A 119,640-nucleotide genomic window follows, 5' to 3' on the forward strand; every position below is an offset into this window, starting at 1 on the left:
GTCAAAGACATCCAAGAAATTAAGGGGAATTGTTTTGCAAATCATATTATAGACAATGCATTAATAATGCTAAAAAATAAAAGATATACTATAAATCAATAAAACTAAAAATCTAGCAGAAAAAGGCCAAGGCCATTAAAGAGCATGCACAGGAAAAAACATGACAAGATACTCTACATATAAGAAAAATGCAAATTAAAATTCCATGAAAGATCATTTTTCACCCAAAGCGGTCACCATATATTCATCTAAAAGATGTACTCTGTTTTTTGGCAAGGCTGTGAGAACAGTTCCTTTCATCATTGCTTGTGAAAGTTGAAGTTGACACAACTCTTTGGGATGGCAATTTAGTCAATATTCATAAAAATTACAAATAAATGTATTATTTGAGCCAGCAATTCTATTTCTACAAATTTAACCTACAGAATCAATCAAGCAACTACAAATTTAGTCAATGAAACATTATTTGTAAAAGCAAAATAAATAGAAACAATCTAAACATATGTCAATAAGGGACCAGCTATATAAATTAGCACATTTCTATAAAAGAATACTATAGCTATAAAAAAGAACAAGGAAGTATTTAGTGTATTGATATGGAAAGTCTTTTACTTAAGATACCTTAACTAAGAAAACAAAGTGCAGAAAAGTGTGTATTACAGGACAACATTAAGAAAAAGAAAGGAAAGAAAAATGTATTTGCTTGAATATGCATAAATATCTGGAAGGATAAACACTAGACTGATATCACAGGAAAATCTTCATGAGGGGTAGAAAGCAGTTAGTGCATAGATAGAAGACCGGCTTATAAGGGAGGCTTTCACTTTTATATCTTTTTGTACTTTTTTATTTTTGAGCAATAACTGTGTATTACCTGTTCAAATCACATGTAAATAAAATATAAATTTTAAAAGTAAACATATTATCTGGTTTAATTTGGTTGCAAGATTAAGAAAGAGTTGCTGCGAAGATAGAGGGAATGTCTCCACTCTCTCTTCCTTTCCCTTTTGCAGAAAATGAAATCACACTTCATGGGAACTGGAAAAATCAAGCCCTAATTTGTCTCCCTCTCGCCCTGAGAGGCTCTTCCCTCATTTACCCCTGTGTCTTGCTCCATTCTCCTCTCTGAGGTACAGCTGTCTCTAAAAGGCTCCTAGTTTGGTTCTCCTATAATTTCAGTTCACTCATGGCTTTTCGTCAGCATGGCACTAACTCTGGCCTCAATTCCACACTACCTTTCAGCTTCAGATTCTTACCCTGTCGTAGGGACTCTATCTTTACACCTCAACTCCATTTGCCTGGGAGAGAAAATCTCACTGGCCTGGCAAACATCACCTCTGGACATGGATGGGTGGCATGATAGAACTCTCCTTCAGTGCTATGAGTAGAGCTGTTTATTATCCCCAAAAAGGAGCAAATAATGGGTATTTCTAAATAAGAAGGACAGAAGTAAGTTAAACTGGCAGTGGGGAAATTTAGTAAAGACCTTAGAGTTATTTTCCCCTGCTTTTACAGTCAGAAAAGATCATAAGATATCATTACATGATACCAGATACCACACTCTAAGTTTTATGCCTCAGTGTATTAGTTATGTATTGCTGTGTAACACTATCACCAGAAACTTAGCATCTTAAAATAGCACACCATTTCTTATCTCACAATTTCTAAGGGTCAGGAGTCCAGGGATTGCCTAGTTGAGTCCTCTGCAACGAAAATGTTGGCCAGGACTAGGTTCATCTGGGGCTGTACTGAATAAGGCTCCACTTCCAAACTGAGGGTCTCGGTTTCTTGTGGGCCAGAGATTGCCCTCAGTTCCTTGCCACATGGCTCTCTCTGCAGGACAGTACACAACATGGAACCTTGCTTCCTCAAAGTCAGCAAGGAGGAAAGCGTCACCTTACAAATTGGAAGTGATGATCTTATATAACATAATCAGATACACATAATCTCGTACAGCCTATCCTCTTTGCCATATTCTCTCAGCAAGTCACAGGTTCCTCGCATGCTCAGTGGGAGGGGACTACACAGAGGTGTGCGTACCAGGAGGTAGGGATCCTCAAACCTTCTTTAGAATCTGTCCACCACAGTCAGCACCCCAGGAGATAAAGATTTAACATTCTCTAATTCCAAATCCTCAAGTAGTTGTACGACTTCTCTATTTAAATATTCATCTCCTGCTAGCTTGCTCTCTAAAGCTAAATTATAAGTTCACCTTGGGCATGGATGATTTGATTAACTATCAGTTGGTTGGCTGAGTTTTTTTGTTTGTAATCCACACCCCATCCCATTCCACCCTGTTAGTTCAATCAAATGTCTGAAAACTCTTAGCTGGACGCATTTCTTCATTATCTCTATCTTCATTTGAGAGCTGTGTTCAGTATTAAGGATATCCCTTGGAAAGAAATCTCTGGAAGGCAGGCAGTGGGAAAAAGTTGGCCCTGTACTTCAAATCAAGGAGACTATATTTGGAGGGGCCAATGGCACTTCTTATATCACACTGTTGTGGAAGAATGCCGAGGACCGAGAGACTCAAGCGGCACGCAGAGATCAGGGAGAACACAGCTTTATTATGCCAGCGGTCTCAATGGGATTGTTCCCAAAGAACTGAGCACTAACTGGGGTCAGGCGCTTTGTTTTACAGGGTTTGGCCTCCGGGTTACGGGGAAATCTGGCCGGGGTGCTGGGGAGGTCCGTCCCTAGCAGCTGTGATCGCTCAACATTGTTTTGACAGGGAGGCCTCTAACCATAGTGCCTGCGGGAGACATCTCCGATAAGGGGATGGAGGGAGGCAGCTCCGATAAGGGGATGGAGCTCTTGGGGGGGGGGGGGGAGCTGCAGGAAAAACCATCCCAACAACACCTCAGTAATCTTATCTCCAGAGTCATTTCCAAGAGTAGAAAGTGGAAAAGCATTTGAATTTACAGTTTCAGTTGGCCAATGTAGAAACCTCCTTTAAGAATTATTTTCACGTTACCTTAGTTCTTAGACCTTTTAGAAATTCTAAATCCAATTCTATAAAGAACACCTCTGTAAACTTTACTCCTCCAAGAAAATTATTTCAAGTTTTCTTTTGCAGAAACACTATATGCCAAATGTTTTCCAGCAGTGTTGTTTGTTTTTATATAGCAAAACTCACAGTGTGCTTTTCCATTCAACTGTGAGTAAAGGAACAGTAGCAACACCAATAAACCCCATTTCTAAAACGGTATCAATAGACATTGGTTAGTCCTAGCCAGAGGCCTTAGGCAGCACACACACACACACACACAAATTGCTGACTTTTACTTTCCTACATGTTATTTCTATTTCTTTTTCCTTAAACCCTTTACCTGAAGATTTCTTTAACGATAAAAACAACTACACCTAAAAAATTTCTAGACTCAAACATTTATCCTTGAGATACTTCACATTGTAAATAAAAACCTATCTAAGCATATAATTCAGAAGCAGAGAGAGATAAGAGATAGAAGTCATTGTCCAACTCAGTGTTTATTAATTGCCATTTCACCCACTTATTTTCTTCTTTTCCTCAATCCTTGAATAGTATTACTTTGCATTTTCTCTATCACTATTTCTAAATTAGCTTTTAAAATTGCTTTTTACTGTGAGGTAGGGCTGAGCATAGAAACAGAAAAAAATGTTCACAATAGTATAAGTGGAGGGAACAGAAATCAGAACAGTTATAGTATGAGTCTGTCATGCAGGGTCTCTGGTCCCACTCCCCGCACAAAAATGCAGGACATGGTGAGAACAAAAATGAACACCAATAGAGCCATAGATAGGGGAGTCATACCACTACATTCTCAACGGCGGCTGGGTTGGAGACACCAGAAGTAGGAGCCACACGATCCGCAACCTGCTGTCTGCTTCTCTGCCAACCAACCAACCCGCCCAGCCTAGCCACAGCAGTTATATCAGTGGCTAATGGCTAACTGGTTACAGCTGATGGCCAACTAGTCACAGCTGATGGCCATCTACTACCTGAGCCAGAACCTTTCCACATGAGGCTGAGAGCCTGGAAACTCCTCTCTGGGACTCTGTTCCCACAGCGTCGAACTTTTGTTTATATAGATACACATAATAAATTATAAGTATATATTTATTTTTATCATTCAAATCTATTCATTTTAATCTATTAAATATATTTAACATATAGGGAGACAGTGAATAGATTAAAATGCTAGAAAAACACCTATCAAATTTTTAATAGAGGGATTGTGGGGAAAGTTGGAAACTGGAAAATGGGACATCATTTGATGGATATGAATTTCCTTGCTTTTTAATAATAAATGTCTTCTACAAAGAAAAAAGTTCATACTTTCAAATTGCTTCTTTTGCACAATACCCAATTATTCCCAAAGCTGTCCAATCTTTATCCTGCCTATTACTAATACATCACAGGATTTTGACAAGGATCGAGGTTGGTGGTAATTGCTTTCCCTTCTACCATAAAATGTCATTACCTCAAAAGAAAAAAAAAATGCTACCTAAAATTCAGACCTAAATGTACCTTCCACTTAGAACTTGTTGAGTCCGTATTTCCATGGCACCTATCTCCACAGAACCTTCTCCCTGGTTCCAGCTGTGCCCATAAGTACAAAGCTGCTGCTGCAGTGCACTGCACCTGACTGCCCCTGTCAGGTTTACGAAGTTAACCAGTAAACGCTTCCCCTGGGAAAGCTAATGGGCCATTAAAAAATCAATCATAAAAGATATCATTGCACAAATGAGAACCCAAAGAATAATTTAAAAACAATAACTAAAATCATAAAACCTCGTACTTGGAGAGTACTTTATACTTCTCGTTGTGCTTTTTTGCCCATTCTCTCTTTTGATTCACACAGTAATTCCACGAGCTCAGAGAGGCAAGTACACAGTCTAAGCTTTTGGCCACTTTGCATTTCACCGATTTGCTCACACAATGTCGCTAAAATCCTTACACTTCATTTTTTCCTGATTAATTTGCTTAATCATCAGTTCACCTGCAATCTCCAAAAAAGCTAAGATCTTTTTTTGTCTAGGGAACATAGCTGAAATAAGCATTTTTCTTCCCCTGGGAAAAAAATCACAGTATAGAAAGCGTATAGCAGTTGGAGTCAGAAAGACTTCTGATCTAATCTTGGTTCTGCCACTTACTAGCTCATGCAGCTTTGGTCAAATTACTTAACCCTCTAAGCCTCAATTTTCCCATCCACAAAACAGGGATTGTAATTCCTACTTAACAGTAGAATTTGTGAGAATTTGGGATAAAGAAGCTGGCTTAAGGAAACCTCACAAAGCATTTGGAATCTGGCAAAATCCTTTCCCTGGCCCCATCTGCTGGAGATAAAGAGTAAAGTCATGTTTATAATTATAACACAGGGCTTGCAATATGTTGCTGTTCTGTGGCCTCATATTATTTACAAAAATTCATAATATTGAGGACCAGGAATTGACTGTATCAATTTCTCTGTGTTATGAAGAGAGAAACCAAGGGCCCAACTCAGAGTCATGCAGCTAACTGGTAACAGAACTTCAGACGTGGAATCCACAAAACCAAGACAGAAGATATACAGAATGAATGGGTAGTGTAGATGGAAGTAATAAAGGCCAAGAGACCCCATCAAGAGGTATTGGTTGTCACCTGGATGTGAGTTCCTCAAGGGTGTGGCAGTGGGAAGAGACAGATTCGATGAGCTTATTTAAAAAATGCCATCCAAATGTCAACTGAGATTTCCCTTGAGATTTACATCAAGTTGATTTTAGCTCTCAATATGTAGGAAACCCAATACCATTCTTAAAGTTTCTGCAAATTTCCAGGGGCCTACCTAATACTCGTGGTCACTTCTGGCTCCATTTCTGTTTCAGGGGAAATCTCTTTTCTACCTCAGAACCCATGTCTCCTTTCTCTATCTGCTCCACATCAACCAATTGTAGACATTTTTGTGTTTAATAAACTTTGCTGAAGCTTTGGAGTAATGATGTTATACGTTGGTGCTAAGCAAGCCACTTCAATTGGAAATTAGACATCCATGTTCAGGCAAGTTCTTCAGCAGCCTGACACCAACAATGTTTCACTAGGAGCCTTTCTTTGGAGGTTCCAGCTTCCCATTATATTGCTTGGATCCCTTTCTCCCTTGAGTCTCTATTACCTTCCAATTCTCTTACTTTGTATTATAAAAAATGTCAAATTCCCACCTGCTCCTCAGCCTTGGACCTGTATTTGCATAACCAAACATTCATTAATAAGGTCCATTAAAATCAAGACCCATACATTCTGGGTCTTCCCCTTCTGTAACATAGATAAACTGTCAGAGACTAAAGTTGTTACCAGAACCCAAGTGTTTTTCCTTAGGTCTGCCTGCCTGAACACACTGGCCCAAAGAAATGCATAAGCAGGTGTTTGTGGTATAGAAAAAAATATTTTAATACCGAATTGGTCAATACAGAGACAGGGAGATAATACACTAGAGAAACTGAGTCCCCAATTGATACAGGATAGTTAACATGTCCCTAGGTAGACAGGGAGGTCCCTGGTGGAATAAACAAAAGACAGCCATATCCTAAAACTCCAGGTTTTGAAATCACTCCTTTGCTCCAGGACATAATGTAACAAGTCCTTGAGATTAATCATAAAATTCCTTTTGGCCTGACAAATGGAGCAGATCTGATAAAGAGTGGGTTACTTTGCTAATTCCTTTAGGATGGGCAAGCAGAACAAACCTGGTAGACGAATCTCATTAGAAGGCGCCAGTTCCCTTCTTCAAACAAGTTCCCTTCTTCAAACAGCTCCCCTTCCCCAAGCAGGCAAGGGAAGGTATAAAAGTAAGAGCTTTTGCCTCAGTCATGGGCACCCCCATTCGGGACCCCCTCCCGCTAGGGAGCTGCAACCTCTTCTCCTGCCTCTAATAAACTATCCTCTTTTTAAAAACTCTTTGCCTCTCCCTGGTCCATGTTTCCATTCTTCGGCTTCACGAGACACAATCCGGCCCACACCCAGAAACTGCCGGCAGATCCAACATCACCTACATCATTTGGGGACTCACAGGAAAAATATTCCTCCATCACAATGGCACATAGGTTACAGATAATATAGGGCAAAAATCACAAGACACCATGGGTTAGGGGTCCGGAGTCGTGCTGGGAGCTGATTGGTCAGAGTAATGAATCGTCATTTCTTCAAGTCTCGAGGACAGCTCTGAAGTCTTTTCCTGTGTCCCTATATCCGGTCTCATGGGAAAGTAGCCAAGGGGTTGTTTCAACTTAGGGTTCAGGAATTGAAGCATAACTAATGTCAAAATGCTATCTTTAGCCTGCCAGAGGGCCAGACTTTGTGAGGGTTAGTCAGGTCCAGACCACTGTCTTCTGCTGCCTGGGGGTTGCTGATAATCCAGGGGGTAGGCTAGGTCTCCAAGGGTATGAAGAGAGATGATTTCTAGAGCTAGGACTTAAAACTAAATTTAATCAAAGTCATAAGGACCCTTGGTTTCAAATTTTCAGGTATTTCTTTCTCTCCATACCCCAAAAGCCTCTGTAAATAAAAGGGCATAATATAGATATTTACGTTTCCCCTGAAACAAGTTGTGCCAACTCTCCCCATAGTTCCTTCCCAAACTCACACATAACCTAAAAGGCATAAGTAGCTACAGTTATTTTTTACTTTAACTTGCATTTTTTTCATCCCACTACTCAAACAATATGATTGAGACTGATTACTTATGAGTGTTAAAAGAGAAAGAGAAATCAAAAATATATATCCCAACACTCAGGAAACTGGAAGAAGAGTTGGGAAGCATGAGGAACTGCGTAGTTTTCTATACTTTGGGCCTGAAATCCCTGTGTTGACCACTCAGACATTCTCAGCAGAGAGCTGGACATTCGGGCTCAGAGCAGAAGTGGTCAGGACGGAAGCTTAGGTGACAGAGAGATAACATAAAAGTGATCACTAAAACTATGAGAAAAGTTGTGCTCTTCAAAGAGAAAGGAATGAAAGAAAATAAGGAAAGAACAAAGAGTAAGCCTTAGGCAATGCCTGGAGTTGGCACCTGGTAGGAAAAAGAGATAAAAACAATGACACAAAAGAAGCCTAAACATTGTAGAGATTGACAGAGGCTCAAAAGAGAATCAAAGCAATGTGCTGTCACTTACGAACAGAAAACTTCCCGAGAGAGTGGTCCATCATAATGAGACCCTAGGTGGGTCAAAGATAATTGCCTCAAATGGTCTGCAAGACATGAATTTCCTACCACTTTAGTTTGCAGTGTGTTGGGAATAAAATTCAAGTTGAAGATGGTAGTAGCAGCAGTAGTAGCATTGTCTAACATTTACTGAGCACTTAACATATGCCTAGGTTGCCTGGGTACTCATTTAAATTTGAATTTCAGGTAAATAATGAATAATTTTTAGCATATGTTCCATTTCAGATAAATAATTAATATTTTTTAGTATCAGTATGTTCAACTTCAGATAAAGCATCTGAAATTCAAATTTAACTGGGTAACCTGTATTTTTATTTGTTGAATTTAGCGACTCTACATATAGGAGGCTTTCTGTTAAGCATCTTATTAGGTTGCTGCAAAAGTAATTGCGGTTTTTGCAATTGTTTCTAACATTTTAAACCGCAATTACTTTTGCACCAACCTCATACATATGTAAGTCATTTAATCCTTACAACATTCAACTCATTCAGGAAGTTTGTTGTGTTTTGTTCCTCTTTTCCACAAGAAAACCTTATAGGATCTATACTGACAATAAGGAATCATTCAAATTTTACATGTGTGCATTGATTAATATATCTATTTATTAAGAGACCATGGTGCTGGGAATACAACAGGGACCAAAACAGACACTATTTCTTCCCTTATGATATAGTCTCTCTTAGCCCCTCATTAAAAGGAAGCCAGTATGATCACTAAATCTGTGTGTGTGTGTGTGTGTGTGTGTGTGTGTGTGTGTGTTGATTCAATGTTTACTGAGTCTCTAAAGAGCTTCAAGGGCCACTCAAATCTAGAGTAAAATGCTCAGTGTGTAGCACCACACCATATACATGATCGGCACTGATATGGGTGTTAGGAATATTCAAATCACCTTTTATCCCATAAAAGTAGCAATTTGGGATAGGAGTTTAAACACAGTGTTTAAATAGAGAATGGGTAGTTCCATGATATCTTAAAAATATAAAGCAGAAAACAGTGGTTTTGAATAATATAACTTATCTGACCCAGTGATCTTATTTATTAAAACGTCTTGAATTTGCCCCACATAAGTAAGGCAAACATGGGTCCCTAAATTAGCACAATATGATTGGTTTGGGAACTGCTGAACATAAAACTTCTAAGTTAATACCTTAATAAGCTACACTGTTAACAGAGATCTCACAACTTACATCCTGAACCATTTAAGTAATGGACTTTGATGTGCGTTTTTATACAACTTTTATCAAGGAGTCAACTCTTAGTTATAGAAGTGCTGAGGGATACAGCGAAAGGAGCTGGATAGACTCAGAGATATAAGAAAAAAAACTGATGGTTTCTAGATGGGAGGGGGGTGGAAATGGGGGAAAAAGTAAAGGGATTAGAAAGTACAAATTAGTAGTCACAATATTGCCACAGGGATATGAAAGACTGTTTGGGGAGTATGATCAGTAATGTTGTAAAGATTTTGTAGGGTGTCAGATGGGCACTTGTATTATTAGGGAGATCACTTCATAGAGTGTGTAGATATCTGACCACTGAGCTGTACACCTGAAGCTGAAGCTGAATAATATTGAATGTCAACTATAATTAAATATATATAGATATAGATATACATATATAATATATATAGATACAGATATACATACATATAGTTATGGGATGTGGAACATAGGCAATATAGTCAATGGAATTGTAACAGCTATATACAATGTCAGAGGGATAGTAGACGGGGGTGGGGTGGTTATCACTTTGTGAGAGGTGTAAATGTCTATTATGTCGTTTTATACACCTGGAACTAATAAAAAATAAAAATAAAGAAATAGAACTGATCAGAGCAATGAAAGGACTGATGGGCTGAATTGAGGCCTAATTAAGGTCAGACTGTCAACTATTAGTAGGGCTAAGTGACAAGGTTGTGTGATTTTCTCCAGCAGCAGTCAGTATCCTGGTGACAGAAGTAGAAAAATCCATGACAGTGTGTGCCTTAAGTAGGGTAGAGGTGAAGGTCAAAAGAGTCAAGATGAAAATGTTAGATGGAAATTGAAGTCAATCAAGAAAAAAAAAAAGAAATTAAAATTCTAATATATCAACAGACGACAAGTACCTGATTCCTCTTGTCTCAGATGTATCTTTCTCTAGTAGAATTCTGCCTGATAACTTGCTCATCCTACAAATATCTATGAAGCCTAGTCGGTACTAGGTGTTGGCAAACAGAAGTCCTTGAAATGAAGGAATTTATAGTTAAGAGTAGAAACAACCAGAAAACTCAAAATTACAGTACATTGTAATTTTGTACTGTAAAATTAAGGATAAAGCAAGGATAGAGAGATACTTTCTCATCAGAGGACAGCAGGAAACCAAACTTTAGTAGGTCGAGGAAGAGGTCCCAGAAAGGGACATTTAAGATGACCCGTAGAGGGCAGAGAGTGAGTAGATGGGTTAACCACATGTAAGTGAGATGGGATAGTATTTGGATACAGTGGGGAAGGTGCTCAAAGCAGAGGGCATAAAATAAATAAAAGAAGGATGCATTTGATAAAATATGGTAGAACTTAGGAGACAATGAGGGAGAGGAAAATGGAAAAAGCTAAGGAGAAAAGAGAAAGAAACGTTACAAGCCAATCTAGGGGAGTTAAAAACTCCAAGAGCAAAAGATCACCTTTTTACATTTTCACCAGGATAAATATGACTATCACGAGTGTAGAGAATAGAGCATGAATTAGACTATAAAGTTTAGAAGAAATTAAGATTGGGCTGAGGGAACTAGAAGCCTAGGTGAGGAACTATAAGAAAGAGGAGTCAGGTGAAATGAGCAGTTTCAAACAGCCTCACAGTCTCAATGTCTTATAGGAAAAACAATGTATTCCTCGTTTATATTAAATGTCATTGGCTATAGGTAAGCTGCAGCTTTGCTCCACAAGTTTTCTCATTCCAAGACCCAATGCCTATCTGGGACATGCTATTGTTGGGTCAGAGAGAAATAAGATTGGTGCAGGAAGCAAGTAGTGGCATAAGTAACACTGACTTATACTTCACGGGCCAAAACAAGTCACAGGGCCAACCCCAATATCTTAAAAGAAGACAACACATATTTTCTTTGTCTAAACAATTCAGTCCAGCACAATCCACCTTTCTAATCACAATTAGTTGCTTACCTTTTATTCACACAAAATGAATGATACCAGGCTGGAAATTCAGGATCTTCTTATAGTCTCCACATCAGATTTAACCCCTCCTGATTCAGACACCTATGAACAATAGCAAAACAACAACAACAACAAAAAGAAAGAAAAAAGCCCAACAACAACAACAACAAAAACTAAGAGAAATTATCTTCCCTACATGCATCCAACAAATACTGGTGGGACAAGGACAGGATAATGATAAACAGTCCCATTTAACAAAGAATAAGTGGGAGGCACAGCAGTTGTTGGTGAACAGTAATGTTGAAACCTCGTTGGGCAAGTGTTTCAATAAAGCCCTACCTTGGGGGTTAGGAATATTCCTTGTTTAGGGCGAGGTTCTGCTATTTGGGATTAGCTCCACAATCTATGCTTTTTCTTAGCCCTTGGCCATATATAAGGTCTGACAATTAAGTTTGCAAACTTGTTGCAAGATGTTGTTAACCTTTTTTGACATCAGAGCTATTATTTATTATGAATGTGTACCAAATGGACAAACAGTTAACCAAGTTTACTATTTGGAAGTGCTGAGAAGACTACATGAAAAAGTTAGACGACCTGAACTTTTTGCCAACAATTTATGGCTCTTGCTTCACAGCTATGCACAAGCTCACATGGCACTGTCTGTGAGGGTTTTTAGCCAGTACACAAATAACTGTATTGGAACACTCTCCCTACTCACCTGATCTGGACCCAATGACTTCTTTCTTTACCTGAAGATAAAGGAAAGGTTGAAAGAAAGACATTTTGATGACATTCAGGACATCAAGGGTAATACAACAACAGCTCTGATGGCCATTCCAGAAAAAGAGTTCCAGAATCGCTTTGAAGGGTGGACTAGGCGCTGACATCAGTGCATAGCTTCCCAAGAGGAGTACTTCAAAGGTGACTGCAGTGATATTCAGCAATGAGGTATATGTAGCACTTTTTCCAGGATGAGTTGGTGAACTTGACTGTCAGACCGCGTATGAAGAAGACAATGGAGAACAAGCAGTCCTTTGTAGCCGGGCAGATTTCTCAGCCTATATACTGCCACAAGAAGCTCTGCAGGGTCACAGTCACTTTTAATCCAGGCTGGAAACCCTTGACAGCGAGAGTCTCTTAAAAACTTTTTAATTCACTAGATTATAATCAGCTTCATGTGCCAGGAATCACACGATTATTTTTGTGACATTAACGACAGGTACTTTTAGCTTATTTGGATTCTATAAGACAAATCCCTTAGTCTTTGTCCCTGACACTGATTTTATAAAATTAAAGAACTGTACTGCCCGTCCCTCTACTTAATTATATAAAGGTTTTTTAACAAAGGACATATGGCACATTCGTGATTTGGTCTTCGTCCTAAGGCTGCATCCTAATCAGCCCTTATGGCTTAAAGAATTTCTCAGTTTTTCCTCTTTTTTAACCAGTTGGAGATATAAACAGTTGCACCTTTCTACCATTCAAGTCCCAGAATTTCTGGATTCCTTCTGTTCCCTTCCGTTCCTACTTGCAAACTTCCTGGTTACATTCTAAACTCCTTCCTTTCCAGTAGAACCTTGGTCAAATGAAGCTAATAAGAACCAAGGCACACAAGTAACATTCTGTTTCTTAATTTCTTTACCTAAAACCACAAGCACATCTGGTACATTATCTGCTTCTATGTTATTCCAAGTAATAGTTTTATCAAAAAATTTTCCATAGAAGAACATGAGCTATGATCTTTTAAGCCTACAGTTAGTTTCCTTGCTACCCACTGGGTGATCTCAAAATCAATTCATATATTTTATTTGTTATAGCTGCACCCCATTCCTAGGTATCAATTTGGTGTCTGCATTTCCCTGACTAGTGAAGATGAGCTACTACTTTTTCTATGAGTATCTGCCACCCATTTATCCTCCATGGTGAAATGTCTTTTAAAGTCTTTTGCCCATTTTCTTTGTGTGTTTATTTTCTTATTAATAAGTTCTGAGCATTCTTTACATATTCTATATATAAATCCCTTGTCAGATATGTGATTCGCAGATATTTGCTCCTGGTTTGTATTAGCATGCTTTTCATCTTCTTAACAGTGTATTTCCCAGAGCAAAAGTTTTTAATTTTGATTAAATTCAATTTTACAATTTTTTTCTCTTATGGATCATGCTTTTGGTCTCATATTAGTAATTCTTTGCCCGATCCCAGATCACAAAGATTTTCTACTATATTTGCTTCTAAAACCACTATAGTTCTACATTTTATGTTTAGATCTGTGACCTGTTTTAAGTTAATTTTTGTATAATAAGGTACAGGCCAAAGGTCCTTTTTTAAATCTGAAATAATGCTTCCATCTTTCCTTGTTTTTCATGACACTGTATATTTTTAAATTTTTATTAAATTTATTGGGGTGACGTTGGTTAGTAAAATTATATAGGTTTCAAGTGTGCATTTTTATAATACATCATCTATATATCACATTGTGTGCTCACTACCCAGAGTCAGTTCTCCTTCCATCACCATATATTTGACCCACTTTTCCCTCTTCTACCACCTCCCTCCCCATTTCCCCATTTCCCCTCTGGTAACCAATAAACTGTTTCTGTGAGTCTGTTTCTATGAGATTTTTGTTTATTTGTTTGTCTCTTCATTTGTTGTTTTCAGTTTTATAGCCTACATATGAGTGAAGTCATATGGTTCTTGACTTTTCCACTCTGACTGATTTCACTTAGCATGATAATCTCAGGTTCCACCTATGTTGTCACAAGTAGCAGTATTTCATCTTTTCTTATGGCTGAGTAATATTCCATCATCTTCTTTACCCAATCATCTATCAAAGGACACTTTGCTTATTTCCATGTCTTGGCCACCATGAATAATGCTGCAATGAATCCCAGTGAATATAGGGATATATATATATATCTTTATGAATAAATTTTTTCAACATTTTGGGGTAGATACCCAGCAATTCCTTGGGTCGTATGGTAATTCTATTCTTAATTTTTTGAGGAAACTCCATACTGTTTCCCATAGTGGCTGTACTAATTTACATTCCCACGAGCAGTGTATGAAGGTTCCTTTTTTCCACAGCCTCTCCAACACTTGTTATTACTTGTCATGTTGATAACAGCCATTCTGACAGGTCTGAGGTTGTATCATATTGTGGCTTTGATTTGCATTTCTTTAAATAGCTGAAGTTGAGTACTTTTTTCATATATCTGTTGGTCGTTTGTATGTCTTCTTGGGAGAAGTGTCTGTTCAGGTCCTCTAACTATGTTTTAATCGGATTGTTTTTTTGTTGTTGAGTTGAATGAGTTCTTTATATATTTTAGATATTAGCCCCTTATCGGTTTTTTGCAAATATCTTCTGCCATTCTGTTGGTTGCCTCTTTGTTTTGTTGATGGTTTCTTTGGCTGTGCAGACATTTTTTGGTTTGATATAATCCTATTCATTTATTTTTGCATTTACTTCCCTTGCCACTGCGGTCAAATTCATAAAATCCTCTTTGAACCCAAGGTCCGTAAGGTTTGTACTTGTGCTTTCTTCTATGCAATTCATTGTTTCAGCTCTTTTGTTTAGGTCTTTGATCCATTTTGAGTTAATTTTGGTATATGGTGACAGATATTCAGATACTGCAAAAGCAGTATCAAGAGGGAAGTTTATATCATTATAGGTCTATCTCAAGAAACAAGAAAAATCCCAAATAAACAATCTAACATTACATCTTAAAAAATTAGAAAAAGAAGAACAAATGAAACCCAAAGTCAGCAGAAAGAAGGAAATAATAAAGATTAAAGCAGAGTTAAATGAAATAGAGAACAAAGAGACAATTTAAAAAATTAATGCAACAAAGAGCTGGTTTTTTTGAAAAGATTAATAAAATTGACAAATCCCTAACTAGACTAACTGAGGAAACAGGAGTAAAGAGACAAATAAACAAAATCAGAAATGAAAGAGGGGAAGTTACAATGGATACCACAGAAATACAAAGAATCAGACACTGTGTTTTTTAGAGTACAACCCATAGGTTTTCAGATCGATGTTCAATTTAGTTTATCTAATCATTTCCTCAATACTAGATTCAGATTAAGCACTTTTGTCAGGAAAACTACAAAAATGACTCTGTGACCTCTCAGTACATATATCAGAAGGCGTATGATAAACTGACTCATCATTTTACAATACATATTTGGATTCTTTTCATAGCTTGAAATTATTCATGCCCTCAGGTTCCAATCAGATCTTTTTTCTTGATAAAATCTTTCATTTTTCAGGCTTTTTCTGGTATCTGTTTCTATTTATACAATATAGAATATATATATATATATATATATATATATATATATATATATACATATATACATATATATATATATATATACTCATATGTTTTCTGGACAGATAATATAAAATAGATATTTATATATTTCTATGTAGAATATTATCCTGAAAATATCATTTTATCTAGTATGATAAATAGCATTGTATTAACATTTATTGCATTAAAAAGTGATTTTGCCCTCTATATTTTTCCTATATAAAACAAAATACATGGCTTTTGGTTTTTATTTGACCCAAGTGTGATTTCTTTCCACACTCTGTGATTGATAGTCCTTGATAGATAAGAGGTTCTCAATACTAGGTGTATGTACTGCTCCATTTACCATGGAAGTTTTCATTCCGAATTATAAATAAGGATGTAAAGTTTCTTAAAAGCATCATTGAATAATACAATCAGATAAATTGCTAAGAGAACAACTGCTATGGTTTTTACACTAAAAAATAGAAAATTATTTAATATGTTCTTAACACAACTTTGGCCTTATCTAAACATTGGCTCTCTTATGCACCCTCTCCTCTCTCTTTTGGCGAGAAGATATCATAATGCCCCCAGTAGCAAAATTAAAACTGTTTGATTTTTATATACCTGTGTTCTTCTCTACCAACACTAATCTTGCTTGTGGCCAAGAATTAATACAAAAATAGCCCAACATTGTTCTCTTTACCAACACTAACACTGATTCCAAAAGCACATTTTAATCTACACTGATGTGCTGGAGCCACTTTGTGATGCAGTGAGTACTGGATACTTATGGCAGCTAACTATCCCAACTATGCAAATGAAGCCATGACATCTGTAATTAGAACGAATCTCACTGTAAATCATTTGACATGAATAAGCATCCTCATTGCACTTCAGCAAAGGCTTTTAAATAATAAGGTCTAATAATTTTAAAGGATTAATGAGCAGTTACACTAAAACTAACAATAGCACCAAGATGATTCATCATAATTTATCTTTTTTTTCTCCTCAGATATAATTTCTAATTATAGCGTAGGCAAGATCATGATTGAGGTTCTACCCTTATCAATATACCATTTTCATTACTAAATGAATCTACCCTCTGCCTAATGCTATGCATTCTAACCAGTGGGAAGAAGAAAGAACTGACATTTATGAAAGATCATTAATGTAAGTTTTCTTATATATTAACTCATCTAATATATATCTAAATAGCACTATAAGATAGGTATTATTATTATTATTATTATTTATTGTTATATCCACAGTTTTAATATGAGGAAACATGGACTCGGGTACGTTCAGAAACATCTCCAGCGATAACAGAGATAAGAGAAAGAATTTGGGCTGGACCTAGACTAACAGACTTTAAATCTAATACCCATTCCACCGTACCACACTGTCTCTTTTTTTTTCATTGTAGCTAATATTGTTAATAATTCAGTGTCCAAAGCTAGTTTAACTTCCATTTCTATTTATGCATCTAATTAAAAATTGATAAGTTAATATGCATCTCATATTTTAAATTTGTATTTGAGATTATTTTATCTGTTTCCCATGAAAGATGCTATGACTTTATTTAATAAGTCACATCATGCATGTGACTTATTATGTTTCTGACTTCCAGTTCATTTATAAATGGAAAATATTTGTAAATAGTTACCCATTTAGTTGTTACACATGTTTTTGTCTTCATTGTATCCATGACTTCTGTTCATGCCTGAATAAATGGGGGAAAGATGGCTTTCCTGAGTCTGACAATAACAACCATCAGTGTCCTATGATCCCCTGAAATCTCTGCACTCATTTTATTTTCTTCCATCCACTAGCAAGCCAGCTCATTAGCTTGTCCTATGGGTAAATAGGTTTTGACAATTCAAGATTTTTCTAAACACAATGCAAATATATATACATGCACATAATGAACAATATTAATGCTATTTTATTCCTGGAACCCAAAAGCAGAAATTAGTAGCAATTCTAGCATAGCTGATATCTTTGGGTTTTGGCTTTTTTTCACTATCTCTTTTCTATTTTGTTCACAGTGATATTAGTTAAATGAATTGAATGTTATAATATGAGGGTCCTCACTTCTTCTTGCCTTTTCACCTGTAATGCTTGTATTCTAAAACCAAATTACCAGAAACCCCAGAACACTGAACTGTTGGTAGTAATGACTTACCAGAGTCAATATTTTAAAATCTGTCCCTATCCTAATTTAAGTCTTCCAAGCCATGGTCATCTGAGTAATAACTAAGTAAATAAAATTTTCACTGTTTATTCTGCCCTCAGGGGAACTTATGTAATGTCAGTAAAATCAGATCTAAGCCTCTGCAAGGCAATAAAGAAATAACTGGGCAACAAGCATAAGAAAAGATTCACTTCCAAGTGCATTAACTTCCCAATGCCATGCACAAAAGTATCAGCTGGGAAAATCTAATCTCTCCAGAGGACTAAGGTCACCAAATGTTGTGGGCACTAAGAAAGGCTTAACATTTTATTGTAAATTTACTCACTGCTTCATCAAGTTAAAACTCCACTGCTCATATACAAGTGCAATTTAGGTTAGGTTCTCATTAAACTGACTCAAAACGTTTTAAAATGAAAACAATCATTGTGAAAGAAATTAGACAATATGCTCTGGAAATGAAAATGGTAAAATAAAAACACTGGATCTAGTATTTCCAACAAGTCCAAGAGTCAATCCAAAAGGTAAGCTGCCAAAGGCTCAAGGAAGAACAAACAATATTAGCCACTTTGCTTAACAGCTCCCCAGCCAATGAGGACTAATTAAAAACTAACCATTCCATGTAAATGAAAACATGGTATTACTGGAGGGCAGATAGTTAAGCCCACTTCATCCAGGTCCAGATTAATAAAAGGTAGCTATCCCTTCATTGTTTAAAAATGTGCCAAGATTTCCTGTTAGCCAAATTATTCATGTTTAAGGATAGTGAGTATCAGAAAAATGACCTTAGGGCTGGCCCAGTGGCTCAGGTGGTTGGAGCCCCATGTTCCTAACCCCGAGGTCCCTGGTTCAATTCCCACATGGGCCAGTGAGCTGTGCCCTCTACAGCTAAGATTGTGAACAACAACTCTCCCTGGAGCTGAGCTTCCATGAGCAGCGGGAGGTTAGCGTGAGCTGCCGCTGGCTGCTGTGAGCTGCCCTGAGTCACTGTGTGCTGCCATGAGCTACCGGCAGCCAGCAAGAGCTGCCATGAGCTGCTGTGAGCGGCCAACCGATGACTGGTGACCGACTGCCTCAGCTGCGTGGGGATGGGGTGGGGTGGGGGGATGGAGAGCACAAGTCTCATAATACCAGCATGGGCCAGGGAGCTATGTCCTACACAGTGGCTTGAACCAGAGTGGGGGCGAGGGGGGGGGAAGAAAGGGGAAGAAAAAAGAAAAGAAAGAAAGAGAACTTAGATCCTAGACCGTGTGTCGACAACAAGAAAGACAAAGGAGACCTGTGGATCCTGTCTCTCACCTGACCTTACCTACAACCACCTTCTTATGTTCTCTCCTTAGTTTAGTGGCATGTTAGTTAACAGATAAGCGCTGCACCAGCACTACAATACAAAAGGAGAAAAGACATTGCCCTTAATCTGCTTCTATGAATTTAATAGTTTGTAGATGGAGGAAGACAGAGAAGGAAAGGAAACTAGCATGAATCCCAAGCAAGAATCAGTATTGCATAGTAGTTAAGAATATGGGCTCTGGACCCAGACCACTATGGGTACAAATCCCAACACTACCACTTATGAGCTCTGTGACCTTGAGTAAATTACTTAACTATGCCTCAGTTTCTTTACCTGTGGAATGGGGTGATAATAGAACTATTCATCCTCTAGGGTCAATAAGAGAAAGAAACAAGTATCACAGAACATAAGCCCTCTCTAAATATTAACTGCTATCATTAGATACCATGTATCTAGTATGACACTAAGTACTTTTGGATACATTCACTTTAGACCTTCACATTACCCATTGTGGTAGTTACTCTGTTATACAGATGAGAAAATTGATATGCAGAAAGTTCAAATTCATTGTCCAATGATAAACAGAAAGTGGTGTTGCTAAGAATGGGACTCAGATCTCGTTGCAAAGCTCCTATTCTTTCCTCTACATGTGCCTATCTGACTTACTCGTATAAATATCTATAAAGCATTTTACCAGATGCCAGTTTTAATACTTTTTAAAAGAGCTGCAGGAATCCAGTCAATCTTCTCATACTTTCAAAAACAAGCCCAACCTGATGCTTTTATAACTTTGCTTAACAACACTTCCCCTTCCATTAAAATGGATCTAATTAATTCATGTTCTAATTAACTGTCCTGAAACTAGACTGCAGATTTATCCTCTTTTGATCTTATTCCTCTCTTGTTATCAAGAATACCTTTTTAGAGTAATTATAATTTGCCATGCAAATATTTCTAGAAAACTGAGTTTTCAAAATTTTGCTACACCAAGAAAAAAATGTGCAGCTCATCTTGCTATAAAAGAATATGGCTACTACAGACCTTGGCTCACAGGGCATTATTGGCTGCAGACCTTAAAGACCTGAGGATTCTGCCATATGAAGCTTTTGAATCCATTCATTTAGTTGCTTAATATATACAGAGGGTGTCAAAAAAATGTATACACATTTTAAGGAAGGAAAAAACTGTATTAAAATTGTAATACACGGCCGGCCCGGTGGCTCATGCAGTTGGAGCTCTGTGCTCCTAACGCCGAAGGCTGCCAGTTCGATTCCCACATGGGCCAGTGGGCTCTCAACCACAAGGTTGCCTGTTCAACTCCTTGAGTCCCGCAAGGGATGGTGGGCTCCACCCCCTGCAACTAAGATTGAACACAGCACCTTGAGCTGAGCTGCCCCTGAGCTCCCAGATGGCTGAGTTGGTTGGAGCGTGGGCTCTCAACCACAAGGTTGTTGGTTCAACTCCCAGAAAGGATGATGGGCTGCACCCCCTGCAACTAGCAACAGCAACTGGACCTGGAGCTGAGCTGCACCCTCCACAACTACCACTGAAAGGACAACAACTTGACTTGGAAAAAGTCCTGGAAGGACACACTGTTCCCCAAAAAAGTCCTGTTCCCCTTCCCCAATAAAATCTTTTTAAAAAAACTGTAATACAATGAATGATGCTAGCATTTATTTGATTAATGCCATCTTTTGAATGAACGTCATACTACACCTTGGTACCGTAATTCAATTCAACTTCGAAAAGTAATACATAGATAACATCTCTTCAAATGTGTATATGTTTTTGGTACCCCCGGTATTTACTGGGTGTTTTCAATGTTCCAGGCACTGTCCTAGTCTCTGGAGAGGCTATAGAAAACAAAGCAAAGTCTCTGCTTGCATGGAGATTTATTTTTTAGTGGGAGAAGAGATGCACTAAATGGATAGAATATCCAGTGGTGAAAAATGCAACGGAAAAAAAAAAGGGGGGGGGGGGGAATGATAGTGTATGCCATGTGGAAAAGTTGCATTATTAAACAAAATGATTAGGGAAACCTCACTGAAAAGACTATATTTGAGCAAGGACCCAGAAGGGGTGAGGGAGCATGTCATGTGACATATAATGGAGAAACATTCCATATATATATGGAACATAAGGGAGATAACAGCAAGTGCAAAGATGCTGATAGATGTTAAAAGATACCTAAAGGATTTAAAGAAAGCAAGCAAAGCACAGTGGCAGTAATTTGATGGGGTTGGAGATGTAATAAGGGACCAGACAGTGCAGTGTAACATTCTACCAGGTACTGCACAATCAATCAAATTAATGACTGGTTTTTATCTGAGTAAATAGTAAAGACATTGGAGAGTTTGGAGTGGAGAACTGGCATAATTTTACTTAAGTTTTGAAAGGATCCCTTTTGTTGCTATATCGAAAATCAGTTGCATGGGATTAATGGCAACGATGAAAGTAGAAATAAAAACTTTCATATCAGTAGAAGAAACTTAATGTATTTAACAGAAAACAGGAGAAAAGAAAAAGGAAATAAAAAGTACAGAAAATGTAAAATATGAAATTAGGTTGCAAAAGTAAGCTACTACATATTAATAATAACAAGAAATATAAATGGGTATAATTTACCAATTAACAGACACAGGTCTCAGAATGCCCACCTTAAAAAAAAAAAAAAAGTAATACATTGTGTAGAAGAAATTCTCTTGAGACAAAACAACTTAGAAATATTTTAAAGGTTGAACATGAAAATATATTTTAAATTATTAGGCAAATGAAACAGAAGAAAGCAATATTAATGTCTGCAAAATATAAGGGAGGCAAAAAATGGCAAAAAGAAATATTACATACTGGTAAAAGGAGGAACAGAACAAGATAATATACTCCTATTAACATCATTGCACCTAAGAATGGTGCTTGAAAAATTTCAAGCAGCAAGTGACATAGGTAGAGAAAGAAATACTATATAAATAAATTATAGTAATTTAAGATTTTAACACACCCATCTCAGAAATGGATAGATGAAATGGATAAAAATAAACAGACACCAAGGATTTGAACAGTATTATAAATATGCTGGTGCTGAGAGAGAAAGAGAGAGAGAAAGAGAGAAATCTATAGCCAACTAAGTGTGGCATTTATATAAGATTTACAAAAGTAGACCAAATGTTAAGAAAAAAAGAATCACTAATAAAAGTCAAAGTGTTATATTATTTTGACTATATCTATATCTATATCTATATCTATATCTATGTAGGCCATAATGCAATAAAATTAGAAAATAAAAACAAAATGGAGCTTAAAAATTTATATATTTGAAAAAACTAAATAGAATATTTCTTTTAAAAAAGGAAATCACATGGGAAATTCACTAATTTGATGTTAGTGTGAACATCACAATATATACTGTAAAAACAATGTATATTAAAATTTGAGGGACATAACTAAAAAGAGTAAGAGTTTTTTAACTACCAAAGAGCCAATTTTCACTTTTTTGAGGGTGATATCACCCCTGTTGAGAATGCATGCCCTAGATCTGTCTACCAATTTACAGTAATTTAAGGGCACAGAGGGACATATTAAATAACACCACAGTAATGCAATCAGCAAAAGCTAGAGAGTGGTTTTTTGTTTGTTTGTTTTTTAATGGAAGGATAAAGAACGTTTTTAAAATGTTTATATGGAGGGAAAACTGAAAGGTGGCAAGGACAGGAATAGAAGTTGAAATTATCTTAATATCTCTTGTTTTGTAGAACTGACTTTGCAACTATTAATTTTCATAATTAAAAGCAAAATCAAATTCAAAAAACTAATCTCCAAAATTGGAAAACAAAAATGAAACAAATTAACTTACAGGGCAAGTTAAAATACAGGAACTGCTCCTCAATTTCTTCAGCAAATATATAGCAAGAAAATAATTGAAGGGGAACACGTAAATAAAAATTAACTTAAAAGACATCTCATAAATTGCAGTGTAGGGAACATTTTTCAATACTAATTCAAACAAATGAACTGTAAAAACAAAATCCTGAGATAATTGGGTAAATGTAATATTAGACATCACTCAATTTTGATGCCACAAAATAAAAAGGATCATAAAAAATTGCTAATAACAATTATACATCAACAAATTGAATAACCTAGAAGAAATGAATAAATTCCTAGAAACATATAACCTACCAAGACTGAATTATATAGAAATATAAAATCTGAACACACTTATAATTAGAAAGGAGGTTGAATTGGTCAGCGACTATTTCCCAACAGAGAAAAGCCCAGGACCAGATTGCTACACTGATGAATTCTAACAAACATTTAAAGAAGAATTAATAACAATCTTTCTCAAACTCTGTTCAAAAAATTGAAGAGCAGAAAATTCTTCCAAACTCATTTTATGTGCCAGCATTACCCTGATTACAAAAAGAAAAAGACTACAAGAAAAGAAAACTACAGGTCAATATTCTTGATGAATACAGATGCAAAAATCCTCAGCAAAACAGTAGCAAATTCAACATCACATTAAAAAATCACACACCTAACCAAGTAGAAATTTATTCTTGGGTTGCAAGGGATATGGAACTGGACCAATATATGACATATTATACAGAATGATGAAAACCACATGATTATCTCAACAGATGCTAAAAAAGCATTTGAAAAAAATTCAACATCTTTCATGATAAAAGCTCTCAACAAACAAAGAATAAAAGGACATTATATCAACATAATGAAGGCCATATATAAAAATCTACAGCAAACATCATATTCAATGACGAAACACAGAAAGATTTTCCTCCTAGATTAGGAACAAGAAAAGGATCCCCACTCTTGCCACTCCTGTTTATTATAGTACTGGAAATTCAAAACACAGTTATTAGGCATAAAAAAGAAATAAAGGCATCCAAATAGGAAAGGAAGAAGTAAACTATCTTTGCTTATAGGTGACGTGATCTTATATGTAGAAAACCCTAAAGATTCCACCAAAAACTGTTAGAACCAATAAATGATTCAGTAAAGTTGCAGGATACAAAATCTACACACAAAAAATCAGTTATATTTCTATAGACTGACAATGAATGACCGGAAAAGAAAATTAAGAAAACAATCCCATGTATAATAGCATCAAAAAGAATAAAATACTTAGGAATAAACTTAACTAGGGAGGTAAACAACTTGTACACTGAAAATTACAAAACATTGATGAAAGAAATTAAAGGCACAAGTACATGGAAATATAGCCAGTGTTCATAGATTGGAAGACTTAGTAATGTTAAAATGTCCATGCTACCCAAAGCAATCTAGATTCAATACAATAACTATCAAAATTTCAAAAGCATTTTTTACAGAAATAGAAAAAGCAATCATAAAATTCATATGGAATCACAAACGACCCTGAATAACCAAAATAATTTTGAGAAAGAAGAACAAAGCTGAAGACATCATGTTTGCTGATTTTAAAATATAGTACAATAATTTTTAAAATATAGTATTGTCGTAAATACACACAGACCAATTAAACACAATTTTAAAAGGCAGAAATTAAAAAAAAAACACAGAAATAAATCCATGTGTATTTGGTCAACTGATCTTCAACAAAGGTGCCATGAATATACAATGAGGAAAGGGTGGTGGTGTCTTCAACAAATGGTTCTGGGAAAAATGGATATCCACATGCAAAGAGAATGAAATTGGATCCTTATTTAACATCATACAGAAAATCAACTCAAAATTGATTAAAGACTTCAAGGTAACTCTGAAACTGTAAAACTCCTAAAAGAAACCTTCATGACATTGGTCTTAGCAATGATTTCATAGATATGAAGCTAAAAGCACAGGCAACAAAAGCAAAATAAACAAGAGCGACTACATCAAACTAAAAAGCTTCTTACACAGCAAAGGCAACAATCAATCGAGAGAAAAGACAACCTGTGAAATGGGAGAAAAATTTGCAACCTATATATATAAAGGGTTAATTTCCAAAATATGTAGGGAACTCCTACAACTCAATAGCAAAAAGCAAATAACCCAATTTAAAAATGGGCAAAGGACTTTTGAATAGACATTTCTCAAAAGAAGACATACACACATCTTAGGATTAATCTTATGCTATACCAACTGGTATAGGATAAGATGCTCAACACCACTAATCATCAGAGATATGCAAATAAAAACCCCAATGAGATATTACTTCATACTTCTTAGGACAGTTATATATTAAAAAAAAAAAAAAAGATAACAAGTGTTAGCAAGGTCATGGAGAAACTGGAACCCTTGTACACTATTGGTGGGAATGTGAAATAATGCAGCTGCTATGAAAACAGTATGAAGCTTTTTTTTTTTTTTTTAATAGAACTACCATATAATCCAGCAATACTGTTTCTGGGTATTTAACCAAGAATGTTGAAGTCATCTCCAAGACATATTTGCACACCTATGTTCACTGCAGCATTATTCACAGGAGTCAAATATGGAAAGCAACCTGAATGACCATCAATACATGAATGGATAAAGAAAATATGATATATGTGTACATATAAATGATATTCCATACATTCAACCTTAAAAAAAAAAGAGGAAATCCTACCATTTGCAACAACGTGGATGGACCTGGAAATCATTATGCTAAATAAAATAAGTCAGTCACAGGAGGATGAGTACTGCATGACTCCACACATATTGGTTATCTAAAATAGTTAAACTCATAGGAGCAGAAAATAGAATTGTAGTTGTCAGGGGATAGGTGAAGGGGGAAACAGGAAGTTGTTCAATGGGTATAAAGATACAAGTTATACAAAGATGAACAAGTCCTAGAGATCTGCTGTACAACACAATGCCTGTAGTTAACAAAACAGTATCGTGCACTTAAAAATTGGTTCAAAAAGATAGATCTCATGTAACGTGTTCTTAACACACACACACACACACACACACATGACACAAAGAACCTTTTGGAGGTGATGGATTGCTTATTACCTTGACTGTGGTGATGGTATCACAGGTGTATATGTATATCCAAACTCATCAAATTGTATACAATATGTGTTGTTTTCTGTGTATCAACACCACCTCAATAAAGCTGTAAAAAAAAACAATCAACGGGTATGAATAGAAAGAAGATTCTTGTATTACATTATTCTAGGAATTTCTGAGGAACCATATACTTGCTGGAGCCTTTATTTATTTATTTTTTTTGCTGGAGCCTTTTGAATCACTTGGTTGAGCTGGTTTTCACAGTAACTTTGTGAAGAGGGTTGCTAACATCTGTACATAGAAGAAAGGAAAGGGACCTAGCAATTCATTTATGATTCCACTTATGTGAGGTATCTAAAATAGTCAAACCCATAGAAGCAGAGAGTAGAATAGTGCTTGCCAGTGTCTGTGGGGAGGGAAAAAATGGGAATGACTGTTAAACAAGTATAAAGTTCCAGTTATACATAATGAGTAAGTTCTAGAGTTCGGTTGTACAACACCGTACCTACAGTTAACCATATTGTATTGTACACTTATAAATGTGCTAATAGGGCACATCTCATGTTAAGTGTCCTTTCATTCTAAAATGAAATAAAATAAAATAACATAAAATAAAATAATATAAAAAGTAAAAATAGATGTCACTCAGTTTTTAACATTTTAGGTGGCATAATGGCATTGTGATTACATTTGAAAAAAGAATCCCTGTATTTGGAGAGTAATGTGTAGGTATTTGTAAGCTAAATGATATGGTATATGAGATTTGCTGCAAATTAATCTGGGAGAGGATAGAAGGGCAGGATAGGGAGAAGACTAGATTGACTAGACTGTAACTGCTAAAGCTGTGTGCATATGAATCTTTGTGATTCCCTTATCTCTGTTTTATGTATATATGTATATATAAGTACATTTAATATTTTTATACATTATTATATATTTTCTATATTATGTATTACATATAATGATGTATATACAAACATATATAAAAGTTTCCATTACAAAGTTTTTTGTTGTTGTTGTTGACTATGTATTCATCTCAAAAACTTGGACTTAGAACTTGACAGAGCATATCCTCTTCCCACCTCCAATCCCTGCAGTTGAAAAAAAAAAAAAAAAAAAAAAAAGGAGGAGGGAAATAACAAAGGTTAGAGCAAAAGATAAGCAAAACCAAATGCTGGTTCTTTGAAAATATTAATAAAACAAACATGCCCATAGTAAGTTTAAGCAAGAGAAAGGGGGCATAGATGCATATACATAAAATTTAATATTGGAAAAGGAAAATAACTAACTAGATAGCAGATATTTAAAAACAATAAAAACTATTATGAACAACTAATATACTAGTAAATCTGAAAACATTGATAAAATGGAAACATTCCTAGAAACATATAAAATACAAAAAATGAAAGAGAACTTCAACAGGGCGGTAAGTATTAAAGGAATTAAAATGGTAATCAAATACTGTTCCTCCCCCCAAAATCCAGGCTGTCTTGGCTTTACAAGAGAATTCTACCAAATTTTCAAGTAATAATTATTTACTGTCTTATATAAATTATTTTAGAAAAATAGAAAAAAATCCCTAGCTTTTTATTACGCCAGGTTAATCTTGATTCCAATGTCAGATAAAGACACTTCAAGAAAATTATAGATCCATTTCACTTATATATGTAGATAAAATGATTCCAAAATATATTGGCTTAATTAAATCTAAAAGTGCTTTCAAAAAATAAAAATATTGAGCTGAAGAGGATTTTCCCAAGGAATATCAGAATGATTCACCTCAAAAATATTATAGTAAATTTTCATGTCAAAAGACTAAAGGAGAAAAATAATGATTATCTCAGTTGATGCCCCCCAAAAATTGATCATATTTAACATGTGTTTATAATTTTACTTCTAAAAAGATCAAGCTATAAAGAAAAGACAATCTTCTTCTTTTATAAGTAATGAATAATAAATACTATTATATAAGATCATCTTTAGTGCATGTTTACTATGTCAAACACTATGCAATGGGCTTTATAAATCTCATTAAATCCTTACAGAATTACTATGGATACTAAGGAGTACACTTAGAGAGATTAATTTATTTGCCTTAGATTGTAAAGCTAGAAGGTGGCAAAGGATAGTTGCAGAACCAGGGCTGTTCAATGACAAAGCCAGATGATGTTTCCACACTCCACACTGATTCTTGTACGAGAATCGAGCCAACTTGATTGATTTCCATCAAGACCTGCAGGTAGCTACTCTGTAGTGAAATCATTTTGCCCTGACTAGTCAGTCCTCATGATTATCTTCAATCTTTGTGTCTATATTTTGTCTTGGAAAAATTATAAACAGCCCCAAGATGCAAATAAGCCTCATCCAACAAAGACTTTAAAACACAACAGAGCAGGATCCTGCATCGCTGTGGCTACCCTTGATGACCTCGCAGATACCCCTCAGCGATGGCCAGCAAGGGCTTGCAAGGCCCTGAAGCAACAAGTGGAAGGGGTGGCCAGGATGCAGTGACTGCAGCCAGAGCAGCAGGTAGCAAGTGCTGGATCAGGCCACAGAGGCAGGGTAGAAAGCCATGGACCAGGTGGCCAAATCTACCCAGGAAACCATCTACAGGACTGCTAACCAGACCTCTGAGGCTTTCTCAGGTTTGGGGAAAAAATAGTCCTCCTGAAATGACAGAAGGGGTCCATAGGTGACTCCTCTCCAGTGCCCTGAACTCTGGTCAGCAGTTGTTCCATTGGACTAATAACTCATTAAAGCACATGTTCCTAAAATAAAATAAACATTTTTAAAAAGGCAACAGAGAATCTGATCCCAGTGGGCCTGAGTGTGGTAAAGCAGATCTGGATTCTGGAGAAACATCCACAAATCCAGTGTGACCACCAGCATGCTGAGATGTAATACAGAAAGAGTGAGAGGACGATGAACATACTGCTCGTAAACAATCATAACATTCACTGCAATTCCCAGAACAGCAACTTGTGTTGATCACCACTTAACAATTATTATGAACTTAAACCTCTACCTACAGCAGAAGAGTAGGGGATATGTTTTTCTTGACTGATGTTAAATGGGGGCAGATGGCAGCCAACGTCAGAACATTCTATAAAAGAGAGCCAGGAACTATTGTTGTATATAATCTTCCCAGGTCGGCCTGCTAAAACTGTCAGAGGTGGTCTAGGGAGCTAGAGAGAGAAAATGCTGGGAATGAGGACACATGGAAAATTGGTCTTGGGACACTGACCTTTGATTTGCCCTCTGAGTGAGCACTTGGGAATATGCTGGGGTTGTTACTAGTTGCATTTTGTTGGAAAGTAGCTGGGAATCTACAGAATAGTCAAGAGAAGCAGGATTCTAAAAACAAACAAAAACTGAGAGAAAGGCAGAGGGACTGGACAAGATTTTTGTCCCCAGTGATGGTATTGTTGGCAACACTTGGGGGGCGGGGGGAAGGGGAGGGGCTGAAGACCAGTGACAATTGTTCCTCTGGTTCTAACTGTTGCTCTCTCCTGCTCTAAGTAGCATGTGCATGTTCTTAGTTATATCCTTTGCCTACATGACCTGTTTTATCTACCAACATTTATCAGCCTCTTTCCATTAATCATAATCACAATCCCATTATGACAAGATAGGAAGAGATGGCTCACACAACTTTACTAGATTTTAACAAACAGTACTCACAAATATTTAGCTTCTAGCATTGCTGACTTATCTATAATGCTACCTTACCGAACATTAAGTGTATATAAGAATAACTACGATATAAAGAAGGGATTTTGGACCACTTATCGACCACCATCTGTCTAGACAATTCATGTTATTTCTCACCCTTAAAGCAAAGTGTTCTGTAGAGAACAAAACTTTTACCATGCATGTGATTAAAAGATTACAGTTTTCAGATATATTTTCATTTCTAGGTATAACCATGAGACTGTGTTCTGACCAATGATATATATACCAAAGTGTTGTATAAACCTTCTGGGAAGGCTCCTTAAAAGGGAGGAGTCATGCCATTCTTTGCTTCCTCCACTTTATTAATGAATATGATGGCTGAGACTTCAGCATCCATCACGGATCATGAAGACGAGAATCCCATCTTAGAATGGAGGCTCACAGAGCTGCTCCATATCCACATCATGAGAACTCTAGTCCATACCTCTTATCTTCTCTTGTGAGATAAATATTTTTTTAAAATATAATTTAGCTAGCATTGATTTTTGGGTTTTCATTATATGCAGCTGAATCTGATCCTAATCAGTGTAAGAACGTAACTAACATTCCAAGTTCACACATCTAATAAGCCGAGACTCAAACTTGCTCCAAACCCAGATCTACATGATGCCAAAGTCCAAGAGCTCTAGAAAAATAACCCAGTGAAGAAACGTGTTTTAGACTGGGTTCTCCAGGAAACAGACTCTGAGTTGAAAGCTGGAGATTTGCATGGAAAAAATTTATTGGGGAATTCACTCAGGAACTACATCCATGAGGACTAGACAGAAGGAGAAGTTGAACTGTGATTTATTTGCAAGAGGCCTCAGTTCATCCTTGGGGAGTTTCAACGCAGGGATAGCCCTTCAGAGATGTCTCAAATTGAGGAAAGGAGGCAGGGTCTTTGAACTCCCCACCTCAAACAGTCATTGGATGCCAGTAGTCTCCAGATAAGGACCACGATCTTGGGTGACGTAGCTTCTGAAAAGGGGCTCAGCTGTGACTCATCACTGTGAACTAACACTCCCAACTGTAGGGATGAATGCCTTAGTTCTTTGGGAGTTTCTCAGTATCAGCAGAGCCCCCACTGTGATGTGTTTATTATTAAGGAGATATCAAAAGAATTTAAAATCTGTTTCACATATGATCAGACAACCTCTGTTCAGTTATCCATTCAATTCAATGTGGCACATACTTCAGTACCTAATATGTAAAAAATGCTATGCCTAGAGCCATAAAAAATGTGAAAATTACATACATTTTGTATCAAGAGCTCAAGATGGAGATGATAATGATGCAACTATCATGCAAGGTTGAAAATGACATTTGTAATAAGAGGAATAAACATATGTCCTGGGTATTCAGAAGTGGGAAGTTATTTCCATCTGGGGAATTAGAAAAAATTTCATGAAACTATCAGCACTTGAGTTAGACCTTGAAAGTGAGTAAGATTTGGATACATAAAGATAAGAGTGGATTAAGAGGGGTAGCTCAAGGTGAGGAAATAAAGGAATAATCATGAGTAAGAAGAAACAAGTTTTATTTGGTTGAAGTATAAAAGTAATGAAGCAAAGTAGTAAAACTCTCATGACAAAGGGAGTTTGAACAGTATTTTGCTGAGAATGGCAAACTCCTGGAATGAATTCCATAAGCAATAGTAACCTACTAAAGTACTTTGAGCTAGAGTATGATACACCAAAAGCTTTATTTCTGGAAGATTAATATGGATTAGAAGAAAGACTCAACCTCCCAAATCACAGTCATTCGCTTTAATGAGAAAGAAATATCACAAACTTTGTTAGGCAATTACTTTCTACTTTGTACCAAATAAGCATCAGCATGCTTTTTCATGAATCAATCCCCTTTCTTCCCATTGTGTCAATATTTCAGTCCTGGATTTTAATCTTCCGTCAAATAGACATTGTCTTTGATCAAAATGCTTCTCCCAATAATTAGTCTGATCATACACGATGCGTAAAACCACTAGCAAAAGCTCAGGGGTCTGTCACTCACTCCAGTCCAAGATCTAATAAGGGTCAAGGACAAAATGGAGACCTCGGGGACATATGGTGGGAACTAAATTAGCATCACCTGGGGTCAGAGAGCTAGGAGAGGAGTGGATGAGGAAGAAAGGGACCATGGTGCCCCCAAACTTCCGAGAGAAAAATATTAGAGATATGCTAAAAAAAGAAATCAACCTTATTGATAAGTATGTCACCACTCTTTTCTTTATGTAATAGGGAAAAAATAGACCAGAACAAAACAAAGGACTCTCTAGCCTAACTCAGTGATGATGACACTTCCATCTCTATGTGTAGTGGTCTAAAGGGCAGGCTCTGGAGTCAGATCATGGCTCCAACATTTACAACCTGCATTACTTGTCCAAATTACTGGACAGCTCTGTGCCTTATTTTTCATTTGCAGAAAGGGGGTCACTAATTTTATCTTCCCGAAGATTTTGTAAAGATAAAATGAGTTAATATACGTAAGGCCCATAAAACAGTGCCTGACACAAAGTAAACACCCAATAAATGTTCATCATCGTCACCATCATCTTGTTAATTCATGTCACCTACTCACACAAATTGTTGTTGTATAGACAGATTTGCATAGCTTCACATCACTTGGTATCATGCATTTCTTACTATCATTCAGTTATTCAATACCAATGTCTTAGTCAACTGTTTTTCTTTCTTAATAATCCATATTACTTTTAAACAATACACTAATGAGACTACCTCGTTTTTAACCCTGAAAATCCCTCATTAATTGTACTTTTCTAGTAGCATCATTCCATCGGATGCTGCCCCTCTCCACTTTCACCTCCCTTTGTTCACACTTTGCTCAGAATAAATGGAACAGATTAGGCAGAAGTCATCAAAACCCCTGCGTCCCTAAAGAGCTGTGTTAGTACACAGTGATCGATCACTTATGAACACACTGACAGCACTCCGGCCAACACAACCCCTCCCTCCAAACATGGTTCACTCACACCAGATCCGTGTCACCATAATGGGGATGGAGTTGGGATGAAGAAGAAAGGAAGGTTAGTGTGGTCTTCATCTATACGGATTCTTATTTTCACTTGCTTCCACCTCAAATTATGGCTGTGCAGAGGGCCAAGCAAGACCAAAAAGGCGCCTATATTTAAGGCTGAATACTCCTGTGACTAAGAAGCAAGAGAAGCACATTATGCTCACAAGTTGTCCAGAAATCTCCATTTCAGTCTGGAGATCCACTTAGTGGTATAGGAAAAGGGCTCTCACCCTCCTCCATCACCAAGGCCAGAACTAACACATTCCCTCCTCTAGACCACCTTCCAGGTACATGGGAACTCAAAATTTTCTTTCCCAAGTGGCCAAAAACTCCTTCCAGGGTCTGCTCAGGTCGCTTCACTAGGTCTGTGCAGGATAGACAGAACTTGGATCCACCGTGTGAATGCATGACACAGCCAAGGGTATGAAAGAATGGAGAAGGCCACAGACATTGGCCAGGGGCTAGTTCCCTCTTGCAGCCACATTCCAGCATACAACCCAAGAATTCTCTTTTTCTTTTTTTGTATACATGAGAGTTAAATCGGCTTTAATATATATAGAATATAATATATATATAGAATATATATAATATATGTGTGTGTGTATACACAAAAATGTTATCAAAAAGGTACTTAAAATTTAAGCCCTAAACCAATTTAGCCTAGATTTTAATTGCACACATTCATTTTTTTAAAAAGACTTTTATTAAAAATAGAGCTAACACATCATATTATGTTACTTTCAGGGGAACACCATAGTTATTCAACATTATATACCTAAAGAAGTGATCACCATGATAAGTCCAGCAACCATCTGACACCACACCATACTATCACAATATCAGTGACTATATTCCCTATGCTTTACTTTACCTCCCCATGACTATTTGTAACTACCAATTTGTACTTCTTAATCCCTACACCTTATTCACCCTGCCTCTGAACCCCCGCCCATCTATCACCCCAATAAATCTAGTACTTACCTGACACCATACACAGGTATTATAATATTGATTTTATTCCTTATGCTATACCCTACATCCCCACGACTACTTTGTAACAACAAATTTGTACTTCTTAATCCCTTCCCATTTTTTACTCACCTCCCAACCCCATCCCATTTGGCAACGATCAAAATGTTCTCTGCATCTATGAGTTTGTTTCTGTTTTATCTGTTTGTTTATTCTACTCTTTATATTCCACATATAAGTGAAATCACATTGCATCTGTCTTTCTCTGCCTGACATACTCCACTCAGCACAACACCCTCCAGGTGCATCCATGGAGATGCAAATGCAAGAACCCATTCCCTTCCATGGCTGAGCAATATTCCATAGTATATATGTACCACCTCTTTATCCATTCCTCCGTTGGCAGACACCTAGGCTGCCTCCACATCTTGGCCATTCTAAACAATGCTGCAGTGAACATAAGCATTTTAAGTTTCATTTTTAAGAATTTTTAGTTTCTTAAGATAAATATCCAGAAGTGAGATTACTGGGTCCTTGTTTGTCTCTTGTTATAGCCTTTGTATCAAAATATATGTATTGCTGCCCCAGCTATTTTTTTTTTTTTTTTAGATTTGTCATTTGTGAATTTCTTTTTCATATTTTTATTCCTATTTATTTTTATTTTTAAAGGAGGGCACAGCTCACAGTGGCCCATGCGGGGATTGAACCTGCAATCTTGGTGTTATTAGCATCATGCTCTAACCAACTGAGCTAACCGGCCACCCCTTTTATTATTTTTATTTCCATTTTCGTGAAATATCTTTTCCCATCTGTGTGTGTCTTTTGATCTGACGTGAGTCTCTTGTAGGCAGTATATGTAAGGATCTTGTTTTTTTATCTATTCAACTACCCTATGTCTTTTGACTGGAATATTTAATCCATTTTCATTGAAAGTAATTGTGGATTACTTTCAAGAAATTATTGCCATTTTATTATTAATATTTCTTTCTTTCTTTTTCTTTTTAAAGAAGTCTGTCCAAAATTCCTTGTGTAATGCTGTTTTGGTGGTGATGAAGTCCTTTAGTTTTTTGTTGTCTGGGAAGATCTTTTCTGTTCTTCGATTCTAAATGACAGCCTTGCTGGTAGAGTACTCTTGGTTGTAGGCCTTTCTTTTCATCACTTTGAATATTTCATGCCAATCCCTTCTGGCCTGCAAAGTTTCTGTTGAGAAATCAACTGACAATCTTATGGGAGCTCCCTTAAAAATAACTAGTTGTCTTTCTTTTGCTGCTTTTAAGATTCTCCCTGTTTTTAACTTTTGCCATTTTAGTTATGTGTCTTAGTGTGGGTCTGTTTGGGTTCATCTTGTTTGGAAATCTCTGCACTTCCTGGGCTTGTATGTCTATTTACTTTGCCAGGCAGGGAAAGTTTTCAGTCATTATGTCTTCAAACAGCTTTTAAATCCCTTGCTCTCTCTCCCTCTTTCTGGTACCCATATGATGCAAATGTTGTTATGCATGAGTTCTCCAGAGGTCTCTTAAACTAGCCTCATTTTATTTTTATTTTTGCTGTTCCAAATGGGTGTTTTCTGTTACCATGTCTTCCAAATCACTGATCCGATCTTTGGCTTCATCTAGTCTGCTTGTGGTCCTTTCTAGCACATTCTTCATTACAATTACTGTATTCTCCCCTTCTGACTGGTTCTTTTTTATGATTTCTATGTGCTTTTTTATGCTTGCTATCTCTTTGTTGAAGTTCTCACTCTGTTCCTTGAGCATACTTACAACCAGTGTTTTGAACTCTGTCTCTGGTAGGTTGTCTGCCTCCATTTTGTTTAGTTCTTTTTCTGGAGTTTTCTCCTGTTCTGTCATTTGGGATGCATTTTTTTGTTTCCTCATTTTGGCTGCCTCTCTGTGTTTGTTTCTATGTAGTAGGCAGATCTGCTATGTCTCTTGGCTTTGGCATGGTGGTCTTATATAGTAGGTGCCATGCCGGGCCCACTGGCACAGTGTTCCTGTTCACCTGCACTAGGTGTTCCAGGAATGTCCTTTGTGTGGGTTGTGTGTGGCCTCCTGTTGTAATTGAGCCTTGATTGCAACTGGAATGTCAATTGGTGGGATTAACCCTCAGGCTTACTGGCTATGGGATTTGACCATGTCCACAGCTTATGGGCTGCTGTGGAGGAGTCTTACCCCACTGAGCAAGATTAGTCCCCGAGGGCTCTGGAGCTTGTTGAGACTGCCCTTTGTGTTTGCTGTTTGTGGGGCTAATTGGTAGATGCTCCATTGCGGTCGGAAGCCAAATTCCCAAGTATGTTGATTCTGGGGCCTCTTGGGAGGGGCTCCCGTGCAGGCCCAGGTCACCCACTGCCTGTGGCCAGCTGAGGACTACCTGGTAGAAGCTACAAAGTGATCAGCAGTTGGTCTTTGCCTATGCTACACTTGCAGGCACATGGGGGAGGCACATTGTGAACTGAGGACAGTTTCCCCCAATACTGGGACTGGGGTAGCTCTGCAAAAAGCTAGGACACCCAGAGGCCTGCTGTACCTGCTGGCTCCTGTAAGGTTCAGCTGCTGATAAAGCCTTATGTGGTATGTGAGTTGGGTTACACAGGGTCTCAGGGAGTCACCACAATGGGATGAGTTGTGGTCACCAGATTAATATAGATCTTGGTTTGGTGTAAGTGCTGAGCCTGGAGCTACTGAGCAAAAGTGTCAATGCACACCAAGGCCAGTCACTGCCCACCTGGGGACCCACAGGCTCCAACAGACTTCCAAAAAAGAGTGTAATGCAGACGGGGCTGGTTGCTCGTGAGAAAGTGCCTGCAGCATTGGCCAAGTTCAGTAGGATGGGGTCCCAGGGAGTCAGCAGGGTGGAGGGAGTGGAGCTTATCAGGCCAATTCAGAGTCAGACTTGTCAGTGGGCGTGGAGAGAGGGCTCAACACAGGAAAGATGACGCCTGCCTGCTGGCTGCACGGGAGGATAACCCATACAGGAAAAATGGCGACTGTCCCTCCAGTACCCCCGCCCCCCCGAAGCCACACAACTCAGTCTCTCTTCATATGTTTCTGATACTCCCACGTCACTCTCCCTCCACCAGAGCCCAGGGTGATTGCTGTGAGCAAATGAGTCTGTGTGTAGGCCCTTTAAGACAACATTTGGGTTTCCCAGAGCCTTCCATTCTACCCAAAAGGTCAGAATCTCCACTGTTTTTTACAGCCAGATGTTGTGGGGGCTCCTCTTCCCAGCACCAGTACTCTGGGCTGGGGATCCTGGTGTAGAGCTGGGGTCTCTCACTCCTCCAGGGGGATTCTCTGTGGTCAAGAAATCCCTCCCGATTCTCAAATAGCACACACAGGTTTGGGGCCAGCCCATTTAGCTTCTCCACCCCTCCTACCAGACTTGATGTGGCTTCTTCTTTATATTTCTTTATATCCTTAGTTATAAAACTCCTAAGAATTCTCAATTCAAATGTGGCCTTCCAGAGATTGTGAAGACAGGAACACAGTAGGAGAACAGAACTTATTGTTTTAAACTTTGTTAGTTTGGTTAATAACTTTTTAAAAATTTACATATGTGGGTCCCCATTTGTACTCTTTTGCCACATCATGCACATGATAGCATGAGCATTTCCCTGGAATATCACCTATCTCGATTCCTTAAGAACCAAGTGATGACCTAAAAAGTCAGTGGCCTAAAAGGATTTGGGTCATGGATTAGGACAGGTTTATCCCAAGAAACAGTACTGAGACCAGTAGGGATAAGCACACTAAAATATCCACATGATTGGATAAAATACCCTTGTAATTAAGTGCCAGTAAAGTGAAACTGCAACTATTTGTTGAATGAAAAATGAAGGAATGAGTGAACTTGAACTTTCCCAAAGGCTCAGACAATTTGCGAAACTTGAACATGGCCTTCCTTTGGGTAACAGCATTTTTGCTAATATGTGCAGGTGCCTGGTGCATGAAAAGCAATGAAGCTGATGAACAATAGCAATTGCTATGAAATTTGCATAAAATACATATACAAAGAACTATTTTCTGCTTTTTAACAACACATTGAGGTACCCACATGTGTAAACCAGGAATGCTACACTTGGAAGTAAGTGCCTCTTATGTTCAGCACTTTGATTACATATTCAAATAAATGTACACAGTTTCACTTGAATGTGTAATCCTACGTAAATGGGAACATTCGAACAAACTCATTTGGTCCATTTATGTAGATCTCTGATGGCTCATTCTAGAAAAATGCATGCACTGTGCACATTTTTCTTTCTAAACCACTAACTGGAAGAAAAATAATTTAAAACATTTTGTTAAAATAGCATTAAGGATGGTGGGTTGTTTTTCTTTCTTTCTGGTGCTGTTATATCAAACAGCAATACATAGACATATATGATGTTTCTTTGCCTCCCCTGCTGCTTCAACTATTATGGATTACAGAATTGGATGGGGGAAGATGGAAAGTAGACCTTTATCATTAAATAAACGTTTAGCAGGTCATGGGGGGAAGAACCAGAAAATTAGACAAATGCTTTTTTTGTTGGGTATACGGGCTTTTCTAAAACGGATGATGGTGTGCCAGAGCCACTGATATGGGGAGTGATATGGCGCTGAGTTTCCAGGTTAACCTGAGCAGCGTGTAAAAGATAAAGGGGAAGAGAGTGACTGGAAGGGAGGGCATCTGTCCTGTGATAGTTTCAGTGAGAGTAAAAAGGGTATGGAGTGGGGTTACGGCAAAGGCAAAGGGACATGGGGACGTGGTCCATGGGTACTAAGTATAAAAGAAGGAACAAGATAGGAAATCAAATGGGTATTATTGCTCACCATCTCTCCTGAACCACAGACCCTCATTTCAACATTCTAGCAGATTTAACACCCACAGTTGTCTTTCACAAACTCAAAATCCTTATGACCCACCCTGAACTTACTGTCTTTTCTACTTGGTTCTTCTACAGTTTATGGCCATGTTAAAATCTCCCCTTCCTAGCAAACATTCTTTAATACTGCTTCTCTGGTAAACTCCGGGTCTTTCTTTATTTGCTCTTTCTGCATTTGCTCAAGGACCAAATAGCAAAATGACCTTTGATGGGAAGAGTGAAAAAATTATAAACATCTCCCTGCCTGCCTTGTGGGCTTTTCTCTTTTCTCTCTGGCCCTTTTTCAGATAGTAGGTGATTATTTGGGAGGAGCTTTTACCCTGTAGTTTGAGAGGAGCCAGGGTGAGCCCTGGGGACCACCTTCAGCCAGTTTAAGCCCTACCTACCTCATTAGAATGAAAAAGAAAATAGGAATTCAAGCCAAGCCCTCCTCAGAAACAAAGTGTGCATTTGGTTGAAGCAGCAGTTAGTCTTATCTCTAAGTAAAGGCAGGCTGACAAAGGCACAGCCACTCGTAACATCTGGCACAGCTGGAAAGAGACAACCGCAACAGCTGGCAAAGCTCGTCTATCCATGCCTCTAAATGAAATCTAGCTTCCATTCCCATTATTTTATTAAAAGAGCTCTGGAAAAATGGCCTTCTCATCTTTAGTTCCTGTGGACTCTCTTACCTTCTGCTGCCTGGCTCTCAGCAGTGGCTCTGGGCACTCTGGCTTCTTTGCCCTCTGGTCGGTGTCTGGCTCACCTCCATACTCTCTGGCTGTTCCTGTGCAGCCCATACCTCAAGCTCTCTCTCTTCCCCAGCCTGTCCCAACTGATCTGCCCTTGTCCCTCTTCTCTTGTGGGTATTTTCTCCATTGAAAATATCAACTCATCATACGGCTTCAACATTCACATTCACGCAGAAGACTCCTAAGTCTCTACCTCTAGTTCTGGAATCTCATATAAGCTCTAGCCTTGTATTTTCAACTGTCTTTCAGGAATCACCTGATGTTTTGCTGGCTTCTCCAAGTGAGCGCATCCTAATTGAAACTCGCCAGCCTCCCTCCCAAACCCGCTTTCTCCTAAATTTCCCTACAGTACAATGCTTCCAGACACTCATGCTCAAGGTCTAATTATTATTCATTCACTAGAAAAAAAGAAACCAAAAAACAAAACAAATAAAAAAACCTAACTGAGCATCTGTTATACACCAGGCACTGAGAAGTGTGACAGCTGCTAGATACACATTCTTGCCAGTCACCTTTAATTCCCTTTTCCTTTATTATCCAATTCATTGCTATGTTATAACAACTCTATCTTCATAATATCATTCAAATCCATCCTATTCTATGTATTCCAGCTTCCACTACTCAAACTCAGACCTTTATGATTTCTTAGATGCATCATTGTTACGACTTCTTTTTTATTAAATTACAATTGACATTCAATATTATTTTATATTAATTTCAGGTGTACAACATAGTAATTAGACATTTATATAATTTACAAAGTGCTCCCCCCAATCAGTCTAGTACCCATCTAGCACTATACATAGTTATTGCAATATTACTGAATATATTATGTTGTACTTCACATCCCTATGACTATTTTGTAACTACCAATTTGTCCTTCCTAATCCCTTCACCTTTCTCACCCATCCTCCCAACCCCCTCCCATCTGGCAACCATCAGTTTGTTCTCTGTATCTATGATCTGTTTCTGTTTTGTTTGTTCATTTATTTTGTCCTTTAGAGTCCACATATAAGTGAGATCATATGGTATTTGTCTTTCTCTGACTTATTTCACTTAGCATAATACCCTCTAGGTTTGTCCATATTGCCTCAAACAGTAAGATTTCATTTCTTATGGCTGAGTAATATTCCATTGTAAATATGGACTGTAATTTCTTTATCCAGTCATCTATTGATGGACACCCAGGTTGCCTCCATACCTTGGCTGTTTTTAAATAGCACTGCAGTGGCTACGGCCTCTTAATGAACTGTTTGTCTCCCTCCTTTCTAACTCATTTTATAATCATTCACCAAGTTAACCTTTCAAAGCAGTTGCCACTGATCACAATCCAACAAAGAGAGGTAGAAAGATAGCCCCATCTCAACTAGCTGTGTGATCCGAAGCGACTCACATTTTTGAGCCTCTCCCTTCCTTTATAAAATGATACCTCCCTCACTGGGGATGTGAGCAGGGTTAATGAGAATGATAACATTGTTCCAAGCACTTTATCCGTATTACTTCACTAAATTCTTACATTACGAAGCATGCATTATTATTATCTTCCTTTCATAAATAAGGAAATGGAAGCACAAAGAGAAAGTAACTCACCCAGTCATAATCCAAGCAAAGCCAGGATGGGCGCCCAGGCCATCTGACTCTAGAGTACAGGTTCTTACCTGACACATACTGTGTTTCCCAAAAAATAAGACCAAAAATAAGACCAAAAAAAACCGGACAATCAGCTCTAATGCGTCTTTTGGAGCAAAAACTAATATAAGACCCGGTCTTATTTTACTATAAGACCAGGTATAATATAATCATTTCATATCATACCATATCATATCATCATATCATATCATATCATATCATATCATATCATATCATATCATATCATATCATATCATATACCAAGGGTCTTATATTAATTTTTGCTCCAAAAGATGCATTAGAGCTGATTGTCCGGCTAGGTCTTATTTTCGGGAAACAGGGTAGTAAGCACAAAACCAATGTTAGCTCCTGTCATCTTCCCAGATATGTGAGTTATTTTCTCCTCTGCATAAACTAGACATAGCGTTACATTTCTGACCCTTGCAACTGAAATAGTATTAATACATCTGCCAACTGGTTGAGTTCACCTTTGATGAATATTAGGGAGGCACAGGAGAATCTCTGCACACCAACAACTCAAATGTTTTATGTAAAACATGCAACTTATTGATACAAATAAATGCAAAACATTTTGCTTAAAGGAACAGAGCATAGAAAGCTTAACAAAAGCATATTTCTCATGTATATTCTCTAAACAACACTCAGATATTTACTCAAAAACGTATATAATATGTAATGATCAGCTTTATAATTTACAGTGCGTAGTTGATATTTTGAGCTTCCTCTCTATCCTGATACTGCTAGTATCTCATATGAAGTACGAGGTCTGAAAATTAAGTTTGTATATTTGTTGCAATGATGTTGCTAACATTTTTTGACATCAAAGGGATTATTCATTATGAATTTGTACCACTGGACAAACAGTTAACCAAGTTTACTATTTGGAAGTGCTGAAAAGGCTGTGTAAAAAAGTTAGACGAAAATGACCTGAACTTTTCGCCAACAATTCATGGCTCTTGCATCACAACAATGCACCACTTCACATCACACTGTCTATGAGGGAGTTTTTAGCCAGTAAACACATAACTGTACTGGAACACCCTCCCTACTCACCTGGTCTGGCGCCCGATGACTTCTTTCTTTACCTGAAGAGAAAGGAAATATTGAAAGGAAGACACTTTGATGACATTCAGGACATCAAGGGTAATACAACGACAGCTCTGATGGCCATTCCAGAAAAAGAGTTCCAAAATTTCTTTAAAGGGTGGATTAGGTGCTGGCGTCGGTGCATAGCTTCCCAAGGGGAGTACTTTGAAGGTGACAGTAGTGATATTCAGCAATGAGGTAAGTGGCACTTTTTTCTAGGACGAGTTCGTGAATTTAACTGTCTGACCTTCACATTAACTGTCATTAAGCTAGTAAATGTGAACCTGACAGGCAGTTAACCTACACTTGTTTTTCTACTCACCAGCCAGCGTTGCCGATCATGCCCATGATGTCTGGATTATAAAATAAACATTTTATTCAATAAGAGCTTTGTCTATTACTCTTCTTACCACCCTAAAACCAGAACTATACCTCTCAAATCCTCCTCCCCCGTCACAGAAGGGACTCAAGGCTCAGCCCCAGGAGCACTCTCAGCTTGAGTCTTCTTTGCAGAGGACTCAGCCTGGGAGCCAACACAGACTGCTCAGGTTTATCTTTATCTCCGTTCCCTCAGTCTTTGCATTGCATATGCAGAATTTCTCTTTGATGCATGCATTTTGTTAAGTAGTTACAGCTGTGCTTGGCATTGTAACCAGAGACTCTAGCGCAGCACTGCCTTTTGGGTTGTTTCTCAGTTTCTGCATATATAGATAATAGCTTTACAAAAATATTGTATCTAAGTAAACCAACTAAATGAATATAACACAAATCACATGAAACAACAATACACTTGGCTATATCTAATTTTACAGGGTATTAATAGTTTATATTGAGTTTTCAATGCTCAAGACAAAATAAATAAAAATAAAAGTCCTGAAGTTTGAGTAATAATGTCTAACCAATGTCTTTCTATATTTATTGTTGCTATGAGTAGAAAATGCATAAAGCGGAGCTGGATGCACTGTCTAGATTAGAATTAATCTTTGGGCAGGCAGATGGCTTTTTATTTTCATGCATTTTATTTGGATTTTTCTCACCTCTGAAGTCAGCCTCATTAAGATGTGTGAGTTGTGTAAATATTTCTAAAGGCTTTTATTAAGCCACAGAGGTGCACTATGGAACAATCTCAGGTTTGGGGAAAATGATAAATAGGTGAGTTGGTCACTTCCATGTAATCTGACAATGAGAGGGTTGATCTATCAATGAATAAGCTCATCTTCTTTTTTAGACACCAGCTATTTTTCAGTTTACCTATCTGTGGATTATAAACAAGCACATCAGCAGAACAAAGCATCTGATTTATCAGTTACATTAAATCTCCCTTTTTGATTCATAGGGGACTCAGGCAAATTTTGAGGGAAGACTTTCAAGTAATACTGATTTTTATTAACCATCAAAATGATCAACTGCTTAAAATCCTTCCAATGGCTTCCAATAAGCTAAGGATTAAAATTCAAGTCCCTTAGCCTAATAAATCATTGATGACCACCAGCCTACCTACCACTCACATCTCCTTGTAGACCTCACAACAGCCAACCTATAAACCTTAGAAGCTAATTCTTCTTCCACCAAATCCACCCACACCCAACACAGTCAATGTTCCAAGATGTTTCCTATATTTGTACCTCTGCTGCTGCTTCATTTACACTGCTTTCTCCCTCCTATTGGCCCAACAAATAACAAACACTTTCAAGAATCAGGTTAATTGGATAACCTAGAAGAAATTTAAAAATTCCTAGAAACATATAACCTACCAATCATGAAAAAATAAAAAATCTAAACCGACCAATAACAAGTAATGAGATTGAAGTATTAATTTAAAACATTAAAAAAAAAAATCATCCCAACAAGAAAAGCCCAGGACCAAATGGCTGCACTGCTGAAGTCTACCAAACATTTAAAGAACAATTAGTACTAATTCTTCTCAAACTCTTCCAAAAAATTTGAAGACAAGAGAACACTCTCAAACTCATTTTACAAGGCCAACATTACCCGCATGCAAAAGCCAGACAAGGCAACCACAAGAAAAAAAATTACAGGCCAATATCCCTGATGAACATACATGCAAAAAGTCTGAATAAGATACTAGCAAACTGCATTCAACAGCACGTTAAAAAGATCATAAACCATGATCAAATGAGGCTTTATCCTTGGGACGCAAGGAAGGATCAATATGCACAAATCAATAAATGTGATACATCACAATAACAGAATGAAGGATAAAAATCACATGATCATCTCAATAGATGCAAAATTATTAACAAAATTCAACATCCTGCCATGATAAAAACCCTTAAAAAACTGGGTATAGAAGGAATGTACTTAAGACAAGAATGGCCATATATGACAAGCCCACAGGAAACATCATACTCAAAGTAAAAATTGATGGCTTTTGCTGTCAGATCAGGAGCAATACAAGGGTGCCCACTCTCACCATTCCTATTTAACATAGTGCTGGAAGTCTGACCAGAGCAATCAGGCAAGAAAAAGAAATAAAAGGCAATCCAAATCAGAAAGGAAGAAGAAAAATTGTCTGTTTGCAGATGACGTGATCTTATATACAGAAAGGCTTCACCAAAAAACTATTAGATCTAATCAATAAATTCAGTCAATTTGCAGGATACAAAATCAACATACGAAAACAAGTTGTTGCTATACACTAAAAATGAACTACCTGAAAAAGAAACAATTCCCTTCATAATAGCATCAAAAACAATAAAATACTAAAGAATAAATTTTGTTGGTTCACAAACTGGCTCCTACACACAAGGCAAGGAGACACCAAAGAGGTAGACCACCCAACTTGGTTCGTGGCAGGTTTAATAAACAAGGGAGCTTATTTAGATGGCTTGTCTTCAGCAGCCACAAGACAAATAGATCTCTGCATGTGCACGCCAGAATCTTAAAAGTTTATGTAGAGGCCACTACGTTCAGTCATGTATTCAGTCCAAATGGTCTCAACACCTTAGTCTCTCAAGTCTGTATCCTGAGAACTGCTCCTAGCTCAAGAACAGTGGGAAGAGTGTGCATTCCAAGGACAGGGGAGAGGTTGAGGAGCCTCTGATTGCCCAGGTCCAGCTCGGGTGCCAACATGTGGACACATCCTCTCCATTCCCTCCTCCAACACTCCACGCCCAGTGACTGGCTGTTACACTCTACACAGCCTCCTCTTCTGCAATGTCCCCTGAGCAGTCAGCAAGGGCTTTCACCAGCATGGAGATGGCTGTCTGGCAGCTACCTGACTGCACTAGAGGCAGATACGGCAGCAGCAATATAAGCACATGCAAGAAAAAAAGCACAGATTAAGATAATGATTCCCAAAATAAGTGTTGTTTGTCAATCATATCCCAATAAAGCTGGGGATACGATCAGGTCAAATATTAACTTCTTTATGTTGCCTCTCAGGGACTCTTTTTCCCCCGCAGTGAGTTTACCGAGACCTTTTCTTCCAACTGTACTAAGCTTGTGTTCTTATAACACCACTATCACCTTCTTACTTATTTGTGTCTATCAACCACCAAGAGATTATAAGCTCTTTGAGGATAGGAACTATTTTATTCATCTTTATACTCTTAGTGAGTAAAGTACAACTTAAACTAATTAAATTATGAGTGGGAAATAAACACATAAATAAATAAACTTTGCTTCTCCACTAAAATTCAAACTGGAGGAAAGTTGAGCTGCACAATTTAGCTCTAACTACTCAAACATCCTTTAAAAAATTCTATTTGAGTTGACAATAAGGCATAACTTCTAAAAACCAAGCATTCTTTCTGTTGGGAACAAGAGGTCTAAAACATAACCTGAGGTTACTATGGTTACATATACTTTAAAGTCTGAGGTGCTGACCACAAGAAAGGCCTGTTTATTCTCTTGGGGAAAACCAACTCTACACAAACAAGTGGATTTGTTTTACAAGGGAAATAGCTCCTTATTTTTAAGGCATTTTCTTCTATTTAGTGGGATGCTTGTTAAAAATGCCGATTCCTAAACCCCATCCCAGCCGTATTAGACTTGCAACTAGCAGGTGAGAACCTGGCAGTTGAAACTTTTGTAAGTTTCCCAGATGTTTCCTGAAGTTTCACAACCGCTTCTCTATAGATAGTGGGTAGGTATTGATAAGATGACAGTTTATCCTAGGAGTCCCAGGTACTACTGGGGGCTGGGCTTGTTTTTCCCACTTTCCTGAGTTCTTAGAACTAGACTTTTTCTTCTCTGATGCAAACCTAACAGCCCAATTATACATGACTTTCTGAACCACAAATCTTCTTTTTGCAAAGCATATTTTTTGAGGTTTGTTTTGAAAAATCATTTCAAAGTGACAGATAGTCCAAATATTTCCTGGCTTATTTGATGAAGACCCTAAAGCCCTTTTGATTATATCACACCTGTGCTGCAGGGCACAGGTCTATGGACTTAAATTTGATCAATTATAACAATAGTTTCAGAATATATACATATATGTCCTTATAGGGTAATTAATATTAGTAATTGAATCAATATATGATTTTGTGGTGGTATGTTATATGCAGTACCTATTGGAAACATTGTAGAATTTTCCCTATCAATCAAAGTAATATTATTATAGTATTTTGGCAAATTATTAATGTAGAAAGATTTAATGGTCCTCATATATGTCTAACTAACCAAGATATTATTTTATTATTTTTGTAATGGAGCCCTAAAGCCCTTCAGATGAGACAACAGATTGTTACAATTCCATTATTGGTCCCATGGAACTTTTCAATCCAATGAAATTTTCTGAAGGAGTTAGAATTAGATCTGCTTGAACAACAAAAACTATATGGGTTTCTATTTATATCTAGTATGAGTCAATTTTTCAAGCACCAGCTTTTTATGAGATTAGTGCCACAGTTGCAAAATAATCCATCTCCAGTAGAGTCTGACAGAGAGAATTCCTCGTATTCTTTTCTTGATAGAGAAATAGGCTGTGCTTTGAGCAGGCTGAGTTTTTGTTTGCCTTTTCTCAAATTTCATTGGGGAATAGATATATGAACATGTGACAATTAAGTTCACGAACTCATCCTAGAAAAAATGTTACATACCTCATTACTGAATATCACTACGGTAACCTTCTAACTACTCTCCTTGGGGAGCTATGCACCGATGCCAGTGCTGAGTCCACCCTTCAAAGCAATTTTGGAACTCTTTCCGGAATGGACATCAGAGCTGTCGTCCTATTACCCTTGATGTCTTCCTTTCAATGTTACCAAAATGTCTTCCTTTCAATATTTCCTTTATCTTCAGGTAAAGAAAGAAGTCATTGGGGGCCAGATCAGGTGAGTAAGGAAGGTGCTCCAATGCAGTTATTTGTTTACTGGCTAAAAATTCCCTCACAGACAGTGCCATGTGAGCTGGTGCATTGTTGTGATGCAATAGCCATGAATTTTTGGCGTAAAGTTCAGGTCGTTTTCGTCTAACTTTTTGATGCAGCCTTTCAGCAGTTCCAAATAGTAAACTTGGTTAACTGTTTGTCCAGTTGGTACAAATTCATAATGAATAATCCCTCTGATATCAGAAAAGATTAGCAACATCATTGACTCTTGATTTAGTCTGACAAAACATTTTGGTCATGGAGAATTAGCTGACTTCCATCGTGCACTTTGACACTTTGTTTCAGGGTCGTATTGGTACACCCATGTTTCATCACCAGTGATAACAGTCCAAAACATTGTCTGGCCTCTCCAAAAGGTCTTACCAAACTTTGACTCTCCTTTGCTTTTGTTCATTGGTTAGCTCCTTCAGGACCATTTTTGCACACACCTTTCTCACGCCAAGATTTTCAGTTAAGATTTTTCTAACTATTTCTCTATCGATGTTTGCTTGGTCTACTATGCTTCTCACAGTCAGCCAACAATTTTGACGCACAATTCAAATTTTTGCATTGTTTTCATCAGTTCTGCTCATTACTGGCTGCCCTGACCTCTCTTCATCAGTGACACATTCTCTCCCCACAGAAAAACATTTCATCCATTTATACACTGTTGTTTTCTTCATGGCATTATCCCCATAAACTTGGACTAACATGTCCCTGATTTCACTTCCACTCTTGCCAAGAAAACAAAAAATTTAATGTTTGTTCGTTGCTCTAATTCAAGCTCAGACATTCTTGCGACGGCACACAAAAACATGCAACAACAATAATGAACTCCACTCAGCAAGGTACCGCCACATGTAAACAAAAACACAGCTGTGAGACACTGATATACCAAGGTTATGAAACCTTATCAAGGTGTTTGTACGGTGCTGCCAATGTAAGTGCACGGGAACAAGTGCATGAATTTAATTGTCACACTTCGTATAGTGAACTTCCACCTATAAATTTATAAAACTGTAGAACATAAAAGCCAGAGGGACTTTAGAAGTCAACCTCCTTGTTCATCCTCAGTAGCAAAACCAGGACTATAATCAACTCTACTCTTTCTACCAAGGATGCTTTCTACTGTTCCATAAATCCAATTCAATTGATTTAACATATGTATATTAGATGCCTACTTTGTATAAAGGAAACATCTTTTTAAATGTTTTTTTTAATTTCTTTTTTAAATTTATTGGGGTGACAATTGTTAGTAAAATTACATAGATTTCAGGTGTACAATTCTGTATTACATCATCTATAAATCCCATTGTGTGTTCACCACCCAGAGTCAGTTCTCCTTCCATCACCATATATTTGGTCCCCCTTACCCTCTTCTCCCACCCCCACCCCCCTTACCCTCTGGTAACCACTAAACTATTGTCTGTGTCTATGAGTTTTTGTTTCTCATTTGTTTGTCTTGTTCTTTCATTGCTTTTGGTTTATATACCACATATCAGTGAAATCACATGGTTCTCTGCTTTTTCTGTCTGATTTATTTCGCTTAGCACTATACTCTCAAGATCCATCCATGTTGTCACAAATGTTCCTATATCCTCTTCTCTTACCGCCGAATAGTATTCCATTGTGTATATATACCACAGCTTCTTTATCCATTCATCTATCGAAGGACATTTTGGTTCTTTCCATGACTTGGCCACCGTAAACAAAGCTGCAATGAACATTGGAGAACACGTGTCTTTATGTATAAATGTTTTCAGATTTTTTGGGTAGATACCCAGGAGAGGGATTGCTGGGTCATATGGCAATTCTGTTCGTAATTTTCTGAGGAACCTCCACACTGCCTTCCATAACGGCTGCACCAGTCTGCATTCCCACCAACAGTGTATGAGGGTTCCTTTTTCTCCACAGCCTCTCCAACACTTGTTACTATTTGTCTTGTTGATGATAGCCATTCTGACTGGGGTGAGGTGATATCTCATTGTGGTTTCTATTTGCATTTCTCTGATGATTAGTGATGGTGAGCATTTTTTCATATATCTATTTGCCATTTGTATGTCCTCTTTGGAGAAATGTCTCTTCAAGTCCTCTGCCCATTTTTCAATTGGGTTGTTTGTTTTTTTGTTGTTGAGTTGCATGAGTTCCTTGTATATTCTGGATATTAGCCCCTTATCGCAGGCACTATTTGCAAAAATCTTCTCCCATTCATTTGGTGGTCTCTTTATTTTGTCGATGGTTTCTTTTGCTGTGCAGAAGCTTTTAAGTTTCATATAGTCCCATTCGTTTATTTTAGCTTTTACTTCCATTGCCTTTGGAGTCAAATTCATAAAATGCTCTTTGAACCCAAGGTCCATAAGTTTAGTACCTATGTTTTTTTCTATGCAGTTTATTGTGTCAGGTCTTATGCTTAAGTCTTTGATCCATTTTGAATTAATTTTGGTACATGGTGACAGATAGCAGTCCAGTTTCATTCCTTTGCACGTGGCTATCCAATTCTCCCAGCACCATTTATTGAAGAGGCTGTCTTTCCTCCATTGTATGTTTTTAGCTTCTTTGTCAAAAATTATCTGTCCATATTTATATGGTTTTATTTCTGGGTTCTCAATTCTATTCCATTGGTCTATCTGTCTGTTTTTCTGCCAATACCATTCTGTTTTGATTATTGTAGCCCTGTAGTACAAGCCAAAGTCAGGAAGTGTGATACCTCCATTATTGTTCTTTTTTCTTAAGATTGCTTTGGCTATTCGGGGTCTTTTGTGGTTCCAAACAAATCTAATGATTTTTTTGTTCTATTTCTTTAAAATATGCCATTGGGATTTTGATGGGGATTGCATTGAATCTGTATATTGCTTTGGGTAATATGGCCATTTTAACTATGTTGATTCTTCCAATCCATGAGTGTGGAATGTCTTTCCATTTCTTTGTGTCTTCAATTTCTTTCAAAAATGTCTTACAGTTTTCAGCATATAGGTCTTTCACATCCTTGGTTAAGTTTATTCCTAGGCATTTTATTCTTTTTGCTGCAATTGCAAAAGGAATTGTTTTTTGTGTTTCTTTTTCTGAGATTTCATTGTTAGTATATAGGAAAGCAATGGACTTTTGTATGTTGATTTTGTAGCCAGCAACTTTACTGTATTCGTTGATTGTTTCTAATAGCTTTTTGGTGGAGTCTTTAGGGTTTTCTATATATAGCATCATATCATCTGGAAAGAGTGATAATTTAACTTCTTCATTCCCAATTTGGATGCCTTTTATTTCTTTCTCTTGCCTGATTGCTCTGGCAAGGACTTCCAACACTATGTTGAAAAGCAGAGGTGATAGGGGACAGCCCTGTCGTGTTCCTGAACGTAGAGCAAAGGGCTTCAGTTTTTCACCATTAATTATGAGATTAGCAAAGGGCTTGTCATATATGGCCTTTATTATGTTAAGATATTTTCCTTCTATACCTATTTTATTAAGTGTTTTAATCATAAATGGATGTTGTATCTTTTCAAATGCTTTTTTCTGCATCAATTGATATAATCATATGATTTTTATCCTTTATTTTGTTTATGTGATGTATCACATTGATGGATTTGCGGATGTTGAACCATCCTTGTGTCCCGGGGATGAACCCCACTTGGTCGTGATGAATAATCTTTTTAATGCATCGTTGTATTCGATTTGCTAGAATTTTATTTAGGATTTTTGCATCGGTATTCTTTAAATATGTTTTTCAAGAATGATTGTCCCAAAACATCTGCCACAAATACCTCCTTCAATATGATACCATTTCTTGATAAAGATTTTGTTGAAACAAAATGTATAATAACCAGCAGCGATATTATAATCTGAAAAAGAAATTCTTTGTCCATCCATGTCCTTATTCATTCGTCCATTCAATTATCAAGCATATATTGACAGTACTATAATGCCAGGCATAGCTAAGTTTAAGAATATGTAGATCAACAAAAAATGATTCATACTCTGGAGCGGAGGAAAAGCCTGATTTAAGTAGGTTCCAGAGTTAATGAATAACTATAAATAATGAATGTCTCTCAAGTTGTTTGCAGAAAAGGGAACAGAAACATGGGACAGTATCCAAGGGATGGGATCAAGAGAGGATCTTTTTTTAATGGGAAAAGCAGTAATTATGTTTTGAGAGATTATGCAGTCAAGATGGGGAAATGGACATGCCAAAGGGGTAAGAATTGCCAAAGTAACATCCTAGGTAAGGGAGCAGAAATTTAATCTAATGTATAGACAGAGGGGATGGGCTTAGGCAGGAGCATGGACAATTCCTCTCTAGTAGCAAGAAGGAAAGCAAAGTGAAGGGAAACAGATGTAGTGAGGTGGGTGGATGTGGTAGAGGGAGCTTTGGGAAGGTCTCTTCTGAGTGATTCTGCTTTTTCAGTGGAATAAGGGAAAAGGTCATCAGTTCAGAGTAAGTATCAAGAATGATGTATTAGAGGTTGGAGGAGAGAAGGAAGTGTATGGAATAGTCACCTGGGTGAGCAGCCCAAAAAGTAGTATGTTTGCAGGGCAGCACTGCAACCCATTTAATATTAGTGGTCATGAATTTAAATGAGACCAGTCAGCCAGACAAGGCAAAGACAGGAGAGGCAGAGAGTGAATGGTGTGAGGGTTTAAAGAGCATCAAGGAGCAGGGGTAGCTAAAGAGTAGTGTAGTGGAATAAAGTAGAGAAATGAAGATCTGGAGGGGTTTGTGACTGGAGTGCTGTAAGCGATATTTAAGGATTTTAGACTTGAACCTACAAGATAAAAAGGAATTAATCCTGCATTTCAAGCAGGGCAATGGCATAATTTAATTTGGTTTGCCAGACAGATGATTCTGGTAGGTATGAACATGATGGACTGGAAGTTTACTAGTGAATATATGGACCTTGTGGTACCTAAAACTCCTTCTTATAACCAGAAAATATAGTTCACGCTATACAACCAAATAAAAGATATTCTAACAGAATGTTGTAGAAAAATATGACTCATCATGTTCCCCACCAAGTTTTTTAAATCTAAATAGTGTCCTTAATTTCCCAGGTACCTCATCAATATGGGCCATGAGCTCCAAAATCTGCTCTTGCCTTGTCTCAAGGTTAGCAGAAAGGATATGTTCTCCTAAAACTCAGCTTGTTAAAAAGAAAAGGAAAAAGAAAAAGAAAATCCAATTGAAATAAATCAGTTATTTCTCATGATGGAAAATCCGCATGATTACATTGGACATAATGTATTACATTTGTTTTGCACTGACTCTTTCTAAATTAAAGTTAAATTTATTTGAATAAAATGGTCTAGTTGTTTATTTTTAGGAGCTACACATATACAGAATGAGAAAACCAAAACAACTTCCTCATACACAGCTGAAGAGCCATCTCTGCACCCCTGGTGCCAATTTAAAAATGACCATTAAATGGCCACTTGATCAACATCAATAAAATCAGAGCAGTGGTTTAAATATGCCAAGTGAAAACTAGAGTTCAAAAATTATAAGTAGTCACACTGTGACCTATATTATTTCCATTTATATAGCAAAAGAAAAAGCATTGACAGCTATTTTCCCATTAATTTAATGACTGCTCAACTCATATACAATGAAATTTTTCAATGCAAACATGAAATACATTTTATAGCAAAGCTCATTCTAAAATATAAAATCTATGAACAAAAATTTTTATTTTTATTCTAAAAATCAGCTACACCTAAAGAGAGAATGATATTCTCTAAAGTATAAATGACTGGCTTTCAAAGCCTATTCTTGTTTTTCACCAATAGAGCTCTGGCTTGTCTTCAAGAACATATATTAAACTCTTATAACAAAAGCAATGATCTTTCCCTCTGTATTTTAGAATAAAATAACAGCTACTGCCTTGACATTAAGAATTCATTGTATAATTCTGACACTTCAATAAGGAAACAAACTTTCTTAATATATTTAGTTGCTAAATTTTGCAAAGGGAAGAATAAATTTAGATGATCAACAGAAATTGCAGCAGTAAAAAAAAAAAAAAGAGATTCTAATTCAACCTGTGGGTATGATTTGGATTCTATGCTTAAACCCACTTCCTGAAATGTGACATCTGCTTCAAAGGCAGTCTCCCTTACAATATATCAGGCAGAAGTATGGTTTTTCACCATTCATCTTCATGACAGTGGTAAAGGAAAGAAAATGGACGTTTGACTCCATCAGAAATAAATTAAAATCAGAATGACACCATTTACTAGTACTGTGAACTCACGAACATTACCTAATCTCTTCTGAGCCTCAGATTGTATACTCTTGAAATGAGAGTAATCATATTGACCCTGTAGGAAGGTTATAAAAATATATAAGAATATAATTATTAAGAATATAATTCAAGCTCCCAGACAAGAAAAAGCTAAAGGAATTCATCAACACCAAACCAGTACAGTAACATCACGGTTCTAGAATGTCTCTGTTGACAAACATTTCGGTTTACAAATGCTGTAAACCCGGTAGTAAATGCTTAGGTTTTCAAACATGCCTTGGAAGTCGAACATGTCACGTGGCTTATGCTGAGTGCAAGATCCTGAGGCCTAGCTGTCGGCTGTTGAGTCCTGAGCACCCTCGCAACACGGAGGTGATATTTGGGCTTATTTGGTGACTGTGTGTAATCAATCTGTGCTCGTCTCATCTCAGGAGCACTCTTGCAACCAATTTGTTTTTGTGACTGTGTGGAACCCAGTGCATAAATCTGTGTTCAACTAATCTCACGAGTTCTCTTGCAATCAATTTGTTTTTGTGACTGCCTGGAACCCAGTGCATCAATCTGTGTTTATCTAATCTAAGTAGCCCTCTTGCGACCAATTTGTTTTTGTGACTGTGTGCAATCAATCTGTGCTCATGTCATCTCAGGAGCCCTCTGCCAATCACCCCGTGCTGTGGGAAATGGATAAAAGCTGCAAAGCCAAGAGAATGATTAACAGAACAGTAGAGGTGAAGAAGGAAATTATTTCCAAACATGAAAGTGGTGTCCATGTATGTGATCTGGCAACGCAGTTTGGTATTGCCAAATCTACAGTTTGTAAGATCTTAAAAAATAAAGACGCCATTAAAAGAGCCAATGTTGCAAGAGGTGTTAAAACACTTACAAGACAAAGAACACAGACAACTGAAGAAGTGGAAAAATTGCTTTTCATATGGATAAATGAAAAACAATTGGCCGGTGACAGCATTTCTGAGAGCATAATTTGTGAAAAAGCTTTACATTTGCATGCTGACCTCATCAGAAACACCCCTGGAACAAGTGCTGAGAGTGACATTTTCAAGGCAAGTAGAGGGTGGTTTGAAAAGTTTGAGGAGAAGTGGCATACACAATGTGGTGAGACATGGTGAAGCTGCCAGTACCAACAAAGAAAACGCCGACCAATTTGTTTTGGAATTTAAAGATTATGTAGAGGCAGAGGGTTTCCTTCCCCAAGTTTTCAACTGATGAGACAGGCCTCTTTTGGAAGAAAATGCCAAAGAGGACCTACCTAACAAAGGAGAGGAAATCATTGCCAGGACACAAGCCCATGTAAGACAGGCTAACACTTCTATTTTGTGGGAATGCAAGTGGGGATTTTAAGTTGAAGCCTTTGCTAGTCTACCAGTCTGAGAACCCCAGGGTATTTCAGAAAAACAATGTCATAAAAAACAAATTCCATATGATGTGGAGAGCAAACAGCAAAGCTTGGGTAACAAGGCAATTTTTTATTGAGTGGGTTCATGAAGTTTTCGGACGAAGTGTGAAAAATTACTTCCAAGACAAAACTCTTCCCATGAAGTGCCTGCTTGTTATGGAGAATGCTCCAGCTCACACCCCAGGCTGGGAGGACAAGTTGATGGAAGAGTTCAGTTTTATCAATGTAAAGTTTTTGCCCCACAACACGACTCCTCTCATCCAGCCCATGGACCAGCAGGTCATATTTAATTTTAAGAAGCTTTACACCAAAGCACTGTTCCAAAGGTGCTTTGAGGTGACCTTGGACACAGAGCTAACCCTTAGAGAGTTCTGGAAGAATCATTTCAGTATCCTACATTGCTTACATCTCATAGACAAAACATGGAGGGATGTGTCTCACAGAACGATGAAGTCAGCATGGAAGAAATTGTGGCCAGACGCTGTCCCTGAACGTGTATTTGAGGATGTTGAAGAGGATGCTCCTGGTGTTGAGGATGTGGTGTCTCTGGGACAGTCCATAGGCTTGGAAGTGAGTCGTGATGATGTGGAGGAGTTAGTGGAGGACTGAACTCACCACAGAAGAACTTCCACACATTCTGACGGAGCAGCATCAGGTGGCAACTGAGGAATTGTCTTCGGAGGAGGAGGGAAGACAAAGTTTCTACTGCACTGATCAAAGACATGTGTGCAAAATGGGATGAAGTGCAAATTTTTGTTGAAAAATATCACCCTGATAAAGCCGCTGTAAGTCATTGCCACTAACACTTTCAATAATAAGGCTATGTCTCACTTTAGACAAATTTTAAAACGTCGGAAAAAACAAATGTCAATTGAAAACTTTTAGTGAGGAAAAGATCCAGTGAGTCTAAACCAGGTGTCAGTGGTGTAAAAAAAACCAAGGGAAGGAATGGCAGGAGAGGAGTCACCTACAGTAATTATGGAAGAGGACCATAGAACACCTGAAAAACAGTCACTTATCGTGATTATTGAAGGGGACCCCCCCATCCAAACCATGATTATCATCATTGCAGGTAAGAAAAAAATTACATTTTCGTTTTTATCATGACAGTACTGTTTTTACATTGTGTTTATTTATTATTGCTTTTACAGTACAGTATTTTGTGTTTATTGCTTTCATTGTGTATCATTTTATGGATCTATGGTATCATTAGATAGTAAAATTCACACTAAATTTCTGTTTTAGCGGTTGATTTTAAAGGCCTAGAATGGATTAATCCATTTTGCTCTACATTCTATGGGAAACCATGCCTTGGATTTTGAACGTTTCAGAACTCGAACGGTCTTCCAGGATGGATTATGTTCGAAAACCGAGGTACCACTGTATTACAAGAAATTTTAAAGGGACTTCTTTAAAAATAACAAAAAAAATTAAAAATATGAATAATAAAATGGCAATAACTGCATACCTATCAATAATTACTTTAAATGTAAATGGATTAAATGCTCCAATCAAAAGACATAAGGTAGGGGGTATAGCTCAAGGGTAGAGCATTTGACTGTAAAAGACATAAGGTGGCTAAATGGGTAAGAAAACAAGAGTTACATATGCTGCCTACAAGAGAGCCACTTCAGATCGAAGGACACACACGAACTTAAAGTAAAGGGATGAAAGAAGATATTTCATGCAAATGGAAACACAGAAAAAGCTAGAGTAGTAATACCTACATCAGACAAAATAGATTTTAAAACAAAGGCTATATATAACAAGAGACAAAGGACCCAGTAATTCCACTTCTGGTATTTATCCTAAGAAACCCAAAACACTAATTTGAAAAGACATATGCAGCCCTATGTTCAGTGCAGCATTATTTACAATAGCCAAGATGTGGAAGCAATGTAAGTGTCCATCACTAGACAAATAGATAAAGAGGTGCTACATATATACAATAGAATACTAATTACCTGGCCATAAAAAAGAATGAAATTTTGCCATCTGCAACATGGATGGACCTAGAAGATAGTATGCTAAGTAAGTCAGACAGAGAAAGACAAATATCCCGTGATTTCACTTATATGAGGAATCTAAAGAACAGAATAAATGAGCAAACAAAACAGAAACAAACTTATAGATACAGAGAACATTTTCATGGTTCCCAGCTGGGAGGGGGATGGATGAAAAGGGGGAAGAGATTAAGATGTGCAAATTGCCAGTTATAAAAACTATCACAAGGATGTAAATAAAGTACAGCATAGAGAATCTAGTCAATAATATTGTAATAACTATGTATGGTGTTAGATGGCAACTAGACTTATGGGGGTGGTCACTTTGTAAGTTATATAAATGTCTAATCACTATGTTGTACACCTGAGACTAATATAATATTGTATGTCAACTGTAATTGAAAAATAAAAAATTATTTTTAATAAAGAATATAATTCAAGTGTTAATACAATAGCGTCTAGAGGTAGAAGAGACAGGCACTTTCTAACAAAAATTGGGACAATGGCAAAGGAAAGGTATCAGCACTGTGTGAGCAAATAATGGGGGGAAAAGGGACAGAAATAACCCATCTGACGAAGTGTTAAATAAGTAATATAGAAAACTGTTATGGAATGAATTGTGCCTTTCTAAATTCGTATGGTTAAGCCTTAACTCCCTGTGTGACTGTATTTAGATACTGGGTCTTTAAAGATGTAATTAAGATTAAATGAGGACACTAGGGTGGGCCCTAATTCAATATAACTGGTGTCCTCATAAGGAGATTAGGATACCAACACACACAGAGGGAAGATCATGGGAAGACACAGTGAGAAGGTGGTCTCCTATAAGCCAAGAAGAAAGGTCTCAGAAGGAATCAACCCTGCTGATACCTTGATCTCAACTTCCAGCTTTCAGAACTATGAGAAAATAAATTTATGTTGTTTAGCCACCTAGTTCATAGTACTTGACTATGGCAACCCTAGCAAAGTAATGGAAAATTCCAACATTCATTCATTCAACAAATAGTTTTAGTGCCCCATGGTATAGATGTACCAGTTTATTTAACCATTTACCTGCTGAAGGACATACTGCATGTAGTAGGCTGATTAATGCCCTCATCCCCCCCTAAAATATCAAGTCACTGAACCTGTGAATGTTCCCTTACATGGCAAGAGACCACAAATGTGATTTAAAGATCACGAATCCTGGATTATGTGAGTGGGCCCTAAATGCAATCACAGGCATCCTTGTAAGAGAGGTAGATTTGATGCACGCCAAAGAGGAGCCAATGTGTCCATGGAGACAGAGTGCAGTGATGTGAACAAAAGCCAAGGGATGACGGCTAGGATGATTCTCCCCTAGAGCGTGGACGGAGCACAGCCCTGCTGACACCTTAGTCTCAGCCCAGTGAAACTGATTTCAGGCTTGCGTACTCCAGAACTGTGAGAACATGTTGTAAGCCACCGAGCGTGTGGTAATGAGCAGGTTTGCACAGAACAGACAGACATTCCTACTTCCCTAGGACTTCGGACTTTCCCTTATAGCTGCCAGGAAAGTTCTAACATTTCAACCTCGTTGGTGGTAAACAGCCATTGAGTTGTTATCACCATTTGCAGGTTCTCAAGACAACACGTGAAATCCTACTTCCTGTGTGAGTACACCCGTATCATTATGTCTGGCCTAGTTTATGTCACCCTTTTTGGTTTAATACCCTTAGAATTCATTCCCAGACATACTCCCCAGACTCCTACTAATACAAAGCAGAGTAGCCTACAACTCTAGTGCACAGATGCACTCTTGGTCCCAATCTCATACTTCTGTTTGGGGCACGCTGGCTTCAGTTCGTTATTTCCTAGGAAGTAAAGGTGGATGGCAGACGTGGATGCTGAGGACTGATATACCCTTATGAAAACTCTCTTAGGTGCAGTCACTGACACCTTTTTTCTTGGAGGTGTAAGGGGTGAGGTAAGACTCTTTCCCTCAGACAGGAAGGGCTGCTTCTGTCAGCTAAAAAAGACAAGGTATTCCCTTCAAGTTGCCATAAGTTTTATAATGTTTCACACTTCCTTTGGTCTTTTTTCCTAGGTGTAGACCCTGGACATCGAAAACAACTAGCCCTCAAAACAATTTCTGTAATCCCTACCATGGCCAGTGACTAAATGCCAGATCCTCCAGCTCCGTCCCCCATTACCCCACACCATCACTAGTGATAATTTGAGTAAACAAGAAATCACCTCTTGCCACCAATTACAAGTATCCATTTCCCCGGCAAGAAACTGGTTTGTATATTCATCAAATATATGAACATCTAATCTCAGAATCCCACTTTGAGGCTGTTTTCTGGGGTTACTCACTGTACAAATTACTATATTATTCAGGACTGCAGCAGGAAACAGATGGCACACCCAAAAGGAGTGAGTGAGGATAAAAGGAATCTACAAGACAGTGAAGCAGCCTGGGCTAAGCAAGAGCAAAGTGATTCTACTAAGAAAAGGCAAGGAAGAGTGCTTCTTTGAACCTGTGAGATTTCTGCCTGGAGGAGAGGGCTATATCAGGAGCTGAGATGCACAGGAACACAGCTATTTCCAAAACACTACACAGCAGGGATAAAGGCAAGAGAATAAACACCCTGACCTCTTTCCCCTTCACTTAATCTTCTCATGGCCTCTGTCATTTGCAAAACCAAAGCAAGGAAAAGGGATTCTGGTTAATATAGTGCATGGAAGACAACTTCCAGGGATACTGAGCAGGGAGAGGGGGAGGAGTGGATTTAGAGGAGAAAAGAATAGACGATTTAGCAGGCTTCCTGCTCATGCAATACTGGAAAAAAGCACAGAAAGGATGTTAAGTATCAAAAGGAAAAATAGGGTACTATCGGGGCCACTCAAGTTCTGGGCTTCCTTCCACTGGCCTACTGCCTAAGGTAAGGCCAGAAGAGTGACCTCACCTCTACCACAGCGGCACTCTCTTCAAGGTGGCCTGCAAATGGGGTGCATTATACCAAGCACTGGGCGCTCTACCTCTGCTTAAGTAGTCAGTAAATGTTACTTTTCTTCCTCTGCATGTTGGTTCCTTCCCATTTTTTCCATTGAAAAATGACCCTAAAAAAAGTGCCTATATTCTCCTAGGTATTAAAGTTCCTCTGAAGACCCTGTACTTTTTGTAAGTAGGAGCAAGTTTGCATTCTACTTACTAGTATCTATAGTATTTTGATAAAGATTTTTTCCAAAAATTGAAAATTAAAATGAATAATTTCCTTTGAGAATTTTGGGCTTAAGTGAGCTCATTATTCTGACACTGTTGCCACTTTTAAGTAACAAAGAGATCCTATCCTTCTGTTTCAATCCTAATAAGATATATAGGACATCTGACTACACACTGACTATGGATGAACGCACAAGTATAACAGTTAATGCATACAACTAGAAATGATAGAGATTATTCCCGGAGAGGGAAAGATGTAAGGGTAACTAGGGACGACAGGTCTTGAGCTGCGTCTGTGGAGAAAATGAAAAGATGAAGCAAATATGGGAAAACAGCATGTTAAACCTAGGTGTTGGTTACACGTGGCATTATTTCATGAAATCAGCAAAAGCTACAAAGGCTCCCAGACCCCACGACCCCTGCCCCAAGATTGCTTGTTGTTACATGTGCTAGTATAATGGAGTTCCATATAGTGGAGTTCAGGCTCGGAATCTCAGCTGTCTGGTTCAAGTATCAATGGATATATAATCTTTAAAGTTGCTTCATATCTCAGCACCTTATTTTCCCTATCAGTAAAATGAGAATAGAACCTACTCTATAAAGTTATGAGAATTGAACTTGATACACATGAAGCGTTGACAAAGAAAGATGCTATGCTAATATAAATATAAATGCCCTAAGACAGACAAGACAAAGCTGTTAACTGGAGATATGTCCAAAGACCTTTGCCAATCCCAAATTCACAAACACTATGATGGCATAGTATTTTCCCCATAAAATGAAATCATTAGTTCTTTTCACATCCCTTTGAGTACTAGTACATGGAATTGTTTTCAGACATATCTGTGATCAAATATGTGTACATATACATGTATTTATAAATCTATTTCGTTTTCAAGTTCAAATGGTAATAGTTCAGCCAGTGAGGGGCTACTGAATTACCCAAACCTAACCAGTTTCTGAGTTTCAGACACTGAATAGTAAGGACAAAGATATAACTGAAAATTTACCCAAATTTGCTCAATTCCTGAGTTTGAATAACAAGGAGTTATGTGAATATGCATACTCATAAATGCACACGTACAAGCTCTGACAATTGAGCTCATGAAGTCATCCTAGAAAAAGTGCTACATACCTCATTGCTATCACTAGGGTCACCTTTGAAGTACTCCCCTTGGGAAGCTATGCGCTGATGTCAGTGCCTATTCCACTGTCAAAGCAATTTTGGAACTCTTTCTGGAATGACCACCAGAGCTGTCCTTGTATTACCCTTGATGTCCTGAATGTCATGAAAATGTCTTCCTTTCAATATTTCCTTTATCTTTGGGTAAAGAAAGAAGTCATTGGGGGCCAGATCAGGTGAGTAGGGAGGGTGTTCCAATACAGTTATTTGTTTACTGGCTAAATATTCCCTCACAGACAGTACCGTGTGAGCTGGTGCATTGTCGTGATGCAAGAGCCATGAATTGCTGGTGAAAAACTCAAGTCTAACTTTTTCACGCAGCCTTTTCAGCACTTCCAAAGAGTCACCTTGGTTAGCTGTCTGTCCAGTTGGTACAAATTCATAATGAATAATCTCTGATATCAAAAAAGGTTAGCAATATCGTTGTGACAAGTTTGAGAACTTAACTGTCAGGCCTCGTACATACACAGACACATTTTAAAAATCAATCTGAGTTCCAATGCATGAAACGTATAAATAAAAACCAATAAAGCTACCCATTGGGCAATATGATACCATGAAAAGAATGGTTTTGGACTCAGCAAAACATGGATATGAAGCAGTACTATGGTCCACCCCAACGCAGGACTGAACAGTTGGCAGCACCAAATGTTAAGCTTTGGTGGTGGAGGGGAATGGAGTAATCTCTGTAAGATGCCGCTAAATCTCCTATACCACTCTGCATAAGGGGACCCTACACAGGGGAGAAGCAAGCGATTCCAAGGATGATGGTGAAAGGAGATTTAAGGATGACAGCTATGCACCAGCCACAGAAGGCAAGAAGTCCAGACAGGACAAAACAGGAATTATTTCTTCAAGAAAATGGATGAAAATGATGGAACAAGTCCTATTTCTGAACATAGGAGAAGATATTCATTTTTAATTTTGGGTTGAATTAGCAGTAAGTACATAGAAACCTATGCAAAATCAAGTACTAACTCAAGGAAATAAAAATGCAGACTATAGGGTAAGAATAGCACACTCAGCTATGCACATTACATAATCTTAATCACAGACAATAATGTAAACACTGAATTACAATATAATTATGTTGGGAAAAGGGAGCAGGAAGAGAATGTGCAATGGTTGGGAAGCAGAATAGTGAAGCTTTATATTAGGAATTAAATAACTGCCTAAAATTGAAAAATCAAGCAAAACCAACATATGTATGTTATTTGGAGATATGGTTGTAAGTACCAAGAAAAAAATCACCTAAAAGATTTAAAAGAGCTTCTTCTGGGGTCAGGAAATGGGGGGAGGTCAAGGTAATGGTGTTTTTCATTTAGAAAAAAATATTTTTACACATCTATTTGATTCTTTATCTGTGTGTGCAACTTTAAGAAACAGAAAAACAAAAACACAAAATCTAGCACAGTATCTGGCTCATAAAAACTCAATAATGTTAATCAATTTATTATTATAATGACAAGACAGATGACAGTTTTTCATATCACATTACATTCATGCTAGGGGTAACAATGCTTCCTCTATTACAAATGTTACTTCACCTTTTTAAACATATTATTTACTATGCTTGGAATATGTGGGCATGCTTAATAAAATAACGAAATTATAAAACATTCCAATTTTTTTTTTTACTAAGCAAAGTATCTGATTTTACACAATTTACACAAAACTTTCAATTTTAGTAACAGAAACAATGAAATTATTTCACTTCTTGATATTTAACAATAAGACTGTAACTCCCCGAGACATGCACTACAACCATATAATAGATTCTGTCATCAATATGATGGTCTTGGCATCTTATATATTATGTTCCCACTTTAAATTAAGTCCTATTTACTAAAATAAAAACAGGCAAAGACAATGAACAGGTCGTTTATAAAAGAAAGATATACAAATAGCCAATAACAACACTGACATACCAACCTCATTTGTAATGAAAGAAACACAAATTTTAAAAATAAGGAACCATTTTTCATTTGTTTGCAACGATTAAATTAGAAAAAAAAGGCAGCATCTACAGTTGACCAAGGAGTATGTAGGTGTGTGTGGGGGGGGGCAGGGGGAGAGGGGGGTGAAAGGGTGTCACACATATAAAACTAACTGGCAGTGTAAACTGTACAGCCTTTTTGAAGAGCTATTTGACAATACTTATTAAACGTTTTTAATCCCTTTGAACCAATCATTCTACTTGCAGAAACTTTCTCAAGGACATAATTAAACATGTACCTCAAAATGTGGTTGTAAGGATATTCACTGCACCACTGCTTACAGTAAAATCTGCAGACAATCAAAATATCTAAGAGGAAAAAAATGAGTAAATTTGTGGCACACCTTCCTTTCAGCAGGCAGTGGGCTTCCTTCCCCTCAATGCCATTCCCACAACTTCCTCTTAGCTTCTCCCTTCTCAAGAGGCCACTCCCACAGAGGCTAATCATGTCAGAGAGCAGCTTTCACAGTGACCTGATCTGAGTCAAGGGAAACAGAGAGGAAATTTTCTGGGGGCTTGTGGGACATGTACTCCTTATGGACAAAAATGAGATGTGAGGAAAAATGGCCTTTCCTTTTATTTTTTTGGCCTTTCCTTTTCTTAGATGCAATTTTATGAAGATATGAAGCTGGAGGTTACAGCAGCAGCTCTTATGACTGACCACGAGGGAGACAAGCCTAAGGCAAAACAAACTGAGGCCGAGGCAAAAAAACACTGTCCTTAATGACACCTCTGAACTGTGTGTTGTGTGAGGTAACAAATGTCCCTGGTTACTAAGTCAATTTGATTTGGACACTGTTACCTCTGATCAAAAGCATCCTGATATGAACCACACAATACAGTACTTTAGAGCCAGTAAAAGTTATGCTACGGAAGTATATTTTTATGAACAGCAGATGTGCAGTTAAGAGAAAAAAAAATTACAAAACAGTATGTTCCCATATTAAAAAAAAAAAGTATATTAATATGGATTCATTTACCAAGAGAAAGGTCTGGAAATATAATCCAGGTTTTAGAAACAGTTATCTCTGAAATAGCTCTCTCTGAAAGATAGGAATTTAAACGTTTTCTTTGTGCGTATTTGCATTTTCTATTTTTTTCTACAATAAGCATGTACAGGCATACCTCAGAGATACTGCAGGTTCTGTTCCAGACCATCGTAATCAAGCGAGTCGTAATCTTTTTGCTAGTGGAGGGTCTTGCCTTCCATTTGTAAAAAATGCAACACCTGTGAAATGCAATAAAGTGAAGCACAATAAAGCGTAGCACAATAAAGTGAGGTATGCCTGTGTCACTTTAAGATTCTGCCACCCTTTCTATCTCTTCTGTCAATCCAATGTGATTCTGGGAAGGAAGAAAAGATAAACATGTATTCTACTCAGCTATCTTAAACTGGGAGTATGCTTTTTTAAAAGTAAAAGTTGTGTTTTTCTTTTTTCAACTGTTTTGTGAAATAAAATTTGATACTATCAGGCATTTTTTTTTTTTTTTAGTGAATACAGAATATTACAAACAGTTTTGATTTCCCTTAGTTACTTATCATATCATGACTTTGTACCATTTCGTATTAGAATTTCTTCTGTGAAGCAAAAACAGTCCCAAAATGAAGGATCTTCAGGAGTCATAGGAACAGCAGATGATATTAAATCATTAAAGGTGAGAATGGTGAACTGTCTCTGGGATGGTTTAGAATCATCTTGAGATGGAACCTAAGAGGAGAAAAAAATGGATAACCTCATTGTTACACTGCATGGTAATCTTATGATCAATTTTATAATTAGGAAAATATAAGACATAAGACCAAATTACATTTCAGTAAAATTACAACATAGTAGGATTTCTAGGTAATTGTTTTTACTACTTATACTAGTGTTGCCAACATAACAAATTAAGCAAAATATGAAATAACTTGATTCTCAAGCTTCTGTATATAACAATAACCTGTGGTATTTGTTTAAAATGTAGACTTACTGAGACACACATCCAAAAATTCTGACTTAATAGATGAGTTAAAAGGGATCCCAAATATACGACAAGCAGGTTGGGCTATTCCGATAGAGGGGGCCACTGGGCAAACTTTGAAAAGTACTCTAGAGGGTGGATTTGATAAAATTCCCATTAACCACACAGAGATACAACACCTCTTTAGGAAATGATTCATTCAACATTGAATTTAAACTGTATCTTATACTCTGAGATACGTAGTGCCCCTGTTCAAAACTCAACCCAATATAGACCTCCTTTAACATTCTATACGTTCTAGTAAAAACACTATTTGGGTTACATAGTGCTTTAACAAGGTTAGTACTTATTTTATGCAATTTATGTCTCACAACTATGCTGATATGGTTGTTATCTCAATTTTTTAGATGGAGAAATTGAGGCTCAGGAAGATCAACAAATTTGCATAAGGTCACAATACAGGTTAAATGGTAGACCTGGGCCTTCTGAATAGTACCCCTGTCCTTACCTCACTATGTCATGCTGTCTAAATACGCTCCTGTCATTCAAACAGAAAGTACATGTGCAAATGTTACAAAAATATAATAAAGCTCTATAGAAACATAAGGTATTCACACAGAGTGTAGAGCTGAGGTAAGGTAGGACAGGTAACAAGGACAGAAGACCTTTAGATAACAGGGATCAATTTTAACATGCCATCTCTTTTTAAGGAAGATAATTATAATCTCTGAGGGATTTTAATCCTTTGTTAATCTATCAAAGGCATGGTATGTGGACTGACTTATTTTTTTTAGAGAAAATGATGTATACAGTGATCACACCATGTTCCCTCACATGGATTCCCTAATGATATACATATAGTTTCAATTATTTTAACATTATCAGTATTCCTCAAATACTACCATAAAATCACAACTACATGTAGGCTGAGAGTTTTTGACGTAAGGATTTTTTTTTTTAAATGTCTCCACTTACCAATCAACAGCACAAGAAAATAAAACCAGAATATGATTGCCAAGAATTGAGACTGATGCTATGTCAGAATATACAAGGTCTCTCACACATTTCATACTATAACTTTGGGAATAATTGAGGAGCGTACTATAAAAGGGGGAAGGGGTTAAATTTGCCAGATAATTCCATTACTCACTACCTATCAGCTTGGTACCCTTATATTGAAAATAGTCCCAATTCACTGGGAAATAAACCACTGTTCAGATGACTAAGACAGTGATTTTCTTGAATTTCAACTGAAACTGTGAGTGCTAGGACAGAACTACCAAAGTTTTTTCTTTGCAACATTTAAGTATTTGAACGTAAAGCAGGTAACATGCTTCTTAAAATTTTCTGTGCAATCTCAAGACGCTCTTAAGGATCTGACAACAAAAAAACACTTCTAAATCTATAATCCAAAAGCAAACAAACAAAAAAACCTTCTAATTTGATGTAAACCAAATGAATGCTTCTATCAATAAAGAACAAACTCAACATTGATGCACGCTTTTAAAACATAAGTCAGAGAAATCTTAAAATCTTACATCCTGATGTCTAGATCCATCGGGTTTCCTAAGAGCTACAGCAACAAAATGGTGTTCATCTATTTTGCTTTCCTGAAAAATAAAAGGTTAAGTAAATACAGATTGCTAAATGCGTAAACTTAGATAGACTTTTGTTTACATTGTAAAAATCTCAGTATCTCTGTACACACACACACACAACTACTCCTCCTCTCCAAAACCATTTAAGAAGTCACAAACACTTTGAACCTTTAATCTGAATATGCCAATATATATTTCTTAATAGGGATATTCTCTCACATAACCACAGTAAATAACTGTGGTAAATTTAACATGGAAATAATACTTAAATCTATTATCTGTATTCCAAATTTTTGAATTAATCCAGTAATATCATTTATAGAATTTTCCCGCCACCGCCAAGTACAGCAGGCAGTTTAGGGTCAAGTATTGTATTCAGTTGTCATATTTTGTTAGCCTTTTGACATTAAGTATTTTAAAATATAAGCCCCCTTCTCTCCCTTTTACTAATAGAACATTGCTCATTTTTGGTTTGTATGATGTCTCTTAATGATTATTAATATAATACATTCTCAATCAGAGACTACATAGATGAAGGGTGCTATCTAGAGAAAAATCTAGATAGCCATCTGCCTCACTGATGTTAATTCTTGTATACGCTTAATGTTAGCAATTAAAAAGATTGTTAACACAGGTTTATAAACATTTAGTTAACTACATACTATAGCCTATGGAAAATAATGGTGGAATTTTATAGTTAAGACAAAGAATATGCAATTTTCTATTTTCCCCTATGTATGAGACAAAACGGTGGTGGGGGGGAGGAGATGGGGAGCTTAAAATGTAACCAATACTAAAGTTATCAGATGATTTTTAAAAGTTATTAACAACTATAAAAAAAGTAAAAAATTTCACTAGAAAGCCACTTTACTAAGGCATTCTTCCATAAGACATCAGTTGAAACAGAAAACTACAATCAGAAATAGTATTACTTAGGGATTTTTCATCCTTTACCCTCTTCTTATCTTCGTATCTTAATATATCCAAATTAGCAAAAAATGAAATTCAGTAAGGATAAATTTAGGAAAGCATGTTTAAAGAGGAAAAAATATAACTAGCTAAGTATCAGAGAAGATTTAATAGGTTATTTTCCCTTTAAAAACAAGCTCACAATATTATAACAACAAAACTATTCTTTTCGATACATAGTTATCCTAGCATTCTTTACACAGAATATATTGATAATATGAACATTATACAAAGATGTTTTGGTTATAATTACTTTTGGAAAACCACTTAGATCAGTAGTTCTGCAGTGTCTGTAACTTAGGTAAACATCAAAGGTAATCATGGGCAATAACCAGTTTTAGTGTTCAGCTTGTTTACTAACATGCCAATATACCTTGCACAATTTATCCACTTACCTCGTTACAAGCCAAAATTCAATGAGATTGATTTCAAAATAAAAATTCATCGTATCTACTCAGACCTCATCGGCATCATATAAATATGAAATTTTACACAGCAAAATTAGAAAAGCTATTTTATAATGGCTTAGTAGTCAAACATTAATATTCAATATCCCACTAGAATTAAAGCTCGATGAGGTGATGAACTTTGCCTTAAATTATTTCTGCCTAGGACAAGACTTATAATAAATTATTAGTTACAAAAGAAATGAAACCAGCTAGCTAGCTAGCTAATGAAAGCTGGTTCATTCAATGCTACTAAGCAAGATTTAATTCTAAGACTTTCTAAATTTTTAAGATTTTCCTAATCTTATAATTTTTTATCCATAAAATTATTGTGAATACCAAAATGTCCTTATAATCTCTAACAAACCCAAGGGGAGGAAAAATATTTTATCTTTTTAGGCGATAGCTTGGCATTACATTACAAAGATCAATCTGTTTCAGTAAAATTGCATATCCTCTTCTTAGTATATGTATTCTGCCTTATAAACAAAGTAAAATAAAAGTTTAAACTATTAACATAAAACATTCAAATTTTATAATTTTTCCCCAATGGACTGTATCTGTCATAAATGTTAAGATTTCTACTTATTTAAGTATTTCCCTTTCAAAAAGCGAAGAATTTCTATTTCATCTAATCTCATCATTTGAAACATTTTGGTGGTAACTTTCCTAACAGAAACTGGTTATGAAAATTAAGAACCTATGAAAATATGAGATTCCTTTCAGCATAAGATTTCCTATTTTTTCTAGAGTATTATTTTTCTAAATATGAGATACAATACTCAGATAAGTGGAAAATACTTTGGATTTGCTGTAGTAAATAATGGATTCTTGATTATGTTCATGCTATTTTAGGTCTGTAACAGATATAATGCTAAGTAAGACACTGCCCCTGCCCTCGGGGAGCACTGGGGAAGTAAAACAAGTAGATAACTGCAGAGATCAGAGGCAAAATGTGGTATGTCATAAGAAAAAAAAACTTGGTCTTAAAGGAAATAAAGAGAAGTTGGGCAAAAATTATTAAAGAAGGCAGGAAGGAGACTGAAAGTGATGGGGGTGTAGTTGAGAAGGGGGTCATGGAAGAATTAGAAAAGGAGAGCTGGGGATAGTCAAGGAATAGCAGATAGCAGGTTGTGATCTGCCTGCAAAATGGAGTCCATCTATGGAGTGATGAAGACTGAAGAAGGCCGAAGCAAAATAATGGACAGGAACCCAGATAGGAGCTTTCTTGCATTAGTCCAAGTCAGATGTAAAGAGGGCCCACGCTGGGGAAATGGCAGGGGACACAACAGTTTTCAGAAGGGAGCATGTCACTGTTAAGTAGATAGACAGGTATGAAACGGAGAGTAGGAGGGGAACCAAAAATGGGTCTCGGCTTTTTATCCCGAATGACTACATGGTGGTACCATCAAAAAAGCAAAGTTAAAAAAATAATCACTTATAAGGCAATATGCAGAATTTAAAGTGTCTATGAAATGAATCTTCAGATAGAAACACATAGTAGTGAGAAATAGAGGAGTCTGAGAGTGGAAGAATCTGACTTAAAGACTTAGTAGTGATATATAGAAAGGTAGAGTACTTGAGAGCTAATTGTGAGAGTGGATCCATGAAAGGAAAGGAATAAACGCTTACGAAAATGTCTACAGTTAGAGGGTGGCGATGAAGCACATTTTTTTCCAGGTATGAATTTCAGGGTTTTTGTCCTCTTTTCTATACACTATTATACATTATAGATGGTTTCATAGACTAACTTCCCCTAACAGCTCTTTTAATGACAAGCCTATTCTCTCCTTAAGGCTCTCAGCTTCCATTTCAAATACGCTCTCTTTTCTTTTTAAAGATTTTTTATTGGAGAAGGGGAACAGGACTTTATTGGGGAACAGTGTGTACTTCCAGGACATTTTTCCAAGTCAAATTGTTGTCCTTTCAATCTTAGTTGTGGAAGGCGCAGCTCAGCTCCAGGTTCAGTTGCCGTTGCTAGTTGCAGGGGGCACAGCCCACCATACCTTGCGGGAGTCGAACCAGCAACCTTGTGGTTGAGAGCCTGCGCTCCAACCAACTGAGCCATCCGGGAGCTCAGCAAATACGCTCTCTTCTTGAATGTTGTTAAAGAGAAGGTATTTTTTTTAGTCTTCATTTTCTTTATAATTTTCATTTACCGTGTTCTTTTGAGTATTCAAGGAAATAAATGCTCCTTATTTCTTAGGATGCAGAATTTTACCACTTATTCTAATGATGGCACTGTCCTTTAGCTCTGCTCGGATAAGGATAGTACCCATAGCCCACTGCATCATTTACTCGGGTGCCAGTAGGTACCTTCCAGATGCACTCCTGGAGCGAACATTACTATTTCTGGTATCCTGCAGGCATTCTTTTAATGCTGCCTGCAGAAATAGGACTTTTGTTTTCAGCTTAACTAACCTGTTCTCACACTATGAAGGAGAGATTGTATGAGTCTGAAGAGATTCCGGTATTCACTGGCTATATGCATTAACTGCTGAAAACTAGTCTCCAACATGTAGTGCTTACTAGGGATTTGTCCTGGCTCCAGCCCAGGCGCAATACTTTCTCAAAAGGCCCGTATACTTAAATTTAGTTACCAAATACACATGAGAAGAAAACCTAGCCATAGGGCTAATGGTGTTTGGTCATGACTGACTGTTTCAGGAAGTAGTATCTGCACAATTGGGCAAGAGGGAGCAGACGCTGCAAAGCTGTCCTGTGCAGACCTTTCATTCAGAGGTACACTTAAGAAGTGGGGAAGGGCTGAACCTTTTTCATACCTTGTCTTCAGTTTACAAAGGAGCTAGACTCCATGGTGTAGGAATAGAAGGCAACCTATTCTCTTAAACACTTCCCTTTAAACAAGTTCTGACAATTCATTTTTCTCTTTCCCTGGATGATATCTTGAACAGATCTCATAAATGACATTTTAATCACTCTCAAGTATCAAATTTTCTCTGAATCAAGATGCTTTGTCCTGTTTAATTCAAATGCAGTTATTCTCACCTCATAAAGAGCATCTTCCTCTCACGAACTCAGCTCAAACCTAATTCTGAGTTGGAAGCCTTCAACAGGGAAAGGGACTGATTCCATCTCTCTTAATAACTCCAGAACCGCCCCCACCACCACCACCATGCCGTCCTACTTCTTCTAGAGTGGATGAATTTAGTGTGTATGCCTGAAAATGGAAAGGGTTAAGGAAAAGGAGGAAAGGGCAGTGAAGATCTCTCATGCCACAGCTGTACACTGAAATCGTTGCCCTCCCGCAGCTGCCTGCCCAAAGGCTGGGTCTTTAACTTGTGCGGTAGTGGAGGTGCCCTGACAGGAAGCTCCCACCTGAGTTCCTCAACTCCAGGTAGGCCTCCTTTGGCTCTAGGCTCACCATTCTCCCCTTAACCCCTGGTTTCTGGCTGCCCACACCAGTAAACTCATTCTGTTAAATTCACTCTCCCCTCCTGGACCTGGTTATAGTGTAATAAACAATCCACACTTAAATCTATGCACCTAACATATATGGTTTTCTTATTTACATAACTGGTACACTGAATGGGCAAAACACTCAGGGTCATTTCATAAACAACTTAATTATTCTTCCATGACTGCCTTTCAAATGTGCCCTGATGGATTTACTTTCCAACTCTTAGACAAGTTTTTAGGCAAACGTCATAGTTCTTCAGTCATTTTTGGCTTTAAAAAAAAAAAAAAATCATATTTCAATCCTAGAACAAATGCACAGTCTCCCCCGTGGGCTCACCTTTGCTCTTCTATTCTTCCTCTTCCACTCTGGTTTCTTTAAGGTGGGTGGCAAAGAGGACAGGGATTGGAGGAAAGGGGTAAAGTAATGACAAACGCTATTGTACAAGTAATTCAGTTTTTAGAACCCTAGGTCGTATCTAATATCCAAATGCTGGGTTATCTCATGGGCTGGGCATCTGTGGAATTATCAAAGAACCACTTCCAGCTCTTTAGCCCCGTACCACGCCTGGAGCTAGAGTACATTCTGATCTCATTATTCCTGCCCTCAGCAACTAATATACAGTAAACACTCACTGCCTCTTTCTTTTTGAGTTCCGTTTGAGTGGACTCCTTTCAAAACACTTCAAGCCCAGTGGCTATCATTTTCCATGGCATGTATTTAGTCCCCAGAACTCAGACAACTTTGCCACTCAAAAAGGTGAAACTGGCCCAATCACTGTCTCTTCCCCTCCTCATTCTGTTATTAAGGCCTATTCCATTGGGCACCGTTAAGAATAAAGGATTCCCCCCCGCAAAAAAGAAAGAAAATAAAGGATTCCCCATGAGTGAAATGGCTGAGGTTTACCCCTTTAAGTCTTAAAGCATTTTTAAATAATTTTGGTTACAATTTTTTAAATTGTGCTCTTTTATAGTATCCTAAATATAATTTGCTCTTTAATTGATAGAATCCGTACATTACTTGGTATGTTAGCAGGTTTGACTTTCTCAAAATACTTTCTGCCCTTGGATCCTGTAACACTACTCTCTTATTCTACTTCTAACTATTTTGGTCTTTCTTTCTCAGTCTCCCCCAACCCACCTTTAATATCAGTATTCTCTGGAGTCTGTCAGTCTGTCCTAGGGCCTCTCTCTCTTCTAACTTAGGTAATTTCACAGCTGCACCTTTAAATCCCAAGCACACGTCAACAACCATGCACATGTTAATAATTATGACTTTTTGTCCCTCTAGCCCAGCCCTTCACCTACTTGCTACCTTCATACGGGTTTCATGTCCTCTCAAACTTAAATCCCACTTGTTCTCTCGTACTCAGTTTCTCAATAGATGCTCCTGTAAGTCACAGAATAGATCGTAACATCTGACTCCTCACTTCCTTAAGCTCCACAATCATGGACAGGACTCTGATCTCATCACTCTCTACTTAACACCTGCTAAATCCTCTTGAGAAAAACCTCCTACTTTAGCCACTCATCGCTAACTCTTTATTCTGGGGACTGACCTTCTCTGCACATGATTCAGGTCATTACTACAGGAACAACCACATTATTATGCAACCCATTTGTTGGGCTCTGGACACCTGACCACCTCCTTGGCTACAATGATGAGTTAGGAGATAAACATCTGACACAAGCTAGGCCAGGAAGTCCCTTCCCCAGGACGTTTAGGACTTGGAACAGAAAGGGAGTTCACCAATCTCAGCGGGTTGTTATACTATACATTGTTACATGTAAGAATGGTAGGCAATTGTTTCCTGCCATATACAGACCAGAGAAGTTAAGAAACCTGGTGTATAGAATGAGAAACAAGGGTGGGAGAAAACTGAAGCCAGGACCTAAAGAAAGGCAAAGTAAACTATACGAGTTCTGAGTTTTTCAGTAACATTCTACTTAATTCTGAGGTCCTATTACATGAAACACTAATAGCTTATGTCCTTTTGGCTTAAATGAATTTATGCTGCTTCTCTCACTAGCAATTCAACCAAGAATTACTGGTGACAGAAACCAAATATAGAAACCAAAATCTTTAGCCCAACCCATAATGGCCTACATGATCTTACCAGTCTAATCCGGAATCCCCTCTTCGTGGTACAGCCAAAACAACTTCCTTTGGCTGTTCCTACACACAAAAATCTTTCTATTCCAAGCCTCTTTTCCCTTCCCATTTTATTTAACTCGATATGACATACCTTTCAAGTATCAGCTTAAACTTCAGAGTTTCCCTGACTTCACCTTCAGCACCAGGATGGGGTTCCAGTTGTGTCTAGTTTCAATGACTAGCCTCCCCAAATTAATCTCACATACATGCACACAATAAGGAAATTCTTACAGTGATAGCAATTCTGATAAATTTCTTACCTCAAATGCCCATTCTTTTTCTTCTTCCCCATCCAGAAATAAACGTGTCTCTTTGTAAACTTGGCCTATATCCAGGTTTAATGGGGATATGTCAAATTCAAGCCTTTGCAATTCAAATCCTAGCCCAACACCTATGGCTTTTATGAAGCTTTCTTTTAGTGCCTAAAATAAAAAGAAACATTTACTCTTAGAGCTTTTAATAGATAAACATTTTTCATAAAACCTACAGGTCCAACACATCTGGATTTTTAACTCTATACTACATTATGGCTATAAGCTATTTTTTTACTCTAATAGTAGCATGAAGACAAACCAGCTGTGGATCTTAAGGCAAACCAGTTAAGCTCCCAGTGCCTCTATTTTCTCATGTGTAACACGCAACAATAATAGTACTTTTCTCAGATGGCTGTTATAATTACAGTAACTAACTTACATAGAGCTTTAAGTCATGTCTTCTGGCATACAGAAAATTTTATATAAGTGTTAAATAAGGCTTCATGTGTGAGTTCCTTTAAAACAGAAATTAAGCATTATTTGTAAAAAAGTGATAAATGAAACATCTTATTTTAGCTTCAAAAGTAAGTACCTTCTAATTGACCATTAAATATAAGTTCATGTTTCTTAAATTTGTTACAATAATGCATACAAAAAAATCATGAAGTTCTCAAGTAATGACCTATTTTCTTAAAACACTGTATGAACTACTGCATAACCAAAAAATTTTGCTCCTACTTTTATCAAAGATAATAGAATCATTACAGGAATTTACTCTCAAAATTAGAAAAGAAATTATACCCAATTCCTATAAAACATATCCAGCTGAGTCCATTCGTCCTTAAAGCTTTTGATTGTTTCCCATTCTTTGTTGGTAAACTTTCTTTTCATAATATGAAAGAATTCGGAAATTGAGCCACGACCTGTCAATTGAGGAAATAAAGAATTAAAAATAGCAGTTCTATTACCAAATATGTTAAAGACAGCATATAAAAGAAAATCATAAGCCAGTCTTACTTTTAAATAGTCACAATAATATTATAATTATGTATTTGTCTCTCTTTACTACTAAGCAGGAGCTTTCCATCATCGTTCATTTGTTTATTCTACAACGATGTACAACATGTACAAATGTTGTATTAGGTTGGTGCAAAAGTAATTGCAGTTTAAAAGGTTAATAATAACTGCAAAAACCACAATTACTTTTGCACCAACCTAATACAAATATGTAGTGAACTAATGGTTAAGAACAAATCGATCATGGTTCTTGCCCTTACACATACAGCCTAACTGGCCTATCAGAAAGCCTGGCCCAAGGTAGATGAACCACAAATGTTTACTATATGAATAAATGAACGCTAACTATTACTTGGTAAGTTACTTCCTAAATGTTCCTCTGCACCATTATTTTCTAGAAAACCTCTTGAAGGCAGTCCCTCTACCAATTCTGTTAACATTGCTTGTCTACTCTAATTCCAATTCCCATTTCTAAAATACCCAACTTCAAAAACTTGCCATTCTTAACTGGTTGACTACAACTCTAAAAAGGGACAGATAGCCAACATAGTACGTCTAGAAAAAAAAAAAAAAAGTCAAATCCCCTGGTATTTAATAACTAACTCACCCCCCGAGAATTCAACAATTAGAAATCCCATTATGATTATTCATTTTAAAAATACCCAGGTGTTGGATGCTGGAAATATCATGATGAGCAAAACAGACATGGTCCTTCATAGGGAGTTTACAGTTTCTCCTAGAGTAACCACCTACCTTTCCCATACTTATCTCAAGGGTAGAAAATATTAAGAGCCATTTCTCCCATGAAATTAAGATTCCCTCACCATAATAGTCAAAACAGTCTCCTCTTGCTTAGCCAGAAACTGTATCTAATGTCCCTACAATAATATGTAATCCAATAGTTCAAGACAAAGATCCTCACTTATTTTCAAGTTCATTACACTCATTTATCTATCTCTACTCCTTAACCCTCTACTCTTCTCAAGAAGAATAATTTTTCAATCCATTTTATGAATTTAATTAATGTCTACTGTTTGTTTGTATTTGTTCATATAAACATTAAAAGATTATTTCCTAAAAGTAGCCCAGCAAAGCTATAAAGTCATTTCATGGAACATCAATGAAATATTAAATTGTGATCTTATAAGTCCCAGAGCAGAAGATTCTTACCCTTTTGGGGATATGAACCCCTTTGATAATCTGGTGCTTATTCCTCAACACTTTCCTTAAGGCCCTTAATAAAAACTGTCTTGTAAAAATGCAAGCCTCACTAGTACATACTGGCTTGACAAATTATACACTAAACAAACTAAAGCAAGCAAGTTTGTAAAATGATTAAAGTAAATCTGAAGATTTTAAATACTGGGAGCACTATATCTACATAAATATGAACTGTTTCCTCTTGACTAGATTCTGGCACAAACAGTGTAAATATAATAACAACAATGGTAAAAACAGTTATCTTGGATTTGGAAGACAGCATTATATACTGGTGGTGCCAAAAAAACGTATGCAAGTGGACACTTTGGTCAACGTTGCTCAAGCAGTAGTTCACCATAATCAGAAACGTCTGGACGCTGATGGTAACCACTTTGAGCACCTCTTGTAATTGCAGAAATCAAATGTGACTTGTATTCATCTTTTGTTATCAGTATATATTAAGCATTACAATTTTAATACAGTGTTCCTTTCTTAAAATGTGTATTTTGAGTGGAACTGCAGTTTAAACAGAATACCAACCAAAAAGCCTAAAATTTAAAAAGATATGCTTCTTGTCATCTATAGTGTCATTTTATTTGCTGATTTCTTCAAGTTATAATTTCATAACCTTCAAGAAGCCCTCTGATTTTTAACTAAATATGATGGGGCAATCAAGGAAAATAATTTAAATATGCATGCTAATAAAAAACGAACTGATAAACATAAAAAGCAATCTAGCACAATCACTGGAAAGCAATCATGTAACTGATTATGTACAGCTAAAACTACCTGATGTGAGAGTGTTTTCACATACTTTTGAGAGTATCTTATCTATTCCACAAAATAAGAGGCTTCACAGCAACAGAAAAAGATGATTCAGCCAAAGGGAAACAGCGCCACACTGTGGCATTATGCTGAAAATACACAGTGGTTGAGTATTCCTAAGTATTTAGTTTATCTAGGAAATGGGAATTAAAAAAAAAATCAGTACGAAATATCAGAATAATAATACATTTATCCCTCAAGCTATCTGAAGACAGAATAATTAGACACCTAAGTTGGAAAATCCTCCTAATACCATCACGTATTCATGTCCATTACAATCTTCATTTTAATCATTCTATCACACATGTAAGAACGTTTACGTATAACACGTAAGACAAAATGACAAAACTTATATAGAGCCACTAACCAAGTTTTCAAAAACCATAAACTCCATCTTATAGCTTAAACTTTAGGGAAAGCAGTGTTAGATATTAAATAAGTGTTCTGCAATATCAACTAATCGACGTCATACAGCAACCAGGTTATTAAACATACTTTAATAACCTACAACAAAATAATTTATAGTCAACACCCTTAGCTGCTACTGCAAGCCTATGGAAAAGTAAGAAAATCCTTCTAACCTCAGAACCTGAAAGCCCACCTATATCCATTTCTCTCCAAAACAAGGTCAGCGACACACACACACACACACACAGCATCTCAGTTTAAGTTCACCACTCTTAAACAAAAGGGGCCAGTTATTTCAGGGGGGAGTTGAGCAATGTCTGTGTGCTTCAAGGTAATAAAATTTAGCTTTGAATAATAAATCATTAGAAATTCTAGTAGTTTCATTTTCTAAGTACTGGACTACATATACTCTTGCTTGCATGGGAAGTTACAGTCTTCTAAAATTTGAGGTAATATATACACAATAATGCTTGACTTATTAGCTCACTTGTTCAGAAATTTATCCAGATACAAACCCAAAATCAAACAAAAATGTCTGAGTTACTAATACAGGTTTCAAAAAATACATGCATAAAGCCTGTAGTATGTTACTGACAAAGGAGCTCTTTAAGCCCTCAGTGCAAGTGGCTCAAAGCAGAAAAAGCACTAGGTTGAAATATGAACCTATAGAGTTACACCTATGCATGAAACTCTCCACTTAGGCAGTCCTGAACTGCAGTGCTCTTGTGTTTATTTAAATGTTGCATTTGTCAATAAGTACACTTATCAATATACACAAGAAAATGGCCTAGAGGACACGGGGTACTTGGCAGCAAATGTGTTCAAGTAAAGGGAAGGACTCCAAAAGCAGGGTAGAGGAGCAAAGGGTGGGGCCACCCTGAGGGGCCAGAGAACAGAGCAGGGAGCCACAGGATTAGCCTCAGGCCACCACAACTAACATAAATTGCTCTGCTGGGTTTCATACTTCCTTGGGGCTCAACTTCTCCCTTTTGAAATGGGAATGTCTATTCTATGCCTGTTCCACCACTGTATTTTAGAAACAGGTGATTTGCTCTCAAATTTTATAGGTTCACTGATGGAAAAGGAATTCTTTCCCACAATGGATCACCCATACCTGATTTAGATGATTCAGGTGAGGAGAGATTTGCAACTTTTTGAGTTGACATTTAGATGAGACTTTGGACTTAAATGCTGGAAAAGGTTAAGACTTAGAATGCTGGGATGCAGTGAATTGATTTTGTGTGGGTGGATGTAAATCTGGGGCGGTGGGCAGGCAGAGGATGGACTATACTGGGTTGAATGGTATCTCCCAAAGTTAATGCCTACCCAGAACCTCAAAATGTGACCTTAACTTGGAAATAGTCTTTGCTAGTGTAATCAAGTTAAGATGACATCATACTAAATTAGGGTGGGCTCTATTATCCAATGACTGGTGTCCTTATACGGAAAAACATTTAGACACACAGAATATAGGGGGAAAGACCATGTGAAGATTAAGGTAGAATTGAAGTGACACGGGTACACGCCAACGAATGCCAAGGATAGCCAGGAAACTAGGGAGAGGCAAAGGAGTCTTCCCGGGAACCTTCAGAGGCAGCATGGCCCTGTAAACACCTTAACTGATTCTAGCCTTCAGAACTGTCAGGTAATACATTTCAGTTGTTTTTAAGACACCAAGTCTGTGGTAATTTGATAGGAGCCCTAGGAAACTAATACACACATGAATACAATTTAACATATATACAGACACTTACACATTCTTAAAAGCTTAGTGTTATGCCCCCGGTGTCAAATATTAAAATCCTGGCTCCATCACTTCTTCCCTGTTATTTATTTACCATTTCTATGGCTTTTTCTTAAGCTATACAATAGGGATAGACTGGGTAGATTAAGGAACAAACATGTGAAATGCAAGGAACTATTAAGTACTTAATGTTTGCTATAAAGTTGTAGTAGTTATTATTGTTATATGTATAGCCTCTTTTGCGAACTGTTTTATCAAATTTTTTATTCATTCATCAAGTCTTAAGTGGTTTTCCTATCAATACTTACAGAGCGTTTTATGTATTAACAATACTAACCTTTATCTGGCATATTTGCCACAAATATATTCCCTGGTCTGTAAGAAAAGCTTTACTGTGAAATCAATTACATCTGCTGACTTTGTGATTTCTTGCTCTTTTAAGCTTAAAAGGTATCCTTCTTTAAGAAGTTTGACCAAACATACAATTCTATTGTGTTCTAGTAATTGTTATTAAAACCTAACTTTATACTGTTGTATAGTATGAGACAAGGATCTAATAATGGCTTTCTGATTATTTCACTCATAAAAAATGTGGATTGGTTACAATCTTTTTCTTTGTTGGCTCTGTAAATTACATCGAATAGTGTTTCCTAAATATTAATATGTCTAACAATCATCTGGGAAATTGTTTCAATACAGCATCCCTGGTTGCATCTCAGAAATTCTGGTTCAGTGGGTCTGAGGTTGTTTCAAGGAACCTGTACTGTTAATAAGCATCCTGGGCGCTTTTAATATCCTGATCACCATTCTAGAAACAGCATTCAATACATATAACAGTAACAAGTACCACAATAACCTTAAGAGATGACATTTATTAAGTACTTAATAATTCCATGCACTTTACATGTTTATTCCTAATCTACCCAACACTGGTGGTGGTGGAGCTGTTTAGCCGTCAGGATGCAAAACATACTATGTACATGTACACACAAATTCTAAAGGAATTAAAGATTTGAATGTAAAAAAAAATTACAATTTTTGAATAAAATCTAGGAGACTCCATAACCTTCAAGTGGGAGGAAATCTTTTAAGAGTTTGATTTTTTTTCCCCTAACAAGACAGAATTTAGAATTTATCAAGGAAAAGATAAGTATATTTAATTAAATAAAAAATAAAATTCATATAGCAAAAAAAATAACCAAAACCAAAAGATAATAAATACCGGATTCTTAACTCTTCTAGTTGTCTATTCTTTTACTAACAGCACATCTTTTGTTTACAATGCCTAATATAAGTTTTAAAAAATGGTAAGGCAAGTTCCCTCTCACTGTGTTTTTCATACTTTTCTTAGCTATCAGTTCCTCCGTAAAAACTTTAAATACATTTAACTCAGTTCCACAGAACTTGTCATAGATTTTTGAACTTGCAATTTCTTTAACAGATGGTCAATAAAACCTAATATTGAGAGGACACACATTTTACAGTGCCTAATTACATGGGTTTTGTAGTATGGGTTTCAAATACATGATCTTCTCCTGTTAGTTACTGTAAGTCACCTTAAAGCAGGATAGGTAGCCTAGGAAATTGACAACCCCCTCCAGGATACAACCCGAGTTGTCTCACTGGTTACACAAGTAACAAGTGACTGTATCTAGCATCTGCAGCTGAAGAAAAACAAGAACCATTTCATCCAGCAAGGATAATAATCCCTATAATTTACCTGGGACCTGATCTTGAGCTAATTTTAGTGTCATTTGCATTGCGGTTATTATAACTCCCATGATGCGCCTGACACCATGACAGTTCTGGAGGAACCAAATAAAGAAGAAAAAACGGGAAATGGAGGGTCCCGCACAGAGGTGAATGAACCAAGTCAATGGGATGTCACCAATTCCCGCCCTGGGAGGGATAAAAAAAAACAAACCTGGATCATGACTTCCTTGGTGTGACTTTCTAAGTTCACCTGCACTTTCCTCCCAAGTGTGCACTTTCGTGTTCAATAAATCGCTTTTGCTTTTTCCTGCATCTGTTTCACTCCTGAATTCTTTCTTGTGTGGAGACGAGAACCTGGTCACTGCTGCTCCGGGTTGAGTCCTCTCCTGGACATCCCCATGAGCCTCCGGCAACAACCTTGGGTAAGTGTCTTAACTATTCTATATGATAATAGTACAGTTAACCCTTAAACATGGGTGTGAACTGCGCATGTCTGTTTACATGTGGATTTTTCCCAATAAATATAGTCGATCCTCCGTCCCCAGCTGCACATCTGTTGATTCAAACAACTGCAGACTGAAAACAGTATTTTCGATCTGAGGTTGGAAATCCATGAATGCAGAGGGCTGACTGTAGCATTGTTCTACACCATTTTACATAAGGGACTTGACCATCTGCAGATTTTGGTAACTGCAAGGGGTCCAGGAACCAACGATCCGCAGATATCAAAGGATGACTAGTTAAGTTTTGGGGGAGTCAAAAGTTATACATGGATATTCAACTGCATGAGAGGTCAGTGCCCTTAACCCCCGTGTTGTTCAAGGGTTGACTGTACTTACGTCCTAGGCTTAAGTGGATGAAATAAGTTAACATATATAAGACATTTAACATAATGTCACACAGGTAGGAGTCGTTCAATAAATACTAGTTCTATATTGTGACCCCACTCAAATCCTCTGTACAATGGAATAGACCCATCCAGTAACTGGAAAGGGGGATCACTCCTTGCCAGTAAAGGCCTGGTTTTTCAGTCAGGAGTCCAGTACAAAGGGAAGTGTGACTTATTAAGCTACGTACAGGCTCTAAATCTCCAAGCTGGGGGCAAAAAAAAATGCTTTAAGCACTTTCTGCAAAATGCAGATGTAGACGAATGTAGATCAGCCCAGATAGAAATGATAGCGGAATAGATTGCATCAGGAGCAACAAAGCTGAAACTTGAATCTGAGGAAAACTGAATCTCTTGAGAAGACTCAAGAGAAGAAATATTGTTAATCTTAACCCACTGATGAGAACAGTTTATATTCTAACTAGTATCTAATATGTATACCGTTTTCCATTGTGGTTGTGTACCCAATTTTTTCATTTTTCAACAAATTTAGTATTTTAAGTGAAATTGAGAACTACCATTTGTACATTTAACAAGTAATTTATTGTGCACCTACTATGTCCTACACGCTGTTAGGTACTAGGTATATTGTGGCAAAAACAAGACAAGCATGGTTCCTGAACTTATCTAATGAGGGAGAACAGCTAATAATCAAATAACCAAATTACAGTTACAAATGAGAAGGGCTGAGAAGGAAGTCAGGAAAGTCCTTGCTGAGAAGGTACCTGCTACCTCTCATTCTTCTGGTCTCAGGTACTCAAGGAAACTGTGGGAGAACAGAAGGATCAGTTCTGCAATGACCTTGAACAAGAAAGTTTGCTACATTCACCATGGTAATAAAAGATGAGTGTAGACAGAAAATAGTGAACGAAGAGAGGAGCTGAAATACAAATGGAGAGATAAATGAGTAAGATGATAGGGGTCATATTAAAGGGATTAGATTTTATGAAGAAACAACCTACCTATGAGTTTTAAGAAAATTGCTGTAGGTTTGTTTAAAGACTACTCCAACTCTGTATAAAGAATGTATTAACTAACTAGGTGAGGACAAAAGTAAAAAGGGGGAACCAAATAGAAAGTCATTAAAATTAGTGCAGGAGATGGTAAAGTGGAAGGAGACAAGAAATAGGCCCCACGACCTCCCTAGATATCACATAATACCGCCACTTAATTATACTTACTATACTTACTTTATGTAACAGTTGTTCTAGAAAATAGTTCTATTATACAATCATTTCAAAACTATAAATTAGTATTAAATCTCAAAATATTGACTCATTTTATGCTGACAATATCCAGCAAAGTTATAATAAAAATGTAAAACCATGGGGAAAACTATTTCAGTCTTTCCCCAAATTTAAATCTTAATTTTTATATTGTATCTACCTGATCTAGCCTTATTTTATAAATATGGGAACAAAACTGAACACTTCATAAAACTATGTGCTTTTACACTTATGATATGTAAATAAACGGTAGGTAAAATTAGAAAACAAAACAACAAAAAAAACCCACCAAAATTTCCCAACTGGGTACAGTAAATTATAATGATTATGTACAAAACACCTGTCCCTCCAGGGTTAGGAATGTATTACATTGGCCGTTTATTTATACTAGGGTCCCCAATGTCTTATAATCCCTGTTCTCTAGGCATTCGTTAAATATTTATTGAGTGCCTACTTTTGTATAAGGTTACTTTCTCCGTTAAGCAAAGAATAAAGTGGTGGTTGCAATAATCTCCTTAATTGTGGGCATCAGGCTAGGAGGAAGAAACCCAAAGCTTCCTAGATCCATTATTATATTCTCTCCTGCCCTGTCAAAGCACCAACAGAACTGGGAGAGGAAGGGAAATGATTGGCACCTAGCAGAAACGGCTTATGTGAGGGCCGGCCTGGTGGCTCAGGCGGTTAGAGCTCCATGCTCCCAACTCCTAAGGCTGCCGGTTCGATTCCCATATGGGCCAGCGGGCTCTCAACCACAAGGCTGCCAGTTCAACTCCTCGAGTGGGCTCTGCCCCCTGCAACTAAGGTTGAACACGGCACCCTGAGCTGAGCTGCCTCCCGGATGGTTCAGTTGTTGGTTGGAGCGTGTCCTCTCAACCACAAGATTGCCGGTAGATTCCCGCAAGGGATGGTGGGCTGTGCCCCCTGCAACTAGCAACGGCAACTGGACCTGGAGCTGAGCTGCGCCCTCCACAACTAAGACTGAAAGAACAACAACTTGAAGCTGAACAGAACCCTCCACAACTAAGATTGAAAGGACAACAACTTGACTTGGAGAAAAGTCCTGGAAGTGCACACTGTTCCCCAATAAAGTCCTGTTCCCCTTCCCCAATAAAAAAAAAAGAGAAATGGCTTATGTGACAAGGAAAGACTCCACAAACTCCTACATTTACCTGCTGACCAAATGGGAGCAACAGAACTGAGTTTTTCAATATACTAATGATCCCCCCAAAGACTGACTCCATCTAAGAATTGACAATCTAATAAAAATGTCCAGTACGAAGTACAACACTTCTCTTGCTACTATCCTAGGCTTTATACTCCCATCATTTAGCAACTCTTGGGAACATCCCTTGCTCAATTTCCTCACTTACTCTGATACGCAGAGCAATTCAAATGAATCTCCAGTGAAGTAAACTAGTGTCTACTTCTCACCCTCACTGAGAATTGATGCTGTGTCCATTCATACTTCCGAAATTCATGACACAATAATACTAGTGACAACTGGAAAGTATCTCTTGCCCTGTATTTTACTGAATATATCATAGCTTTTTGGCAATGAACCAGCCAAATAGGAAAAGGTCTCGGTTCTGTCATTAGTCAAATAAGATTAATAAAAATTGAAGGGAAAATATCTTAAAATACAATTAACAGGAAACTGAATCTTCAATTAATGTTCAACTGCCTTCCTGTCATTTACTAAAAGTTTAAATTAGTAATTACTTATTTATCCAGGATTGACCAAAGCCAACATTGTCCATCAAGGCAATTGGTAATAAAATCTGTCTCACAGACATAATTTCCAGATATCAACCTGATGAGCCAACCATTACTGTATATGCTGACTCCATTCTACAGAGCAATGGCCTCTGATAATTTCTGACTTTAGGAAAAGTTCATTAAGAACAGCAGAAAACTATGAAAGCATATGGGCTCACTCCCATGCTCACTCTGAACACTCTATAGCAGAGGTTCTTTCAGAATAAGCCTTTTATGACCCTGTTGAAAACCAGATCCTCTCCTTAGAAAAATGCACATGTGCACACAAAATACAGCAATTTCAAGAGGGTAAAAGAAAATGACTTGATGCTTATCCAGGAACTTAGGTCAAGAACCCCGGTTATTGCTAGTAGAGCCTCCTTCTGAGCACAGAATAGAGTTGGAATAGAAAGGTTTATCAGCAGATCAGAAAAATTAGCTGGTGGGAAAATTCAAGGTAACGACACTGGCAGCAAAAGTGAGAGATGAAATTCACAGCCATACTCTGAAGCCTTACTACATACAGCAGCAGAGTGTTCATTCTGCTTTATGACCTAAGTAAGGTGTGCTAAGAAATGTGCTAGTGACCAAACTCAGATATAGCTAACTAGTTCCTGCTCTCATGTGGCTTGTAAGGACCAGGGGAAAGACAATCATCCTGATAAATAATTACAAACTGTGGTATGTTATTAGAATGAAGAAAATGTATTTTATGAGCTCCTACAACAAAAGACTCTAGCTCAGTCTTCCCTAAAAGGATTGAAAGGTAATCAGTAAATAAGTTACCTATGCAGAAATGGGGTTCAGCGATAAAGTTAATACAAATCTTCCAGACCAAGGGAAACATAAGCAAAGAATCAGAGGTTGAGGCATTGTCTAGATTAGGAAGTTGCACTATGAAATTAGGGAGATGATGGTTCTCTTACAACAGCTTTCTTTTTGGCCTCTTACTTATCTTTTGATAAAAACAATAGTATATTCATTTTAGGGTGGTTGGGATGATTAAATCAGAGAATATATGTAAAGCACTTAGTAAAATGCCTTAGCACAGAATAAATGCTCACTAAATGTTAGTGAAGATGAAAATCACAGTTAAGAGAACCTGTGTTCTAGTGAAATTGCCTGGGCATACTCAACCCCACAATGAATGTTAGTAGTTTCTACAGCCACCAATTACAAATTTCTAAGGCAAAATATAGCCGCTTACATATTTTAATAATTACTTGCTCTTCATTTGTACTTATGTAAATGTGTTACAAAGAGCTGTATTTAGATATTGCATAAACATGTTTGTTATCTCTTCCTAAAAACAGTAACTTTATCATTGAGATTTTTTTAAACAAACCAACAACTTACTGATGAACTGATACAAACTTCAAGTGAAACAAAGGTCTTACAATATAATTACTGTTTTTGAATAGAATGCTACTCAAAGTTGACCCAAGTCCAATTCGATTTAACATCAACTATTTAAATAAAAGACAAAATGAGCTGCTGAAAAACTGTTCTCTACAAAACTTAAGTCTTTGAAAATAGTTTCAAAGTTAGTCTTACATAACAAGCTGAGGTATAATTCAAAAAAAAATCTTTACCTTTTCTCTTTGCCTCTAAGCAAAGCATTATGTGACTCCCCCCCAGCAATGGAGAATCTATCCTTTATGGAGAAGTCTGTTAATTAAAGTCAAAGAAATACACGCTTTTCAGATATATGCTGAGATACATTACCTTTGAGTGCTGAGCACATTTTTCCTATACTTAAATATCTACAACAATCTCCTGGCCTGAGATTACTCAATAGGTAAGCACTGAGACAAGAAGATACTTAACTCTTGTACTACAAAAATGCAGCATTACCTGGAAAACTAGTTTTCATTATATCGATTCCAACTTGTAGCTCAGGTTCAGCAGCAAGTACAGCATAATCCCCTTGATGAGAGATGTTAAAGTTGAAATTGGGGTAAGGATTCAATGAGTCTTTTGCAAGAACTGGCTTTCCTTTTGCAGTTCTTTGCAAACGAATATTATTCCAAGGGATATTCAATTTCTCTGCAACTAACTTCCTTATCATCAGACGACCAGCCTGTTAAGTAAACAAAACATCTGGTGTGTAGAGGTTCACTGCTTGTAACATACAAAGTCTATTTTTGTGGTTCCTGAAATATTCATTTTTAAAAGTTTTTAAGAGTACATATGTATTAAATAAACTGCATTAAGATTTAAGCAATGCTCAAGAAGTTAGAAGAAAAAGCTCAAGTCCCTCGTTAGTAATTCCCTCAACAGGTAACCAGTTAACCAGTAGGCATCCTTCCAGTCTTTTCTCTAAGTAACTAAATATATGTTCATTTGCATATGTTTTTGCTGTCTATCTACATATAAGAGATCCTACCATACATAGTATTCTACCATGTATAACCTTTTTAACTTGTGTTGGTGATTATTTCATATCTGTACATAACCGTCTGGTCTGTGCACTTTTAACTATGGCCTAGTATTTCATAGTATCAAGAGACTACTACTTGAATGACTTCCATTATTGGACATTTTAGGCTGGCTCTAGTTTTGCTAATTATAAAAAATTCTCCAGTGAGCAACCCTACCTACATCTTTGTGCATATATGCAAGTATTTATAGACCCTACATACCCATCATTCAGTTTTAACAATTAGCTATGCATGGCTTATCTTTTTTTCACATGTATCCCATCCACTCTCTCCCACCTCCACCTAATAATTAAAAAATTACTGAAGTCACACAAAAATACCCAAGAGTATAAGATGACAAAGTATACACTATTTTGCAAAATACCTTTCAAGTTTTTTTCAACTCTAACATTTAGAAACTGCAACATTTTGAATTCCACAATTTCTTATAATCTATAAAAAATAATTTCTTGCAATTTATAAAAAATATTCGCCAATATGCCTTCAAAAATTATCAGCTGCATTTCAGATGAAAAGGTGTTTCAATATAGAGACAATTCCAAGAAACGACTGCCTTTGAAGTGGGTTAATTACAGGCTGTTTCAAATAGCACTAGATAGAAATTTTGAAATCCAATTTTCCATTTGTTACTTAAAAATATATAACTAAAATAAAGTATTCTATTTAAAATACCCTTTCTCAAGCTATCTAGTCAGGAAAGTATGCCTGGAATTGCATCCTCCCTGGACTTCAATTTCACTGGTAAAGGTCGCTGGTTTAGGTCTCTTCCAGTTCCATGATGTGCGAGGATAAACGAAGTCAGACCGTCAGTATTTTCGGGGGCCTTCCACGTACAGGGTGCCCTTGGAGAGTGGTGGGATATTTAATTGGCAGACTAAGCACGTGAAATGGGTCCACGCAAAGAAAAAATAAACTTGGTAACAAATAAAAATGTAAAAACATTCATTATGGGAAAAAAGCCAATTACTTCTTAGGCCTTCCCTACACCTATTTTATGGTTTCACAGGATCTCTATTTTCAATTACAACGGGGGAGGGGCTCATTTTTACAGCAATCGAGGCCTCCGAAGCGACTACAAAGGCCGTGGAGACCAGGCCGTACGCACAAACTCAGCAGCGCCAACCACTCTCGTTCGGGGCCGACCAAGCGTGGGCTAGAACGCGGGAGTCGACGCTAGAATGGGGGCGGTGAGGTCTCCACAGTCTGGCCCACCTCCCCCGACATCTGCTTTCTCGGCTCAAAATACCAAAGACCTGTAGTAGTACCATGGCTGCCTTAGCGTCCCGGGCAAAGACGAACTGGCCAATGCGCTCCTTCTCCTCGGGCTGGATCGATCGCACCGCCAGCAGCCATTCGGCTCGGCTCGGCAGCCAAGTGCCGCAGGAAAAGGCCCAGCGCACACCCTCCATTGCTGGTACAAAGAAGAACCGCTGGGCAAGGAAAACCATACACTGAAAACGAACCTCGCCGCCACCTCAAGCCTGATGGCGCGGACACTCACGTGGCCCCACCCCCTTCTTCCCGGCGCCTGTGCGGAAGGGGCGGGGCGCCGCGCTACGACTACGAGCACGTTGCCCATCGGAGAGCCCTCACTTCCCGCCCCCAATACCGCCACATCCTCCTCTAAGAAAAGGCAGCTGGTGGCTGAGACGGAGACCCGCCTCTGCGCTCTGCGGCAACGTATGACGTCATGGGGCGGGGCTTCGGCGGCGAGCGGAGGGTGGGACCAAGGCCACGAGCCGGATAGTTACGCCATTCACACATGGAGAAGTGCTAACGGGACAGCTGTGCTAGCCAATCGCAATCAGTGCTCCGAAGGGAGACTAGGGTGGAGTCTTCGGATACTGCAGTTGCAGGTGGGTGATCTCTGGGGTCTTTGGGAAAAATGGGACAATAGTCTTATTCTTGGGGACTAGTATCGGCCCCTATAACCCACAATCCACAGAAGAAAGGATTCCCTTGGCTTCGGCAGCCTCTGCCGCTCTTTCGTGTTCTGGAACGGGAGAGGTTTCCGCCGCTGGGAGGGGACTGCATGGTGCCCCTGGAGTTGAGCTTCGAGGCGTCCCTGAGTTGCCTTCCTGTCCTTACCCTCAGACCCTTCGGTTTAATCCCACCGCTCATCTAGGACACTAACTACTCTCCCTAGCAGTCGCCCATCCTGAAACCCGCCTTCGAAGGCTGGGGCCCAGACACTGCTCCTAGTGCGGGGCGCCGGCCCCGCCTGAATCCCAGGCTGCCTGAGAGCCGCTGGGCTAATGCTGACCCTTTGTTGTGGCCATCAAGTGATCCAGGTGTTGTTTTGCCTTACCGAGCTTGGACCAGAGCCCTAGGGAGAAAACTGAGGATTCTATTGTTGAGACAACAGTGGTTCCACCATATCATAGGTGCTTGCTCTAAAAGCAGCAGAACCAAGTTAAATAACTTCAGCAGCCCTTCAGAGTTACTCTGTGCCTTTGCTTGCTACGTTTCCCCCTAAAATAAGACCTAGACGACAATCAGCTCTAATGCGTCTTCTGGAGCACAAATTATAAGACTCGATATTATATTATTATACCCGGTCTTATTTTAATATAATTTACTTATAGTAAATTATACTATACAGTAATTATAGTAATATATAAATTATACTATATAATAATTTACTTATAAGTAAATTATAGTAAAATAAGACCGGGTATAATGTAATATATAATTAATATAATATAGTAAAATAAGACCAGGTCTTATATTAATATTTGCTCCCAAAGACGCATTAAGAGCTGATTGTCCGGATAGGTCTTATTTTCGGGGAAACACGGGCAGTTATTTTCTTACACTTTATGAAGGTACATATTGATGGCTGTTTCCACAGTTGGTCTATGTAGACTGTAGGTGACTCATATGAAAGCCCTCGTGATCAAAGTCCCTTCATGGTTTTCTTCTAGGGAAAAGTTGATCTCTGCAGATGAATGTAAATGCCTAACTTTGTGGTTAGATTAAATGCTACACTGGAATTCAGATTTCCTTCTTCCTCTGACTGCCAAGGAATGTCAGTTAAAGGCCGCCAGTAGTAATTAACAGTTACCTGCAGATTATTTCCATCCTCTTTAAAATGAGTTCTATTCTGTTTTTATCTATACTTGTTTCCATTAGCCTTTCCTGATAGCATGAGCCCCCTCCAATCCTTTGCAGTTAAAAGGATTTTAAACATACACATATACAGATCTTCAAAGTGCTGCAAAATGAATTACTGGCTTGATATATCAATTTAATACTATAAAAGCCTGTCAGGTGCCATATTTAAGATCTGTTTACCACCCGCAGAGTTAACAATCTGGCAAGGCATATAAAATGTACAAAAAAGTTACAATAACAGAAAATGTAAAGATATATAAAGTATAAGGTATCTACTAATACTTGTATCAGCAATGAACATGAACATAATTCAGTTCTCCATTTCTAGCTATGTAAGCATCATAACTTTTCTTGTCTATTTGAACTGATTTTTATAATTTTTGTATATTTTCTGTTTCTAAAACACTTCTATGTATCTCACATGTTCTTCTAATTGCAGCAATTATTAGTATTGCTGATGGAGAAACTGAGATCAGAAAGAATTTGTGGAATTATTCAAATTCAGGCTTAGGAATTCATAGTCCACTGAACTAAAGCTGTGTGTATTCAGTCTATAGAGCCTAATGTACAGGAAGGTAATGTAGTGGTTATTTGTACTTGTTCTTTCTGCCTGAAATATTCTCCTTTCTTCCTATCATCATAGCCCTTGTTCCTCGGTATCATTCAGGTCTCAGCTCAAATGTCAAATCAAAGAGAATGTCCGTGCCCCAAAAAATCTAAAAAGCTACTCGCCCCACTCCATACCCCAGCCCCAGCCTAGTATCCTCTTGGACACTATAGGTTTGTTTAATCCCTTTCCCTGTCTACTTTTTAAATTCTCACTTGTACTTCAAGGCTTGGCTCAAACCTTACCTTTTCCTAAGGATTTCCCCAAAGTACATTTAAAAAAATTAAAATATGGTCTGTGTAATTCATTTGGCAATTTTTTTAGTATTGCCTTATAACACCTATTGACCTGAATTATTTATATGTGTTATCTTGCAAATTAGACTGTAAACTACTATACCTCGTACAAATAGTATACATCAGGAAATGTTTTTGATGAACTTTTGCAACAAATTTTACTCTTTTCCCTAATATTTATATTCTATCTACCTTTACTTTCCTCCCTTTTTTTTTAAGGAAATATAAAGTGTACAGTTAATAACTTGCCTAACTATATTCAATAAGGCCCAAAAAAGTATTACGGTATTTTTTATTGTATTGGTTAGGTGGGAGAAAGAACTAAAATGATAGCAGGTCCTGATCTGTGGCTTCTTAGCAGGATTCTGAGAACTTGTGTTCTATTTTCCTTTCTACCACTGAATTATCGGTGTGAATTTGGGTAAATCACATAACCTCTCCCAGGTGTACATTTCAGTGGAAAGCCATCAGATGAGATCATCTCAATTCGGTAATGTTCACTAGCTTTTTATTCGGTCACAACTTGAACTTTATCCCATTGCAAAACTTCCATTCCAAGACTTTAGTAATGCTACTGGTTACTCAAGGAAGAAAGCTTGATTCCCCTTTCCCCTCAATTCCTATATCCGAGGATTGCAAAGTTCTATTTGTTCTACTTCTAAAATAAAGAAAAAAGTCACCTATTTCTCCCCATCTCCACTGTTAACACCCAAGTCTAAACTACCATCCTTTGTCACCTAAAATGCTGATTAGTTCTGTATCCTGCACAAGAAAGAGGAACATTCTCTTCCTCCATGACCTAAGCACTCGTGCTCCAACCTGTTTTCAGAGCTAAGTCTTTAAGTCCATGCTCTTAATCATGGTGCTATATGGCCTCCTAGTGAGACTGAGAAGGCCAGGCCAGCAACATAGGAAACCTGAAGAATGTTATGGCACAGAGAACAAGAGGAAACTATTTAACAATGTGAGTACTTTTTGAGAAGTAATTAAGATGAGGAGAGAGAAATTAGCATTTGACTGCAAGACAGTAGTGGGTGGTAACATTGACTTGAGCAGTTTTAATAGGGTGAGAGGAACTTAATTGATAACTGATGGTGAAGTTAATACAGACTGTTCTTTAAAGAAATTTTCCTGGGTTAGGGAGTAGAAAAATGGGATGATAATGAGAGGGGAATAAAAGGTCAGACAATAGATTTTTGTTTGTTTGATGTTTATTTAAAGATGTGAGATATCTTGTACACTGATGGAAAATGTCCAGTAGAGTGGGAGAAATTATTGATGTTGCAAGGGTGTGTGTGTGTGTGTATGTGTGTGTGTGTGTGTGTGTGTGTGTGTGTGTGTTTTCAACATTTTAAAGTGTACTCCTTTAAAATGGAGTGGAGGACCTTGTCTGCATTGTTTTCGGCTGTGTGTCTAGTATCTGGAATAGTGCTTGCCACAAGACTAGCTACTCTGTAAACTTTCTAATATATGTTAAATAAATGACTTGGACTCCGTTTCTCTCACCTTGTTTTAATTCATTCTTTACAGAAAGATATTTGAAAATATAAATCAGATCATGTCACTGTCCGGTTCAGTCTTCTGTTCTTCTAATTACACTTAGACTAAAACTCCAGCTCCTGTAGCCTGTAGGATCCTGCATGAGGTAGCACGGGCCTTCTGCAGCCCTATCTCCCCAACATTCTTGCTCTCATTAACTATACTCCAATGACGATGGCCTTCTTTCATTTCCTACAACTGAGGGACCCTTTCCTACTTTAGGGCTTTATACATGATTTCTCTTACCAACCCCTTTTCATCATTCAGGTGTCAACTTAAATGACACTTTCTCAGAAAGGTTTTGCTAATGTAGTGGATGAGAACAAGGACTCTGGAGCCATACTGTTGGGTTTACATCCCAACTCCCTGCTTATTTACTGTGTGATGTTGGGCAAATTAGTTAAATTTTCAAAGCCTCGTTTTCCCTGTGTATAAAATGGGGACAATAGTAGTACCTATTTCAAAAAGTTGTTTTGAAGATTAGCGTATATACAGCATGTACTACAGAGCCTGGCACATAGTAACACTATGTAAGTGTTCACTGTTACCATTGTTATTATCTGAAGTTGAATACCCCTTACTATTCGTTTTTATTTCCATTTCCCAGTTGTGTCTTCATAGTATTTATAACAGTTTATAATTTGTCAGTCTTCCTGACTAGACACTAAACATCAAGAAAACAGAGATCTTGTCTGCCTTTACTCTCCATGCTATCTCTAGTGCCTAATTCAGTACTTGGCATATAGTTAGCACTCTGCAATAAATACTGACTAGAATAGGGCAGAAATCATGCTCTATACTGAATCAGTTACCAAACTATTATAACTGGAAGACCCAATGAAATCAAAGCCCAATCAGTCACAGCACAGCTTTACTTTAATATTCCATTTCTATCAAGTGGCGTATGTTTTTTGTTTTTGTCATTACTTTATATCAAAGACTTGGTTCTTAGGCTTATTGTACTTTTACTGATTCAATTATGTAAATCAAATTTTCATGGAAGACTAAAAGAACAAGAGAATAGTTTTGAAACTTGATTTAATGTTTTGAGCAGGAAGGAGTTTCATTGAAGCTGAGATGCAGTCTTATAAAATATACCATTGTTTTATGTGCTAAGAAAGAAAAAAATGCCATTTTAACACAACTTTTTATCACTTGGAATTTTTTATACTTATGGAAAGCCCTTTTTTAAAAAAAATCACATCACCTTCGTACATACATAAAAAGAAATATATAAGCAAAATTAGTTAAGATGCTCTTAAAACTTCTTCACATTCAGAGTCTAACTCTTCTAATTTACTTTCAACTTAGAGTCTCAATGTCCATGTTTCTGCACATAATATTGTTTGCTGTTATCAGGAACATTAATGATGTATATCATTTTTTAAATGAGTGTCCATTATTATCTCCAAGGTTTTCTTTCAAAATGCTGACACCCATTCTTCACACTTTGATGCACATACACACATAATGACAAATATGTCATGACTGCTACCTGACCAAAAGCGTTTATAAGATACCTATCAATTTCAGATATGTTAAGTGTGTAAAAATGTCTTAAAATTAGTGAAATATGATATTGAATTTGCAGAATATTTTGAGGGAAAAAATTACCTTACAGATCTTTTACCAAGATGAACATAGATGCAAAAATTCTCAACAAAATACTAGCCAGCCATATTCAACATCACATTAAAAGGATCACATGCTATGGATTATTCCCTGGGACGCACGATAGTTCAACATGTGAAAATCAAGAAATGTGATTTATCATATTAATTATAAAGGTAAAAACCATGCTCATCTCAATAGATCCTGAAAATGCATTTGAAAATTCAATACCCATTCATGATAAAAATTCTCAACAAATTGGGCATAGGAAGTACCTCAACATAATAATAAAGGTGAAATATGACAAGCCCACAGCTAATATCATACTCAGTTGTGAAAGGTTGAAAGTTTTTCCTCAAATATCAGAACCAACATAAGGGTGTCCACTCTCCACACTATACAACACAGTGCTGGCAGTTCTAGCCACAGTAATCAAGCAAGAAAAGCAAATTAATGGCCTATAGTTTTCTTTTTTTATAGTGGCCTTATCTGGCTTTGGTATTGTGGTAATGCTAGCCTCATAAAATGAGTTAAGAAGTGAAGTGTTCCCTCCTCTTCAGCTTTTCCCGAAGTGTTTGAGAAGGATTGGGTCTTAATTCTTCTTTTACTGTTTGGTAAAATTCACTCATAATTCCATTGGATCCTGGACTTTTCTTGTTGAGAGGTTTTTGATTACTTATTCAATCTTATAGTAATTGCTCTGTTCCAATTTTCTGTTTAGTCATGATTCAGACTTGGTAGGTTGTATGTTTCTAGGTATTTATCCCGTTCATCTAGGTTGTCCAGTTTGGTGGTGCATAATTGTTCATAGCAGTTTGTTACGATCCTTTGTATTTCTGTGCTGTCAGTTGTAATGTCTCCTCTTTCATTTATGACTTTATTTATTTGTGTTCTCTGTTTCTCTCCTTAGTCTAGGTAAAGGTTTGTCAACTTTGTTTATCTTTTCAGTGAACCACTCTTAGTTTCGTCCGTCTTTCTTCTATTGTTTTCCTGTTTTCTATTTCATTTATTTCTGCTCTAATTTTTATTATTTCCATATTTCTTTTTCTAGTTCCCTGAGATGTAAAGTTAAGTTATTTAAGGTCATTTTCCTTTTTCTTTTTTTAAAGAAGTTTTTTTAATTTTTTAATTTTATTTTTATTTATTTATTTTAATTGGGGAATATTGGGGAACAGTGTGTTTTTCCAGGGCCCATCAGCTCCAAGTCATTGTCTTTCAACCTAGTTGTGGAGGGCACAGCTCAGCTCCAAGTCCAGTCACAGTTTTCAATCTTTAGTTGCAAGGGGTGCAGCCCACCATCCAATGCCAGAATTGAACTGGCAATCTTGTTCTTAAGAGCTTGCGCTCTAACCAACTGAGCCATCCGGCCACTCCCTAAGGTCCTTTTTCTTGATTATGAAGTTATTACTATAAACGTCTCTCTTAGAACTGCTTTTTCTGTATCCTATAAGTTTTACTATCTTGTATTTCAATTTTCACTTGTCTCAAGATAGTTTTTTATTTCCTATTTAATTTCTTCTCTAATACATTGGATATTCAAGAGTATGTTGTTTAATTTCCATATATTTGCCAATTTTCTAGTTTTCCTCCTATTATCGATTTCTAGTTTCATATGATTGCGACTGGAAAACATAGTGGTGTGGTTTTACTCTTAAATTTGCTGAGACTTTCTTTGCAGCCTAACATGCACTAGCCTAGAAAAGGCTCTATTTGTGCTTGTGAGGAATGATTATTCTGATGCTGTTCGATGAAATGTTCTGTATATATCTGTTACTTAGTTCTATTTGATGTATAAATGTTCAGATCATCTGTTTCCTTATTGGTTTTCTGTTTGGATGATCTATCCATTGTTGAAAGTGGCATACTAAAGTCCCCAATTGTTACTGTATTGCTATTTATATCTCCTGTTAGTTCTGCTATATATGTTTAGGTGCTCTGATGTTGGGTGCATGAATATTTACAATTTTTATATCTTAATGATGGGTTGACCACATTATCATTATATAATGACCTTCTCTGTCTCTTAACCATTTTTAGCATAAAGTCTATTTTATGTGATATAAGTATAGCTACCCCTTCTTTTTGGGGGTACCATTTGCTTGAAATATCTTTAAAAAAATTTTTTTTTGAATTACAGTTGACATTCAATATTATATTAGTTTCAGGTGTACAACATAGTGGTTAGACATTTATATAAATTACAAAGTGATCTTCCTGGTAAGTATCTAACTGACATCAAACATAGTTACTACAGTATTATTTGACTGTATTCCCTATGCTGTAATTACATCCCTTTAACTATTTTGTACCTACCAATTTGTACTTCTGATCCCTTCACCTTTTTCATCCACTTCCCCAACCCACATCCCATCCTGCAAACATCAGTTTGTTCTCTGTATCTATGAAGTCTGTTTTTGTCTAGTTTGTTCACTTATTTTTTTAATTCCACATATAAGTAAAATTGTATGATATTTGACTTTCTCTGTCTGACTTATTTCACTACTATAATATCCTCTATGTCCATCCCTGTTATCACAAATGGTAAGATTTCATTCTTTTCTGTGGCAGAGTAATATTCCATTGTATACATGTACCACATCTTCTTTATCCATTTGTGTATTGATGGACACTTAGGTTGCTTCCATATCTTGGCTATTGTAAATAATGCTGCAGTGAATATAGGGATGCATATATTTTTTGAAATAGTGTTTTGGATTTCTTCAAATAAATACCCAGAAGTGGAATTGGTGGGTCATAAGGTAGTTCTAGGTTTAATCTTTTGAGGAACTTCCATATTGTGTTCCATAGTGGCTGCACCGATTTGCAACCCCACCAACAGTGCACGAGGGTTCCGTTTTCTCCACACCTTTGCCAACACTTGTTTGTTCATTTATTGATGATAACCATTCTGACACTTGTGAGGTAATATCTCATGGTGGTTTTAATTTGCTTTTCTATGATGAGTAGTGATGTTGAATATCTTTTCATATGTCTATTGGCCATCTGTATGTCCTCTTTGGAGAAATGTCTATTCAGATTCTCTGCTCATTTTTTAATAGTATTGCTTGTCTTTTTGGTGTTAAGTTTTATGAGTTCTGTACATTTTTTGGATATTAAGCCCTGTATCATTGGTGAATATCTTCTCCCGTTCAATAAGTTGTCTTTTTGTTTAGTTGATGGTTTCCTTTGCTATGCAAAAAGTTTTTAGTTTGATGTAGTCCCATTTGTTTATTTTTTCTTTTGTTTCTCTTGCCCAAGAAGACATTAAAAAAATATATTCCTAAGAGCAATGTCAGAGAGATTATTGCCTATGTTTTCTTCTAGGAGTTTAGTGGTTTCAGAGCTTACATTTAACTCTTTAATCCATTTTGAATTTATGCTTGTATATGGTATAAGAAAGTAGTCTAGTCCAGTTTCTTTTTGTTTCACATGTACCTGTCCAGTTTTCCCAACACCATTTATTGAAGAGACTGTCTTTACCCTTTTGTATATTTTTGCCTCCTTTGTCATCAATTAATTGGCTATATTAGCATGGGTTTACTTCTGGGTTCTCTATTTTTATCCATTGATCTATGTGTCTGTTTTTTGTGCCAGTACCATGCTTTTCTTAATTACTATGGCCTTGTAGTATAGTTTGATATCAGGTAGCGTGATACCTCCAACTTTGTTCTTTTGCAAGACTGGCTATTCGGGATCTTTAGTGGTTCCAAAGAAATTTTAGAATTATTTGTTCTAATTCTGTGAAAAATGTAGTTGGTATTTTGATAGGGATTACACTGAATCTATAGATTGCTTTGAATAGTATGGATATTTTAATGATTTTAATTCTTCCTATCCATGAGCACGTTATATGATTTCATTTATTTGTAGCTTCAGTTTCTTTCGTCAGTGTCTTATAATTTTCTGAGTACAGGTTATTTACCTCCTTGGTTAAATTTATTCCTAGGGGTTTGTTTTGAGGCAATTATATATTGTTTTAATTTCTCTTTCTGTTAATTCATTATTTATGTATACAAATGCAACCAATTTCTAAATATTTTGTATTCTGCTACTTTACTGAATTCATTTATCAGTTCTAATATTTTTTTTGTGGAACCCTTTCAGGTTTTCTCTATGTAGTATCATGTCATCTGCAAATAATGACAGTTTTAATTCTTCTTTTCCAATTTGGATGCCTTTTATTTCTTTTCTTGTCTGATTGCTGTGGCTAGGACTTCCAATACTATGTTAAATAAAAGTGGTGAAAGTGGACATTCTTGTCATGTTCCTAATCTTAAGGAGAATGCTTTTAGCTTCTCCCTGTTGAGAATGATGTGAGCTGTGGGTTTGTCTTATATGGTCTTTACTATCTTTAGATATGTTTCCTGTATTCCTACTTTGCTGAGATTTTTTTTTATAAATGGACACAGGATTTAGTCAAATGCTTTTTCTGCATCTATTGATGTGATCGTATGTTTTTTTCCTCTCATTTTGTTTATGTGGTGTATCATGTTATTTAATTTGCATGTTAAACCAACCTTGCATCCCAGGAATAAATCCCACTTGTTGGTGGTGTATGATCTTTTTAATGTATTTCTGAATTTGGTTTGCTAATATTTTGTTGAGGATTTTTGCATCTATTTTCATCAGGGATATCAGCCTATAATTTTCTTTTTTTTGGAATGTTTTTGTCTGGCTTTGGAATCAGAGTAATGGAGGCCTTGTTAAATGAACTTGGGAAGCTTACCTCTCTTGAATAGTCTGAAATAGTTTGAGAACATCCGGTGTTATTTCTTCTTTGAATGTTTGGTTGAAGCATTCTGGTCCAGGACTTTTGTTTGTTGGGAGTTTTTTTTATTACTAATTCAATTTCATTAATAGTAATTGGTGTTTAGATTTTCTGTTTCTGTTGATTCACTTTTGGGAGATTGTTTGTCTTCCTAGGAATTTATTCATTTCTTCCAGATTGTCCAATTTGTTGGCATACAATTGTTTGTAGTATTTTCTGATAATCCTTTATAGTTCTGGTATGTCAGTTATCCCTTCTTTCATGTCTGATTTTATTTATTTGGGTCATCTCTTTTTTTCTTGATGAGTCTAGTTAAAGGGTCTTCAATTTTGTTTATCTTTTCAAAGAACCAACTCTTTGTTTCATTGAGCTTTTACATTTTTTTGGGGGGGTACTCTATTTCATTAATTTGCACCCTGGTTTTTATTATTTCCTTCCTTCTACTCATTTTGGGCTGTGTTGTTCTTTTTCTAGTTCCTTTAGGTGTAAGGTTAGATTGTTTATTTGGCATTTTCCTTGTTTTTTGAGGTAGGCCTGTACTGCTATGAATTTCCTTCTTAGGACTGCTTTCACTGTGTCCCATAGATTGTGGGTTGTTGTGTTTTTATTTTCATTTGTCTCAAGGTATCTTCTGATTTCTTCCTGGATGTCATTATTAATCCATTAATTATTTAGTAGCATTTTATTTAGTTATCATGGTATGTGGTGCCTGCCAAGATCACCCTTTGGGTGTGGCATTCATGGGGCTAATTGGATAGTGTTCTGTTGTGGTCTGAAGGCGGCCACTGGGTATGTTGGTTCTGGGGCCTCTTTAGAGGGACTCTCTTGCTGGCCAAGATAAGCCGCTGCCTGTGACCAGCCCGGGATTACCTGATAGGAGCTACAAAGCGAGCCGTAGTTGGTCACTGCCTGTACTTGACCTGAAGGTCTGTGGGAAGGCCACAGTGCGAACTGAGGCTGGCCATCAACAATTCCAGGCCTGGGAAGCTAAGCAAAAGGCCAAGGACACCCTAAAGCCTGCCACTGTCTGCTGGCTGCCTATAAGATTCAGCCACTGGATGAAACTTGGGCGGTATGGGAGTTAGGTTAGGGTCTCAGGGAGTCACCAAGGTGGAGTAAGTTTCATTCACTAGGTTAATGCAGATTCAGATTTTGCATCAGTGCTGAGCTTGGGGCCAGAGCACACTGAGGCCACTGCCCATCTGGGGCCTGTGGGCCCCAGAGAGTTGTTCAAGAAAGACTGCAGCATAGGCCCACACTGGCTGCCCACCAGCTCCTGAAAAAGCCTATGGCAGCTTGCGAGTTGGGTGGGGCAGAGTCCCAGGAGTCACCGGGGTACAGCGAGCGGAGTTCACCAGGCCAATGAAATTCAGATTTGGCCATGTTGGGGAGGGCTCAACACCGGAAAGATGGCATGAGCCCACCAACTACATGGGAGAAGGACTCAACACAGGGACAATGACGGCTGTCCCTCTAGCCCTCGTCCTGAATCCACACAACTCCGTTTCCCTCTGTATAGCTCTAGCAACTCTCGAGTTGCTCTCCCTCTGCTGGAGAACTGGGTGAGTGCCTGGGAGTTAGAGTCTGAGATTGGACCCTTTAGGGGATGCCTGGGTTTCCAGCCTCCTTCTGTCTGACCTGGATGGATGGAATCCCCACTGATTTTCATAGCCAGATGTTGTGAGGGCTCCTCTTCCTTTCACTAGTGCTCTGGGCTGGGGAGTCCAGTGTGGGGCTGGGACCCTTCACTCTTCAGAAGTGACCTCTGCAGCTGCGCTATCCCTCTCAATTCTTGACCGCCACATGGGGGTGTGGGGTCACGTCTGTGTACCTCCTACGAATCTTGACATGGCTTCTTTATGTCCTTAGTTATTGGACTTCCATTTATGTAGTCTTCAGATGTTTCTCCAGGTTGATTGTTCTATAATTTAATTGTAATTTTAATGTTGTCATGGGAGGAGGCAGGCATAGCATTTTCCTACTTCGCTACCTTGACCAGAATCTTGAGACCTCCTTTTAAGAACTCACCTTATTAGGTCAGACCCTCCCAGGATAATATCCCTTTTGATGAACTCAACTGGTTAGGGAACTTAATGGCATCTGAAAAAAAATCCATTTTGTCATATAGTGTGTCATAATCAAGGATGTGTTATGCTTGCATATCCACAAGTCTTGCCCACTCTCAAGAAAAAAAATTTACAAGGGCTTTCATCATTAGGGTTCATCTTGGAAATTTGCCAAGTGCATTTATTTAAAGACCCTACTTTATAGTTCCAATATCTGGATCTCTGTGTATGGTTCTGATTGTTACTTATTTTTTTAACAGTGGGTTATTTTCTCCACCTTTTTTTGTGTGCGCCTTGTAATTTTTGATGAAATGGTGCACATTGTATGTAAAAGAACAGTAGAGACTGAGGAAGGTAGTACGTACATTTGTAAAGGCCCTTCTCTTATTTTGTCAGGACTTTATTTTGGGGGAATTGAGTAAATCTAGTTAGGAGTTGTGCTGCATTTGGATTTGGATTTTACTATTATTACCTCCAGTATGTGATAGGCTTCAAAGTCATCTCGTGGTAGGCTGCTGTTTCCCTGGGTTTAATGTATAGCCTGAGTTGCAATAGGGTTTTTCTCAGTGTTCCTCCTTTAAGCTTTCAGCCATTCTTTCACATCCTTGCCATGGTAGAAACAATTCTCCGTGCTCTTTTCCTGCCCTTCCATAGTAGATAGGTGTTGCTTGCTAATCAGTACTAGGTTTGTGGTAGAAGCACAGGATTTTTGTTGTGTGTGACGTTGGCACTGAAAATGAGACTTTCTCAATATTCCTACTCTTCTATTTCAGAAGGAAAACTGTAGTCCATTTTGGGTGCAAAATTCCTGCCTCTTACAAGCAGTAGTAGACGTATAGGATCTTGGGCCCATGACAGTTTCCTGCCCCTACTGCAAGTGTAGGGGATTATTGCTTCAATCCCTTCTCTAGAAGCAGTCGTTCTTTGTGCCATGGAGACAAAGGATTTATTGCGCTTCCTCTAGTAGTCTAAGACTTCTCATTTGTAGAAGACCTGGTAAGTACAGGAGGACATCCCAGTAGGATGTTCACCTCACGCACACCTGCTCCGTGAAAGGAGTCTCTGTCCAGTACCCCTTCCCCCTCACCCCCAGTCTTTCTTCTGAGCACTCAGTGAAGGGTCATGAGAAAGAGCTTGCCAGAAAGGTCTAATTTTCTTGGTCCAGGGTCCTTCTTTAAGAGGATTATTCTGAATGTTTTATAGATAGTTCATAGATCTCCATTTCTTCATTGTTAGTTATTGGTGCTTTATTAATTTCCATTGGTGGTGTCATGTTGGCTCGGCTCTCTGCTCCAGTGCCGTTGTAAGCGGGGCTGTAGGTTGGGCTATGCAGCATCCCAGATATTGTTGTTAGGCTTCCTGGTTGGGTAGGCCTGGAGGCTGTATTTAACCCTAGAAGTAGCTTCACATTTGCTTCCCAGCCTACGTGTATGTTGGTCTGTGTAACAAACTCCACAGTTGGTATAGCTTGCTGGCTGAATACCTGAATAAGGCAAAACTGCACACGGAGCTCCCTGGCCAAATGGGTTCACCAGCTGAGCTTTGCAGACAGGCAGAATCACTGGCCAGGTGCTCCACTCAAGTGCTGCTGGGCTACTCAGTTTCTCAGGTGCTCTGGCAAGGTTTCTTGGTGGGGTGGGGCTAGGGAGGCTGCACTCAGCAGCAGAGAGGGCTAAGAATTAGCTTCTCTACCCAAGTGGACAGCAAAAAGAGGCTCCAAGCCAGCATGGCTCATTGTTTGGGTTTTCAAATCAGGCGAAACTGTGCATTAACTTCCCTGGCCCCATGGGATCACTGTTTTGTGTTCAGATTTTTAAGAAACTGTCAGATAATTTTCACTAGCAATGTATGCGTGATCCAGTGTATCAGCCATTCTAATAGATGAACAGTGATATTTCATTGTAGTCTTAATTTCGCCCTTTTTCCCTCCTAGTTTCTTGAGGTGGGAGCTTAGATTATTGATTTCAGACCTTTATTCTTTTCTAATGTAAGCACTTAGTGCCGTGGATTTTTCTCAGTGTTGTTTTAGCTATATCCCACATATTTTGATATGTTGTATTTTTATTTTTATTCAGTTTAATGTATTTTTTTATTTCCCTTGAGACTTTCTCTTTCTTTGACTCATGGATTATTTAGAAATGTGTTATTTAGTTTCCAAGTATGTGGACGTTTTCCTGTTATCTTTTTCTTATTTATTCCTAGTTTGATTCCACTGTGGTCCAAAAATGCATTCTGTGTGATTTCAATTTTTTTAAAATCATTTGAAGTTTGTTTTGAGGGTCAGGATATGGTCACTCTTGGTATATGTTCCATGGTCACTTGAAAATAATGTGTATTCTGTTGTTAAGTCAAGTTTTCTATAAATGTTGATTAGATTCTGTTGGTTGTTGGTGTTGAGTTTTATATCACTGCTGACTTACTGTCTTCTTGTTCTATTAATTTTAGAGAAAGAGGTGTTAAATTGCCAACTATAATAGTACATTTGTCTATTTTTCTTTTCAATTCTATCAGTTTTTGCTTCACATATTTTACAGCTCTATTGTCTGGTACGTACACGTTGAGATTTGCTGTCTTCTTGGTAGATTGACATTATGTAATATTCCTTTCTTTCTCTGATAATTTTGCTTGTTGAAGTCTATATGATATCCACTCCTGTTTTCTTTTAATTAATGCTTGTACATTCTCTCTTTTTCCATCCTTTGACTTTCAACCTCTTATATCATTCTATTTGAAGTGAGTTACTTGTAGGAAGTGTAAAGTTGGGTCATATTTTTTTAATCTATTATGCTAATTTCTGTCTTTTAATTGTACATAAACCATTTATGGTTTTTGTGCAGTTATTGATATGTTAGTACTTATGCCTGCTTTTTGGTTGTTATCTGTTTAGTCTCCTTTCATTTCTCTTTTTTCGCTTTCTTGTGGGTTACATGAACCTTTTTTTAGAATTTCAGTTTAATTCAGTTATAGTGACTATGTGTTTCTCTCATTGTATAGACTTTTTAGTAGTTCTAAGTATTACATTATTTACATGAAATATGTAACATTTATATATATATATAGATATACATATATCATATATTTTATGACAACACCAGTGTAATCATTGAGTAAAGTGTAGAAACTTTATGCTGTTTTACTTCCCTTTATTCTCCTTCATGTCCTCATTCTATAATTGCTTTAGATTTACATGTACTGAGATCCACATTAGGCGGTGTTATAATTTTTGCTTCCACCATCCAACATAACTTGGAAAAAGCAAGAGATAGAAAGTCTATTGTATTTACCCATATTTTTGCTTTTAATCTATTCTTTTTTCTTTTTGATGTTATATGATATGATTCCTTTTATCATTAAACTTCTGGTTATAGAGAATTTCCTTATCTACCTTTTTAGAGTAGGTCTCCATGAGAGTCTCTTACTTTTCACTCATCTCAGAATGTTGATTTCTTCTACATACCCAGGGGGTATTTTTGATGGATATAGAATTCTAGGTTGACAATTACTGTCTTTCTGCACTTGAAAAATATTATGCCACTTCCTTCTGGCCTCCATGGCTTCTAATGATAAATCTACTGTGATTATCATTGATTTCTCCCTGTAAGTGAGGTGTGTCTCACTTCTTGCAAGATTTATTTAATTTTTTTTTTCTTTAGTTTTCAAAAGTTTGACTACGATTTTCCTTGGTATAGATGGCTTTAGATTTATTTTGTTTGGGTTTAACTCACAGTCATGAATCTTTAGGTTTATGTCTTTTGCCAAATTTGGGACATTTTCAATCATTTTTTCAAGTGCTTTTTTAGTCCTACTCTTTTTCCTCTCTTTGTGGCACTGTGATGACATGGATGTTAGGTTTTTCATTATATTTCCACATGTTCCTCAGGCTCTGTTCATTTGTTTTTCCATCTGTTTTTTTTCACTGTGTTACACAATGTTCAAATTGCGTAGTTTCTGTTGTCTTTCTTCAAGATCATTGATTCTTTCCTTTTTTTCCCCCCTCCATTCTATTTGATGATTGTATTTGTTCTAAAATTTCCATTTGGTTCTTCATATCCTCTCTCTCTCTCTCTCTCTCTCTCTCTCTCTCTTTAATTGGGGAATATTGGGGAACAGTGTGTTTTTCCAGGACCCGTCAGCTCCATGTCATGTTGTTGTTTTCAATCTAGTTCTGGAGGGCGCAGCTCACTGGCCCATGTAAGAATTGAACAGGTGACCTTGGAGTTATGGGCACTGCACTCTAACCACTGATCCAACCAACCATTCCCCCCGCCACCATATCTTTATTTGCTGAGATTTTCTTTTTTTTTTTCCCCGTTATCCTCAAGCATGTTTATAATTGCTCATTGAAGCATTTCTGTGGATGGCTGCTTTAAAATTCTTGGCAGATAATTCTGACATTTGTGTCATATCAGTGTTGGTATCTGTTGATTGTTTTTCTCATTCAATTTTATATATTCCTGGTTCTTGGATATATAGGATATTATGTTGTAAGCCTCTAGACTTATTTAAATCTTGTGTTTTAGTGGGTTTATCCTGACACTGCTCTGTTGGGTTAAGGTCACCACCTCATTACTTCCAGGTTGCGGTAGAAGTCCAGGTTTTCCACCTCACTGTTGACCCCTGGGATAGGAGGGTGGACAGAGTTGGGAATTCATGCTCCCCTCTCTGTATCCTCTGATATCATTCTGGCTGGGAGAGGGACGGGCACCTTGTTATTACTCCCCACATGGTCTCCACTTACATCACGTGAGAGTGGCCTTGTTACTGCTGAGTGATAGTGAAAGTCCTGACTCTTCACTAGGCCTCTGACTCTAACCCAACAAGGAGAAGGAGGAATGCCATGTTACTACAAGGTGGTGGTAGAAGTCGACTCCACACATGCCACATGATCTCCACTTACGATTGGGGGGAGGTGGTGGGCACTGTTACCACCCAGCAGAAATTAATGTCCTGGCTCCACACTCAGCTTTTTCTGATACCACTCCAGTAGGAGGTGGGTGGGAGGGGAGTGAAGGCACCTCATTACAGCCAGGCAAGTGTGGAATTCTGGGCTCCCCATTCCACCGTTGGTCACTTGGGTGGGTGTAGAGACTGAATCTCCCACTCAGCTTTATGGTTCTATGAGTCAGGCCATGGAGAGAAGACCCTACATTGCTGTTACAGATTACTGATGCTCCAGCCCATTGCTAGACTAGAGCAATAGACCAGGAGTAACACCCAGTTCTTCAGAATTTCTCCCCAAGCCTCTCATTCTCTTACACTCCATGACACCCTCTCTCCTTCTAAATATGTCTCCCTACTTAGAGCTACTCAGAACAATGCTCAGAAAATTACTGCAGGTAACTTATTTTCCCAATAATCCTGCCAGTTGCATCCTATTACTTTCCCCTCTGCATGTGAACATGCACACACTCTTACACAGGCGTACTCTTCTTAATATAGCACATCAGCTATCCAATGGAATTTTCTGTGATGATGAAAATATTTTATATTTGTACAATACAATACAATAGCCACTAGCCATCTGTATTAGTTGGGGGTTCTCCAGAGAAACAAAACCAACTGGAGAGAGATTGATTGATAGAGATTGATTTACTATACGAAGTTGGCTTATGGCTTATGACTTATGTGATTGTGGAGACTGAGAAGTCCCAAGATCTGCAGTCAGTAAGCTGGAAACCCAGGAGAACCCGTAGTAAAGTTGTAGTCCAAGTTTTAGTTCAAAAGTAGGAGAAGCCTGAAGTTCCAACTCAAAGAGAAAGAATCCTTTCTTTCTCAGCCTTTTGTTCTCTTCAGGCCTTCAATGGATTGGATGAGTCCTACTCAGGTTAAGGAGGGCAATCTGCTTTACTCAGTCTATCAATTCAAATGTTAATCTCATCTAGAAACACCCTAATAGACACACCCACAAATAATGTTTAGCCAAATATTGGGCACCCTGTGGCCCAGTGAGGTTGGCACATAAAAGTAATCATCACACTACATATGGCTACTGACCACGTGAAATATGGCTAGAGCAACTAAGGAACTAAATGTTTTATTTAATTTCAAGTCATTTAAATTTAAATAGCTATACATGGCTCATGGTGACTGTACACATCAGTAGATTGTCTCAGTCCTAGAAAGGAGCTATGATGCTGCAGGACCATTCAGACTACTTCTCCAGGGTCTGATTTTCACCTGAGCTTAAAACATTCCCTCAGGTGAACCAATCTGCCATGTAAAAAGTCCAGAGACCTTGAAACTGCCATGCTATGAGGAAATAAAAGCTAGCCATATGGAGAGTGCATCGAGAGAGAGCAAGAGAGAGCCGCATCTCTTCTAGAGATCCCATTTGAAGCATCAGAAATGTGAATAAAGAAACCATATTGGACCTCTAACCCAGTCTGACCTTCGGATGACATCAGCCAGAGAGGCCATCTGACTCTAACCATATGAAAACCCCATAGGAAGCTCCAGCTAAACCCACAGAACCATAAGAGATAATAAATTATTGTCTTAAGTCATAAAGTTGTGGGTGATTTGCAAAGCAGTAGATAACCATAACAGAAATATACTGTGGAATCAAGGTTCGCTATTTCTCTGGCTCCCCTGGATTCCAGTCTTCTTTTCCTGTCTGTTTCCACTTCCTTGCTTTTGGTGGTATAAACTTTCATGCTTAGAACTGAATTTTCAGTTTGGGAAAGTCACTGTTATCTGGCCTTCAGCTATCTGGGATTTCTCATCTCATGTTTAAAAGGGCTTTTTGAATAAAATTCTATGCTGTTTTCCTTCCCGCTTTCCAATAGACCAGCGTGGACTAATGCTTGCCTTTTCTTCCTTAGCAAAGGCCATAACTAGTTAATACTAGTCTTATACTCTGTTGTCTTTTAAAAATCTAACCCCAGAAGAGTCTAGCCAAGATCAGCATTTTAACATCTGCTTTGTTACCAGAAGAAAATGGATGGGAGGGGAGAGGGATATATCGGGTACATACCCACGTGACAGTTACTATATAAATAATAGCTCTTACATAACAAGACTTGTCATCTAGTGATATCCTGTGAAAAGCTAATTTATACAATTTATAACTTGTGCTACTTAACAGATTATATAGCCTTGAACTTGATCCCTTAATAATATACTTTTTATTCCAGTGAGCACCATATTTATGAAAATTCAATAGGAATTTATTATTAAATGTCATGAAAACAAATGTTTAGAACAAGGTTTACTATCTTATGATTGTTTAGTGAGCATTTTAGTGTAATTGACACCAAGAGGGCAAATTTTAGATCTGAAAATTGTATTAGGACTACTTACATCAGTGCTTTTTTATTTTTTTCATTCCAGTTCTAAGAACAGATAGAATTGGCTATGGATAATTCATATGATTTCAATCAACGAAGCTTATGTAATGGAATTCCATCTGAAAAGATAAACAGTTTCCTTGTATCAGAAGATCATGGACAAAAAATCTTGAGTGTACTACAGAATTTTAGAGAACAAAATGTCTTTTATGATTTCAAAATAATCATGAAAGATGAAATAATCCCATGTCATCGGTGTGTGTTAGCAGCATGCAGTGACTTTTTCAGGTACTTTATCTTACTTATCTATGCCTCAGGTTTTATAATATGGATAATTATTTTTTAAAACTGTACTCAATTTTTCCCCTACAGGAGCATGCAACAGTAATTTTTAATTCTTAAAAAGAGCTAATTAAAACTTAGATTTACCAGTGATTTTTTGAGTATGAAAATTTAAGACTAGCTTTTTGGGGAAAATGAAAATTATGATACCAGTGTAAAGTCTTTGGAGATAAGATTGAAAAGTAATTATACATATTATATAACTACTTTATGATAACTTGGTAAATTTGAGATAGTGTTAACTAGATACTTTAAAGATGAGTAGAATGAAGTATAGAAACATGATATTACATGTGTCTTCTCAAAGAAAATATGGAAGCTGATGATAAATTAAAAATATATAGGCTCAAAACAATACATAGGTTCTGATACAAAACATTTATTTTCTTAATGATAATAATAATAGCTAATACTTTGCATCAATGAATTCATTTATTCTTCTCATAAGTCGGTGAAGTAGGTACTGCAAGTATCCCCATTTTCAGATGAAGAATTTGAAGCATAATGAAGTTAATTCACCTCCCCAAGGTCACACAGCTAATAAGTGGCAGAGGGTAGATACCCACTGAGGCAGCCAAGTTCTAGAGGCCATGCTCTTAATATTACCCTGAACGGACTATAGATGTCTTAATAACCTAATATAATTAACATCACAGGTTAATATTTCTAAGTTGATATACATTATTGCAATGCTGTACATAATGTGTAACAGGTGTATAATTTTTGTAACTATGTTTGTTTTTGTATTAAGTAGTATTGAATAATTTAGTGGGAAGGCTTCCTTTCCTAAGGGAGATGCAATATTTGGAAGCCCCCTCATATTTTTCTGTTAGATGCTAGTGCTTCTTTAATAGCTTCAGTTTCCCTCTGGAGTAGACTCTAATAACTAAATTGGTTTTCTCCCAGGTTATTTGAGCACCTAGGGGCGCTGCTCACAAAGGTATCCTGAACAATACCAGCACAACCACAAGTTGGTATTAAACCGGAACCAAAACTAGTTGATCTTCAGTCTTAACAAATGTTTAACTGGCAGTCTTTAGTTCTTTGTTGTAGTCTTTCCACTTTACTCTTAATCTCTATTTGCTGTTCCACTGACAACCACCATAATGGGTTTGTTTAAGGTATAAAATGAATAACTCTGGATATGAAGTTAATATGAGGCTGGATGGCAATATTGTTCTTATCAAAACCAATAGTAAAATACATCTGAGTCTCCTATCCCAACATTTGCAAATAATTTATATTTTTGCTTAAACTGAGCAAAAAAAGTTCCCAATTCCTTAGATTCTGTCAGCTTTGCCATGTGGGGATAAATTAAAACTTAGGAAGAACTTTCAAACTGGTCTAATTATTCAAATCTGGGCACCCATCTCCATCTCTCAGTGGTTATTTCTACAAAAACTTATTTTTAACTTTTTTGGTTCGGTGTGATACATTGTTATTGTTTAGTTTTATGAAATCACATTCCCGTTTTCCTAAAGTGCTTGATGAAATGTGTCTTTTTAGACGTGTTTATCTTATTTGATAGATTTCCCCACACAGGCAGATTCATTGGAAACATCTGATACCTCACTATATTCCATCTTGCACAGGTCTCACTATTGCCAAATTGAGAATTAATTTGAAAGAGATTTTTAAATCCTAAATCCAGAAGCATTATATATTTTAAGTAATGTTAGTTATCACCTACCGAGTTGATACTAATTAACCCCTAAATGAATTCAGCCATTGGAGAGATTTTACCTTAATTTTATGAATAATATATAAGAACATCAAATCAGTATACAAAATTTGAATCTTTTTATAGCCTTCTTTGGATTAGTTGCTGTAGCTCAGCTATAATGTATATATTTTACAGTGTGGGAGTTATGTATTAATAATGCATATGTTTTACAAATAACTGATATGGTACATAACTATTCTAGATATTTAAATAGTTTATTAGGATATTTTTAAAATATATTTCAGAAATATATTTTAAATCAACCTAAGGGTAAAGGAAAGCTTTTTAAGGTAATATTGAAAATTATCATCAAATTAAATATTTCTGTTTACTTGTTCTTCTGTGTTTTTTATTTTTGCAGGGCTATGTTTGAAGTAAACATGAAAGAAAGAGATGGTGGAAGTGTTACTATTACTAATTTGTCCTCCATAGCAATAAAAGCATTTCTTGATTATGCCTATACTGGAAAAACAAAGATAACAGATGATAATGTGGAAATGTTCTTCCAGTTGTCATCATTTCTTCAAGTTTCCTTCCTATCCAAAGCTTGCAGTGACTTTTTAATAAAAAGTATTAATATTGTCAATTGTTTACAGTTGTTATCTATATCAGATAGCTATGGCTCTACCCGTTTGTTTGAGCATGCATTATACTTTGTACAACGTCACTTTTCTTTATTATTTAAATCCAGTGATTTCTTAGAGATGAATTTTGGAATACTGCAAAAATGTCTGGAATCAGATGAATTAAATGTTCCTGAAGAAGAAACTGTACTGAAAGTTGTCCTCAGTTGGACAAAATATAACTTGGAATCAAGGCAAAAGCATCTGCCTTATTTGATTAAAAAAGTAAGATTGCATCAGTTGTCTGAGGAGACACTTCAAGACTGTCTGCTCAATGAAGAGTGTTTACTCAAAAGCGCAAACTGTTTTGACATAATCATGGATGCAATTAAGTGTGTGCAAGGTTCTGGTGGACTTTACCCTGATGCTCGACCATCCACAACTGAAAAATACATATTTGTTCATAAAACTGAGGAAAATGGAGAAAATCAGTATACATTTTGCTATAATATTAAAACTGATTCATGGAAAATACTGCCACAATCACACCTGATTGATTTGCCAGGATCTAGTCTGTCAAGTTATGGAGAGAAAATATTCTTGACAGGTGGTTGCAAAGGGTCATGTTGTAGAACGGTTCGACTTCATATTGCAGAGTCATATCATGATGCCACAGATCAAACCTGGTGCTACTGTCCAGTCAAAAATGATTTCTTCCTTGTATCGACTATGAAAACACCAAGAACCATGCATACGTCAGTGATGGCTCTCAATAGATTATTTGTCATAGGTGGAAAGACTACAGGATCTCAGGACATTAAAAGTCTCTTAGATGTTGAATCTTACAACCCTCTTTCCAAAGAATGGATGTCTGTTAGCCCGTTACCCAGGGGCATATACTACCCCGAAGCAAGCGCATGTCAAAATGTAATTTATGTTCTTGGCTCCGAAGTAGAGGTTACAGATGCCTTTAACCCATCACTTGATTGCTTTTTTAAATACAACGCTACAACTGATCAGTGGTCTGAATTAGTAGCAGAGTTTGGGCAGTTTTTTCATGCAACACTAATTAAAGCTGTCCCAGTAAACTGCACACTCTATATATGTGACCTGTCCACCTATAAGGTTTATAGTTTTTGTCCAGATACTTGTGTTTGGAAGGGTGAGGGATCATTTGAATGTGCAGGCTTTAATGCAGGTGCAGTAGGAATTGAAGATAAAATTTATATACTAGGTGGTGATTATGCACCAGATGAAATCACAGATGAGGTGCAGGTCTACCACAGCAGCAAGTCTGAGTGGGAGGAAGTTTCCCCAATGCCAAGAGCCTTAACTGAATTCTATTGCCAGGTGATTCAGTTTAATAAATACAGGGACCCATGGTTTTCTAATAATTTCTAAAAGTAGTGTGTGCCGAGACATTCTAAAATTCTTTCAGCTCTAGAAACCTACAGTGAATTTGTTAATAGTTGGTAAAAAGGTCTTTACATCTTAGTAAAATAAAATGTACCGTCTATTAGAGAATTACTATGAATGTACACTATATATGAATTAGCAGTTCCAAGAAACTTAAAATACAAAATACATTTTACCAAAAATATATTGAACATAATTTAATCTGGGAAGATCCAGGATCCTTAGTATTTTCATATGTAAATAAAACTCATAGGCTTTGATGTTTTGATTTTTAAAGTACTTTATCCATGAACATGAAAGACAAGTGAAAACAAGTACAGAGTTCACCGATTTGTACTATTTAGATGGGAGAAGTCTCTTTAGGTAGTCAAAACGAATTATTCACACTCTGTATTAAATGAAAAAGAAATCAGAAAGAGGTGATAATCCTACTTTGTTACTACAGGTATAAGAGTTGTTGAATTCCTATCTTTTCTGATCATTGAGCTTTTAAATCCTTCTTTTCTTTCCCCGCTGTTTGGTCAGAAATTTTTCTGAAATGCAGTGTAATTTCCCAGCCTTCTAAACTACACTAAACATGGCTTAACTTTTTTTATGATTCAACTCTTCATTAAGAGTGTAATGTACCATGTTATAATTCCATGATGATATCAGTTACTGAAATGCTTTTAACATTGCTGATTCTATTAGTTCTCAGTGTTAGTTGGTTTCAATTTCTAGCAGTATCTTGTCTCCTTATTTTCTGCTCAAGCTTAGTAAATTAACATCCTTGATTTAATTACTAGTTCTAAGTTATACCTGAGCTGATTTTATGTTAACATGTAACCCATTGAATGAAGTTCTTGGATTCTGGGATGGAAGTGCTAAAATACTTTTTCTGTGTCATTGCCAGGTTCCAATATAATTGAGGATGTAGAAAATCTGACCTCTAGATAAGTGGATCATTATCGTTGCATTTCTTAATCTTTTAAATGTCCAAATTTGAGTTGCACTAAGGAATTTCAGCATTTAAATGAGTACCATATCAGTTTTCTGTGATAATACATACCAATTGCCAAGCCCCATGTTGGTTTACTACTTTAGTAAATTATTCATAGTGAATTATTTTCTAAATTTAAAACAAATTACTGGGCTTTTGGTAGTAGTATTAACAACTTACATCTGTTGAGATGTTTAATCATCTTTAACCCAAACAATGGAAGAGTAGCAATTGTCCTGTTCTCAGCTAGGACAATTCTGCTTTGCAAGAGGATATGCTTTCTTCAATCAGTTTAAAAGATATAAGCATTTTAGGTTTTAAAACCCCTGATTTTACAGCTCAGGTAATGTGTAGATTGGATTTCTCTGGAATCAAATGTAGTTTCCTACACTCTAGTAAATGTTCATCTGTTGTAAATGGACTTATTCTTTAAAAGTGTTCCAAAGTGGAAATATACCTAACTGAAGGTTCTTTTACCATATAAATGTATGCAATCATAGGTTTCAAATATATTTTTCAAAATAGAACAAGATATTAGACTACATTATCATGTGAATCCAAAATCAGGGACTGTCCTTTAATCAGATGACAGTTGCATAAAAAGTATTCTGTAGAATTGGTGGCCTTCCTCCCTACCTACTTTAGTTATTTCTTCCCTTTCCTCTATGTATGTGTGTGTGTCTTTGAAAACAAATTAAGACCATAACATAGTGGGTGAACTATACATATATGGATGTACTGAACTCTTAATTTAAGCAGATATAATTAAAATAAATAATTGTTTTAATCATTGACTCTAAAAATTGTTCATCTCTTCCAGAAAGGAGAAACTAAAGCAAAATGGAATCCCTTCCTGATCTTGTTTCATTACTGTATCATGTTGATTTCTACCATTCTTCTCATTGGCTATTGATTTACGGTAATCTGGAAATATCCTTGTTATCAAGACCTAACTGGCTTCCTCTGCATTTGATTTAATATACTTTCTAACGCACAAGGTTTTTGTCTTAGTTTCTACAATTGTTGCAATTACTTTTAATTATTTTCCCTTATTGACCTGCCTTTACATCTGCACCTGAGTGCTTTTCATGAGTTATAACTGTAATAAAAGTAATGTAGTCAAAAATCCCCAAACTTTTCCTTTATTTACTATTTGGTTGGCACAATAGCAATCTGTGCTAGGCTTGGCTCTGTTAATATTTGATCTTGTTCCCTCCAATTTTGCATCTTATAAAGGTAGAACTTTCATTTGATCTCTCCTGGATCAAAATCCACAAGAACCCAACCACACACATGGTCAATGACTGAACTGGCTATATCTTTCTGATCTTGCCAATCACTGTGGCTTCACAGTCCAAGAACCACATATATCATTCTGGCCTCACCCTCCATTCTAGATCTCTGACATGCAAGTCTCAGTACCCTCAGAGGAGCTGTAAGGTTAGGGAAGAGGAAATAATATCCCTTTATCAATGGCCCTTCCCGTAGTCTTTGTTTTCTTTAAAATCTGCTTTCCTTTCATTATTGTGCTTTAGCCAACGCCACAGTGTAAGACAAAATGATTGTGCTCATTACCCAGATCACCTTCATTCTTGTGGGAAAATTCTGTTTAACATTTCTAATCCTTTGTCATTTGTCTTACTCTACTACATTTGGATTATGCACATAAAAAAATTCTAATATTGTAATGTCTTCTAAAACTGAAAGTAGGGATATGGCATTATTAAATATAAAAAGATTAAATTCAACATTTATATGAAATCAATGCAAAGTTAATGGACATTCTTAGAGCAATCTTCAAATTTCATTTAAAATATGGAGCACTTTGTTCATTTACTGCCTGTGTGACTGAGCAGTATGTAGAATATTTGCATAATCAAAATTAACTGCATTCTCATTAACACGCAATTCTGGTTTCGGGAGGAAAAGAGGTCTTTATCACAGCAGTATTCATTATATGCTACCCTTGAAAGCTGGAATATTTGAGAGAGTGACCACATCCTGCAGCATGATTCCATTTTTCCCAGATACCAAGAGCAATTAAATACGGGTCCAGTGTACCTAGCTCAAGGTATACAATTTGAAAAGCAGAATCAAGTATAGAGGAAAGCATCTGTTTGCATTTTGAGATTTGGAAGCAATAAATACAATGTAATGATTAAATATATTGTTGAATATATAGTGTTAATTTTAGATCATTCTCAGTTTAATTGGGTGCAGTGTCTGCAATTTCTTATATTTACAATTGAATGTGTAAGACAAAAATGTCTTCCAATAGGCAGCTCTAGAGGACAACCTAAAAACAAAGGCTGGAATTTATAGGGAATATTTCTGTTCAACGTAAGAAATACGTTATTCCACTTTATAAAGCCATATTTAGAATAAGACAAGTTATCACAGACTGTGGCATGTGGCAGATGAGTAGCCCAATAAATTCCTACAGAGGAATGCACAACCAAAGATTTCTACATTCTATTTATATATTTTTATCTTACTAGTTCTCTGACATGACTAATTACTTTCTCCTCCAGTTTGTTTAGCATTTTAGGCATTCTGAGTATCTTGATTTCAATGGTTTTGCATAGTCAAGGTTTCAATAGGACTTGAGCCTTAAAACTGTCATTTCAAGAGCATTCTTATTGAAGGGAATTTGCTCTTTGTTCTTTTTTAATTACTCAGGAAAAAGTCTATATAAATGGTGCTGGCATTTATAGTAAGCTGCTAATAGGGATTTTTCTTTCAGTCTACCATAGGCACACATTTGTTTTATAGTAAATAGAAACTGAAAGGCAAGTACCTAAAGTTTTCTCCTAAATTACTGTTCTTATTTCATTGCAGATATAGCTATATAGCTAAATGTAGTGATTCTAGTTAAAGATGGTGTGATTTGAAAGAATATCTTTATATCTTAAAAATCTAGATGTATTTATAAGTAAATTATATTTGATGACACTGACGCTCAATCAAATTTAATATCTCAATAGGGAACTTAACCAGGATGATACTATTACACACTTATCAAAAGGTAACTTCTAAATCATAGACTCATATTCAGACTTGAAAATAACCTTAAAATCTAATATAGCTTTCAACCAGGTATAGAAAGCCTCTCTAAATTCTAAAACACCCTTGACAGATGTTTTTTGTCAATTTCTAATTCAGTGCTTTCAGGGGTAAGAAGCTCACTACCTCCATTTTTGAACAGTTCTATTAAAGTTCTTCCTAACAGTAAAACCAATTCTGCCTTCCTGTAATAACTTCCAGCCCTTGGTCCTAGGTTGCCCTCTCCCCAAGTATTTGAAACAGTAGCATGTCTCCCATTTCAAGGCCTCATTTTCCTTGTTTAAATGCTTAACACTGTAAAACCTGCCATAATGGCCGGAGTTACATATTTCTCCTTGTATAATTGCCTCTATTTTAGCTCTGTCGCCTTTTTAGTGGATTGTACCTGATCAGCACTGCAAAGCCTCTTGATAATTTACGCAACTCATTCCCTTAGCCAGCTCTCTAGCTCCTACAAATCCAATTTGGGCTAAAGCCCTGCTCTCTCTCCTACCTCCATCAACACAATCACAAACACATATTTTCTGGGAAAGGAATTCTAAAGCCAAATTTTAGTAAGTCTTAGAAGCATTTGTCATTGGATTTGATTCTCAGAACTTTAAAAACCCTTCTAGAAAAGACTAAAAAGTTTACAAAAAATAGAAACCAAGGCAGTCACATCCTTGATGGTTAATGAGAGGACAATTTGTTCACAGATCAATAAATATCAGCCTTACTGTAATAATCTAAGTCTGGAGATTCATCTGTGCTCTTAGGCCAGTTGGATAGAGTATATTTCCATAAAACAACACCATTATTAAATAACCCTATGGGTCAGGAAGCCTTATTCATTTCATTAACTTTGACAACATTACCAACCATAACTTTCTAACTAGCTCAACAAACATGCTTTTGGTTCCAAGGGTAACAAGGTTGCTGGAGTAACTCAAGAGTAGTACATTTCTCTGAGTATCACATTGTGGTGTAAATATTTCTTTACATGTCTGTCAATCTTCATTTAATTGGAAGCTCTTAGGAATAGGGATATATATTCATCATTTCTGGACCTAGCAATTAGCACAGTGCCTGCATATAATAAGGCATCCAATAAACTGATATTCTATCGAGGCAGTATGTGAAGCAAAGTATGTTTATTATAGTTATATTGTTACTGAGTAGGTTCGATATAATTGTACATTTTGCAACTTATTTTCATCTACAAAGGAAATTGTTTAGACTTACATTAGGATTTTATATTTTAGAATGCTACCACATTGTATAATACTTTAGTAATCTATTAATGTATGCGTTATTTCTTTTTGTAATAATTGATACCTTTCTCATGTTTAAAATCTCTGAGAAATTGGATTAGTTAATTTATACAACTTCATTTTTGTGAGTATGGAAAAGTTAATAATGAAGCATTTTTTATTTGAGAATGAAATTGCATTATACAGTGCACTATCCACCTGAGAACATGTATTGTTGATTTTATAGTTGTATAGTACATGTCTGTATAGTTGTTTCTTGAAAGTGAACTTGTAGTTTCAAAGTCATTTACCCACCTAATTTTCAGTACTTAGGAATTATTTGTTCTCAGAGAATTTTATTTATAATATCTAATTCTCTGTTTCCTTTCAAAGGCAGTAACAGATAAGACAATGACTGCAAATTTCATCAGTAGATATGGAACCCCGTTTTTCGTACAAGAGCATAATAGCTTTAATAACCTTTTCCCCACTTGGTGGGGTAGTGCTCAAAGCTACTTACATTGCATACACAAGTAATTTACTTCATTTCCCTATTACTGGATTGTGGGCTTTTGCCATATACTATGAGACATAAAATCAACATTTTTGCAGGTCCATGTTAACAATATTGACATGTAGTAAAACATTTCAATTCTACAAAAAATTGTTAATTTATTAAAATATGTCTCAGAAAATAATGTATTCTGTTTGTATTTATTATCGTTAGAAATAAAAGAGGTAGAAAAAGGTGGATGCTAAGGCTCTTGTTTTCTTGCCACCCCCTTCCCCTGATGCCTGCATGGCTCTGATGAGTCTGAGAATTGCTGAGAGTGTGGTGGGGGAGGTGGGAGGATTTTCAGAAGGGGCTTCTGTAGCTGTGATGACAAGTCTTGCAGTATAGATTTCAAGGTGGACATCCTAGTCTGAAAGAATAGAAAACCAGCTGGACTTCAGATGAGTTATAGGTGGGGAGAGACCTCCAGGCCCTGACTAAGCTAAGAAAGAACAGACCAGACATACATGAGCCACAAATGACAGCAGCAGAGGCTAGCTGAGTGTACGGGGCCAGGCACTGCTTCACTGGACCCACCCACAAAGGACCAGCCAGCTGCCAGGGTATAAGCCTCCTCCTACCTCACATGCCCAAATGCTCGTGGGGTGGAGCTAGGGAAGGGGTCAAAGTCTGAGAAAGTAAATGATACCATGGGAAGACTTTTTAAATGTTTGTATTGGACAAATACTCCCTTAATTCCAGTTCCTGTGATTTTTCTTTTCTGGACACACCTATTTTCTGTTATGTTTCTGGTTTTTCTATGTGATGATCTATAATATACTAAATGACCTTGGCTTCCAAGTCTCTGGTCCTGCAGGAGACCCTGCTCGCTCCTCCATTTGTCATGCGGGAGACCCTGCTCACTGCACCATTTGTCGTGTGGGGTGGCCTGCAGGGTGTCTGGTCCCGCTCCCCACATAAGAACGCAGGATATGGCTAGGCCAAAAAGGAACACCCACGGAGCCATAGGTAGGGGAGTCATACCATTATAGTCTCACTGGAAGCTGGATTCACACGACC

The 119,640-nt window shown here is 37.2% G+C and overlaps 2 protein-coding genes across 6 annotated transcripts; one reads left to right on the forward strand and one right to left on the reverse strand.

Annotated features, from left to right (window-relative positions):
• Positions 1-27,135: 27,135 nt before the first annotated feature.
• AASDHPPT (aminoadipate-semialdehyde dehydrogenase-phosphopantetheinyl transferase) lies at positions 27,136-89,055 on the reverse strand. Of its 3 annotated transcripts, none has more exons than XM_088791477.1 (8): positions 88,731-89,055; positions 86,879-87,104; positions 75,052-75,173; positions 74,257-74,418; positions 66,950-67,021; positions 65,008-65,158; positions 64,575-64,677; positions 27,136-27,154 (listed from the first exon to the last, which is right to left on the reverse strand). In XM_088791477.1, the coding sequence occupies exons 1-7, from the start codon at positions 88,911-88,913 to the stop codon at positions 64,613-64,615; spliced, it is 981 nt and encodes a 326-aa protein (XP_088647603.1). In that variant the 5' UTR covers positions 88,914-89,055; the 3' UTR covers positions 27,136-27,154; positions 64,575-64,612. The 3 variants fall into 3 exon arrangements, with proteins under 3 accessions (XP_088647603.1, XP_088647604.1, XP_019603382.1); XM_088791478.1 differs by lacking the exon at positions 27,136-27,154 and adding an exon at positions 55,134-55,757; XM_019747823.3 differs by lacking the exon at positions 27,136-27,154 and having other exon boundaries at positions 62,890-64,677; positions 88,731-89,053.
• A 117-nt stretch (positions 89,056-89,172) lies between these two features.
• KBTBD3 (kelch repeat and BTB domain containing 3) lies at positions 89,173-118,818 on the forward strand. 3 transcript variants are annotated; one of them, XM_019747820.3, is made up of 3 exons: positions 89,173-89,321; positions 108,796-109,040; positions 111,179-118,818. In XM_019747820.3, the coding sequence occupies exons 2-3, from the start codon at positions 108,820-108,822 to the stop codon at positions 112,779-112,781; spliced, it is 1,824 nt and encodes a 607-aa protein (XP_019603379.3). In that variant the 5' UTR covers positions 89,173-89,321; positions 108,796-108,819; the 3' UTR covers positions 112,782-118,818. The 3 variants fall into 3 exon arrangements, with proteins under 3 accessions (XP_019603379.3, XP_088647602.1, XP_074191634.2); XM_088791476.1 differs by lacking the exon at positions 89,173-89,321 and adding an exon at positions 92,139-92,446; XM_074335533.2 differs by lacking the exon at positions 89,173-89,321 and adding an exon at positions 110,001-110,034 and having other exon boundaries at positions 108,903-109,040.
• The last annotated feature ends 822 nt before the right edge of the window (positions 118,819-119,640 follow it).

Source organism: Rhinolophus sinicus, chromosome 14 (genome assembly GCF_057876585.1).
Source record: "Rhinolophus sinicus isolate RSI-liver-muscle chromosome 14, RSI-T2T, whole genome shotgun sequence".
NCBI classification, from domain to species: Eukaryota; Metazoa; Chordata; class Mammalia; order Chiroptera; family Rhinolophidae; genus Rhinolophus; species Rhinolophus sinicus.

What these genes read in the sequence shown, in the direction of transcription:
- AASDHPPT (XM_088791477.1), bottom strand. Translation starts at nt 88,913, where the DNA reads ATGGTTTTCCTTGCCCAGCGGTTCTTCTTTGTACCAGCAATGGAGGGT. An exon ending in GGGACGCTAAGGCAGCCATG is followed by an intron (nt 87,105 to 88,730) that starts GTACTACTACAG and finishes TTTACTTAACAG; the next exon opens with GCTGGTCGTCTGATGATAAG. An exon ending in ATATGTTTTATAGGAATTGG is followed by an intron (nt 74,419 to 75,051) that starts GTATAATTTCTT and finishes TTTTTATTTTAG; the next exon opens with GCACTAAAAGAAAGCTTCAT.
- KBTBD3 (XM_019747820.3), top strand. Translation starts at nt 108,820, where the DNA reads ATGGATAATTCATATGATTTCAATCAACGAAGCTTATGTAATGGAATT. An exon ending in GCATGCAGTGACTTTTTCAG is followed by an intron (nt 109,041 to 111,178) that starts GTACTTTATCTT and finishes TTATTTTTGCAG; the next exon opens with GGCTATGTTTGAAGTAAACA.